Source organism: Xenopus laevis, chromosome 5L, assembly GCF_017654675.1.
Source record: "Xenopus laevis strain J_2021 chromosome 5L, Xenopus_laevis_v10.1, whole genome shotgun sequence".
NCBI classification, from domain to species: domain Eukaryota; kingdom Metazoa; phylum Chordata; class Amphibia; order Anura; family Pipidae; genus Xenopus; species Xenopus laevis.
In genome coordinates, this window is record NC_054379.1 from 89,433,068 (window position 1) to 89,577,246 (window position 144,179).

Consider the following 144,179-nt stretch of genomic DNA (forward strand, 5'->3'; position numbering starts at 1 on the left):
GCAGGACTGTGATGTACAAGGGCATAGCGTTAGGGCAAGGCCAGACGTGGCGTTTTTAAAAAAGAACAGCCAGTCGTAAATACACCACTGAAACCACATGCGACCGTCAACATGCGTTTTTCAGCACGTAGGATTCTTTTCCCAACATGCACTTCTCATTGTTGTCATTGTATTTGGACGCCATATTTAAAATACTCTTTACGTAAAGTGTGGTTTCAAACGTGCAGATCCCATAGAGTCAATAGATTTGGTAGTATCTTGCCTTATTGGCGTTTCTGCTAAAAAACGCCAATACTGGTGTCCTGTGGTGAATTTCAGCTTGCAATCGCCCTGTGTGAATTGCCATAGTGCGTTTTCCATTAGTTTCAGTGGTAGTGCAGTTTATGCGTATTTACGACTGGCTGTTCTTTTTTAAAAAGGCAATTTAAAAAGGCCACGTCTGGCCTTGCCCTTATTTTCAGCGAATGCGATAACTGGCAAACAGATATTTTTGCGCAAGAAAATTCGCAAATTTATATTAACCGCGGGTTAGTAAACTGGCAAAAACATATTAGGCAATAAATTTGTCTGTATTTTGTGCACATATTTTTACAGCGCTTTAGTAAATGGACCTCAAAGGGCATCATTTCTATCGAGGGCTATTACAGCAACCAATGCGATATTAATGCGATTTTGTATTAAGTTATTACCAGGTCCGGACTGAGAATTAAAATAGGCCCTGCCATTTCAGGTACACAGAGGCCCAAATCAGCCCACTAAATACTGACTTTCTATGGCACCTTATAGCAGCACCTTTGGCATTTGCCAGAACCCACAGATTGCCAGTCCGGGTCTGGTTATTACTGATCACAATGTATTGCTTACTGGTTGCTATTCTAACTATACAATTGACATCTTTGTTAGTAAATGTGTGTGAAAAGACTGAACATCTGAGCCTCTCCATAAATGGCAAGTGTGCTCTGTGACCATGCCAGAATCAAAGATGGCTTCTATCGACAGCAGAGCCCCTCCTACTAACTTCCTAGATTATGTGCGTGGCAGTGGGCCGCCCCGTCGCAACCCTAAAGGCGATAGAACCAACAAATTACTGTTCGAACTCGGAGCCTGATAGTAACCGGATTTTTTTTATTTAGATCGAGAAGCACAGCTTTCTCTTGTTATCGTCATCGGGGTTTGGCGCTTGACTGACTGGGTTTTAGAGTCGCAGGATGTCTCGTTATTCAAGGCCGCCCAACACATCTCTCTTCGTCAGAAACGTGGGTGATGCCACCAGGTAGGAGCTTAGTTTGCGGATTGGGGAACCGGGGCAATGGATGATGGTAGTTGGCGTCGGTTCGTAAAACGCTAGAGTCTCCAAAAAGAAAATGTTACCCATATGGCCTAGTCCTCCTATTACCGTGTATCGATCCGAATTACGGGGGAGGAGTGCACAATCGTAATTAGAATGTAGTCAACAAGACCGGTGCATTTTATGGGATATGTAATTGAGTCACATTCAGACCCTTCTGTTCCGTGCAGTATCCATTGATTGACAATAATCCCGCCTGACGCGCCAGTCTGAGACTAGGCCATCTTTTTGCATTCATTCTATTTGTACAGTGTTACTTATACAGTTTAGCCAATCGCCATAACGACTGAGTTTTGTTGTTGGAAACAAAAGCGTCAGATCTCGCTACTAAACAATATCCGAACTACCGCAGACTTCCGTGTTAATGACTGGAGTACTAGTAGCTGGGTCCTGGCCTGGCCAGTGTTTGCCAAACAGAAGAGTAATGGCAACCCCAGGTCTAACTTTCAAAGCCAGACAAAGTCAGCTACAAAACCAGCCCGAAACTAGCCAAGAGACACTACAAAAGATGCCCAAAATAACACAACATATGCTGTGTGACAAAAAGTCTTAAAAAAAAAATGTGAAAATACGCCTTTTTCAATTTTCACTGATTTGCAAATTTTTCTGTGAAGCAAGATGGGAATGATTCGCCCCCTTCACCAGGGGTGTAACTACAGAGGGGGCCTCGTGAGGTATAGGGGCCCCATGAGGCCTGAATTCATATACAATTTCAATAAGCATTGGTAAACAATTCAACCTCTAGACATTTTGGTGGGCAACAGATTTTTACACCAAAATGGTCTGAAATTGAGGAAAGGCACCGGAAAATGCGAGAATACAGAGCCCAAAATCTGGTAACTCCCAACTTCTACACAAGTCAGCCCTGTTGCATGCTGGATATTGTAGTCTTGCATCAAACTTGGCAGTCGGCAAATTGTTAAACAAAAACTGCCATTGTCCTAAGGAAAACCTGCAAAGGTGTGTGGTAAATCAGATAACCCTTTAGGGTAAGTCCACACTGGGCGTTTTGAGGAGATTTGGTCGCCTGGCGACTAATCGCCTCGTCTTTGTGGCGACCAATCTCCCCAAACGCCTTCCCTGACTCTGCGCCTGCTTAAAATGTAAAAACGCCGTCGCTAATCACACGCGGCGGTTCATTTTCCGAAGTTGCCTCACAAGGAAACTTCGGAAAATGAATCGACGTGTGTGTTTAGCGCCGGCGACTTTTCGTTTTAGCCGGTGCAGAGTGAGGGAAGGCGTTTGGGGAGATTGGTCGCCGCAAAAACGACGTGATTAGTTGCCAGGCGACCAAAACGCCCCGGGGTGGCCTGACCCTTAAGGGGCAGTAAAAGGGAAGTTAAAAAAACAGTCCAGTGTAAATATAAAAACTGGATCAATGGATAGGTAGTGCAAAAAAAAAAAATGTTTCTAGTTAGTTAGCCAAAAATGTAATGTATAAAGGCTGGAGTGAGTGGATGTCTAACATAATAGCCAGAATCCAACTTCCTGCTTTTCAGCTCTATAACTCTGAGTTAGTCAGCGACTTGATGGGAACCACATGGGACATAACTGTTCAGTGAGTTTGCAATTGATCCTCAGCATTCAGCTCAGATTCAAAAGTAACAGATATGACCCATGTGGCCCCCCTCAAGTCACTGATTGGTTACTGCTTGGTAACCAATCAGTGGAAACCAAGATAGCTGAAAAGCAGGAAGTAGTTTTCTGGCTAGTATGTTACACATCCAGTCACTCCAACCTTTATACATTACATTTTTGGCTAACTAACTATATCATAAATATTTTTTATTTTGCATATCCTATCTATTTACCCAGTTTTTATTTTTACACTGAACTGTTACTATTTTTTTGCTTAAAGGAACTGTAGAGAATAAAAAACTTATGTGCAAAGTACATCTCTTTCTAGATGGATTAATCACAACCTATATGGCACTTTTAGTCCAAAAGGAAATTTTGTTATAAATGCTAGTGTATTGCCTTCAGAAATGTTTTACCTGGTTTTCCTTTACATTTGCACCAGCTACTAAATATCGGACTATTTGGAGGCGAAACTGTCTGAAATGGTTCAGGTTTCCACTTAATACCTTTTTTTGTGGTTATTGTTCTATCATGGTTTTAATTAAATCTAAACATTGTTAATTTTCGAAACTATCAGTCTTCGCTGTCAACCTTGTCTCTCTACCTTGCACACTTCAGGCCGGAGGATTTGCGCCGTGAATTTGGTCGGTATGGCCCAATAGTAGACGTTTACGTTCCACTTGACTTCTACAATCGTCGCCCACGAGGATTCGCTTATATACAATATCCTTTATTTGCTTGTATTATGTGAGTCTGTCAAGGTGCCTGCACCCTAACCGAATGTGTTTATTTCTCTGTCTCAGAAAATGTAAAGCATTCCACAGTAGCTGGCAAGCACCCCAAGGTTTGAATGAGCCTGGTTAGATAGAGCCAAGCGTAAAGTCCAAAGACACCTTTGAAGTTGCAGCTTCAAGGAATAAAGAGGGAGGGTGGAAAGAGATAAGAAAGCTGGAAGAGGGGAAGTTCTTGCCAAGCAAAAAGAAAAGCACTAAAGACACAGCGTGCAGCCGTGCACCAAGCTGAGGGTTCATAATTCCTACCTTTTAACCCAAAGCCATGTCTGATTTGGTTGATCGGTGTCAAGTTCACCTTGCAAGTTTTAAAGAGTAAAGGTCAAGGTTCAAGATCAAGTCAAATGAGGTAACTGCAAAAGTCTATTTGTATCCTACTACTCATATTTGTATCTGTCAAGCAATCAAAAATGTTAAATTTAAAGAAGATTCCAAAAAGGCTTGTTTAAACATAAGTTTTTTTTGTGTTCTTTTTTTTTTTTTTTTAAATAGGGTTGTTTTGTTGGTGGATTCTAGTTATTACATACTTAGCTCAGTATGACGGCAAATAAACTAAGAAGAGTTTTAGACTAAGAGTTGTGCTTAAATTGTGCTTGTGTAGAATTCTGTAAAAAAAATCTAATTTTGGGATTTCTTTATGGATTGGGCAAGTTCAGCGGAATTCTTGGGCATTCATCTTCCCCTGCAAAAAAATAATTGATGCAATGTATACCAGATGCATCAATAATTGATTCCTATAGGGAAAGGGTGTGGCTTGTGGGTGACAAATGCTTCATTTAAGCTTTTCTTTAGACTAAACTACTGTATATAAGGATACTGGCAGTTCTAAGGAGTTCCATGAATCTCTAAAGGTATAGGGGCACAGGACATATTATATCCTTACATTTTTAAAAGGGAGGGAACTCTATTTCTGAATAATACACTAGTGACACCGCTTAACATTATTTATAAGGTTATATTTTTGTAGGTCGCTCATGGCTTTGTGTATTTTATGTAAAAAAAAAAAAACATGTAAATAAAATGAGCAGATGTAAGAAGTGCAGCTCCCAGTCCAGTTTGAAGTTGCTTTTTCTTACAGAATAAAACATTTGAAAATCCTGTGTTCAAAAGTAATATATTGCCAAAGCAAGTATATTGTACTCTTCTTCATGGCAGCGGACTGGCTATGGAAAGCCATTGTTTTAGTATGTGGACATTAACAGGGAAGAGCATTTTCATTTTTTGTATCCAGTTAGATATTGGATTCATTCTAAGGATATTTATTATTTACATTACGTTTTTTTTTTTTAATCTAGTGTCATTAAAACCACAGCCTGATTAGTAGCTGGAACCATAGCAGCCAGACAATTTAAATCACAGCTTGATGGTTGTACAACAAAAATTAGCTCAAAAACCATTAAAATTGAAGAGCAATCACAAAACCTCTTAGACTGCAACATTCTACAAGTTAATCTCCCTTTTACTGTGTATGCCTCTGAGGATGTTTGGCAGCTTCCACTCAAAAGAATAAAACATCAAAAGGCTTGCACTGCTGACTAATTTACAGGTATCGGATCAGTTATCTGGAAACCTGTTATCCAGAAAGCTGTTTCCCACAGAGTCCACTCTAAGCAAATAATTATATTTTAAAATCAATTTCTCTGTAATAATAAAACAGTACTTAATTCCAGCTAAGATATAATCAATCCTTGTTGGAGGCAAACAGTCTTGTCTGGCTTATTTGATGTTGAAATTATTTTTAGCAGACTTAAGGTATGGAGATCTAAATTATGGATCTAAATCTTTATCCTTTATCCGGAAAGACTTCAGGTCCTGAGAATTCTGGATAACAGAGCCCATACCTGTATTCCAGTGAATCACTAAAAGTGCAGGGAAACCCTAAATTAAAAGATAAACAAAGCCTTTCTTTTTCCACCTCTGGTACACACAGGGTGTTAGACTACAACTGTGTTTTAAAGGGATTCTGTATAATTTTTTATGATGATTTTATTTCTAAATTACACGGTTTACACTGCAAATACTTCACTCTACAATATAAAATTTCATTCCTGAACCAGCAAGTGTTTTTTTTTTTTTTTTTTTTTAGTTGTAATATTGTTGTGTAGGAAACCATCTTAGGTCATTTTGCCTGGTCATGTGCTTTCAGAAAGAGACAGCACTTGAGGATGTTTCTCATTCTCAATGTAACTGTGTCGCATTGGGACCTGGATTTCACTATTGAGTGCTGTTCTTAGATCTACCACGCAGCTGTTATCTTGTGTTAGGGAGCTGCTATCTGGTTACCTTCCCATTGTTCTGTGGTTAGGCTGCTGGGGGGGGGGGGGGTGATATCACTCCAACTTGCAGTACAGCAGTAAAGAGTGACTGAAGTTTATCAGCGCACAAGTCACATGGGGGACTGGGGGCAACTGGGAAACTGACATGTCTAGCCCCATGTCAGATTTAAAAATTATAACAAAAAAATGTTTGCTCTTTTGAGAAACTGATTTCAATGCAGAAGTCTGCTGAGGCAACACTATAAACTAACTATTCAGCATTTTAAATGATTTTTTTTTCCATGACCATATCACTTTAAGCAGAGGTAGTCTAAATTCCCACTTGGTTTGGTGTTTCTGATGTACCATAAAATATCAGAGCTGTTTTTGGGAATGGATATAAAGTGCCCCTTGAAGAGAGAAGATTCTAAATTGGGAATGGATTTGGCAGCAACCTTGGCATGTAGCTAAATAAAATCTAAGCACTTTTCACACATTTGGTTTCTTTTCCGTAGAGTGCCTTTTGGCCAGGAAAAGGACCCTTGCATTTTTTTTCTGTCCACCATATCCTCCATGTTCACAGTCCTGTCAGTACATACATATATGGATCAAAGGGGTTTCAGAATGCCCAACTGATGTTTTTATGCAGGTGAAGGAAACGCAAGATGTTTCACCAAAAACTTTTATTATTTCTGATGCTAAACAGGGCAAACAGGGAAATTGAAGATAGATTTTGGTGTAGCCAAAGCTATTAGTGTAGTAATGCAAGCATTATATTTTTGATGTAACATTACGTCAAAAGAAAATTTTGAGGAAAAACAACTTGTTTATCTGAAAACTTTTTGTACCTTGTGCACTGTGTTGGCTGACTATATTGACACTGCTCTTTAAATGAAGTAACCCTTCTTAGCTCCCTTGAAAGCAATACACAAGATTCCGAGGCCTTTATAGTATTCAGCTGCTGATATCCGTTTAGAAGTTTAGTTTGTGTCACTCTAGAAACATTGCTGTAGAAGTACATAACATTGTATGAGGCTGAACCAATAGAAGGAAATAGAAAACTTTATTCTAATTGTATATTCAGAAATATTGCCTCTTGTGGTTTATATAATATAGTGTGCACTATAATCCAAATCTCCTTAACGAAAAGTCAGGTTTGAGGATGTTCGTGATGCTGAAGATGCCCTGTATAATCTTAACAGGAAATGGGTTTGTGGTCGACAAATTGAAATACAATTTGCTCAAGGTGATCGGAAAAGTAAGTAATTTATTAAGGCTTTTGTTACTACTTCACTACATTAGAGTACTTTTTATTAGAGCTATCTGTATCTGTAGGGAATTATTTTATGTAACACAGCATAATTTTTTAATGAACCTTCTATAAATGGAAGATTTCCTTGACATTACACGGAGCACACATTATTAATAACGTAAATAAACTTAATTGTGTAAATATTTTGCTGTGTTGTCTCACTTTTTAACTATAGCTCCTGGACAAATGAAATCCAAAGAGCGCCATGCCAGTTCTCCAGATGATCGCAGGAGATCCCGAAGCCACAGCAGGAGGAGGACACGTAGTCGAAGTTCCTCTTGGGACCATGGTAGGAGGAGGTCTGGCAGCTTAAAATCGTAAGTTATAACTAAAGAGCTGATAAACCAACAGACTTAGCATTTTTTTTTCACTGTTCACTGTATCATTTTGCCATGTACACAAAACATACTAGGACTGAAACTTCCTAACATCTGCAATTGGTGAACAAGAAAACGCTTATTGTATTTTGTTTATTTTATTCCAAACTCCAAGAGATTTATACATAAGGGCAAATATTTAGTTGAGTCAATATTTGGGCAATTTCAGGAGATCTTTCTCAAGACATTAAGAGGCAGATAAATTGAAAATTCGAGTTTGATTTTTTTAATGGTCAACTCAAATTCGTATTGTGAATTATCCAAACTCGATTCGAGTTTTAATTTGAATTTCAAGATTTATAAAATTCTGGCCCTTTAAAAATCTGCCACCTTAAACCTGCCAAGTTCATTTATAAGTCAATAGGAGAGGCCCAGGGACCAATTTGGACATGTTACTAGCCTTCCTGACATTCAAGGTTTTTTTTCGGAGAGAAAAATCTAATCGAGTTTAGTTTAATTCAATTCAAATTCGAGTCGGTAAAATTCATGTGAGTTTTAGATATTCGATTTTTTAATAACCCCCCAATCGAATTTAAAGTATATTCGAATTTAATAGAGTTAAAAGAAAAATTAGCATGAATTCGAACTTAAATAAATGTGCCTCTAAACATATAATCCCTGTGACCTTTAAACCCTGTGTTTTTGAAATTATGCACCAGGACCCACCCCCCCTGACGTCACAGGTGTACTATGTAATGAGGTACATGGAACAGCAGAGTATGTAATTGTCCATACCATATTCCTTGTGGAAAACATATCAGGGCAAATTGGCATATAAAATACAGACTAGATTGAGGGACAAGTACAGTCATATGAAAAAGTTTGGGAACCCCTGTCAGCCTGCATAATTTACTCCACTTTCAACAAAATAGATAACAGTGGTATGTCTTTCATTTCCCAGGATCATCTGAGTACTGGGGTGTTTTCTGAACAAATATTTTTAGTAAAGCAGTATTCAGTTGTATGAAATCAAATGTGAAAAACTGGCTGTGCAAAATTTTTTAATTTTGCTAATTTGAATGCATGTAACTACTCAATGCTGATGACTGGCAACACCAAATTGGTTAGATTAGTTAATTAAGCCTTGAATTTCAAAGGGTGGTGTGTCCAATCATGAGAAAGGGTATTTAAGGTGGCCATTTGTAAGTTGTGCTTCTGTTTGACTCTCCTCTGAAGAGTGACAGCATGGGATCCTCAAAGCAACTCTCAAAAGATCTGAACACAAAGATTGGAGGTTTCAACTGTAAGGAATGTAATCCGGAAATGGAAGGCCACAGGCACAGTTGCTGTAAAACCCAGGTCTGGCAGGCCAAGAAAAAAACAGGAGTGGCATATGCGGAGGATTGTGAGAATGGTTACAGACAACTCAAAGATCATCTCCAAAGACCCGCAAGAACATCTTGCTGCAGATGGTGTATCTGTACATCGTTCTACAATTCAGCACAATTTGCACAAAGATCATCTGTATGGCAGGGTGATGAGAAAGAAGCTCTTTCTGCACTCTGCACTGCCACAAACAGTCGCTTGTTATATACAAAAGATAATTTAGACAAGCCACAGTCATTTTGGAACAAGCCACAGTCATTTTGGAACAAAGTGCTTTGGATTGATGAGACAAAAATTTAGCTTTTTGATTATAACAAAAAGCAATTTGGCGGAAAAAGAAACACATTCTAAAAAAACACCTGATACCTACTGTCAAATTTGGTGAAGGTTCCATCATGCTATGGGGCTGTGTGGCTAGTTCAGGGACTGGGACCCATGTTAAAGTTGAGGGTCGGATGAATTCAACCCAATACCAACAAATTCTTCAGGATAATGTTCAAGCGTCAGTCACAAAGTTGAAGTTACACAGGGGTTGGATATTCCAACAAGACAATGACCCTAAACACACTTCGAAATCTACAAAGGCGTTTATGCAGAGGGAGAAGTACAATATTCTGGAATGGCCCTCACAGTCCCCCGACTTGAATATCATCAAAAATCTATGGGATGATTTGAAGCAAGCTGTCCATGCTCGGCAGCCATCAAATTTAACTGAACTGGAGAGATTATATAAACGAATGGTCAAAAATACCGCCATCCAGAATCCAGACACTCGTCAAAGGCTGTAGGAGGTGTCTAGAGGCTGTTACATTTGCAAAAGGAGGCTCAACTAAGTATCTCTGTTGGGGTGCCCAACTTTTTCTAATTTTGTTATAATGCATATTGCATATTTTCTGTTAATCCAGTAAACATCACTGCTGAAATACTACTGTTTCTATAAGGCATGTTATATATTTAAAAGGAAGTTGCTACTTTGAAAGCTCAGCCAATGATGAACAAAACTCCAAAGAATTAAGAGGGGGTTCCCAAACTTTTTCATATGACTGTATATGTATTGTATTGCACTTGATCACGCTTGAAAAACAAATGTGTGTGTCTGCAGAGCAGAGAGGAATAAATACAGTACATTGAGCTTTGTGGCCAGAATGTTCTATACTCAGAGCAGGGAGACATGGGGTGATCAGCAGGGCCAAAGATAAGATGTTTCAACTAATGTATCCGTTTAGAACAGTACAGTGTCTGCAAACCCCCTTGAGTTGCTTCTGAAAGACAAAAGGGGAAAAATTAAACGTTACACTGCAATATTAGCAAAACAGTCACTAATAGAAAAAAGAACTGAAAGTCTTTATTTATGGTGAACTGTATGAAACCACTTTCCAAACTTTTTTCAGTTCTGTTGAACAACCTCTTTAATAAATAAAGAGGTTTGTAGAGCTGTTGACCATCTGGGAGGCTTAAATTCTCTTGGAGAGACACATCAGGCCTTTGTTAAACAGCTCTGTTCTAATTCAGTAAGACAGGTATGTGTATAAACAGCTGACTGAATTCTTATTGTACAGTCATTTGCATTAAATTGACCCACTCGCATGTATTTTATTAAATTGCATTTTCACAATTAATAGGCCATGGGCTTACTTGGGCAGTGGCTTTGCTATCTTAAAACACAGCAGTTGGATCAATCATCAGGATTCACCTGCTTCCAAGATATTGTAGTTTATCTAAAGAGGTGGTATAATAATTCTGAGAGGGTTGAAGCCTTTGCAGAAATGTTGTTTTCTAAGGATTTTAAAGGGATTCTGTCATTTTTGAACCAACCATTATATTCGTAATATTAGTGTGTAGGCAGACATCTCGGGTCTTTTTGCCTGATCCTGTGCTTTCAGAAAGAGCTAGCACATCATGATAGAACTGCTTTCAGTTAAAGGAACTGACATTTTTTAAGTTAAAAATCTACATACCCGTCTCCACATACAGCTCTATCATGCAGAAAATGTATTCTAGTTAATGATTTATCCAAAATACCTGGAGAAGAGTACTGTGGATTTTTTGTTACTGTTCCTTTAAGTTATTGTTCTCTAATTTAAATGAAGCAGTCGCAGTGGGACTTGGATTTTTGCTATTGAGTGTTATTCTCATATGCCAGGGACCGATTATCTTGTTACATTCCCATTGTTCTGCTTATAGGCTGCTGTGGGGGGAAAAGGAGGTAAGTGATATCACTCCAGAGTACGAGTCACATGACTGAAGGCATCTGGGAAACTGACATGTCTAGCACCATGTCAGATTTCAAAATTAAATACAGAAAAGTCAATTTGCTCTTTTTGAAAAACAGATTCAGTGCATAATTCTGCTGCTGCTGCACTATTAACTGATACATTTAGAAAAAACATGTTTTCCCCTGACAGAATTCCTTTAATGAAGAACGTTGGCTGGCATAAATTAAAATAAATTGAGTGTTACTTTAGGTAAGGGGCTGCTTATTTAAAGACTTTGAGTATTAATTTCAAGGTGTTGCTGAACTAACTAAAGATCCCAGCTTGCTTTAACCAGTAACATGCTAGACGTTCGTGTTCAGTAATACTGAGAAAAGCAACTGTTAAAGGCATACTGTCATGGGAAGTTTTTTTTTTTTTTTAAAACTCATCAGTTAATAGTGATGCTCCAGCAGAATTCTGCATTGAAATCAGTTTCTCATAAGAGAGAACCAATTTTTTGAAAGCTGACAAGGGGCTAGACATATTGTTAGTTTTCCAGCTGCCCCCAGTCATGTGAATTGTGCTCTGATAAACTTCAGTCACTCTTTACTGCTGTACTGCAAGATGGAGTGATACCACCCCCCCAGCAGCCTAACATAACAATGGGAAGGTAACCAGCTCCCTAACACAATATAAACAGCTGCCTGGTAGATCCAAGAACAGCACTCAATAGTGAAATTCAGGTGCACTTAGGTATGCTGCACCCTGAGGCACCATGATACAAGCAAATTAACTACTGGATTTTGAGGTTTAGCAGTTTGTTTGAAATTCTAAAAGTTAAGGGAAATCGCAAGGGATTTTCTTTTATACACATGCAGGATGAAAGCACATTGAAATGATGGCAGTTACTTTCAAACTAATAAACACTAACTACACACCAATAGTTGGTTTAACAGGGGATCTAGCTGCCACATTTTTATTCCATAGTGCAAAACACAGTTTTGGGGCATAGGCTTTGTCAGGTGATAGAAACCCTAGCAATAGTAGATTGATAAACTGTAGTAAGAAGGTACGGTATATCACAAGGGTTCCCTCATATGATCTAGGGCTGCTGTCCTCGTGTTTGGGAAAAGTGTTTAATTTCCATTTATTAGTGTAATTTGAATATCTTTATGTTAAATGCGTTTGATAGTTCCGTATACATTAAACCGAGAACACCTTAGTTGTTATGAAAGTTGTTTCAATGTATTTACACTTGTTTTTGAAAGCTAAAGCAAACTGCCCTATATAGAAGAACACCTGCACGTATTTTAGGTTTATCTGTGTGTTTCTTTCAGATCGAGGCGCAGAAGGCATTCTTATAGTCATTCAAAGTCACTTTCAAAATCTCCTCAAAGGCGTTCCAGGACACCTCAAAGACATTCCTTCTCTAGAGGACGCTCAAGATCAATGGAGAAATCCCCTTCTGGCTCACCTCAAAAGCAATCTAGCTCTGGATCAAAGTCCCAGCCAGGCCAGAGACGCTCTGGCTCTAATAGATCCCACTCGAAATCTCCTCATCATAGACATTCAAACTCTTTATCTCAAAAAGAAGCATCCAGACATTCTCGTTCCAGGTCTAGGTCACGGTGTTACAGGGGAAAAGACAGTAGACAATCTGGTTCTGACGAAGACTAGTGTACATAGTTGAGGTTGTTGCAAGTTTTGTCCACAATTTGCAGACTTCTCATCTGCCTAGAAGTTAACAATATCAGCTAGACTTCTTTGCTTACTTTCTAAAAACAAGTTAGGACGTTACATGTGAGAATTGGGGGCGAGCTGTTCTGATAGTTTCTTGGGCACTCTAAAACCCCCTTGTATATTGATTGAGTGTGGTTTGTTTTTGGTCTAAAACACATGTAAGGCATTCTTTTTAGAAAACATATTAATTTTTTAAGTTCATTGGACTGTTAGATGTCTCAAAGTGTTCTCTGGAGTGTGTTCCTGCAAAATATATGCCAGTGTCTTGTTTTACATTCTAGATCTACCACCTGATATTTATCAAGAAGTGTGTAAGGGAATATCTGGCACTTGCTATGCTTAAAATAGCAAAAGTCCACAGTCCTCAAATGAGTCCCCTCCCTCCGATCATTTTGGCGACACGGAACTTGCTGGCGCATGCAGCCAGCAAGCCGAAATGATCGGAAAAGAACAAGAAGTTTCAGAAGATGGAGCCTGCTAGCTCCACTGTGAATTTCTGCTTGTAGAGATCAGCTTTACTATGAGAGGTGCTGTTTAGTGATATAGACTCTGTAGGGAGGGGAGCAGAGAGGGAACTCATTTGGATGGGGACTTTTGGGGGGGGGGGGTTAGTACTCCTGAAGGATAGTGGGATAATCCTTCCATCTTATTAAAATATTTTGATACAAACACATCTGTGTAGAACTAACATTTAAGTCTAAACATAGATATTCATTTCAGCAATAAGGGTTGTGGCATCAAGTGCTTTTTTGAAGATGTCTGTTTTATGACTGGAAATGAATTTTTTTTTTCTGGAAAAAGTTGCATAAAATATTTTTTCTTGTTTTGTTTACTGTGCTGCATAACCATTGTTTTATTGCTTTCTGTAGTATTTTCTGCATTAGTCAAGTCCTTTTTAGATGCCATAAGCAGTTTCATAATGCTTTGATTTTGTCTCAAGTGCTGTCACTTGAAGAGTTGGACAGTTCAATATTTTGTCCAATGGTTTTAATAAACTTAAAGTTTCCAAATTAAATTGTGTGATTTATCTCCTTTATTTGCATGTAAATTCTTATAGCAGGTATTATGGAGAAAGCTGCACTAAAATCTCATTACCTTAAAGGGGTTGTTCACCTTCCAACACCTTTTTCAGTTAAGTTGTTTTCAGATAGTTGACCAGAAATAAAGACTTTTGCCAATTACTTTCTATTTGTGCTTTTTTCTTCTAATATTAAAGTGTAAAGTTAAAATTTTCACCTGTCTTTCTAAAGCAGCTCTGGTAAGTGGGCAGGTGGTCGCAAACTCTGTAAACTGTACTAAACTGATACATTTAGTTGATACATGTGTGTTATATTTGGCCCTGTTGAGCAGAATCCCTGAGTTTCATTAAATGCAGCTGTTAGAATTAATATGATAGTTGGTAATGTTCCAAAACTACTTCTAAGAAATGTTTTAACTAAGGGGCAGATTTATCAAAATGCAAGTTAAAATTTTGATAAAACCTCAACCACATTCGATTCATTCCTGTTGGATTTTTAGAAGGATATTTATCAATGGATGAAAATTAGAACTCGCCATTTGATAAATAAGCTTCCAAAAATCCCATAGGAATAAATAGAACGTGGGTGAGTTTTTATTTATTAAAATCTGAACCCACATTTGGATAAACCTGCCCTTAAATGTAGCAATGTAACAGTACAGACTCCTGGATTATAGAGAAAAAGAAGATACCCATGCCCGCCTACTTGTAACTTATACTCTTTATAATAGCTGAGGTCTGACTTCAGTCATTATATCAAAGTTTTAATAGAGTAAAGAAGAGTATCCTGCATATATCAAATTATGAATTTTAAGACCCCTGGATTACTGAGCTGCCAGACTGAAACACCAGAGCAGGTCTGGACTGAGAATTAAAATAGGCCCTGGCATTTCAGGAACACAGAGGCCTGATCGGCCCAAACAGCCCACTAAATACTGACTTTCTATGGCCCCTTATAGTAGCCCCTCTGGCATTTGCCAGAACCCACAGATTGCACCAGAGACATGAACATTAAACTGCAATTTTGGAAGTATGGTAAAAAATAAAAGTTGGGGAAAAAAAGTCTTGTTTTTAGATCGTTCACCAGAAATAAACTCCACTGAAAAAATGTTTGGAAGGTAAACAAACACTTTAATATCTTTGTTTCTTTGGCGTTTTTTTTTTTTTGCAGTAGAGTAAATCTTAAAGGAGAACTAAACCCCCATGGTTTTAAGTTCCCATTGTCCCCACTCTCTGCCTCCCCCCTGCACAGTTACCCCTCAATTCTGTCCCCTCTAGAAATAATAAGGTTGTACCGGATAATGGATCTCTCTGTAATTTGGATCCTCATACCTTAAGTCTACTAGTGCACGTCTGCACAAGAAATAAAAGCAAGGGGAAACCCTGCATTTCACTTGCCTCGAGTGCCAAAGTTTTTCTCGTTCTACTACATATTGGGGGTTGCCGTACCTTCACCCTGCGCACCAGGCGTTCTCTGTGAAGTTATTTGAGTGTGCTCTGCTTCATCTTGTTTCTTCCAGTTGAAATTACATTAGTGGCATATAAAACGGAACACACGGCCCGCATCATCAACCCTGTTTTGAAACAGAAGGAATATGTTTCAGTATTTAAAGGGGAAATGTTTAAGTATACTCCCTGTTAATGCATATGACTTAACAGTACCAGAATATTTTTGAAAATGTGTGCTTCCCCCCCCCCTATATGAGGCATTTCCTTTGGGAAATTTTACCTAGAATAACCTAAGCTTTCTTAATATGCTAGAATGTTTGTGTAATTCTACTTCTTTTAAAAGTAGAATGACACAATGTTTTTATTAACTTTTTTTATAGTTAATTGTGCTTTTTGGCATAGGAAAGTAAAGGCAACTTCTTTCTTCAGAGGTAGGCCACCCTTCTAGATCAAGACCTACAGTGTATATTTTAGGACTTACTACACCAAAATGTTTTACATAAGCCCTCTGCACAGATCATAATTGCTGCTCCCTTCCTGTATTTTAATCATTTTACAGGGCTGTATACTTCTACTTCCATGGTCAGCCCTCCTCCATGCTTCTTCATTGTCAGCCGCCCAAATCTTAGCACTGAAAAGATGTGATGGTGTTAGGCTTTTAATGGTTAGAATGAGGAGAACTCTGAACCCATGGAGCATGGATAACAGCAGAGGAGGACTTGTGTGCAAAGCCCTGTGAACTGTTGAATATAGAGAAGGAGCACAGGATTCCAATAAAACTGGCAGAGGATGACCTAATGTATATTGTAAAGTCTAAATATTGCAAAATTAACAAGAATTTACAGAAATGCCTTGCAAACACACCCACTCTGACACCATAAAGTAAATGTCCCATTATAATTGGTTTCTGTCACTTTGGTATAGCCTCTTTTGCTACACATGCGCATTAAAGGGGACCTTTCACCCGAAAAAAATATACCAAATCCTATTTTATAAAGTTAGTCAAGCAAAATAAACTTTAACTAAACTATATACATTTGAATCTTATTTCCCTCGGTCTGGAAATTCATAAGTATAGCAAGCAGCCAGGAGCCATTTAGTGTACACATTAAAGAGACATGGGGGACCTAATGTCCATCCCCATGCACTGGGTACACAATTAAATGGTAAAGAGAGAGGGGAAATGTGGAGAGTGCAGTGACATATAGTAAGTGCTGAATGGAAAGTGAAAGTAATTGCCTACCCTGAAGAGGCAGGCAATATTTGTTTGACAGCTGAGATTTTTAAATGAGTTTACAGCTATGAATGGTTTAAAGGGAATCTATTGTGAAAATGAAAATTGAATATAAGCTTCATGTTTCTGAAATAAGAAACTTTATAAATATAATCAATTAAAATCCTGTCTTCAGTAGGTGGAGTCAGTTTTTACAGTTAGGTCTAATACATGCCTTAGGGGGGTTGCACTCTTAACCTAGATCCTCACTCTCAAAAAAATAACCTGCTCTGATGGAAATCCTGTTTCTCTGCGTTCAGGGTGTTTACCAGAGTCTGTTATTTTGTTAGCTTTTTATTGTGCTGGAGTTGGTTATTTCAGTTTCTCTGCTAAGAAAGGGAGCCCCCTAAAAGACGTATGATACCTACCTGTCAATCAATATCTGACCCAGACCTCAGCATGAAGAGTGACAAGTTGTGGAGAGTGAGATACTGAAGAGTAACTTGATTATTTCTTAATAGGTACAGAATTTTTAATTGATTATATTTAGATCTTATTTTCAGTGAGAGGAAGCGTATATTAAATTTTCATTTAGTGATAGTTCCCCTTTAACACCTTGTGAAAAAACACTCCACACCTCTCAGTTAACCTCCGGCATGCACTTGTTACACAGACCTCAATATCTATACGTGTTGCCTATTTATAGTGTGGTTACATTTAACACATACTCCAATTGTCCAAAATCCCCAAATGCAAAACGTCTTTAGACACGTAACTTGTGAATGGGTAAAAGGGAAAATAGCATCAAACCGCTGAATTCCTAATGTCTCCATTGGTATGGAATGCTCACAAGACGTGAGTTGAAATAGGCATAAATAAATGCAAGCTCCTTTCTGTACTTGAACTCCTCCATCGTTACTTGGGTGAAGAGAAAAATAGTGTGCGCAGAAACGCTTAAAAACTTTTTAATAAAGAAATAATAAAACACACTCACAAGCGAGTTCTTGATAAATCGCATAAAAAGTTTCAGTGTAAGTCCCCAATGTCGCTATGGCTCCTCTGCGTCCCTCAGAGCTCATTCTCTCTTGCCAAAGGGTGCTTCTCACAAGTGTGGTCTCGCTAATGTGTTTCGCCTCAAAGGCTTCTTCCTTGAGTGCTGATAAACTAACAGCATTGGGAATGTATGGAACATCTAATGTTGTATCAGTAACTGACTCTAGAGATATATACCTGGCACTGTGCTGCAATGGTATCTTCCATCCTGTGCCCTGGTTATGATGTCATGAAGTGGCACCTGCATGAGACCTCAACTGTTGGAAAGTAACAGTTGGACGAGGAGACTTCAGAGAGAGAAGAAGGAGAGAGAGTTCAACGCGACGTCAGGGAGAGAAAATGAAGAGGATACATCTAGATTTCGGAGATTCGGACCCAGGACCCTCACGAGAGAAAAGAAAGAAAACAACGGAGAGAGCGAGGAGTCTGGAGGAGCAGTGGGTCCCAGATAAGTGCTGCAGGGAGGAGAAAAGGAAAAGAGAGGAGAGCAATAAAGGTAAAGAAAACATTTTTAGAAAAAGGCATGGTCCATATGATTGCCAACTGACCCTAATTTATTTGGGCAATCAGTGTTTAGAGCTTAGCTACTAACATAGGTGCTAATTTGTACAAGTACAGATGCCAATGGCAACTAATCAGCAAGCAGCTTGAAACTGTGTATTTCATCTTGAAATAACTAGAAAGATATGACTGATTTGCTTAGAGTAACTACACAGGTGCAATTTAGCACTTATCCCTATCTGTAATAAAAGGCACTTAAGGTGGCCATAGACGTAACAATTACGATCTTTCTTGGAAAAGATCTTTCCAAGAAAGATCGTTCGTTTCAATACACACGTGTAGAGCTGAATTGGCAGATATACAGGTAGATATACGGGAAGAAACAATAGAATTCTACCTGTATCTGACGATTCAGCACTAACAATGGGTGATGTTTGGGTCCCTTCAAAGGCACCCGATCAAAATTTTCCGTCCAGCCCGATCGACGAGCCGACCGATATCCAAGTCTTCTGCCGATATTGGTCGGCTCTTTTTCCACCATACACGCAACGAATATCGGACGAAAATTCGTTTCGTACGATATTATCTGTGTGTCTATGGCCACCTTAAGTCTGCCCATGGGGACTTGCCCATAGTTTACAGTTGACCAGTAAATGCATCCTGCTGATTAAGTTCATATAGGTTATTAGACCTAAACCACATATTGTCCATTTAAATTCATAACCTAATTTGTTTATATATCAGCTCTCAAACTGTAACGGTTCTTTGCTTTCCCTCCTTCCTGTAACATTTAAGTAATCTGCCCATGTACTTTTTATATAACCTCCACATTTCTCTAAACTACAAATAATAGCAGCCCACATGATTGACAGCTACTGGTTTTTATCAGTACAGTTGCTGTTTAGGGCTTGGTTACTAATATGGATGCAACATTGCATAAGAGCAATTGCCTATAGTAACCAATCAGTAAGCAGCTGGGAACAGTGTTTTCTCCCCCAAATGTAATAAGAGCAACTAAGTTTGCCCAGGTGAGGTCACTCAAAACAAAACAACTAATCAGTTTGCTGACAGTGACATGTTTATGGTTCCTGCTGATTGGTTGCTAGAGGTGGATATAGCTGTACCAACTTTGCCCCTTTTATTGCAAAACACCACCATATAATGTTACAGTAATCAATCAGCATGTAATGATACAGACCCTCAGTATAGGGTATTGTAATTGTGGCATATAGAATATAATATATAGTGTACCCCCACATCATTATCACTTTACTATTTTAGTATTTTTTTCTACTTTCCCTCCTCAGTAACGCTTTTGTTTATGTATAGTATCATATTAGTGGGGTGTATGCTGTTACCATATACAAGCCATGGAACATAGTTTGTAATTTACTGTGTATTTTGACCTTGTGGTGCTTTGAAAATCATCTTTTGGGCTTCTTTGGGGTTTGATCTTTCCAAGTCAGGAATCTCCAGAAATCTAAATATGAAGTATCATTATCCACAGTATATAATGCTGTCAGGCATATTTAGAAAGCTTATTTTGTCTTTAAAATAATATGCAATTTTTATACGTAATTTAAAAGTTTCTTATAAAAAAAATAATAGGCCTATATTGAAAAAGCTCAAAATATTAAAATGTGCATGGCGCTCAAAGGGTTAAGTAGAACTGACTGTTCTGTACTGCCATGGGAATACCTGCCACAATTATAAGGTTCTCCTATTCTATTAGGGAAAGGAACAGACAAATTTTTATGGTGTTTTAAGTGTACGGTAGAAGCAAATATTATGTATAATGCAACAAACTGAGTCTAAAGAATTCTAGTAGTGATATATTAACTATATATATATTATTACATGTGCTATAATATCTCTTTTCTTTATTAGGAGGAGCTGACACCGTGAGACCAGCTAAGTCTTCGAGGCTTGACCCGCTCAGTGTCTCCAGCTATGACATCTTCTCTAAGCTGGGAGCTGGAGGATTTGGCAAAGTGAGTGACTGGTTCACATTAGGTTCTAAATACTAAATGCAGTTGGAAGCAAAATGAATGACTATTTCCCAGGCCCGGACTACCAATCTGTGGGTTCTGGCAAATGCCAGAGGGGCTGCTGTAAGATGCCATAGAAAGTGACTACTAAGTGGGCTGATGGGGGCTTTTTGGGCCCCTGTGTACTAGGAATGCCAGGGTCTATTTAGAATCCCAGTCCAGTCCTGCTATTTCCAATAATGGGCCAAATTCAATTCAGTGAGAAACAGGTGTCTGATTGTATATAATGTGGAAACGTATAGACTAGATTCAATTTTAAAATTTTCTCGTTCAGTTCCAGTTGAATTGAACTCTTGTTTCAAATTGAATCACGCCCATTGGTTTTGACATGATAAACCTTCTTATCACTGAATTGATTCTGGTGCAATGAACAAAAGGAACAACATGCAAAACTGAATAATATCTCCAACTATATATCAATGTGTTTTCAATCATAGTGCTCTCAATTCAGTATATATTGACTCTATTCTTGCCTTTCTCAGGTCATGCTGGCCAAACTGAAAGGCAGGGGGCCATATGTGGCACTAAAATCAATAAGAAAAGCAGAGGAGACCAACTACAGCAACCTTGCCACTGAGGCACACGTTCTGAAAATCTCAACGGATTGCCGATTCCTCTGCCAAGGCTATGCTGCTTTTGAAACCCAGGTACAACACTGACTCGGTATTACCATTCAGTCCCATAGATGCAGGGTGGGACTGGTCCGTCAGATTACCAGAGAATCTCCCAGTTGGTTCCAGCCATGGACAATTCCCATTGGTCCTTTATTTTTTCCGCCATATAACATTTATAATTACATGTATCACAGTGTATACCAAATTGTAAAGGGATGGGGGGATATATTCATAAGCTATATTTAAATCATTTTGCGTAACATGTACAGCAGTGTTTTTTTTTTACTGATTAAATCCAGAGGACTCCTTGCCTAATCCTATTTGTTTTTTATATCTGTGTACCAACTTGTATTTGTCTTTTGTCTGTGTAACTAGCGGCATGCCTTCTATGTTATGGAGTATCTGAGCGGGGGAAACCTAGGAGACGAGTTGGATAAACGCGGCCGGTTTGATATGGACAGAGTCCGGTAAGTGGCACATGTGGTAAATGGTAGAATAATATAATATCACTAAGGAATACTTTAATACCAAATAAACCTATGGTGGCAATGTAATAAATGGCTTAAAGTTTGCATCTTGGCTGATAACCAATAAACAAACAGCATTTGCTAGTCAACTCTTTAAAAACACATAACTGATTGGTTGTTGTGAGTTACTGGATGTGGACAAATGTTCCAATTTTTATTACATTACCCCATATATTTGCTCATTTTTCATTCCATAAGGCCCATTTAGCAACACTGGGCAAATGTGCACCTGGGCAGTTACCCATAACAACTAAACAGTAATTATCTTTCAAAAAACAGAGGGTGGAACAAAAAAAAACAAAAATGTGATGGGTTACTTGCAGGTGCAGCTTTGCCTCTTGAAAACAAGCCCTAGGCTTTGCTCTATCTTGGAACCCAGATATATGGCTATTTTTTGAAAAGTTATGTTGTAAGGAGGATGGAAAAAATATACATTTTGACTTTGGGAAACATCTTATTCTAATTTAGCAGTCAATTATTTTTCAGTCTCTCAAATGAAAGGTAATGTATTACAGGATAATCTTTATGGCATTAACCATTATTTCCCTGTTTAAAAGGTTCTATTCAGCAGAGATTATTTGTGGCCTGCAATTCCTGCATAGCAAAGGGATCATCCATCGGTCAGTATAGATTTTTTCATCTCTATAACATAATACAGCAGAGGCCACACATAGGTTGCGCTGCAGATCAGCAGCCTTTGTCTTCTGCTATGTAACTCCTTTAATCTCTATATTACAGAGACCTTAAACCCCTCAACATCCTACTGGATCACGATGGCCATGCTGTGATCTCAGACTTCGGCCTGGCTGTACAAAACATTTTCAAGGATGATACCACCACTGGCCGGGTTGGAACCCTGCGATACATGGCCCCGGAGGTAAGACATGGAATTATAGTATATTTACAGTGAAAAACAAGTAAATCAAGAAGGAGAATATGGCAAGGACAACATAACTGTATCTAACTGATGTCATCCAAAGACATTTACAGTATACATACATTATACAAATAGGCATGTTTGTCTACCAACCCCCATATGTAATAAAAGGCACAACAATTGATTGGGGCAGTAACCCATAGTGGCCAAAAATATGTTTTCTTTTAAACATGGCACCATCAAATGCGCCCTGCTGATTGGTTGCTATTTGTGACTAGACTAGCAAAAACATTTATTTGCATGATACTTTACTTACATGATAAATGAATTCATTAATAGCTCAGCTTTATGTCACCCATGTTGTGCAAGGCATCATCCATACTGTATGTCACAATACAGGTTATTTTACAGTATGCGTTTCTATTCATGCACTTTTTATTGGTTCATATGTATATCTCATGTCACACAATGGCTAACTAAATCTATTGAATTCAGTTGTTAACATAATCCCAGTAAATATAAGAACCGAATACCATTTTGCTCTTACATTAAAACTTTTCTTCTGTTCAAGATGCTACAAGGAAAACCATATAACGCAGCAGTTGACTGGTGGTCATTGGGCCACACCATCTACGAAATGGCCACTGCAGATGCCCTAATTAACAACAGCAACATCAAGGAGCAAATGTATTCCATCATCTTGGATGAGCCGAAATTACCTCATTGGCTGGATAAAGACCTTAGACATCTTCTGAGAAAGGTGGGTAGCAACAGTGGGATAGAGGTACAGTACTGTAACACAAATGTATTTATGCCCTATTTTTGCTCCACTGCAGGTCTGAAGGTCTCTGAATTTGATTTATCACCATTGCATTCTTAAAGTATTATACAAAAACATGAGTTTTATGTCACATTCTGAAACCAACCATTCCATAAGGTATCATAAAAGTCTGCCCCAGACTGAATGACTGTTGTCATTTTAATTTCAATTAACCTATTAGCAATGTGAATAACCAACCTGCTTATGATCTTAGCAATGTTTGCAAATCAGTTGCAATGATTCCATTGGTGGGTATTTTAGTGAGTTTAAATTTGTGATATTAAAATAAGTGTCCTTTGATCCCTTAGCTCTTTAGAAAGAATCCAAGCAGACGGCTCGGTGCAAGAGGGGACATCAGATGCCACCCGTTCTTTGAGTTCATTGACTGGGTGGTGCTGGAAAATGAAGAAACCCAACCCCCTTACAAGCCAAAAGCAGTAAGTACGAAGCTGTGGATTACTTGTGGATTACTTTGTTTAAACATAACACATAAGTCTCCACACTTACACAGCCATGAAAATCTATACACTTAAATCTATACACTGTCTCGGCAAAAGCATCAGTATTGCACTTCCATTTCTAAAGACTGGATGATTTCATTGTTATCTTTATTGTATAGTGGTATGAAATACATGGCAAACTGAAACACAAACTGTTATTCTTCCAACCAAAACCCTTTAAATCTAAATCTAAAAGCAAATAAAGTCACTATTCTCTTGCTCCGAATAGATATTTTGTGTCATTTTTTCCCTTTCATGCAGCCACAACAAAAGCTATTCAAGCCTTATAAAGGAAAGCCGCCACTGTCATATCTGGAGCCCCAGAAGGAAGATCCTACATCAGCAAATGGAAACATCATTTCCAACTTCTCGTTTCTACATTCCTCCTGGCAGGAGTAAGCCTGCATGCGAGTGTGCCATTCAGCCAGTCATTATAACATGCTGTTCCATCTAGCATAGGTAAATAAGATCAGAGGACAGTGGGCATATCTGTGGGCTTCAAGATCAGCTCCACCTGCTGCAAAGAGACCATATTATCTTCTGCGCTTCATGGTCACACCATCAACTCCAATTCTGGCATACCATCTTCCAGAGCACGATCCCCTGGTAACATCAGGTATCCGAGGGGCAGACACTCATCTGGCTACACGAGGGTAAGTATCAGGTAAGTATACCTATATGTGGAGCGAATGGTGCGTGTCTGTGTGAGAGAATGTGAGATACAAAAGGATAAGGGTGTAACAAGAAGGCAAGCAGATGCTAAGATATCAGCCTGCTTGTTCTTCCTGCACATCATGTCTATGGAACAAACCCCTCTTAGTTGTTTATAGTTATATTATATATTTATAGTTTTGTAGTTTTACCAGGGCACGGATTTTTTCCCTGCCTGAGGCAAATTGGCCGCCGCTTCAGATGGGGTTTTTTACCTTTTTTACCTGGAATTTTAGTTTGAATTAATCGAGCAAAGGGTGGGAACATAGACACGTGCAGTTGAAGCCTCTTGTGTTGTCTTTATTTGTTACGTTTGTCATGTTTTGTGTGGGGAGCCAGTTGGCAAATGATTCCATCTGATTTCCCCTGAGGCGTTACACCCGGCATGAAACGTGTGTGAATGGCCAGTAACGAGGTTGAAGCCTTGACGTGGCGTTACTGCTCACATGTACAAACATGTGCAAATTCAACCAGTGGTGTGACCATGAGTGAAGTAATGTATTGACAGAATTTGTGTTATTTCTCTCAGGTTTGATAAAGGGCCGGAGGGGGCCCAAAACAATTTTGCACTTTTGCAACAGTGTGCAAGTTCATTTTTCTGCATTTAGGTCCACATTGTCTTTAAAGGGGTTATTCCCCTTAAATTAACTTTTAATAAGATATAGAGAGTGATTTTCTGAAACAATTTGCAATTGGTTTTAGGTTTTTATTATTTGTGTTTTGTCAGTTATTTAGCAGCTCTGATTGCTAGGGTCCAAATTATCCTGGCATCCATGCACTGGACTGGAATCTGAATAGGAGAGGGTCTGAATAGTAAGATGAAAACTAGAATTAGCAAAAAATGTGTAGCCTTACAGAGCATTTGTTTTTAGATGGGGACAGTGACCCCATTTGAAAGCTGGAAAGAGTCAACAGAAGAAGGCAAATAATTAAAAAAGTATAAAAAATAAAGACCAAATGAAAAGCTGCTTAAAATAAGCCATTCTATAACATACTAATCGTTAACTTAAAGGTGAACCACCACTTTTAGGATTGAGGTCCTTACATAACAGAACACATATTATGACATACACACAAAATAGTCACACAGATGACTGGTCGCAGTGCTTCACTTTAACACTTCCCTAATAATATTAAGCTGCAGCTTTCTTCTCGATGGAGAAATCTCTAATCCAATAATGTCAAAAGCCCATAGAATAACATTGCATTTAAAAGCAAAGCACCCATCAAAAAAATCATCGAAATAAATTATCCAGCTTAAACTTAATATTACCCAACCAGCAATAATATTCAGTTGATCTGGTGCAAACTAGATAGTGAAGGGGGTTCTTCATGGTAAGGGCAGTGAGTTTGTGGAATGCCCTGCAGTGTGATGTTATGGTGGCACATTCTACTAATGACTATTAATGACTTAGAGTGGCTTGGATGACTTCTGTGTTATATCCAAGTATGCAAATTGCTGTACTGGTGTGATTATCCCTATGTTAGCAAATGAGGGTGCATCTGCAGCAAATGAAAACAAGTATCGCACACTGGTGCTAAAAAAAGGTGAATGAGTAAGGGTTTCCTTACCAGTCAGGTTAAGCTATGTGCAGAGATGAGCGATTCCATTTGTACAACTCATTATGAGTATACCATATTTATTATGGCATGTATATTATTGCAGCTGATTTGAGAAAATAAATAGTTATCAATATCCCAAATGCTGTGTTAATAGAGATGCAGGGGTTATTTACTAAACCTCAAATTTTTTAGAATTTTTTTTTTTTAGAATTGGGGTCTTTCGTAACTAGTAAGTATTAATAAATCACAGGCATTGCCTTATAACATGCATCAGGTATATGTCCTACAAACCAAACAGATTATATACAAATGCAGGCCAACAAGAGAGGTGGAATGTTTATTATAAATACTAAATAAAATGCACAGTGCCTCAGGGTACTTATTACTCATACTAATTATATAATGCAAGCTATCTTCCATGGATCTGATGCTTTCTCTCACCTCAGTACAAAAGTGACTAAGGGATTCCATGATAGATCACTGGCAGGAACTGATAGTTACAAGTGGGGGGCTTACACTCTAAACCAAAATCTTCTTTAATTATGTTTCACCTGCAGAATAGCTCATGCACACAGGGACACTACACCCCAGAGATGCACTAGGCCACAGGTTAAGACCAGAAAGGGGGCTACACATCAGCAACCAGGTAGTGAAATGTGAAGGTCTACCTAAAATATAATTTAAAGAAGCAGATATTTTGGGGTCTCTTTAAATATATAAAGCAAGAGGGTCTTGCCAAATAATTGAAATATTTTTTTTAATGTCAAAACCCATCCAGTGGGGGGATGGCACGCCAAATTCTTCATTAAACAGTGATTTTTCAGCTACGGCTATTCCCACAACACAACCATCTTAAATTCACATTGATAAAAACAGATAGGTAGGAGCTGATACAAGTGTAAACATGTTTTTATTAATTAAATTAGTAGATCTAACGAGTACAGTAGGATTTAAACTCACACAGACACAAATAGCATATAGAAACTCTTTGCGTATAGGAATTGAACCTAAGGCCCTAGCACTGCAACACAGTTTTGTACTATAATGTTGCTTCGTTACAGATGGTCCTATTCTAAATTACTTTCTCTTTGCTTTTTACTTATTACTTATTTTGATGAAGTATAGGCGTTTCACTTTCCAGTACCTCTTGTGCCCTTTAGTGCTCTTGCATTTCAATCTAGGGGAATAATAAATTCCCCCTACTGTGTTATTTTCAGTTCACATTTAAAATGTGTCTTTCATCCAGTGGATGAATTTTAAAACGTTTGGCTTTTGCATTATTGTTCAACCACAACTCTCACAATCCACCAGCAGCCTTTGCTTTCAGTGCATGCAAGTTATATTTGAGAAACAGCTGGAAGGTGCAAACTAAACAGGTTTAAATGTTAAAAACATTACTTATGAAAGTGTAATAATATGCAACAGTTTTACCATACTAAAGGGCTGTTTCTAGAGCTAAAGATATAAGAATAATGCCCTCTGCATGGCCTGAATTAATTATACGGAGTAGCTTTGTGTTATTTTGCTAGTTTTTGGCGGTGTACCTTGGTTTACCACTTTCTTAATGAAACAGCATAGTAAAGCCTGCAGCCGCTGTGCAGTGCAGGTATGGGATCCATTATCCGGAAACCCATTATCCAGAAATTTCAGAATTGCCGAAAAGCCATCTCCCATAGACTTCATTTTAACCAAATAATCCAAATATTGAAAAAAGATTTCCTTTTTTTCTGTAATAACAAAACAGTACCTTGTACCTGTACCAAACTAAGATATACTTACTCCTTATTAATTATAATTAAATTTACTTCATGTTACTTACATGACTTTCTAGTATACTATCCTTTATCCAGAATACCCCAGGTCCCAAGCATTCTGCATAACCAGTCCTATACCTGTGTATCAAAGCTTATAATAAAACCGAACCCTGCATCTGCTATAAAAAAGTCACTGCTCTAGCTCGGAATTTCATATTCTCTGTCTTGGATACTGAATGTTCTATTCTTGCCCAAACAGATAGTTTACATTTAACAATTCATATTGATCCCTATGATTATCTCTAAGAGCCTGTAACATTAACACAACCCACACTAAGGTCAGTTACATCAGGGATCAGTTTACCTACTTGTATGATTTTTGGAATGTGGGATAAAACCAGAGTGCCTGGAAAACATTTTTCAACACAATAAATCACCCACAGGCTCTATGTTGAGCACTGAAAAGGTTGTGTGGTCACCGGAGAAATGATTTTAATGCGTTTTGCTTTATTTTGGCAAAGCAAATCGAGACAGGTTATATCATCACTGGTAAGGTTAAGTAAGAGTCTCACTGTGATGATGAGGCTATATCAGTTTCCTGACCCTTTATCAGTTATAGTGTGGGTAGCTGGCTGCACTGCTTGATCCAGTTGCAGTGTGATGTACTGCTTAGTGATGCCATGTAAGCGCAACTCCCTATTGAAATGTTAGTACTGTGCTATAAAATGTTGTCAAAGACAAGAAGTCCTCTGCACTTATCCAATATATATATATATATATATATATATATATATATATATATATATATATATATATATATATATATATATATATATATATATATATATATACATATATACATACATATATATATATATATATATATATACATATATATATATATATATATATATATATACCCAGTATATATAATAGGACATTAAGACATTTTGATGGGAATGTAATATTGGACCCTAATGCAAAACTTTGTGAACCCTTTGCCCCTCATAAGACAGTAGGATAGCAATTGCTCATTTGATAGCTTGCAATAGTGTGCAGTGTATGTAATAAAACTTGTTACGTTTGCTCCAAAAGTTTACACCACCTTCAAGCAAGTCTTAAAAGTTCACAATACGCAATTAAGATTTGCAATGCAATAAAAGCCAATAATGAAGAATGTAACATTGCGACATGCACATTTTTATTTGTGTGCAAATTTGTTCACTAAAAAAATACCCTTCCCTTTAAACAAAACAGGGATTGCTTGTGCATTATATTTAAGATGACCAACTACGTCCAAGTCATCCTTGGTCTGGCCAATCCTATGCTGATTTATATAAAATGTTATCCTACGCTCACTAAATGAAATGTTGGGACAATTTAGCCATGAAATGCTTGGTCCACTGTATTAATTGTTGGAGTCAGCGTCACACCGGGTTCCATTAGGGTTAATGGGGGATGTGGGGAAGTTACCATATTATGGCAGTTCAGTAGTCACAGCACCTGGCAGTAGTTCTGGGAAACACTACTTCTGATTTACGCTGCCACAGGTTGGAAAATGATACCCCTCTCTAGTGTTTACATTTAAAGGAACAGTTCAGTGTAAAAATAAAAACTGGGTAAATGGATAGGCTGTGCAAAATAAAAAAATTATTCTAATATAGTTAGTTAGCCAAAATATAATGTATAAAGGCTGGAGTGACTGGATGTCTAACATAATAGCCACAACACTACTTCCTGCTTTTATTTTGCATGGGCTATCAATTTTTCCAGTTTTTGTCTTCATACTGAACAATTCCTTTAATATGTAGGCCCTACGTGCCCATCCAACATCCCCCCTGGCCTTCCAATCATGTTCCCCTTCCAAGTTCCTCGTGTTTAGTAATACACAGAGACAGTAACACAGATAATAAAATGCCAGGCCAGCACACATATGCCACACAAAGACACACACAATGGTTTATCCTCAAAAAGGGATTGTGTAATATGTGCTATCTAGATCATCAAAAATGTTTTTGCCTTGAATTGTTTAGCCTTAAGGGGTGGTTACATTTTAGTTATATTTATGTTATAGAAGCAACGTTTCAATTGGCCAATGTTTTTTATTTTTTTAATCGTTTTTGAAATATTTGCCTTTTTCTTCTCTTGTTTTTCTTTCCAGCTTTCAAATGGAGGTTACTGATCCCATCTTAAAAACAAACACGTTGTAAGGCTACACATTTATTGTTACAGGTATAGGATCCGTTATCTGAAAACCCATTATCCTGAAAGTGCTGAATTACAGAAAAGGTCGTCTCCCTTATAGTTTATTTTATCCAAATAGTCCACACTGCTGGACCTCATCATAAATAATAAGTAAATAGGTTGGATGGTTGAATTGTGTCTCATACACTGGAACATATCTCACAGTGCAAGTAATGCTAAATCTGTCCCCAGGAGCCCACTAGGTATTACACCCAATATTACTATTAAAAAAGTATGCTTAATTTATACGTCACTTCTCTTTCAATTTCATTTTTGCATACATAGCTCATTAGTTATATTGTTAGCTATTTGCATTACTATACCATTATTAAATTAGGGATTGCATGTCCCCCCCCAATTTTTTTTTAGTATACTTTGTCAATGGACTCATTGCTCTTGTGCCTTAAGAAATATGCACAGGAGATGAGCAGCAGAAATTAAGCAATCACAAATCTCTAGCCCCATTTCATCTGATTTGAATCATAGCGCTATCTCACACTTGTGTAAATTTTAATGCTTCAGACACAATTGCATCAGGTGCATTTCACCTTCATGTCCATAATGGAATTTTGGGTACAAATCAAGATTAATTGTGTTCAAAATTGCAATTTTAATTATAATTGAAATTCCTGATTTAATAGCCTGTGAACATATGGCAATATGATTATATTATAATTGAGAAGGTACTTGAGACTGGTCAGGAGAAACAGATCAATAATCTGGGTTGCGCTTTTAAATGAACTCTGATTTCACTACCACTTCAAATCACCCCTTGTACCATAGCTCCCACATTTCTGACAAGTGCACTGTAACAATATATTATATAATGTAAAACTGACAGAAACTTCATGGGCAATGTAAGGAAATGAACAAAGTTTACCCAGGTGCAGTAACCCATAGAAACCAATAATATGTTATGCCCTTTTGGGAACTTTATATATCTTGTAATGGTTATTTTTTGCATGTAATCTCTATGTCCAATGTATAAAAACCTTGTATTATATGTTGAGGTGGCACTAGGACATCACACTCTGCACAAAGAAGGCATTTGTCCATTTTTTAAAATAATAAAAACTGAGCAGAAGGCTCAAAACCGCTGGCAAGTTTAGCTGTGGAAAATGTTGGTGCTTTATAAATATGTGTTAATAATACTAATAGTAATAATGTTTGCTTTTGAATAAATGACAATTAAATGCTTTCTGCTTATTGGTTGCTTTAGCTGACTATACCTGATGCAAACTTGTATTTTTTATTTATATGGTGCTTATTTATCAACATGGAGAAATTTGCACCTGAACAGTCACCTATGGCAGCCAATCACAATTTGGTTTCATTGTTCTTCCTGCAGCTGGCTCAAAAATGCCAAGCACTGAGTAGTTGCTATAGGTTTCTGGTGCAGGGATGACTTGCTCAATATATTGTAATATATGGACAAACAATCCCTGTTGTGTATCCTGTTACTTTTGAATCAATCACAGGTTCCCCACTTTACATCTGTTGTACTCTCAAATAATTAATACATTTAAGTTTGCACTTCCCACCACTAGCAGCACAGTGACTCTCTTAGAAGCACATTATTTGCTCTGCTGCCTTTACACCAGTATGGCAGCATCAATGCATAGCTGTATGCTTCCTACAACTTCCTTACTGGACTCTATGCAGTCATTGCATAATCTAGCTCTGTGTGTGACAGACAGTTCCCTATAATCTCAGCTAGTTGTTTCCCAATGGCTTTAGTGTTTCCATCTTTGCGTGTATCCTGCATGAAATGCACTAGCCTTTAATTGATGTCCTACTTTTTACAAACTAATGCCTTCTTGCATATTATGTGAGGCTTTCACTGTTTAGTAGAATTAGAATTGTTATACCAGTTGCAGTTTATAGTGATCTGCCTCTGTAGACTTACTGCTTATTGGTTTTTCTCTACTTTTATGGGACAATTAAAACACTGCAAAAACATTTTAACTGAGAAAGAGCTGTGAGGTCTAATGCAAGTATGGGATCTGTTATATGGAAATCTGTTATCTAGAAAGCATCAGAATTATGGAAAGGCTATCTTCCATAACAGAGTCGAACTGGGCCCAGATCCGCAATGTAGATTTCTTCTCGGGGCTTCTGTCTCAGGACCCCACCTCCAGACCCTGAGGGCTACTGCCTCGGGGCCTCCCTTCCGGCAACCTCACCGCCGCTCATGTGCGCAAGTGCGCACTGGCGCACATAGTTTTTTGCCATGACCAAACAGAGTGCGCGCTCACACACATGTGCAAGTGCGCACACATGTGGGAGAGGGGGAGAGAGGAGTGTTACCGGATGGGAGGCCCTGAGGCAGCAGGGTCTAGAGGGGGGGGCCCAAAGACAGAAGCCTCGGTGGGCCCTGAGCCCCCCAGTCTGACACTGGACTCCACAGAACACAACAGGAGGGAGGACTTTATGTAAATGAAGCTGTTTGTTACTTACCCTTTTTGATGACAAGCCTACTGTATAGTCATCTGTTCCTTTGACTCCCAGGGGAGTATAGGGCATCCGTGAAGATTCTCCATTCAGATCTATTTGTTGCTATTCTCTTGATCTCATTCCATGTTTTTCCCATCTTTATAATTTCTTCTTCCATTGATCTTCTCCATGTTTTTCGAGGCCGTCCCCTTCTTCTTGATCACTGTGGATTCCATTCTTGGGCTCTTCTTTCTATAGATTCCTCTCCCTTCCTGAGTGTGTGGCCTATCCAACCCAACTTCCTTTTCCTTAATTTCTATTGGTAGCTGGTTAGTGTTTTTCCACAGTTCTTCATTTGTCACTTTCTCCGGCCATTTTATATTCACAAGTCTCCGTAGGCACCTGTTTACAAAGATCTTTTTCCAAGTTTCACTTGCGTATAAAAGGACTGCTTTCACATTAGTATTAAAAATGCGAACTTTGGTTCTTTTTGCGATGTATTTATTTCTCCATATAGGGTACAACTGGATAAATGCTCCGTTTGCTTTCTTTATTTGATTTTTTACATCATCTTCTGCACCACCATCTCTGGTAACAACACTTAGGTAAACTACTCCACCAGTTCTATTTCATAGTCGCTAATATTCAATCTCCCTGTAGCAGTATTGTTTATCCTCATTTCTTTTGTTTTGTTGGCATTAATACGTAGCCCTGCAATTTCTGCTTCATTTTGTAACCTTTCCAGTTTTTCTTTCATATCTTTATACCTTTGAGACAGTAAACATATGTCATCAGCAAATTCTAGATCTTCCAGTGTTCCCATCATGCTCCATTGTATTCCTCTTTTCTGTTCCCTTAGAACTCTTCTCATTACACTGTCCAATACCAACAGAAATATTGTAGGAGACAGGACGCAGCCTTGTTTCACCCCTTGTGTTACTTTGATGTAGTCTGACAGCTTACCTTTGTGCAAAATTCGGCATTTAAAGCCATTGTACATGCTCTTTAGTAATGACAACATTTTTTCCTAGGGATTCCATATTTTTCTATCATGCTCCACATGAATCTTCTATTAAGGGAATCAAAGGCTCTTTCGAAGTCTATAAATGTCAAATATAGTGTAGTTCTCCATTCTGCACTTTGTTCTATAATAATTCTTAAGGTGTTTCTGAGATCAACACAGCTACGATGTTTGCGGAAGCCAGCCTGTTCCTTTCGGATTTTTAAATCAATGAAATTTTTTACTCTGTTCGATAATATCCTTGTCAATATCTTGTTTGGTATACTTAGGAGGGTAATACCTCTCCAATTACTACATTTCGTTAGGTCAACTTTTTTCGGGATCTTAACAATAATTCCTTACTTCTATTCTGCTGGTAAATTTTCCTCGGTCCATATCTTCACCAAAATAGGATGTAATAAATCAGTTGTTTTTTCAATATCTGCTTTTAAAATTTCTGGAGCAATATTGTCCACTCCTGGCGCCTTGCCTTCCTTGATCTCTTCCAGTGCAATTTTTACTTCTGAACATGTTGGAGGTGATATATTTATTGTTGAGTCTTCTTCTATGGTTTCATTTCCATATATTTCATCTGCATTTTGGTTCTCCCTTTGAGACAATATTTCTGCAAAATGTTCTCTCCATCTTTCCAGTTGTTCTATCTCTTTTGTTAGGATTTGCCCATGTTCATCTTTTACTGGTTTGGATCTTCTAAAATGTTTGTTTGATAGTTTCCTAGTAATACTATAGAGCTCCTTTATGTCTCCTTTTAGCTCAGCCTCCTCTGCTCTTTGTGCTTGTTCATTCATCCAAATTCTTTGATCTCTTCTTATTCCTTTCTTGATTTGTCTGTCCACTTTTTTATATTCTAGTTGCGCTTTTGCTTTTTGTTGTCTTGTTCGGCTTTGATTAACTTTATTTTTGAGTTGTTTCCTGGTTTGTATTTGTTCCCATGTATCTTGGGCTATCCATCCCCAACACCTTTTTGCTAGTTTCTAAATAGCAATTTTTTACATGATTCCAAGCTGTTTCAACATCCATCTCGTCTGCTGGCAATTGAGCAACTGCCTGGAAACGGTTTCGCAACTCTAGCTCAAAACTCTTGCTTTTACTGTATAGTGTTACGTGTAAAATGGGTAAAACACGGAGCATCAAGAATTGGCTGTAAAATAGTCCATTTAAAAACGTTTCAAAATGTACATATAACGCCAAGGGGATCTACGCTTTACGCATTTCATGGCATCTCGCCACTTCATCAAGCGATCACTGTATAGGGTTATGTGGAATGAAGGTGTAAATTGCCCTTTTTAAGTCCCTGGGCCCCATAGTTTTGAGAGTGTTTTGTAGGGGGCCTCCATCCCACAAGCTTTGAAGAAACTGATCTGTTCCACAACTGATCTGTTTCATGTACATGCAGTCAGAAGCCCCTTTCCAGTCCTCACAATATTCAGTAAAACGAATACCTGCTTAAAGGAACAGTAATACCAAAAAATAAACGTCTCTTATTCAAATCAATGCACAGTTGCTAGGATAATTTGGACCCTAGCAACCAGACTACTGAAATTGCAAACTGGAGAGCTGCTGAATGAAAAGCTAAATAACTCCAAAACCACAAATAATAAAACATGAAAACCAATTGAAAATTGTCTCATTATATCACTCTTCGCATCATACTAATATTTAAAGGAGAAGGAAAGCTACCAAAGCAGTTTATTGCCAGTAGATTAGCCACAATAGGGGAAGCTATAACACTATATTTATTCTGTAGAATGCTTTACCATACCTGAGTAAACAGCTCTAGGATAGTAGCTGCCATATTACTTGGTGTGACATCACTTACTGCCTGAGTCTCTCCCTGCTCACTCATTGCTCTGGGCTCAGATTACAGAAGGGAGGGGGAAAGGATGGGGGAGAGGAAGAGAGGAGCAATCTGAGCATGCTCAAGCCATAGCACTGGAGGTGTAAGCTGAAAACAGGAAGTCTGATACAGAAGCCCATGTGTACACAATAGAAAGAAAGGAAAGAAATGTGGTGTTTTTTTTGACAGAGGACTCAGAGAAGCAGGGTTTACTGGTATATTAAGGTGAACCTCTCTGATAAGGCTTACTTCGTTTTAGCCTTTCCTTCTCCTTTAACTCAAAGGTGAACAACCCCTTTAAGTGCAGTTACAGCAAATGCTGGATTTTAATAAGAAAGTGCCCTGGTCAATGAAGAAACATTGATGTGTACATCAGTCATGTTTAACCTGTGGCCCTAAAGTTGTTGTTGGGATGTTGATTAAAGTTCTATAACAACTGGAAGGCTCAACATCCCTAACAAGAATAATATGTCTTTCTAACAGTATAATAACCTCATAAGCATTCTGAAAATGTCAGTTCCTTTTTCAGGCTGATACCAATAAAGTGCCCCACTGCTGTTCTGTTTGGGAATGAGCTGTGCAATTCTTCAGAGGCTCAAGTTACTGATATAAGAAGCGTCTGCTGATGCTGAGTTTTTCTGTTTAGCTCTAACTCTCCTGTAACTAGAACTGAGCAGAGAATTGTCAGGAGATACTTTCCTGCATCGGTAACTAAAGCTTCCCGAGTTCTAGACAAATCAGCAGGTTGCATTTGTGTTACACATTCACTAGTAGTTGCTGTGTTTGACTGCTAATATGAAACTTTTAATATCAAACACAAGTCCCAGGATCCATCTCTTCACAATTGAACTAGGTGAGGGAGGGGTTTCTATTTTTTATTTCATAAAAATAGAATACATTTTTGTAAGGGTTTATGTACCTTTTCTTCCAGTGTCGGACTGAGGGGCTCGGACCCCGCCAGGGCTTCTGTCTTTGGGCCCCCCCTCCGAACCCTGTCCTGAGACAGAAACCCCGTGAAGAAATCCACGTTGCTGATCTGGGCCCAGTCCGACCCTGTCTATGGAAGATGGCCTTTCCATAATTCTGATGCTTTCTAGATAACAGATTTCCATATAACAGATCCCATACTTGCATTAGACCTCACAGCTCTCTCTCAGTTAAAAGGTTTTTGCAATGTTTTAATTGTCCCATAAAAGTAGAGAAAAACCAATAAGCAGTAAGTCTACAGAGGCAGATCACTATAAACTGCAACTGGTATAACAATTCTAATTCTACTAAACAGTGTAAGCCTCACATAATATGCAAGAAGGCAGTAGTTTGTAAAAAGTAGGACATCAATTAAAGGCTAGTGCATTTCATGCAGGATACACGCAAAGATGGAAACACTAAAGCCATTGGGAAACAACTAGCTGAGATTATAGGGAACTGTCTGGTCACACACAGAGCTAGATTATGCAATGACTGCATAGAGTCCAGTAAGAATTAGGGGAGCCAGTAAGGAAGTTGTAGGAAGCATACAGCTATGCATTGCTGCTGCCATACTGGTGTAAAGGCAGCAGAGCAAATAATGTGCCACAAAGAGAGTCACTGTGCTGCTAGTGGTGGGAAATGCAACCTTAAATATATTAATTATATGAGAGTACAACAGATGTAAAGTATTTACAAATGCCGCTTCCTCAAAAGACACAGCACCCACAAAATATTAGTGTCAAATTATACACATTCTAGAGCGAAGTACACATGGTGTGTGCATTATGCTTGTTACTAGATTTTCCATAATTTAAGCCTAAATAATTAACCTGATTTACAAACCATGTCATCTCAGCCCTTCTCTAGCCATAGGGAAACTGGGGAACATGTGATTGATTCAAAAGTAACAGGATACTTTGAACACAACAGGGATTGTTCGTCTATATATTACAATATATTGTAAAAACGTCTTAATGTCCTATATATGTTGATAATAATTGAGTGGTGAGGACAGCTTTCCCTCTGTTGATTAGGATTGACCACATCATAGAAAAAACGGGTCTACAAAAGCCATGAATAAGAACAATAAGAGCAAGATGGTAAAAGGACTTAGGGGCCGATTCACTAAGGGTCGAATATCGAGGGTTAATTAACCCTCGATATTCGACTAGGAATTGAAATCCTTTTAGCACAGATAGTTCGATCGAACGATCGAAGGATTATTCCTTCGATCGAACGATTAAATCCTCCGAATCGAACGATTCGAAGGATTTAAATCCAACAATCGAAGGAATATCCTTCGATCAAAAAAAGTTAGCCAAGCCTATGGGGACCTTCCCCATAGGCTAACATTGACTTCGGTAGCTTTTAGATGGCGAACTAGGGGGTCGAAGTATTTTTTAAAGAGACAGTACTTCGACTATCGAATGGTCGAATAGTTGAACGATTTTTACTTCGAATCCTTCGATAGTCGTAGTCGAAGGTCGAAGTAGCCCATTCGATGGTCGAAGCAGCCCAAAAAAAAATTTGAAATTCAAACTTCGAAATTCGAAGTTTTTTAACTTCGAATCCTTCACTCAAAGTTAGTGAATCGGCCCCTTAGAGATGACATATTAATGTAATGTCAGGAATTCCTTGGTTTAGAAGCAGGGACCTGCTGTTTGTTGGCTCCTTGTTGAGCCACTAGAGGCCTCATGCTTTTGGCATTGCTGTCAGAGTTACCTACTTTTCCTCCTGTCTATTTTTCCTGGCTGACACATCCTATAATCCAGCTGCAGGCAATAGCCCAATTCAGAAGCTATTTAAGCCTGCCTCCTTCAATAACCTGTGCTGGATCATTAGCCTTTTTGCTGACACCAGCCATCCAAGTTCCTGAGTTCCTGTCTTGTAAATTGGTTCCTGCCATGCCCTTGTCCTCCATTGTCTCACTTTCTGGTTTTGACGCTTGGCCTATTATCTGGATTCCTGCTTGTTTGCTGTCTGACCTGATCTTGTGCCTGTTTTTGGACTGTGTTTTGCTTGTATTTGGATTCAGTTTTCTGAATTTGTTTTTTGTTTGAACCTCATTATGTTAGAGTGGTTATTCAGCTCGTAAAGACTAATTCAGTGCATAATTCTGACACCTATGTATTAATGTGGAACTAAAGGCTGATACAAGAAGTGGCTCTCATTTACCATCACTGGTCAAATTTGCACCAGACACCTATAGCAACTACTCAGTGCTTAGCATTTTTCAGCCATCTGCAAGAAGAACAATGAAACCAAATTTTGATTGGCTGCCATGGGTTACTGTTCAGGTGCAATTTTCTCCATGTTGATAAATGAGCACCATACAGTATGTGCTGCTCCTTTTAGTATACTTAATAGCCTTTGTAATATACCTTGATTACTTGTGATGTTGATATTACATTGCACAATCACCCTGTAGAGACAACAAATTGTTTCCATTGGCTCCAGCTCCGGATTGAGATCAGTATATCTCTTACTATAGTATGTGCAAAATAGATATTGCAGGTGAAAAGTATAATTTCAATTATACTTAAAATTGCAATTTTGAACACAATTAATCTTGATTTTTACCCAAAATTCCATTATGTACATGAAGGGGAAATGCACCTGATGCAATTGTGTCTGAAGCATTGAAATTTACACAATTGTGATAGCACTATGATACAAATCAGATGAAATTGGGCTAGAGATTTGTGATTGCTTCATTTCTGCTGCTCATCTCCTGTGTATATTTCTTATGGCACAAGAGCAATGAGTCTATTGACACAGTATGCTAAAATAAAATCAGGGGGACATGCAATCCCTAATTCAATAATGGTATAGTAATGCAAATAGTTAACAATATAACTAATGAACTATGTATGCGAAAATGGAATTGAAAGTGACGTCATGAACCAAAGTCAGTATAAGTTAAGCAGACTTTGTTAATATTAATATTGTGTGTAATACCTAGTTAACTCCTGGGGGCAGATTTAGCATTACTTGCACTGTGAGATATGTTCCAGTGTATGAGACACAGTACAACCATCCAACCTATTTACTTATTATTTATGATGAGGTCCAGCAGTGTGGATTATTTGGATAAAAAAACTATAAGGGAGACAACCTTTTCTGTAATTCAGCACTTTCTGGATAATGGGTTTTCAGATAACGGATCCTATACCTGTAACAATAAATGTGTAGCCTTACAATGTGTTTGTTTTTAAGATGGGATCAGTTTTTAAGATGGAAAGGTCAGGAAAAACAAGAGAAGAAAAAGGCAAATATTTCAAAAACTATTAAAAAAATAAAACATTGGCCAATTGAAGCGTTGCTTAGAATTAGCCATTCTATAACATACTAAAATGTAACCACCCCTTTAAAAATAAGGCTATACAATTCAAGGCAAAAACATTTTTGATGATCTAGATAACACATATTACACAATCCCTTTTTGAGGATAAGCCATTGTGTGTGTCTTTGTGTGGCATATGTGTGCTGGCCTGGCATTTTATTATCTGTGTTACTGTCTCTGTGTATTACTACACACGAGGAACTTGGAAGGGGAACATGATTGGAAGGCCAGGGGGGATGTTGGATGGGCAGGTAGGGTCTACATATTAAAGGAATTGTTCAGTATGAAGACAAAAACTGGCAAAATAGATGCCCTTGCAAAATAAAAGCAGGAAGTAGTGTTGTGGCTATTATGTTAGACATCCAGTCACTCCAGCCTTTATACATTATATTTTGGCTAACTAACTATATTAGAATCATTTTTTTATTTTGCACAGCCTATCTATTTACCTAGTTTTTATTTTCACACTGAACTGTTCCTTTAAATTTAAAAGCTAGAGAGGGGTATCATTTTCCAACCTGTGGCAGCGTAAATCAGAAGTAGTGTTTCCCAGAACTACTGCCAGGTGCTGTGACTTCTGAACTGCCATAATATGGTAACTTCCCCACATCCCCCATTAACCCTAATGGAACCCAGTGTGACGCTGATCCCAACAATTAATACAGTGGACCAAGCATTTCATGGCTAAATTGTCCCAACATTTCATTTAGTGAGCGTAGGATAACATTTTATATAAGTCAGCATAGGATTGGCCAGACCCAGGATGACTTTGACATAGTTGGCCAGTTTAAATATATTGCACAAACAATTCCTGTTTTGTTTAAAGGGAAGGGCATTTTTTTAGTGAACAAACTTGCACACAAATAAAAATGTGCATGTCGCAATGTAACATTCTTCATTATTGGCTTTTATTGTATTGCAAATTTAAGACAGAGACATTTTGTGCATACTGCTACTGAAAAATGCCTTACCCTTTAAACAAAACAGGGATTGTTTGTCCATATATTGCAATATATTTAAGCTGGCCAACTACGTCAAAGTCATCCCATATCTGGCCAGTCCTACCCTCAATTTACATCTGATTCATTAAGAATTCCATGGTTTAATTATACATTTTACAAAGGGACTAAGTTTTACCTGCAACTTACTAGCTGCTTTCAAAGTAATACTCCCAAACTTGGCTGCCCTTTTATTAGACACCAGTGGGATCACCTGACTATAGCTAACTATATATATATAATCGATGCAGGGATCAGCGCACTCTAGTTAAGGTGAATTAAAGTGTTTTTATTTGTAACACAGCATTGTCCAACATTTCGGTCCCACCTGGGGACCTTTATCCTTAAAAACACCCAAGTATCTATATATATATATATATATATATATATATATATATATATATATATATATATATATATATGAGAATGGATGAGAAAGGTTCCTTGAGAAAGGTCCCAGTGTCGACCGAAACGTTGGATATGCATCTGTGAATAAAATATATCACTTTTTTTCACGAAAGAACTTTGGAGTGCGGGTCCATTTACTACTATGTACCAGAAATCTTGACCAACGCACCCACCTCAAAAAAATCCGGTTATAGTGCGTTCACCAAATTGACTTTAAAACGCATTAAAAACATTTGCCGCTTTTCAGAGAGCTTGTGGGTGATTTATTGTGTTGAAAAATTTCATCCAGGCACTCTGGTTTTATCCCACATTCCAAAAATCATACACGTAGGTAAACTGACCCCTGATGTAACTGACCTTAGTGTGGGTTGTGTTAATGTTAATGTGTTAATGTTACAGGCTAATCATAGGGATCAATATGAATTGATACATGTAAACTATATGTTTGGGCAAGAATAGAACATCAGTATCCAAGACAGAGAATGTGAAATGCCGAGCTAGAGCAGTGACTTTTTCATAGCAGATGTAGGGTTCGGTTTTATTTAAGCTTTATTACACAGGTATAGGACCAGTTATCCAGAATGCTTGGGACCTGAGGTATTCCGGATAAAGGATAGTATACTAGAAAGTCATGTAAACACAAAGTAATAGTAATTATAATTAATAAGGAGTCAGTATATCTTAGTTTGGTACAGGTACAAGGTAGTGTTTTGTTATTACAGAAAAAAAGGAAATCTTTTTTCAATATTTGGATTATTTGGTTTAAATGGAGTCTATGTGAGACGGCTTTTCGGCAATTCTGAACTTTCTGGATAACGGGTTTCTGGATAATGGATCCCATACCTGCACTGAACAGTTGTTTCACGAAGAAGGTGGTAACCCAAGGTACAAACCAGTAACTAGCAAAATAACACAAAGCTACTCCGTATAATTAATTCAGGCCATGCAGCGGGCATTATTCTTATATCTTTAGCTCTAGAGACAGCCCTTTAGTATGGAAATACTCAAGGTAAAACTGTTGCATATTATTACACTGTCATAAGTAAACTTAACCTGTTTAGTTTGCACCTTCCAGCTGTTTCTCAAATATAACTTGCATGCACTGAAAGCAAAGGCTGCTGGTGGATTGTGAGAGTTGTGGTTGAACAATAATGCAAAAGCCAAACGTTTTAAAATTCATCCACTGGATGAAAGACACATTTTAAATGTGAACTGAAAATAACACAGTAGGGGGAATTTATTATTCCCCTAGATTGAAATGCAAGAGCACTAAAGGGCACAAGAGGTACTGGAAAGTGAAACGCCTATACTTCATCAAAATAAGTAATAAGTAAAAAGCAAAGAGAAAGTAATTTAGAATAGGTCCATCTGTAACGAAGCAACATTATAGTACAAAACTGTGTTGCAGTGCTAGGGCCTTAGGTTCAATTCCTATACGCAAAGAGTTTCTATATTCTATTTGTGTCTGTGTGAGTTTAAATCCTACTGTACTCGTTAGATCTACTAATTTAATTAATAAAAACATGTTTACACTTGTATCAGCTCCTACCTATCTGTTTTTATCAATGTGAATTTAAGATGGTTGTGTTGTGGGAATAGCCGTAGCTGAAAAATCACTGTTTAATGAAGAATTTGGCGTGCCATCCCCCCACTGGACGGGTTTTGACATTAAAAAAAATATTTCAATTATTTGGCAAGACCCTCTTGCTTTATATATTTAAAGAGACCCCAAAATATCTGCTTCTTTAAATTATATTTTAGGTATACCTTCACATTTCACTACCTGGTTGCTGATGTGTAGCCCCCTTTCTGGTCTTAACCTGTGGCCTAGTGCATCTCTGGGGTGTAGTGTCCCTGTGTGCATGAGCTATTCTGCAGGTGAAACATAATTAAAGAAGATTTTGGTTTAGAGTGTAAGCCCCCCACTTGTAACTATCAGTTCCTGCCAGTGATCTATCATGGAACCCTTAGTCACTTTTGTATTGAGGTGAGAGAAAGCATCAGATCCATGGAAGATAGCTTGCATTATATAATTAGTATGAAAGTACCCTGAGGCACTGTGCATTTTATTTAGTATTTATAATAAACATTCCACCTCTCTTGTTGGCCTGCATTTGTATATAATCTGTATGGTTTGTAGGGCATATACTTGATGCATGTTATAAGGCAATGCCTGTGATTTACTAATACTTACTAGTTATGAAAGACCCCCAATTCTAAGATTTTTTTCTGAATTCTCTTCCGATTTTTCAGATTAGTAGGCTAAACCCAGCGCAAAACACAATATCTTCAAATTGGTATAGGGACATCTCCCACTGACTTGACCTGACCGGTCTAAGATGGTGGATTTTCAAATTTGGGCTTTTTGCAGCATTGGGGGTATAATAAATGTTGAAGTTTGTTTTTCACTAGAAATTTGGGTTTTGGCCAGACCAGAAAAATTTGAGGTTTAGTAAATAACCCCTGCATCTCTATTAACGCAACATTTGGGATGTTAATAGCTATTGTTTTTCTCAAATCACCTGCAATTATATACATGCCATAATAAATACGGTATACTCATAATGAGTTGTACAAATGGAATCATTCATCTCTGCACATAGCTTAACCTGACTGGTAAGGAAACCCTTACTCATTCACCTTTTTTTAGCACCAGTGTTGCGATACTTGTTTTCATTTGCTGCAGATGCACCCTCATTTGCTAACATAGGGATAATCACACCAGTACAGCAATTTACACAGCTTGGATATAACACAGAAGTCATCCAAGCCACTCTAATGGTCCCCATAGACGCGACGATTCTTCTTGCCGAACGACCGATTTTAGGGAAGCCCGACCGATCCTTCGAAATTATCGTGCGGTTAGTGGTATTCGAACGATCGTACATCTTACGATTTTTCGGCCGACATCTGTCGGGAAATTGATCGGCCAGGTCAAAAAATCTTTGTCGGTCCCAGTGCAATCTCTCTATGTTTGCAGGGCCAAGCAGGCAGCTCCCCTTTGTTTTCCTGGTAAATTGGTCTTTTTAGTTGATGGTAGATTCGTACGATCGTACGATCGTTCTGAGAAGATCGTGGTCTCACGATCAGGATCTGATCTTTTAAAAATCTCAACATCTATGGCCAGCTTTAGTCATTCATAGTCATTAGTAGAATGTGCCACCATAACATCACACTGCAGGGCATTCCACAAACTCACTGCCCTTACCATGAAGAACCCCCTTCACTATCTAGTTTGCACCAGATCAACTGAATATTATTGCTGGTTGGGTAATATTAAGTTTAAGCTGGATTCATAATTTATTTTGATGATTTATTTTGATGGGTGCTTTGCTTTTAAATGCAATGTTATTCTATGGGCTTTTGACATTATTGGATTAGAGATTTCTCCATCGAGAAGAAAGCTGCAGCTTCATATTATTAGGGAAGTGTTAAAGTGAAGTGCTGCGACCAGTCATCTGTGTGACTATTTTGTGTGTATGTCATAATATGTGTTCTGTTATGTAAGGACCTCAATCACAAATCTTAAAGGGGTGGTTCACCTTTAAGTTAACGATCAGTATGTTATAGAATGGCTTATTCTAAGCAGCTTTTCAATTGTTCTTTATTTTTTATACTTTTTGAATTATTTGCCTTCTTCTGTTCTTCTTCTTTCCAGCTTTCAAATGGGGTCACTGACCCCATCTAAAAACAAATGCTCTGTAAGGCTACACAGTTTTTGCTGTTTCTAGTTTTCATCTTTCTATTCAGGCCCTCTCCTATTCAGATTCCAGTCTCTTTTTAAAATCAGTGCATGGATGCCAGGATAATTTAGACCCTAGCCACCAGATTGCTGAAATTGCAAGCTAGAGAGCTGCTAAATAACTGACAAAACCACAAATAATAATAAAAACTAAAACCAATTGCAAATTGTTTCAGAAAATCACTCTCTAGTCTACATCTTATTAAAAGTTAATTTAAAGGTGAATAACCCCTTTAAAGACAATGTGGACCTAAATGCAGAAAAATGAACTCGCGCACTGTTGCAAAGGTGCAAAAGTTTTTTTGGGCCCCCTCCGGCCCTTTATCAAACCTGAGAGAAATAACACAAATTCTGTCAATACATTACTTCACTCATGGTCACACCACTGGTTGAATTTGCACATGTTTGTACATGTGAGCAGTAACGCCACGTCAAGGCTTCAACCTCGTTACTGGCCATTCGCACACGTTTCATGCCGGGTGTAACGCCTCAGGGGAAATCAGAAGGAATCATTTGCCAACTGGCTCCCCACACAAAACATGACAAACGTAACAAACAAAGACAACACAAGAGGCTTCAACTGCACGTGTCTATGTTCCCACCCTTTGCTCGATTAATTCAAACTAAACTTCCAGGTAAAAAAGGTAAAAAACCCCATCTGAAGCGGCGGCCAATTTGCCTCAGGCAGAAAAAAAATCCTTGCCCTGGTAAAACTACAAAACTATAAATATATAATATAACTATAAACAACTAAGAGGGGTTTGTTCCATAGACATGATGTGCAGGAAGAACAAGCAGGCTGAGATCTTAGCGTCTGCTTGCCTTCTTGTTACACCCTTATCCTTTTGTATCTCACATTCTCTCACACAGACACGCACCATTCGCTCCACATATAGGTATACTTACCTGATACTTACCCTCGTGTAGCCAGATGAGTGACTGCCCCTCGGATACCTGAATTGGAGTTGATGGTGTGACCATGAAGCGCAGAAGATGATATGGTCTCTTTGCAGCAGGTGGAGCTGATCTTGAAGCCCGCAGATATGCCCACTGTCCTCTGATCTTATTTACCTATGCTAGATGGAACATGATGTTATAATGACTGGCTGAATGGCACACTCGCATGCAGGCTTACTCCTGCCAGGAGGAATGTAGAAACGAGAAGTTGGAAATGATGTTTCCATTTGCTGATGTAGGATCTTCCTTCTGGGGCTCCAGATATGACAGCGGCGGCTTTCCTTTATAAGGCTTGAATAGTTTTTGTTGTGGCTGCATGAAAGGGAAAAAATTATTTTAGTTACAATGACACAAAATATCTATTCTGAGCAAGAAAATCGTAACTGTATTTGCTTTTAGATGTCCATATAAAGGGTTTTGGTTGGAAGAATAACAGTTTGTGTTTCAGTTTGCCATGTATTTCATACCACTATACAATAAAGATAACAATGAAATCATCCAGTCTTTAGAAATGGAAGTGCAATACTGATGCTTTTGCCGAGACAGTGTATAGATTTATGTGTATAGATTTTCATGGCTGTGTAAGTGTGGAGACTTATGTATTATGTTTAAACAAAGTAATCCACAAGTAATCCGCATCTTACTAATTCAATTATCACAAATCGTACTTACTGCTTTTGGCTTGTAAGGGGGTTGGGTTTCTTCATTTTCCAGCACCACCCAGTCAATGAACTCAAAGAACGGGTGGCATCTGATGTCCCCTCTTGCACCGAGCCGTCGGCTTGGATTCTTTCTAAGGAGCTGAGGGATCAAAGGATAATTATTTTAATACAACAGATTTTATACTCACTAAAATACCCACCGATGGAATCATTGCAAACATTGCTGAGATCATAGGTTTGCAGGTTAGTTATTCACATTGCTAATAGGTCAATTGAAATTAAAATGACAACAGTCATTCAGTCTGGGGCAGACTTTTATGATACCTTAAGGAATGGTTGGTTTCAGAATGTAACATAAAACTCATGTTGTTGTATAATACTTTAAGAATTCAAAGGTGATAAATCAAATTCAGAGACCTTCAGACCTGCAGTGGTGCAAAAATAGGGCATAAATACATTTGTGTTACAGTACTGTACCTCTATCCCACTGTTGCTACCCACCTTTCTCAGAAGATGTCTAAGGTCTTTATCCAGCCAATGAGGTAATTTCGGCTCATCCAAGATGATGGAATACATTTGCTCCTTGATGTTGCTGTTGTTAATTAGGGCATCTGCAGTGGCCATTTCGTAGATGGTGTGGCCCAATGACCACCAGTCAACTGCTGCATTATATGGTTTTCCTTGTAGCATCTTGAACAGGAAAAAAAGTTTTTTTTTTTTTTTTTATTTTTTTCAGATTATTAAGTTTTATTACTATAAAGTATTTACTGGTTAGTTGAACAAAAAGTCAGTAGGTAGCAGAAGCAGAACACATTTTAAGATGTTGAACTGGACTTTGTGATTCGTTCTCCCATCTGTCATTCTGCCTTGTGTGTATATAAATACTACGTACATATAGAACAGCTTATAAATGGACCTGAAAACAATTAATATCAAATCCCCTGAAAGCTTTTTGTACCTGCTGTATCTACCTATTCAGATGCATGTTGGTATTCATTAATGGAGACAGAAAAAAAGTTTTAATGTAAGAGCAAAATGGCATTCTCTACGTATATTTACTGGGATTATGTTAACAACAGAATTCAATAGATTTAGTTAGCCATTGTGTGACATGAGATATACTTAGGAACCAATAAAAAGTGCATGAATAGAAACGCATACTGTAAAAGAACCTGTATTGTGACATACAGTATGGATGATGCCTTGCACAACATGGGTGGCATTAAGCTGAGCTAGCAATGAAATAATTTATCATGTAAGTAAAGTATAATGCAAAAAAAGGTTTTTTCTAGTCTAGTCACCAATAGCAACCAATCAGCAGGGCGCGTTTAAAAGAAAACATATTTTTGGCCACTATGGGTTACTGCCCCAATCAATTGTTGTGCCTTTTATTACATTTGGGGGTTGGTAGGCAAACATGCCTATTTGTATAATGTATGTATACTGTAAATGTCTTTGGAAGACTTCAGTTAGATACAGTTCTGTTGTCCTTGCCATATTCTCCTTCTTGATTTACTTGTTTTGTACTATAAATATGCTGTAATTCCATGTTTTACCTCCGGGGCCATGTATCGCAGGGTTCCAACCCGGCCAGTGGTGGTATCATCCTTGAAGATGTTTTGTACAGCCAGGCCGAAGTCTGAGATCACAGCATGGCCATCATGATCCAGTAGGATGTTGAGGGGTTTAAGGTCTCTGTAATATAGAGATTAAAGGAGTTACATAGAAGAAGACAAAGGCTGCTGATCTGCAGAGCAACCTATGTGTGGCCTCAGCTGTAGAATGTTATAGAGATGAAGAAATCTATACTGACCGATGGATGATCCCCTTGCTATGCAGGAATTGCAGGCCACAAATAATCTCTGCTGAATAGAACCTTTTAAACAGGGAAATAATGGTTAATACCATAAAGATTACCCTGTAATACATTAACTTTCATTTGAGAGACTGAAAAATAATTGACTGCTAAATTAGAATAAGATGTTTCCCAATGTCAAAATGTATATTATTCCATCCTCCTTACAACATGACTTTTCAAAACATAGCCATATATTTGGGTTCTTACCAAGATAGAGCAAAACACAGGGCTTGTTTATTTTAAAGAGGCAAAGCTGCACCTGCAAGTATCCCATGGAAACCAATCACATTTTTGTTTTTTTTTGTTCCACCCTCTGTTTTTTGAAATATAATTACTGTTTAGTTGTTATGGGTAACTGCCCAGGTGCACATTTGCCCAGTGTTGCTATATGGGCCTTATGGAATGAAAAATGAGCAAATATATGGGGTAATGTAATATAAAGTGGAACATTTGTCCACATCCAGTAACTCACAACAACCAATCAGTTATGTGTTTTTAAAGAGTTGACTAGCAAATGCTGTTTGTTTATTGGTTATCAGCCAAGTTGCAAACTTTAAGCCATTTATTACATTGCCACCATAGGTTTATTTGGTATTGAAGTATTCCTTAGTGATATTGTATTATTCTACCATTTACCACATGTGCCACTTACCGGACTCTGTCCATATCAAACCGGCCGCGTTTATCCAACTCGTCTCCTAGGTTTCCCCCGCTCAGATACTCCATAACATAGAAGGCATGCCGCTAGTTACACAGACAAAAGACAGATACAAGTTGGTACACAGATATAAAAAACAAATAGGATTAGGCAAGGAGTCCTCTGGATTTAATCAGTAAAAAAAAACCATTGCTGTACATGTTACGCAAAATGATTTAAATATATCATATGAATATATCCCTCCATCCCTTTACAATTTGTTATACACTGTGATACATGTAATTATAAATGTTATATGGTGGAAAAAAGAAAGGACCAATGGGAATTGTCCATGGCTGGAACCAACTGGGAGATTCTCTGGTAGTCTGACGGACCAGTCCCACCCTGCATCTATGGGACTGAATGGTAATACCGAGTCATTGTTGTACCTGGGTTTCAAAAGCAGCATAGCCTTGGCAGAGGAATCGGCAATCCGTTGAGATTTTCAGAACGTGTGCCTCGGTGGCAAGGTTGCTGTAGTTGGTCTCCTCTGCTTTTCTTATTGATTTTAGTGCCACATATGGCCCCCTGCCTTTCAGTTTGGCCAGCATGACCTGAGAAAGGCAAGAATAGAGTCAATATATACTGAATTGAGAGCACTATGATTGAAAACACATTGATAAATAGTTGGAGATATTATTCAGTTTTGCATGTTGTTCCTTTTGTTCATTGCACCAGAATCAATTCAGTGATAAGAAGGTTTATCATGTCAAAACCAATGGGCGTGATTCAATTTGAGTTCAATTCAACTGGAACTGAACGAGAACATTTTTAAATTGAATCTAGTCTATACGTTTCCACATTATATACAATCAGAGACCTGTTTCTCACTGAATTTAATTTGGCCCATTATTGGAAATAGCAGGACTGGACTGGGATTCTAAATAGACCCTGGCATTCCTAGTACACAGGGGCCAAAAAAGCCCCCATCAGCCCACTTAGTAGTCATTTTCTATTGCATCTTACAGCAGCCCCTCTGGCATTTGCCAGAACCCACAGATTGGTAGTCCGGGCCTGGGAAATAGTCATTCCTTTTGCTTCCAACTGCATTTAGTATTTAGAACCTAATGTGAACCAGTCACTCACTTTGCCAAATCCTCCAGCTCCCAGCTTAGAGAAGATGTCATAGCTGGAGACACTGAGCGGGTCAAGCCTCGAAGACTTAGCTGGTCTCACGGTGTCAGCTCCTCCTAATAAAGAAAAGAGATATTATAGCACATGTAATAATATATATATAGTTAATATATCACTACTAGAATTCTTTAGACTCAGTTTGTTGCATTATACATAATATTTGCTTCTACCATACATTTAAAACACCATAAAAATGTGTCTGTTCCTTTCCCTAATAGAATAGGACAACCTTATAATTGTGGAAGGTATTCCCATGGCAGTACAGAACAGTCAGTTCTACTTAACCCTTTGAGCGCAATGCACATTTTAATATTTCAAGCTTTTTCAATATAGGCCTATTCGTTTTTTATAAGAAACTTTTAAATTACGTATAAAAATGGTATATTATTTTAAAGACAAAATAAGCTTTCTAAATATGCCTGACAGCATTATATACTGTGGATAATGATACATCATATTTAGATTTCTGGAGATTCCTGACTTGTAAAGATCAAACCGCAAAGAAGCCCAAAAGATGATTTACAAAGCACCACAGGGTCAAAATACACAGTAAATTCCAAACTATGTTCCATGGCTTGTATATGGTAACAGCATACACCCCACTAATATGATACTATGCATAAACAAAAGCTTTACTGAGGAGGGAAAGTAGAAAAAAATACTAAAATAGTAAAGTGATAATGATGTGGGGGTACACTATATATTATATTCTATATGCCACAATTACAATACCCTATACTGAGGGTCTGTATCGTTACATGCTGATTGATTACTGTAACATTATATGGTGGTGTTTTGCAATAAAAGGGGCAAAGTTGGTACAGCTATATCCACCTCTAGCAACCAATCAGCAGGAACCATAAACATATCACTGTCAGCAAACTGATTAGTTCTTTTGTTTTGAGTGACCTCACCTGGGCAAACTTAGTTGCTCTTATTACATTTGGGGGAGAAAACACTGTTCCCAGCTGCTTACTGATTGGTTACTATAGGCAATTGCTCTTATGCAATGTTGCATCCATATTAGTAACCAAGCCCTAAACAGCAACTGTACTGATAAAAACCAGTAGCTGTCAATCATGTGGGCTGCTATTATTTGTAGTTTAGAGAAATGTGGAGGTTATATAAAAAGTACATGGGCAGATTACTTAAATGTTACAGGAAGGAGGGAAAGCAAAGAACCGTTACAGTTTGAGAGCTGATATATAAACAAATTAGGTTATGAATTTAAATGGACAATATGTGGTTTAGGTCTAATAACCTATATGAACTTAATCAGCAGGATGCATTTACTGGTCAACTGTAAACTATGGGCAAGTCCCCATGGGCAGACTTAGTGCCTTTTATTACAGATAGGGATAAGTGCTAAATTGCACCTGTGTAGTTACTCTAAGCAAATCAGTCATATCTTTCTAGTTATTTCAAGATGAAATACACAGTTTCAAGCTGCTTGCTGATTAGTTGCCATTGGCATCTGTACTTGTACAAATTAGCACCTATGTTAGTAGCTAAGCTCTAAACACTGATTGCCCAAATAAATTAGGGTCAGTTGGCAATCATATGGACCATGCCTTTTTCTAAAGATGTTTTCTTTACCTTTATCGCTCTCCTCCCTTTTCCTTTTCTCCTCCCTGCAGCACTCATCTGGGACCCACTGCTCCTCCAGACTCCTCGCTCTCTCCGTTGTTTTCTTTCTTTTCTCTCGTGAGGGTCCTGGGTCCGAATCTCCGAAATTCAGATGTATCCTCTTCATTTTCTCTCTCTGACGTCACGTTGAACTCTCTCTCCTTCTTCTCTCTCTGAAGTCTCCTCACCAACTGTTACTTTCCAACGGTTGAGGTCTCATGCAGGTGCCACTTCATGACATCATAACCAGGACACAGGCTGGAAGATACCATTGTAGCACAGTGCCAGGTATATATCTCTAGAGTCAGTTACTGATACAACATTAGATGTTCCATACATTCCCAATGCTGTTAGTTTATCAGCTTTCTTATAACTAATGTTTCATTCCATTTGTCCAGTCTGTGTTCCAGATTCCAGAATCAGATTCTGAGCTGTTTCATATATGAAAGTCCATTCACACTGCTTTTTGTGGGCATGATTAGTTACTGGCATTTGTTTGAGTGGGATCTACCATGAGTCCAACATACAGGTTCTCACTTCTCTACATTGTAAGGTTCACATACAGTGAATAAGGGATACCTCACCCATTAGCACCACTTTTTTTAAATGAATCTTCCCAGACAGATCCTCTTGGCTTATATTCATATTGTTACTATATATACTATTTATACACACTATATGTGTATATATATATATATATATATATATATATATATATATATATATATATATATATATATATATATATATATATATACACATACACACACACACACATACCCTTAGGTGCAGTGTCAGGAAATTAAACAACATTCATTACAGGACTTATTTTATACTTGAGGCTGTTTCCGGTACCTCTTTCCTGGGTACACTATAGCGCAAATATATTGGGGCAGACCTGCCATTTGACTCTGTTCTTTCACAGTTTCCTCCCATGTCCCTCTAGATCATTATCTCATTTGTTTATATTGAAATGCTGGGCCAAGGTACTTAATAATCTATATGTCTCTCTCTCCCTATACATATATATGAGCCAGGGCCAAGCTGATATATATGAGCCAGGGTTGCTGCCCCTTCTCCGCACATGCATGATCGCATGCTGGGACGGAGTTAAACTTTGGGGAAACAAGGTCCCAGGATAAGGGTAAAGGGCATAAGATATCCACAATGCTTATTGGAAGCAAAACCTGCCTATTGGTTTTATTTAATGTTTACATGATTTTCTAGTAGAATTTAGGTATGAAGATCCGTTATCCGGAAAACCCCAGGTCCCGAGTATAACGGATAACAAGTCCTATATCTGTGTTACCTTTGGTCATTATCTGTTCTTATTCAAAGTACTGAAACTGTGCCTGATATCCCTGGTGCTTCATGATAAATTTGAAACTCTTACTACAGAGGCCCAGGCAGCTTTATATATATATATATAATACACAAAAGCCATGAATATCCTGTAAATTATATCCTTATAAACGGTGAGAAGTGATGTCATCAGTTATAAACGGTGAGTAGTGATGTCATTTCTGTCACATGACTCACTAAAATTTGTGTATTATAATAAATAAAGTACCCCCAGTTGTAAAATATGAGGATATTAGAAGTTACCTCGGAGTTCCATGACCTGTATAAAAACACTCGGCCTTCGGCCTCGTGTTTTTATATGGTCATGAAACTCCTCGGTAACTAATAATATCCTTATATTTACAAGAGGGGGTACTTTATTCACTATATATATATATATATATATATATATATATATATATATATATATATATATATATATATATATATATATATATATATATATATATATTCACCTTCATTAGCGTGCTCAAACTTTCATAACTTGCCAAACTTAAAATGGACATGGTAATTAGGGGGTGTGGTCACAAAATCTGCGTGGTCAAATTTTTTCACCACGTGACAAATCTTTTTGTCCCTCTTTCTGTTTCCAAAATGTTGGGAGGTATGCAAATGGAATTCATCTGCATTAGCTTACATTAAAAAGGATTCTGGCATTAAAAACTACGTAATTACAATTACCATTCTGAAACCAATAGAGCTCACACAAAAAATTAAAGGAAAACTTTACTCCCAAAATGAAGTTTACATCTTTTTGAGTGGCAAATTAAAGAATCTTACCAAACTGGAATATATATTTAAGTAAATATTGCCCTTTTACATCTTTTCCCAGGAGCCCCCATTTTATGATATTTGCTGTGCTGCCTCAGAGATCACCTGACAAGAAATACTGTAGCTCTAAAGATGGCCATAGACGCAAAGATCTGATCGTACGAATCCTCGATTCATACGAATTTCGGATTGTGTGTGGAGTGTCCCGACATCTGTTGTGCCATGCCGCTCAGTCGCTCAGTCGATCGGATAGGTTAGAAAATTTCTGTCGGCTGCCGATAATATCTCTGCGTGTATTGCCGATCTGACGATCTTCAGTGGGAAACTGTCACTAGCTTTTGTCAGACATCATTTTCGTACGATTGCTGTAGGGGCAGAACATCAGCTGATCTGTTTCTACTTTATTTGATCGGTTAGTGCCAGGTTGGGAGATGGGGAAGTCCGATAAGTCCGAACGTTCGAGGATTTGAACGTTCGGATCTTTGCATCTATGGCTAGCTTAACTGTAACAGGAAGAAGTGGGGAAGTAAAACACAGAACCTTGTCTGTTAATTTGCTCATGTGACCTATCGTATGGTTTGTTTGTGTGAACAGTGAATCCCAGGGGGCGCCCTTATTTTTTATTCTATTTAGGATTACCCAATGGCACAGACTACTAGAAAAGTAAATTATTATGAAAATGCTTTATTCATGAAGCAATGAGCTATTTTATGCAATATAGGCCTACATTGTTCAGGGGGGTATAGTTTTTCTATAGTTAACAGAACTCTGCGTTATCCTTTTACTAATAGGGCCGATGCTCCCTTAAGTGCAAGAGTGCAAGAGTGCATGAAGCATATGGCTCGCTTCTTTCCACTTGTGTTTTCTATGCAAATGAAGAGAAGCTCCTATACACTTCCAGCTGCAATGACAGGCTCAGCTTTGGCACACAGTACAGCAACTCAGAGCAAAGATCTACCATGAAAACTTGAAAGCATGGGTTTTTTAGGCTGATCTCTGCTTCCCTCTGTTTAACTGCACTCAGGCCAAAGTTGTGCCTGTCAGTGTATCTAAAACAATACCAAACAGGCAGCGCATTACAATATCAGGAGGTGAGAGTGTGGTTGAGGTCACAGGCCAGGTCAGTATACCAATATCACAGTTTCAAGACAGGATCCGAGAGAATGATCAAAGCACAGGCAACGGTCAGGACAGGCATCAAACAAAACTTGGTCAGGCAGGGTCAAGAACAGGTTAGAGATCGCACCCAGGAACTATTGAAATATACCTTCTTTGTGCAGTGTGAAAATGCCCATGGCCCCTTTAAATATTTTAATTGTGCGCCAATGAGCGATGACATCACACGTCGCTCCTAATAAAGGTGAAGATTTTCGGAAGTGGCAGAAAAGACGGAGAGCTTAATCCAGACATAGAGGAAAGTGGCTGGTGTCTCCACAGGCGGGTGTCCCCGCCGACCAGGTACCCTAACAGTCTGACCCAAAAAATATGATCAAAATCTCCTATGTCATTTGGAATTGATGTTTGAATTAACAGAATTACAATGCAGAATTTATTGTCTATGTTCATCAGACTAACAACTCCACCTTTTGGTATGATGTTGGTACTGCTGCTTTTGCTTTCTATGCTAGAATGGGCTTTGTGCTCAGGTGTTAATTGCAGGTGTGAGATAAGCATTATTTTTTATCTCTGTATAGCAGTGGTTTGCTACTCTCACCATATCAGTTATGCAGTTTTTTTTCTTATTGTGCCTTCATGACTGACTGTAGCTAATGCTCTAGACCAGGGCTGTCCAACTTCTGTTTTATCGAGGGCAGTTACTTGCATTTATAAGAATATCACAGATTTATCAAGTGACCTAGTAACCTTACCATAAGGATTGCAATTTATGTGTTCTTTTTTCAGTGACTTTCCCTGACAAAATTTGTCCAGACAGAATGCCTCACGTGCATTTAAACTTAATGACATGAAGCAAAAACTCTTTTTTACCAGCTTGCAAAATGTTTTATTTTTAAATTTTCTTTTAAAATTGTACAATAAAAAAAAATAGCTCATGAAGGAGAATGTGTCTAGCAAAGTATTTTTTGTCTTTGTTTAGTGAAAGGAGTTGTTATTAAATTTTAGTATGATGTAGTGAGTAATACTCTGAGACGATTTGCAATTGGTTTTCATTTTTTATTACTTGTGGTTTCTGAGTTTGCAATTTTGCAATTTAAATTTCAGCAATCTGGCAACTAGGATCCAAATTACCCTAGCAACCATCCTTTGATTTGAATAAGAAACTGAAATAGGAATAGGAGAGGGCCTAAATAGAAAGATGAGTAATAAAAAAGTAGCAATACCAATACATTTGTAGCCTTACAGAGCATTCGTTTTTTAGTTGGGTTTGCTGACCCCCACTTGAAAGTAGGGATGCGCCTAATACACTATTTTAGGGATTGGCCGAATCCCCAACCCTTTGTGAAAGATTTGGCCGAATACTGAATGGAATCCGAACCCTAATTGCATATGTAAATTATGGGAAAAAAGGAAAAGAGAACCATGTGTGCGTAAATCCTGCTGAAAAAGGCAGAATCTTGGACAAATCTCGAACCAAAACAAAAAAAAGAAGAAACTGAAGGCAAATAAAAAAGTTTCTTAAAATAAGCCTTTCTGTTACATATTGTACTAAGGGTTAAAGGAAACCTATACCCCTGAACATTCATCATAAAAGTATAAGATCTATATAACAGCTCATATGTAAAACTCTGTTTCATCGAAATAAACCATTTTTATATAAATATACTTTTTTTAGTAGTTTGTGCCATTGGGTAATCCTAAATAGAAAATTGCAATTTTAAGAACTAAAGAGTCACCCCCTGGGATCATACTATTCATAGTGCTCACAAACAAACCAAGGGCACACATAATGTGTTAATTCACGTGAGTCATTTAGCAAAGTTCTGCTTTTTACTCCCACAATTCTTCCTGTTACTGTTAGAACTGCAGTGTTTCTGGTCAGGTGATCTCTGAGGAAGCACAGATGATAAAATAAAATGGTAGCTGAAGATAAAAGGTGAAGAAGGCAATATTTAGGGGCATATTTATCAAGGGTCGAATTTCGAATTGAAAAAACTTCAAAATTCGAATTCAAAAAGACCAACCGAAATGAAGTCGAAGTTTTTTTTGGTTGAATAGGTCAGTTTTTGATCGAATAGCTCCATATTCGGCCGACTTAGAATCATACAAATCGAAGGAATAGCGCATTCGTTTGAATTCGATTCAAAGTTTTTCTCAATATAACCCTTGATTTTTCAAAGTCCACCAATTGACTCCATATAGATTCTAGGAAGTCCCCCATAGGCTAAAACAGCAATTCGGCAGGTTGTAGATGGCAAATTGTTGAAGTCAAATTTTTAAAGAGACCGTACATGATAAATTTCGATATTCAAATTTTTAAAATTTTTATCAAGTTCAAATTAAATTTAGACTATTCCCTAGTTGAAGTACACGAAAAATAGCTCAAAATTCGAATTTTTTTCATTTGGAATTTCACCTGGACCTTTAATAAAAATGCCCCTTAGTGATATCTAATGTTACGTTTGGTAAGATTCTTTAATAGGTCACTTAATATGACATTAACCCTCTGATGAAGTATTCATTTTAGGGGTATCATTTTCCTTTAACTTACAGGTGAACCACCCCTTTTAAAGAAAAGGTAAAGTCATCTGGGTAACAATCTGTTTGGCACTCCCCAGTAATTGTAATATTTTACCCCATTTCCTGGCTGTGCGCATGCATCAAGCCTGAATTGCTGCAGAGAGAGGAATGGTGGAAAATGTTGTTCTGTCATACACTACTCTTATCCAGTGCGATTTTTTACAAAGCCCTTAGGTATGGGATAAAAGATTAAAGTCCCTGGTACCACCTAGTGAATGTGACTTTTCTTGTCCTTTAAGAATACAGCTAAACAAGTTTGCTGAGAGAACCAATAATGGTTGGCATCACATGCTGGTTGGCAGTATGTAGCATGTGCACTAAAGCAGGACTAGTGACATGCATGCACAGTGCAGTTAAAGGGGTTGTTCACCTTCCAAAACCCTTTTTTCAGTCCAGTTGTTTTCAGATTGTTCTCCAGAAATAAGGACTTTTTTCAATTATTTATTTTTTACTGTTTTTCCAAAACCTAAGTTTAAAGTTGAATGTCCCTGTCCCAGGTGTTTGAGTCTGACAGCTCAGTAATTCAGGTGCAGACTCTAAACCAGGGGTGCCCAAAAGGTAAGATCTACCGGTAGACCTTTAGCTGGTGATCAGTAGACTCAAGACTCTGTCAACAAACAGCTTCTGTTTTATTCTTTTCATTCAGACATTTAACATAATATCATAATAATATAATAATAATTAGTGATGGGCAAATTTGTTCGCCAGGTGCGAATTTGCGCGATTTGCCCCTGGCGAATAAATTCGCGAAACAGCGTTTTTTGGACGCCGGCGCATTTTCACCAAAAAATGGACTCCGGCATCAAAAAAACAGATGCCGGCGTTAAAAACGGATGCAGGTGTCAAAAACGAGGTGCATTTTGTGAATTTTTCGCTGTTTCGCGAATTTCGCAAATTTTTCAGTGAAGCGAAACGGTGCAAATTTGCCCATCACTAATAATAATACATTATACATTATTAAATTCTTAAATATAGCAATACAACTTTTCCCATAAATCAATATAATATTTAAGTAATACAAAATGCTAACAATGCTATTATGGATGATCATTATGGGACAACATCACTAAAAGTAGGCCACACATAAGTAAAGTATGGGCACTCCTGCTCTAAACTGTTACAATTTTGCAACATTTAATTGATACATTTCTCACTAGAATCTCTGAAGTATTAGCAACTATTGTATCAATTCTAACAGCTGCCTGTAATGAAACCCAGAGATTCTGCTCAGCAGGGACAAGATAAGAAATGTATCAACTAAATGTATCACTTTAGAACAGCTTACAGGGTCAGCGACCCCCCCTCCCAGAGCTGCTTTAGAAGGTGAAAAAAGACACTTTACACTTCATAAAATAGAAAGTAATTGGAAAAAGTTGTTTTTTCTAGTGATCTATTGGAAAACAACCAGTCACACACACTGCCATCTCAGAGAGATTGTGTAAAACAACCGCATTGAAATGGACCAGCTTTAAATATTTATGCATCAATATATATTCAGATCTGAACCAATATTTTCCTCTCAATATTGTCTCTGTTATCCAGAATATGACAACTAATCTAATGAAGAGGACCATTTGCCCCCTCACTGTATCAGTATGTTACTGATATATTTACCCAATTTGCTTGGTTTCTTCCATAATGCTGCAGTCCACCCGCACTAACTTCTTTCTGAGATGTGCCCCATCCATACATTGATGTTTGGTTATTTTTCAAACACAGTGTTTGGGGGTTGGCGATATTTGTCCTGCATAATGCCATAGGATTAAAAATAAATATATTACTTGCTTTCTTTCTCCTTTAAATGTCATGCTCTGTGCCACCGTTGCAAATAAAGCTTTCACATTACTCTAGAATTTAATTTCATGCTGGATGATTTACAGTATAAGTGATGCTACACACTGGATGCAAATGCCCACTTCTTCACATGAAGTTTGCTATCTCAAAATGCAGACAGAATAAAGATCCAATTAGTGTGGGCAAAATGTGCCATCAACAGACTGAACATTGTACAAGCCCTTTAGACAGAAGCTCTTTAACTTGGAGCTATTTTCTCTAATGGGCAGCTGATAATAAGGAAATCAGCACTTATTCATTTAAGTCAAGTCTTAAAGTTGTTTTCACTGACATGAGTTACTGTAAATTCATTCTTGTAACAGAATGTATTCACATGCCTCATACTACACAAAACATAATCTAAAACCAAAAGTCCTTTACTGAAAGGGATATAGGCTCAGGAAAACATGTTTGTTTCAAAACACACCAGTTAATAATGCTACTCCAGCAGAATTCTGCACTGAAATCCTTTTTTTTAAAGGGTTTTTATATTTACATTTACCATGGGGCTAGACATATTGTCAGTTTCCCAGGAGCCCTCAGGTCATGTGACTTGTGCTCTGATAAACTTCAGTCACTCTTTACTGCTACACTGCAAGTTGGAGTGATAGCACCCCTCCCCCAAGCAGCCCATTAGCAGCCTATCAACAGAAAAATGGGCAGCTAACCGGATAGCAGCTATCTGAGACCTTTGCTGAAGGATTTGTTTGCATTGCTAGCAGGAAGTAGTGTTCTGGCTATTATGTTACACATCCAGTCACTCCAGCCTTTATACATTACACTTTTGGCTAACTAACTATATAAGAAACATTTTTTTTTATTTTGCACAGCCCATCTATTTACACAGTTTTTATTTTTACACTGAACAATTCCTTTAACTAAAAATAAAATTGCAGACTAGAATTGGGGTGAGGAAAAACTGTATCTGTGGCAAATTGCCCTAAGTTGCCTTATGCAGGACAGTTCAATGAGTCTCCAGGCAGACATAGTCCACAGTATTAGTTTAAAACATATTGCATTTTGTATAGTTGTTTGTGACAAATGTTTCAGATGAGGCAAAGAATAGTACAGCTCCCACTGCAATGCTGACAAACAGGGAAACAATGCTCCTTGTCTTCTACTGCCCCATTTGATATTGCTGCTTATGTAAATGGGAAAATGATGCAACAGTCTATTGTCAAGGGAATTACAAATATTTCCAGCTTTCATTAGTGCTGAGCAAATCTGTCCTGTTTCACTTATCACTAGCTTTAATAAATTAAACCAGGTCTACTGTATCACAGTTCTCTCTTGTTTTCAGGTCCAGATCCAAACTTTCTTTCTTTATTTTTTATGATAGTGTCTCTTTAAGCACGTATGACATCTCTTATTTGGAAACCTGATAACCAGAAAGCCTTGAATTACATACATACATACATACGTACATTTAAATAATTTTTTTTTAAAAAATTCTTCCAATTTTCATTAAATCTTGTACAGATATGGGATCCGTTATCTGGAAACCCATTATCCAGAAAAGCTCCGAATTAGGGAAAGGCCATCTCCCATAGACTACATTTTATCCAGATTATCCCAAATTTTCAAAAATGATTTCCTTTTTCTCTGTAATAATAACAAGGTATCTTGTACTTGATCCAAACTTAAGGTGGCCATACACGGGCCGATAAAAGCTGCTGACAGACCGAGTCGGCAGTTTATTGGCCCATGTATGGGGCCCCCCGATGGGCTTCCCCGATCGAGATCTGTCCGAAAGTCAGGCAGATCTCGATCGGATGGGCCACCTTAAGATATAATTAATCCTTACTGGAAGCAAGACCAGCCTAATGGGTTTATTTAATGTTTTCATGATTTTCTAGTAGACTTAAGGTATGAAGATCCAAATTATGGAAAGATCCATTATCAGGAAAACCCCAGGTCCCAAGCATTCTGGATAACAGGTCCAGTATCTGTACTTGCTAACTAAACTGAATTAATCCATGTTGGTGGCAAAATCAATCTACTGAGTTTAATTAATGTTTAAATGATTTGAGCAGTCTTAAATTATGGTGATCTAAAGTACAGAAAAACGTAATGTCCCGAGCAATCCGGATAATAGATCCAATTCTTCTATGATGGACAGTTCCATTTAGCCTGACTGAACAGAGATATGACCAGGCTTTTACCACTAGATGGCACTATGTACCAAAACATAAACTGAAGATAAATGTGCATTCAATTATTTTGCTCACGTTCTCTATTTTTTCATATTTCTGCTACATGCTTTGTGACGTCTTGGATTTCTGTGTTAGACAATGTATATTAGTATTAGAAGAAACACACTATTTAACTTCTATAATTCAAATTGCCTTTCATATTGATTTATATATGAAAAGTTAATTTTTTTCAACATTATGGGGCCCATTTACTAAGGGTCGAAGTGAATTTTCGAATTCAAAAACTTTGAATTTCGAAGTAATTTTTGAAAACTTCGACCATCGAATAGGCCAAATTTGACTTCGATTCAAATTGAAAATACTTTGAATATTCGACCATTCGAAGATTCTTAGTACTGTCTCTTTAAAAAAACTTAGACTTCGACACTTCGCCACCTTAAACCTACCAAATTGCTATGTTAGCCTATGGGGACCTCCTAGAACTTATAGCCAAAATTTGGCTAAGTTTTAAAGTATTTTTTTTGAAAATCGTTCGTTCGACCGTTTAAATCATTCAAATCGATCGATTCGAACGATTTCTATGATTGATCGAACAATTTAAATTCAAAAAGAAAAGTTCAACTATCGAATTTGGCCAATTCGATGGTCGAATTTCGAAGATTTTAAACAAATGTGCCCCTATGTGTTTTCCTTTAGGGGTCCACTGCACTCATGGCTTCAGCCATACTGGTTTCCTAATCTGTGCCTTTTTCGTTGATAAAATGGATTAGAGGTAATTTTGTAGCTGGAAGCTGCATTTTTACAATTGCATCTACTACAGTTACTAGATAAGCTCTGCAACCACCAAGAATGTGTATTAAGGTTTTAGACTTCTGACACGTTTACTTTAGGAATGCATGGACATGGTACAGCTATGTCCAGTAAATGCTAAATTTGTATATACTAATTTTAGGGTGAACTGCAACTTAATGTTTTTCTTTGGTGGAAATAATATTATTGAACTATTTCTATGAATTCTCTGTCTTCTTTTTCTTAGCATTGAGGCTGCAGTAGCCACATTTGCACAGGCCAGGCCTCCAGGTATTTATAAAGCAGATTACCTCAAGGAGCTGTTCTGTCGTTATGGAGACATTGAAGATGCACCTAAGCCTCCTTAACTCCCAGATTGGTGCTTTGAGGAAGAAGATGTAGACGGAGAGGGAAACAAATTATCTCAGGAAGCAGAGGCAGGGTCATCCGGAGCCACTTATAACAGAATAAAAAAGGAACGTTTAAAATTGGTAATCATTCTCATAAATCACATCAATTATTCATTTGTTTTTCATTTTGCCTTTATTGTATGTATTAGAATTACAAAAATTAAAAGAGGAAACAAAAACTTAACAGTAGTAAAAGTGGGATGAAGCCTCAAAGGTCTATGTATGGAGGCTAGCGCTGAATTTTTGGTTCAGAAGGATTTCAGATGTTTCATCCAGACATGCCAAAAAGATCAAGAGGGATTACACTACCATAACCTCATAGGGAATTTGTGGTTTGCATACTAGAATAGGCTCTAAATAGCTTAAAGGAGAAGGAAAGCTACTGAAGCAATTTATTGGCAATAGATTAGCCCTAATAGTGCAAGCTATAACACTATATTTATTCTGCAGAATGCTTTACCATACCCGAGTAAACAGCTCTAGAAACTCTCTCTGTTTGTTTAGGATAGCAGCTGCCATACTAGCTTGGAGTTTGCACATTGGAGTTAGGAAGGGATCTGTGAAATGCTATGTGGAAAACACTATTGCAAGAATTTAACAATACAGTTCCTTAATTTAAATTGCAAAGAACTCTTGCAAAGAGTTCATCAATTACAGTAAATAATACAGGTATGTACTGTAGTTGATGAAATCTCCAAATTCTTCACAATATAAATTAAGGCATTTAATGCCCCAAGCCTGGGGTTTTCTGGGTAATAGATCTGCCCACAATTTGGATCTTCATACCTTTACTCTACTAGAAAATCATGTAAACATTAAATAAATTCAATAGGCTGGTTTTGCTTCCACTAGGGATTAAAGGGGTAGTTCACCTTTAATTAACTTTTAGTATGTTATAGAATGGCCAACTCTAAGCAACTTTTCAATTGATCTTCATTATTTATTCTTTCATAGTTTTTGAATTATTGACTTCTTCTTCTGACTCTTTCCAGCTGTCAAATGGAAGTCACTGACCCCATCTAAAAAACAAATGGATAACAATGGATCCCATACCTGTACGTGCAATTAAATATAGGGCTTAAATGATTTGCAAATTGCCCCTTTCTTTTATTATTCACATTTTACACAGTGTCCCAACGTTTTTTTGCAATGGGTTTGTAATAGTAAAACCTTAAGCTGCTAACATAAGATAAATGCAACTTTGCTTTTATGTGCTGTCATGAAGAAAAGGATATGCAATGTTGAAATCTTGTTTCATGGATCTGTCTTTTCTTTATGCAATTATACTAACTGCTTCCATAGTTTCCGTTTAGGAAAAAAAAAATGCTGGCGTGATATAATAGCTGTCAACTCGAGTTTAATATCATTGATGCCCATGGAGGCCAATGGCATACCAAGTAATTTCCTCCTGCCCTTCCATTTCTTAAATGTCACTGTAGGTTATTACATAAACCAGTCTTATTCTTGATTGCTGTAAAAGAATATTAAATGTTAATTGTGTTTTGAATCAATTGAATTGGGCCCTGAAGGTAATGTACATTTTGTTTCTTTTTGAGTTCTTTCCCTGTAGGTTTGTGTCCTTAAGGTGTCAGTAGAACAGATGGTTACGCGACATGGCATAGTGTATCCACTGGAACTCCTCTGATGATTTGAAATCAGGCTGCTTTTTATCTGTACATTTTGCATTGCAGTGATGGTAGACCATCTGTACGTTGTACACTACAGTACAGAACATTAACCATCCTGTTTCCAGACAGCTTTGGAAAAAGAAACACGTTTTCATTCCCCTGACATGTTAGTGGATCTGCTTTAAGTTTCTCCTGTGGAATATTTTATGTCTTAAACCATGTATTTTAGGCATTCATATGAAAATGTATCTTTTTTTTTTTTTATATGTGGCTTAGACTTCAAAAAGCTGCATTATTTTCACTAATACGGGTATGGGATCCATTATTGGGAAACCTGTTATCCAGAAAGCTCCCAATTACAGAAAGGTAGTATTAGTAATCCCTATTGGAAGCAAAACTATCTTATTGGGCTTATTTAATGTTTTTCTTGTAGACTTAAGGTATGAAAATCAGAATTACTGAAAGATCCATTATCCGGAAAAACCCATACCTGTACCTCTTATATGTGAGTGCTAGGGCGTTGATCTCTTTAGTGAGCTTCTTTTTTAAAGGGTTCTTAAGGACAGAATGAATATGTGAGGGATTTTTGCACCCCTTTAAGCTGCTTGTCAACAAATGTTCTTTACAATTTTTGCTTAGACTATTTTAACCATACTGGGAATGGAACAACTTTGCTTTGAACTTCTAACTTCAAGAGACTAAACATATACGGGGTCCCTATTCTGCAGACCCATTACCCAGGTAGCTCTATAACCAATTTTAAGAAAATAGTTTTTTTTTCTCTGTATAAATAAAATAGTACCTGGTACTTGATGGCAACTAAGCAGCATAAATACAATTGGTGGCAAAACAATCCTACTGGCTTTATTTATGTTTTTTAGACTTGTAGTATGGAGATACAGGTTTTGGAATTTCCTCTGATCTGGAAATGCCAAGTCCTAAGCATTCTGTATAATGTATGCTATAGCTGTGGTTCATATCTGTGGTACCTCAAGGTTCCCTTGACATGTTTAAAAACATCAATCTCCATAAAGGAAATAGGGGATCATCTTATGATTGGGAGGCTTTCCAAGGCTATTTTAAATCTTATAACCGAGTGGGATCTCAATTTAGTCCTTAAAGGCCTTTATAGAACCACTTTTGAACAGCCTTTTTGGAAGTAATCTGCTCTACAAGGCACACATTATCTGCAGGAATTACCTTATAATAGTCCCTATCTGCATATTTTGCCTAATAAATTCATACTCAAAACAGATCCTGCTGTACAAGTATACTCTTATTACACTGTAATGCTGGCCAAATGAGCAGGTCTTTCCCCAGTATGCCAACCCTGAGGCCTTGAGACTTTACTGTAAGGTGTCTTAACAAAGAGAAAGATCTTTAGCTGTAAAGTTTCCATACATAGGAAGATCCGCTCATTTGACGATGTTGCCAAATGAGTGTATCTCTCCCTGATATGCTCACTTTAGGCGATATTGGACTGATTCGATCGTGGGCCCTAGGGCTTAGCTTTTTTTGGACCCCCAATTATTTATTTTTATCTTTAAATTTCAAAATGTGCACCCTAGTTGCTAAGGGGATTAATTCTGACCAATATTATAATAGTTTAAGGGGCCCATTTACAGAGGAAAAATAGTTCGAATTTAGAATGTTTTTTTTGGCTACTTCGACCATCGAATGGGCTACTTCGACCTTCTACTACGACCTTCAACTTCGAGTCGAACGATTCGAACTAAAAATCGTTCGACTATTCGACTATTCGATAGTAAAAATTCTTCGACCCCCTAGTTCGCCACCTAAAACCTACCGAGACCAATGTTAGGGAAGGTCCCCATAGGCTTCCTAACAATTTTCTGATCGAAGGAATATCCTTAGATCGATGGATTAAAATCCTTCGAATCCTTCGATCGTAGGATTAGCGCTAAATCCTTTGACTTCGATATTCTAAATCGAAGGATTTTACTTCGACTGTCGAATATCGAGGGTTAATTAACCCTCGATATTCGACCCTAGGTAAATGTGCCCCTAAATGTCAAGCCTGAGAGTTGTTGAACAAAGAATGTAAATAATACATTTTCTGGGATGCTGGTTACTAAAAGCTAGTTTAGAGTTAAAGGAACAGTAATGTCAAAAAATCAAAGTGTTTTAAAGTAATAAAAATATAATGCACAGTGTTGCCCTGCACTGGTAAAACTGCTGGGTTTGCTTCAGAAACACTACTATTGTTTATATAAATAAACTGCTGTGTAGCAATGGGGCAGCCATTCAGGTTATACAGCATATAGAAGATAAGCTCTGCAGAACATAATGGTGTTATTTGTTATCTACTATTTAACCTGTGCCATATAGCCTTTTATCAATTTCCGCCATTGCTACACAGCAGCTTGTTTATATGAACTATAGTAGTGTTTCTGAAGCAAACATATCAGTTTTACCAGTGCAGGGCAACGGTACATGATATTTTCATTTAATTTATAATTTTTTGGTGTTACTTTAAGGAATAAGTATCAAATGAAAAAGGCCCTGGGGAAGAAGTATTGTTTAGCTAGTGCAGGGCAGACCTATGTACTTTTTTCTACTGCATCAATTTGAAAACAATGTAGGAAAAGGAAATGGAGAGGCAGAAAGGAAAGAAATAACCAAGAAAATTATGCTTTTTTTTTTTTTTTTTTACTCTTAAAAGCAAAAGTACCTCGGTTAGATGAATAAAATTAGTTTAGAAACACAGGAGCTGGATGTCACATTAAATTGCAAGGCAATTGAGAGAAACAGTTTTTTATCAAAATCTGTGACAGAGAAACAAATTGAAAGTTGCTGTTGTACGAAAATAAAAAACCCAGAGTATAGGCTGTTTTGTTGTCTCTAGAGGCTTGTTTTTCTTTCTTTATAAGAAAATATATGTTTGTACTTGCAGTTTCATGGTTTCTGTATTAATTGTGACTAATCTTTTTCTGATATATTTTATTTAAAGGAAAACATTACCCCAAAATGAATATTTTGCAACAGACAGTTTATATCAAATTAAGTGGCATATTAAAAAATCTTTTACTTCTCTTTCCTTGAACCACCATTTTGTGATGGCCTGTGTGCTGCCTCAGAGATCACCTGACCGGAAATAATGCAACTCTAACTATTGCGTGTAAGCAATAAACGGAACTCTGTCTTTTAATTGGCTCATGTGACCTAACTTGTATGGTTTGTTTGGGATGTTTGTGTGCACCGTGAATCCTACAATCCCAGGGGGCGGTCCTTATTTTTTAAAATGGAAATTTTCTATTTAGGATTACCCAATGGCACTTACTACTAAAAAAGGATATTATTATGAAAATGGTTTATTTACATGAAGCAGGGGTTTGCACACGAGCTGTTTTATGCAATATCTACATTGTTCGGGGGGTATAGTTTTCTTTTAACATGTACATTTTCCTTGTATATCTGACCCACTGCCAAGTTATCCCTAGGAAGCCCTCTTCACTCATGTGCATGTGCTTCACACTCCAGTAGCAAGATTAGAGCTAAATCTGAGTCACTACCTCATCTTCAACAGTTCAGAACCATGTGCAGGACTGTACTGTGCATGACCCAGATTTATCAGGCACCCCCAGCAGTTTAATCCATGCCTGGTGCCTTTTCAACATAAACCTTTGATCTTTTGCCTTTGATCTTTTGTGCATTTTCACATTTCAGTTATATGCATTTTATGTCATATTTTTATTCTGCATCAGTGAATAAATATTACCGATGTTTGTCTTCTTTTATGTGTATAAATATTTTTATTTCCCAAGGGTGCAATATTATTGGAAGGAGTGTCAGTGAAACATGTTCATCAAATAACAACAAAACCAAAGCTTGGTGAGATACAGCGGAAATGTCAGCAGTTCCGTTCTTGGAGAGGGCAAGGACATAAATGAGAAATGTCTGGCTTTTATAAGGTTTCTCAAAAAAGATGCCGAGTATTCAATATGAATGTGTGTTTTTTCGTATTGTTTTTTACCTAACAATTTGCTGTAAAAGCAACTCATTGCTTAGCAATCATTTGAAAGGTGTGAGTTACATATAAATATGCAGTGTGTTAGATTTGAGACTGTAACTTTTGATGATAATAATAGGAAGTTCGTTGCTTTATTATTCAGATGCATGCCTTGAATAGAAAATTGCTTTTTTGAAACAGTCATTTAGCTCTTGCACATTTTTGTGTAATTTAAATAAATGTAAAGGTGGCCATAGACCTTAAGATTTTTCTCTCCCTAACAACCAATTTTTGTGCGATCCGACAAATTCGTCAAATCATTGCGAGGTTAGTGGGCACTAAATGATCATGCATCTAACATTGGTCAGAAAATTGATTGGTCATGTTAGAAAATGTTCATCATTCACAGTGAAATGTATCCATTGTCCAATCATTCGCAGAGCCAAGCAGGCAGCTACCCACAGTTTTCCTAGCCTTAAATAGACGATATCGCTTGAAACGGTTGTTTTAGATGATGGACAAATCGTACATTTAAACAATCATTTCAGGATAAGCTTGGTCCTATGATAACAAAAAGATCTTTTAAAAAGTCTATGGCCACCTTTACTCAAGAACAATTTTAAATAGTACATTTTAACATTTATATATATATATACTTGTCTAATATTATCTAAAACCTTCATCTTTCAGCAGCCACCCTTCTCCACAACACTTCTCTTTAAACAGGTTTACAGTTTTTGCACAAATTTAAATTGATGGCAGATATTTTTGGTTTCTGGTGCTCTGTATTTTTTCTGCAAAGGCAAAGCCCTGTTGTTGTTACCACTGGTTATTTAGAGACTATCACTGACTGCCTCTTAACCATTGTTGAAATATCCAACAGATACTTGAAGGGTTAACATGCCTACGTGCTGACCCTTGTAGGCCTCTGTACTTGTTTTTCTGTACGACCCTGTACTGTCTCTTCTTAGACAACCTTGCATAAGTATCATCATGTACTATAAACAATATTATCAGCTTGCCTCAGACAAAATATCTTAGCTAACGCGCATGCACATATTTGTCTCTTTTTTCTATCTTGTCCATCCTGAAGGATATACCTTACAGACATATACTATGCTAATAACTATGCTGATACGTCACTATAATTGGAACGTCTTTACTTATAACCTATATAAGCCTATGTTTGACCTTCAATAAACAGAACTTGTTATTCTGATCCACTCGTTGGTGTTTCTTTGTGCAAGTTCCCCGGATCCGGAATACTAGGCATTGTTGGTCAGACGAAATCCAAAGGTTCCAGTAGCAGTCGGTTCGTTGTCCCCTTCAATACTGTATATCAATAAAGCGGAACAAATTGCATTTTAGCTAGGACTGAAAGTTTTCTTCTTGATCTCTTATGAAGGAGAACTGAATTTGAGATTAAATGGGAGACATCTTTTATTAATATGCTAGCCGAACTGATCCATTAGTTGAATAGCTAAAAGTTAAAATGATGGAGGATAAACATATGATGAAGTGACATTGTTACTGGAAGATATTATATTAAAGTGGGAGAAGCAGAGATGGTGGGATGGCTTGGGTGCTGTGATTACTTGTGTTTTAAGATGGCCATACATGGCAAGATTTAAGGTGCTGATTCTGAGCCTTCATACTAAGTTGGCAACTTATCATGTATGGACTGTGCTGACTGCCTCTCTGACAAATATCTGCACACAGGCCAGTGACGTGCTTGTCAGTGGAGCAACACAAAGGATTGGATCCGCTTTTCTCCTTCTGTGTAAAAAACGTACGTAGAGAAAAGAGGGTCATCAGTTTTGGGTGGGATGATGTGATGTTCCATTCTTTTTTCACTTATAGACTTTTCCTGGTTTCTGTTCTCATTTCTTCCCTTTTGTTTTCATTTGCTTTCATTTTTTTTTGTTTTACACCCCCCCCCTTTTCCTATTATTTTAATGTTATCTATCTTTTTATTATTTTATCTTTGTGTTTCTGTGCAAAGGGAGGTGCATTCTAAGTTGTGTCTGTACTGTGAGTGTATGTGTGGGGGCTTTAACGGTGTAACTGTGCACATCTGGAAGAGGGCAATATCCAGGCTGGGACTGGAAAACTGTAGGGCTGCTGTAAGATGCATAGTCAATGTGTAATGGGCCTGTGGGCGCTGTTGGGGCCTCTTTCTAAATTATATGTCAATGCTTATTTTACATCTCTGTCTGGACCTGACCATATCCACAGCCTAAGACTCTTGGCTTATTTAATAGAATAGCTTGTTGAATCCTACAGTGATTCCTTTCTACATTTTTTCAAACAAATCTACTGGGAAATATTTGCAGAGTTGTAACCAAGATTAAATAGATCTTCCAACCAAAACGTAATGGCCCTGCCAATTAAAATGGTAAAATTAGAGAAAACAGGTTTGAGTAAAAGTTAAAAAAAAAAAGGATAGATTTCTGTTGGAAATTGTTGGTTACAGTTAGTAACGGATAAGATATTATTGAATTAGACCATTTTTACATTGGTCTAATCTTTAGCAAATATATTTTATAAGAAAAATAAATTGTAGCTCTATAGATAGAAAGGGGTTATTGACAGCAGGGAATTTTGGGAAAGTCGATTATATATATTTTGGGAAAGTTTATCATATTTTCCTGTTTTTTGAGGAAAGCCAGTATGCATGTCTGCCATTCTTGATGATGTTTATATATTAGCAACTGTTTGCCCAGTTTGTCCACCTGGTGCCCAAGTGCCCCATCCATAGCCCAGTGTTGTCTTGATATCCTGACAAGCACTGACAAATTACTTTTTTCCTATAGCTACTGCCACAGTGGCTGTATGATCCAAAATGAGGCCACTTTAGTAAAATATTAAACTTAAACAGTACAATGTAATTTCATTGTTCTCCAGTCCTATCTTCCAAAGGGCATTTTATTTATTGGCTTCAAATGTTCTATATTTCTGTATTATGGAAAAACCTAATTGTACTTAAAGGGATACTGTCATGGGAAAACATGTTTTTTCCAAAACACATCAGTTAATAGTGCTGCTCCAGCAGATTTCTGCACTGAAATCCATTTCTCAAAAGAGCAAACAGATTTTTTTTTATATTCAATTTTGAAATCTGACATGGGGCTAGACATTTTGTCAATTTCCCAGCTGCCCCAGTCATGTGACTTGTGCCTGCACTTTAGGATGGAACTACTTTCTGGCAGGCTGTTATTTCTCCTACTTAATGTAACTGAATCAGTCTCAGTGGGACTTGGCTTTTACTATTGAGTGCTGTTCTTAGATCTACCAGGCAGCTGTTATCTTGTGTTAGGAAGCTGCTATCTCGTTACCTTCCCATTGTTCTTTTGTTTGGCTGCTGGGGGGAGGGAGAGAGGGGGGAGATATCACTCCAACTTGCAGTACAGCAGTAAAGAGTGACTGAAGTTTATCAGAGCACAAGTCACATGACTGGGGGCAGCTGGGAAACTGACAATATGTCTAGCCCCATGTCAGCTGTTTGCTCTCTTGAAAAATGGATTTCAGTGCAGAATTCTGCTGGAGCAGCACTATTAACTAATGTGTTTTGAAAAAAACATGTTTTCCCATGACAGTATCCCTTTAAGTACAGAAATTACAACCATGTCTTTGTGATTGCCATTGGGGCAGTTGCCTTATTGGTTTTGAGGTTGTTTTTTAGAAGCTTTTCTTTGTCTTTTCAGCAGATGGATTTGTTTGGCTATGAGTCATATTGACTAGTTCCTTTGCACATAGAAACCCATTTTACAGCACAGAACCAAAATTGCTTAGACTAGGTCTCTTAGCTGGAGCAAGACTTAGGGACACAGTCTTGGGCAAAAGTCTTAGATGTTTGTGTGCCCGAATGTGTACTTTACTAAAAATATCTAGGGTTAACTTACATTTGTAGGCCTTTTGGTAATTTAAAGGAACAGTTCAGTGTACAAATAAAAACTGGATAAATAATCAAAAATGTAATGTTTAAAGGCTGGAGTGACTGGATGTCTAACATAACAAAACACTGCTTCCTGCTTTTCAGCTCTCTAACTCTGAGTTAGTCAGTGACTTGAAGTGGGGCCACATGGGACATAACTGTTAACTGATAATTGAGTTTGCAATTGATCCTCAGCATGCAGCTCCGATTCAAATGCAACAGTTGTGACCCATGTGGCCCCCTTCAAATCACTGATTGGTTACTGCCTGGTAACCAATCAGTGGAAACCAGGAGAGCTGCAAAGCAGGAAAAGTATTCTTGTATTCTATGTTAGACATCCAGTCACTCCAGCCTTTATATGTTAAATTTTTGACTAACTAACTATATTAGAAACATTTTTTTATTTTGCATGGGGTATCTATTTACCCAGTTTTTATTTTTACCCTGAACAATTCCTTTAAAGGGGTGGTTCACCTTTAAGTAAACTTTTAGGGGCCGATTCACTAACTTCGAGTGAAGGATTCGAAGTAAAAAAACTTCGAATTTCGAAGTGTTTTTTGGGCTACTTCGATCATCGAATGGGCTACTACGACCTTCGACTACGACTACGACTTCGAATCGAACTATTCAAACAAAAAAACGTTTGACCATTCAATAGTCGAAGTACTGTCTCTTTAAGAAAAAACTTCGACCCCCTAGTTCGCCATCTAAAAGCTACCGAACTCAATGTTAGCCTATGGGGAAGGTCCCCATAGGCTTTCCTAGCAACCAGATTGTTTATAATGCAATTTTTTTATATCTAGATATCTCTGTAAAAAAAAAATATAAATATATATATATATATTGAGAGACCCCATATCTCCTGAGGCAATACCAATATATATATATATATATATATATATATATATATATATATATATATATATATATATATATATATTGAGAGACCCCATATCTCCTGAGGCAATACCAATATATATACAGTCGAAAATGGACTCGCACTCCAATTTAATCAAATAATGGTGTTTTTATTCAGACATCACTGTGCATCCAACGTTTTGGCCTGCATTGGGGCCTTTATCAAGGATAATGGTGTTTTTATTCAGACATCACTGTGCATCCAACGTTTTGGCCTGCATTGGGGCCTTTATCAAGGATCCTTGATAAAGGCCCCAATGCGGGCCGAAACGTTGAATGCACAGTGATGTCTGAATAAAAACACCATTATTTGATTAAATTGGAGTGCGGGTCCAGTTTCGACTGTTTTTTATATATATATATATATATATATATATATATATATATATATATATATATATATATTGGGCGTTTGTTTTGGGAATATCTCTCCTTTAAAAGCCTGATTGCTGGCTGGGGAGGATTTAGCCCTCAGTGAAAAAACAGCGTTCAACAGACATTGATTACAGGTAATGCTAAAATGCACATAAAAAATAAAACAAGTTAGGGACCGCCACCTTGACGTGGTATGGTGGCTTATCAATTTTATGATCATAACTTTGTAACAAAATAACCCCTGTTTTGGGTACATATGCAATAGCATTTATTATACTTATATATATATATATATATACCTTAAAGCCTTTAGAGTGCTCCCACAACCCCCCTGTTTTGATATTGTATATATATATATATATATATATATATATATATATATATATATATATATATATATATATATATATATATATATATATATTGGTATTGCCTCAGGAGATATGGGGCCTCTCAAATCAGTTGTAATTATGTGGATTATGTGGATATAAAAATATGTTTTATATGTTTCTCCACATAATGAACAAAATATATAATTGTTATTATGGAATTTATTATCTAACACAAATCATAGTCTGGTAGGGTTAAACAAAGGGTTAAAATATTTTAAGAAAGCCTCTTGCATTGTTCGGATTTTCTTTTTTTTTTTTTTTTATGGCAAACACAAATGAAGTACCCCATTTTATTATAGCATTGTGGCTCATGTTCTTGATTTAAGAAATGTGCTTTTCTGCTACACATTGCTAAAAGGGTAAATAAAACAAATGTCTTTTAGATCTGGGTTCCCTGGAGCACAGCCTGTATCTATGGACAGAAACAATATCAAATTTATGAAGCAGAAGTCCTATAAAGTAAGCTGGAAAGCAGATGGTACCCAGTAAGTTTAGCTTTTAAACTGAAATTGTGGCAGTGTTTTAAAATATGAGGCAGTATAACCATAATGGTTTATTTTATTAGAGTATAAGGACAATTGTGAGTCATTTTAACTAATTGTATTTGTGTTATTTAAATGAACATGGTAGAAGATGAATATTTTCGTTGCCATTATTGTTCTGACGTGCTCCACTAAACCACACTACCTATAGGACCAAAACGGTACATTCTTACATATTCAGCAATAATTGTTTTTCCCCTACCTCAGGATTTCCAAGTTTTATCCACCATTAATCAAATGCTTAAAATTAATCGATATTTGATATTTGAAATTGGTATTTGATGTAAACTATGTGTCACTTTTAAATATATATATATTTCTAACAAAAATAGAAAAGAATGCAAAATTCATGTATTGGAACTTGTTGTGCTGCCAGCTTTACCCATTTTATAGTAGATTCTAATATCTTTGCATGATAGCTTTTGGCAGTAGGAGAGTTAAGGAAATATATTATAGGCTGAAAGAATAGCAAGTTAAAGGGGTTGTTTACCATTAAGTCAACGTTTAGTATGATGTAGAGAATGATATTGTGAGACAATTTGCAATAGGTTTTTATTTGTTATTGTTTGTGGTTTTTGAGTTATTTAGCTTTTTATTCAGCAGCTCTTCAGTTTGCAATTTCAGCAATCTGGTTGAGAGACTTGAATATGAATAGGAGAGGGCCGGAATAGACAATAGTAATAAAAACCAGCAACAATACATTTGTAGCCTTACAGAGCAATTGTTTTTAGATGGGGTAAGTGGCCCACATTTAAAAGCTGGAAAGAGTCAGAAGAAAATGACAAATAATTAAAAGACTATAACAAATACATCAGGAAGACCAATTGAAAAGTTGCTTGGAATTGGCCATTCTATAACATACTAAAAGTAACTTAAAGGTAAACTGCCCCTTTAAAATCTGTGCTATTTAGATATGTGCTATGATAAAGTGCAACCTATATGACTCCAGTTCTACACACTCTCCTCATACATACGTCATCATTACCCACCCACCCTTTGACCTCCACTGCTGAGATTGTTTCCTAAAGCTATTGATTGAATAAAGAATCAAATGATGTTTCTTTAACTCAAGCTAATTGTGTTCTGAACAGACACTTAAAAGAGGTATGGATGGAGCTTGAGTTTGTGCAAGCTTTTACCTTGCTGGGCTATATCTTACATTACAGTCACTATGCATCTCTAGAACTGTTCATGTGTTTCACTTTTTATATAACTTGTTTTTAATGTCTAGCATTTTCATGAACTATCTGATTGTGTCTCTTTCTGTGAGCGTGCATGTCACTCTAGCTCCTTTTGCCTATGAGCTTGTATCTTTATGCAAATGCTTCTCTCTGAGTCCCTGGCCTTTTCAGTCAGAAGCTGTTTTTTGCTTCTATCCTGCTCTGTCTTTATCAGGATTCATATCTTTTACTTTTCTCTGTTGGTGTGTTTCCGTGTTGCTATCTGTAATTTGGCTGTAAAATCTTTCTTGTTTTTTTTCTCCCTTTAAGGGTCAGGGCACATGCTCAGATTCTGGGAGATTAATCCCCCAGAAGCAAAACCAGCCTGTTGGCTTTATTTAATGTTTACATGATTTTCTAGTAGACTTAAGGTATGGAGATCCAAATTATGGAAGGTCCATTATCCGGAATACCCAAGGTCCCGAGCATTCTGGATAGTGTTTAGATTTGGTTGGCCAGGCTCTTTGATTCAGATGAATACAAATCTTTCTAAAAAAAAGGCTTGGATTTGACTGAAACTGGGATTTTGTGCATCCCCATTTTTAGGTAATTGCATCCCAGCTAATGGTCTAATTATGTGGCAAAGTGATACAGCTGAAAGGAAACCATGATACCTAAACAATAGCCAAACTACTGCAGAATTCCTTGTTAAGGACTGGAGTACTAGTAGCTGGGTCGTGGCCTGGCCAATGTTTGCCAAACAGAAGAGTAATGGCAAATGGCAAAGAGTATCCTGGTTTCCTTGCAATCTGAATCCAGTCTGGCCCTGGAAGCTATAGTCTTCTGGAAGGAACAGGCAATCCATTCAAGTGGTCCAGTTCACATGTTGGAGCTCACTTTCCACAGGAAAGCTGTCCTATGGAAAGGTATTTAATTGGAGTGAAAATGTTAGGAAGGTCTCTCTGAGCATGGCACAGAACAAGAAAGTTACCTGTCTGTGTTAGGAACTCCCAGAGGGGCTGGCGGTGCTGCCTGCCAATGCAAAGAGCAGAGGGAGATGTGACCAGGTGACTGCCAGTCAAAAGTGTTTGAGAAAAGCCAGAAGGTGAGACAGGCCAGAGGCTGGTGAGCTGGTATCCCTGGAGGGGAGAGTCAGCAGGGCTTAGTGAGAAGCCCAGAGTATTCCAGAATGTGGAATACACCCTGTATGGTGAGAACCCCAGAGTGGGGAAAAGTTTTGAATGCATGCTGTTGAAACGCTAATGAACTGCATTCCTGTCACCTTTATTTTCGGCAGAGTTTGCCCGAATAAACCTCTGTTTTTGCCAGAAGACGTGGTTTCCCTGTCTTTATGCTTCTGATCCTATGCTTACCTGCCTACCATAGCTAATTTCCTCCAAAATTATGTGAAAGGCAGCCATCTTATCACAATATACATTAGGTTAGATGAGGTAGTGGGCATAGGAAGGGAAAATGAGGGTGGAGATATGGTTGGGGGTAGGACCTCATGTCAGAAATGCAATATGGTACCAGTATTGTATGTTTGCAAATGCAGCTCTACCATTAACCATGTTAAAATGGTAGAGCTGGAGGTGCTGGCGCTGGAGGGGAAATATGATGTGATTGGTGTGGCTGAAACGTGGCTGAATGAGTCTCATTACTGGGCAGTTAATATCAGTGGCTATACTATGTTCGGAGGGACAGAGGCAATAGAAAAGGAGGAGGGATATGTCTGTTTGTTAAGCAGGATTTAAATGCTTATATAAAAGAGGAGGTGATGTTAGAAAATGAGGGGGCAGAAGCCTTATGGGTTGAGCATTTCACTGATTGTAGAGAGCCCAGCAAACTAATTATAGGAGTATGCTATAGACCCCCCTAATGTAAGTGGAGAGGAGGAGGCTAAGGTCCTGATACAAATAGAAAAGGCTGCTAGTTTGGGCAAAGTTATAATAATGGGGGATTTTAATTACCCAGATATTGATTGGAGCAACATTACTGCCAGGGCTGTTTATGGGTGCAAATTTATGAACTTGTTGCATGACAATTTTATGGCATAGGTTGTTGAGGAGACAACCAGACAAAAGGCATTTAAAAACTATAAGTTTGTGGAGACAGAAGCTGCATTTAACATATTTAACACTATAATAAATGTTGTAAAACCGCAATTCGGAAGGCAAAGCCTGGAAATGAGGAGCGCATTGCAGCAGAGGCTAAGACAACCCCAAAACGTTTTTTAAGGATATTAATAGTAAAAAGATGCATCTTGAGAGTGTTGCCCCTTTAAATAATGATACCAGTATGGTGGTAACAGATATAGAAAAGACAAATGCGCTAAATCATTTTTTTTCAGAGTTCCCAGGCCCACCTTACAGCTGCACTGTTGGCTCACATCCAACAAGTCAGTGGTTCATAATGCTTTACTAAAAATGAATGTGAAATACACCTACAAGTTTTAAGAGAACTTAGTTTAGTTTTAGACGGCCTCTGTTTCTGATTTTCTCATCTGGTATGGTACCTATTTATTGGATGAAAGCTGATGTAATTCCTATATATAAAAAGCGATTATAGGCCTGTAAGTTTGACATCCGTGGTGGGCAAATTATTTGAAGGCTTGTTAAGGGATCACATTCAAAATTTTGTCCTAGTGAATGGCATTATTAGCAGCAATCAGCATGGCTTTATGAAAAATAGACAAATTTGATCACTCATGATAAGGTAAGTAAGATGCTGGACCAGGGCCGGATTTATATAGTGGGCGCCCCTAGGCCCACTACCGTTCTTCGCCCCTGTCCCCTCCAGGCGGAGAAGAGCAATGAGGATTGGCGCACGGGAAATTATTGTATCTCCAGCGCATCTCCAGTGTTTTTGAATCAATGTGGGTGTGGTTTGGCAGCATGTCGCCCCCCTAAAATCCTGCCGCCCTAGGCCCGGGCCTAGGTGGCCTTTCCACAAATCCGGGCCTGTGCTGGACAGTGGGGGAGCAGTAGATGTGATCTATTTGGATTTTGCCAAAGAGTTTGATATAGTGCCCCACAAACGACTGCTTTCTGAACTAAGGCCGGGGAGCTTAATGAGGTCATTTGCACATGGATAGGAAACTGGCTACAGGATCAGGTACAGAAGGTGGTTGTTAATGGTACATTCTCTACTTGGAGTAAGGTTCTTAAGGGGTCCCTCAGGGCTCTATATTGGGTCCACTTTTATTTAACTTGTTCATTAATGTCTATGGGGAGGGTATTTTAAGTAATGTATTCTATCAGTGTTTGCAGATGACACAAAATTATCCAGCCCAATTAATTCCATTCAGGATGTGACATCCTTGCAGCAGGATCTTGGCAAACTAGCAATCTGGGCAGCTAAGTGGCAAATGAGATTCAATGGTAGGGTGATCGTACAATAACCTCTCTAATGCTTTATTTACCAGTAGGTACTTCTAGTTGACACGAGGGCACCCATTATGATTAGAAGAAAGGGGGTTTGTCTAAATATTCCGAAGGGTTTTTTTTACAGTGAGAGCTGTGAAGATGTGGAATACTCTCCCTGAATCAGTTGTACTGGCTGATACATTAGATAGCTTTAAGAAGGGGTTGGATGGCTTTTTAGCAAGTGAGGGAATACAGAGTTATGGAAGAAAGTGTACAGTACAAGTTGAGGCAACTCTGAGGCAATTTCGAGCCCTGAGTGACTTGTTGACGCGAGCCAATCTTGCCTCCACAGATCACATATGCTGTGCTGCCACATGGTCCTCCATTCATAAGTTCACAAAGTTTTCCTCTTCTCAAGTAGTTTTTGGTCGCAAAGGCCTCAGCCTTTCATACTACTGTGGTCTACTCCTCTGGCAAACTCTGGCTCATGCTTCCTCTTATCTCCCTCCCTCCTGCTTTGGGACCTAACCCTCAGGTATCTGTGCTGCCTAGGGATGCTAGAGAAAATTATATATATATATATATAGATATATATATAGATATATATATATATAGATATATAGATATATATATATATATATATATATATATACTTTCCAATGAGTATCCGCACTCCAAGGCTGTTGCTAATGGCGGGGTGCACGATAATTGTATGTATATCAATTATCAGCAGACCAGCACTCCCTATTAAAACGTAATAATTTTATTGTCGTATCAAATATATCAAATATCAAATATATCAAGTATATATGAGATTTGTATACTTGTCGATAAATCCTTTTCTCCAGTATAGGCAGCACAGGAAGTCCCACCCTATTGTCTTTCAGCTCTTTTTTTCGCTGTGCTTGGTTACCAAAACCAAAGGGATGGTCTAATGTCAGTAAGAGGAGGAGCAGCCCTGCAGTTTTTTTTTTGTCATTCTGCTTGAGGGAAGACAACATTAACTTTCAGGTATCTGTGCTGCATATATGTGTGTATGTTAAATAAAAACACTTTTATTGGACTAATAAGACCTGAGAGTGCTCGCTTTGGTTCTGGATATATATATATATATATATATAGATATATATATATATATATATATATATATATATATATATATATATATATATATATATATATATATATATATATATATATATATACAGTCATATGAAAATGTTTGGGAACCCCTCTCATCTGAACAATAATTTTTAGTGAAGCAGTATTCAGTTGTATGAAATTAAGTCAAATGTGAAAAGCTGGCTTTGCAAAAATTTGGATACCATTGTAATTTTATTAATTTGAATGCATGTAACTGCTCAATACTGATTACTGGCAACACCTAATTGGTTGGATTAGCTCGGAAGCAGGTGTGTTTAATCATGAGAAAAGGTATTTAAGGTGGCCAATTGCAAGTTGTGCTTTTGTTTGACTCTCCTCTGAAGAGTGACAGCATGGGATCCTCAAAGCAACTCTCAAAAGATCAGAAAACAAAGATTGTTCAGTATCATGGTTTAGGGGAAGGCAACAAAAAGCTATCTCAGATGTTTAAACTGTCAGTTTCAACTGTAAGGAATGTAATCAGGAAATGGAAGGCCACAGGCACAGTTTATATAAAACCCAGGTCTGGCAGGCCAAAAAAAATACAGGAAAATGCAGAGGATTGTAAGAATGGTTACAGACAACCCAAAAATCACCTCCAAAGACCTGCAAGAACATCTTGTGCAATTTGCACAATATCTGTATGGCAGGGTGATGAGAAAGAAGCCATTTCTTCGCTCACACCACAAACAGAGTCGCTTGTTGTATGCAAAAGCTCATTTAGACAAGCCACAGACATTTTGGAGCAAAGTTCTTTGGACTGATGAGACAAAAATTGAGTTATTTGGTCAACAAAAAGCGCTTTGCATGGCGGAAGAAGAACACCGCATTACAAGAAAAATACCTGCTACCTACTGTCAAATTTGGTGGAGTTTCCACTTGAATATCATTGAAAAGCTATGGGATGATTTGAAGCAGGCTGTTCATGTTCAGCAGCCATCGAATCTAACTGAACTGGAGCGATTTTGTATGGACGAATGGTCAAAAATACCGCCATTGAGAATCCAGACACTCATCAAAGGCTATAGGAGGCGTCTAAAGGCAAAAGGAGGCTCAACTAAGTAATACCTCTGTTGGGGTGCCCTAATTTTGTTATGATGCATATTGCATATTTTCTGTTAATCCAATAAATTTTGTCACTGCTGAAATACTACTGTTTCCATAAGGCATGTTATATATTAAAAGGAAGTTGCTAGTTTGAAAGCTCAGCCAATGGTAAACAAAAATCCAAAGAATTAAGAGGGGTTCCCAAACTTGTTCATATGACTGTATATTGCCCATTTTTAACATACCTAAATGAGCTCATGTCAAAAAGGCTTATATTTTCCCTTTACTGGAGAAAAACAAGTGGCAGTGAAGCAGAGGGATGTATATGAAAGATCTCAAATGTTACCAGGTTACCACTAAAAATGTTGCCATAGACAAAGCTTAAAATATAATAGAAGCTTCACTATGAGCTTGTTAACATTTTTGTTTCCTCACACTTGTTTTATTTAATCCTTTTAAAAGCTACCTGTCAGTCTAGCGTATTTCAGATGTTAATCTCATTCACTGAATGGGAAATCCTGCAATGCAAAGGAGCAAATACATTTTGGTCTTAAATTTCTCACACTTTTCTTCCCAGTGTTTTCTGTTGAAGTGTCAGGTTGTGGGAGTTAATCACCAGTGCTTTTCAGTCAGCTGAAAAGCCCTTGTGTGACATATGCCGAATATTAATACAGTAAAATGTCATTGTATGGATAAGGGTGCAGTTAGCTGTTTTTTCTGATGCTTTCTTTTTTTTGAATTTTTTCATTTTTTATAAAACTTTGTTTTGGGAAATTGGGCTCCCCACAACCAACAAGGCAACTGAAAATAACCTTTCATTAAGATGATTGACAATCACTGAGGGTAAAACATTTGAACCACTCATCAAGTGCCTTCTACATTTTTTCCCAATTCCATTGTTTTTCTCAAAGTGAATGGCATTCATGTTAGTAATGGAATATTTTCAAGGGCTTTGCTGCCCTTCCCACAGGTGAAAAAACATCCCATGCGCCATTACTAGTGATGGGCGAATCTATTCGCCTGGCGCGAATTTGCGGCGAATTTGCACGATTCACCGCCAGCGAATAAATTCGCGAAACGCCCGCGAAAATTCGCCCGAAAAAATTCGACGGCGTCAAAAAAAAAATTTCACCGGCGCCGTTTCGCTTCACCGAAAAATTTGCACGAAATTTGTGAATTTTTCGTCAAAGCAAAACGGCGCAAATTCGCCCATCACTAGCCATTACCCTAAGGCAGACTCTGCCTCAGCTATTCATCTGCCTGTTGTATATGTAGCAAAATGTGGTAGAGCACACCTAATTTAAAATGCAATTATTGATTATCTTAATAGGGTTCAACAATTCATAAAATGTCTAAAAATATAAATATTATTCTTGTTTATTAAAAACTATTACATATAAACTGTAACATGTAAATTCCTTTTAATAAACACAGCATTAAAATGAGTAAATGAAGCTTAATAGAACTTTGATAACTGTGTAGATGTTATTGTACAGTGAGTAGTCCCTGCACGGGGCTCAGGAGATTATCAGTGCTCCAAGACAGTATAAAAGGTTCTCCCCTTAATACACTTGATATGCCCTAATACTTCTGAGAGCCTTACAGATTACCCAATTCTAATAGAACAGCCTCACTGGGTCTCCCTTGTCTCCAATCCACCACTGCTTTTTGCAAGGTCCCTGATCGTACCTTGTTGGACCTTAATAGCAATAGGAGACGCCTGCTGACAAATGCAGAGCTTAATAAATTGTCTGGCAACATCAAGTATGGGCTGTCTCTCAACAACAACCATGGGTTGTTAATGCCTACAAGCAGTGGGAAGCTATAAATAGATTGCAAAACGCTTCCAGTTCACACTTGCCTTTGTACATTATGTCATCAAGAAATGGCAGTTACGGGTAACTTTGAAAGTCATGCAAGACAAAGAAAACTTTCTGATCATAGGAAGGTTTGGCTAACACAGGATTCGTGTTGCACCATTCCACAGTGCAGTGTTGCTTGCCTGCTTACCTACTGAAGTACACATTCAACTACTGTATGTGGCCACAGCCACCAAAGTTATTTTAGCAGTTAAAAAGGAGCAGCTTTGGTTTAAATAAATATTTTGCTAACGGTTAAACATGGGTGTAAATATTTTGGGGTTAAGTAGCAGCAGGTGGCCCAGGAAACATTGTAAATATAGACAGAAGAATGGCAGTGACAAACTAAAAATTTAAAGCTGAAAATGGAATGGTTACTACAACAAGACAATGATGCTATATCATACCTCAAAAGCCACCATGAAAAACTTTTGGAATGGGCCTTGCAGCTGTGAGTAAATCTTAAACATGCAAGGCAGCTTAAGAAATTTTTTGAATGAGAAGTGACTCTTCAAGGAAGAGTTTGCCAAAATCTCTAGAACAAGGATACAAAAGGTGTTTGCAATCTGTAATCTGAGCCAACACAGGTGTTACTAAATACTGTATAATATAACTCATCTGTTGGTTTAGTATTCATTTTGGAGGTATAGTTTTCCTTAATGTCAGCTATTGCCAGTGTTTGGTGTGACCATGTTCTGTTAACTGTGTAAGTTGATTTATGAGATGATCGAAAGAGATTCGTTTCTGAATATTAACTATGTCTGCAGGAGTGTATTCTTTCTGTGTGTGTGTGTGTATGTTTGTATGTGTGTGTTGTAGCAGGGAAGTACAGGGAAAGGGAATGTAACGGCAAAAAAAATAAAATCCCATTATAACTTTCTAATGAAAAAGAAACTTATCTCCAATATACTTTAATGAACTAAAAGTTATAAGAAACCTGACTGTATGCAGTGAAATACCCCCTTCATTTACTTGCTCTGACTGCTGTGGATACTATATCTCCAGTTCGTAAGTAGACAATTTGGCCAAACGGTGGTGGTAACAGATTGGACTATTCATGCATGTCACCAATAGGAGTGGAAGTTTAAAGGGTAAATACACCACAAGAAAATATCTTGGACACTGGGTGTTGGTGTAATATTGAAACATTTTGGACTGTTCGTGCATGTCACCAATAGGACATGCACGAATAGTTGTAGGTCTGTTAGAGCATTTTGCTAGATATTGTGTGATTTTTTCTGAGCTTTTCTAATGAGAGATTTTCCTGTGCTTACATTTCCACTACATGGCATGTCTACTTTATATTGCAGAGCATATTTAATACTTCACTGATAAATGCATTTTTTTCACACTTGGCCCATATATGTTTGCAATTGTGTATGCTTCTACAGGAAGGGAGTATGTAATCATAAGTTGTCTGCTCTAAGGGCTGCCTATCATTCTGTGCTTTTTTAAAATTGCACAAGAGAGCACGATTAAGTGCTATTTTTTGCAGTTTGGGATCATGTGCTGGAGGCAATTTATCTTGGTTGACATAATGTCACTTGTATTGACGGTTGCAAGAAAACACTGTGGGGCAGACTTATCAATTTCGAGGGTTAAAAAACCCTCAAATTCGACCCTCAAAGTAAAATCCTTCGAATTCGAATATCGAATTTGCAGGATTTTAGCGCAAAAGGTTCGATCGAACCTATGGGAACATTGCATATAGGTTTTGGGCACTTTTTATGATCGAATAAAAATTGTTCGAATCAAACGATTCAAACAATTTTAAAAGATCGATCAAATGATTTTTATTCGATCATAAAAAGTGCCTAAAACCTATCTGCAATGTCCCCATAGGCTAACATTCAATTCGGTAGCTTTTATTTGGCGAAGTATTGAGTCAAAGGATTTTTTAAAGAGACAGTACTTCGATTATCGAATAGTCGAATGGTCGAACGATTTTTACTTGGAATCATTTGAATCATTCGATTTTATCGAATTCGATCGAATTTGACCAATTCGATGGTCGAAATACCCAAAAAATTACTTTGAAATTCGAATATTTTTGGATTGAAACTATTCACTCGCACTTAGTAAATCTGCCCCTAGGAGTTCAGATATTTCCTACTAGAATTGGTGATTTATGTCTGGGGACAACAAGTTCCTGTGCATTATTGGTGTTAGACTGGACTTCTTTTTGATTGTTTAGTTCTGTAATGCTCTGGTTTCTGCTGCTTATCTGTGAAAGAAGAGCATTGCCAAGTAGACTCAGGAAACTTAGTGATTTTGGGAGACTGAAGCAACACATGGATTTTACCAATAGCAATTCACCAATTCGCTGGCAATTAATGTGGTGTGCCATTGCCCTAAAGGCAAAGTATTTGTATTTTGGTGATATTTAGGGGCAGATTTATCAAGGGTTTGAATTTCAAGGGTTAAAAAACCCTCAAATTCGACCCTCCAAGTAAAAATCCTTTGAATCCAATATCAAATTCGAAAGGATTTTGCGCAAAAGCTTCGATCGAATGATCAAATAAAAATCGTTCGATCGTTCGATGAAATTGTTCGAATCCAACGATTCAGACGATTTTAAGCGATCGATCGAAGGATTTTTATTCAATCAAAAAAAACTTAGAAAAGTGCTGGGGAAGGTCCCCATAGGCTAACATTGCACCTCGGTAGGTTTAAAGTGGTGAAGTATGAAGTTGAAGTATTTTTTAAAGAGACAGTACTTAGATTATCGAATGGTCGAATAGTCAAATGATTTTTACTTCGAATCGTTCGAATCATTCGATTTGATCGGATTTGACCAATTCGATGGTCGAAGTACCCAAAAAAATACTTTGAAATTTGAATATTTTACCATTCGAATTATTCACTCGAGCTTAGTAAATCTGCCCCAAAATGTATTGTTGGTTTATGAAGCATTGTGTGTATAAGAACAATTGCTAGTATTTTTATGGTCCAATCAGTGCATACATCTTCTCTTCATGGCTGTTTCATGACAGGCAGCTGTTCTCAAAAGTGCTTGATCACTTTTCTTGGGTCTTCACGCTATCAACGATTCTCTCCTCCTGTTCTGTGGTGTTTGTTGCAGGCAAACTGACAACTTTGTGTGATGCTCTTGCCACTTTTAGGGACTTTCTTTATAGGAGCCTTAAGCTATAGAATTATGCTTCTAGCACATGGTTTAGCTTTGCCCCCATCTTTGTTGCTTTTAAATAACTGTATGCACTGCTATATTAATAAATAAATGTGATAATGTTATTACATTTTTATCTGCTGTGTAAAGCATATGTTTTTTACAACTGAAACAAAGGTTCAAAAACATTTGTGGCAACTGTTTAATTTTCATTTTATGTCAAGTCCAGGTGCCATGACTCCCAGGTATTCGCAAGGATGACTACAATTCAGACAGGATGCCCTCCAACCCTACTCTAAACTGTCAAATTCTGTCCTATTAAATGTATCCAGCCATGTGAATCTGAAGGTGAATCTTTTATCAGTATATAAACGCCGCAAAGAAACCTTTTATGACAACGGGAAGAACCTTGTGTATTTCTCCATGCCTGAAGACCTGTCACTTTCTGTTCTACAGTCTTTGTTAGTCTGATTGCTTGTCATCCTGAACAACTGTTTTGTGCCTTGATATATGTTGACATACTTACAATACACTCCTTAGCATGCATTGATGAGAGAACAGCTCGTCCATTGATTTAACCTTTCATTATGCAGTGGATGTTGACACTTGCGCTGTCATAGCAACAAGCCTCCTGTATTATATATTTCTAGCTTCAGACTGCAGAAAGGGTTTGCTCAAGAGTCTCTTATTCTTATGCATCCAAAATGTATTTATGCAGTATACTAGCAGATTATTTTTCTTTAATTATTTTGCAGTTTAAACCTATTTTTGTAAGTTAAATATAAAATCTGGTGGTAAAACAGAATTGAGCTCTTCTGCTAGTTGTCTAAATAATAGGTCTGAGTGCATGCTCTTCCTTTTATGTAAATTAGCTTTCAGGAGCAGTATATTGCTCTTTATCTCCATGTGGAATATGTTACATGGGGCATTCTGACCTGCTGTGCTGAGGTGAAAAACACTATTGAATAAGATGCCCCCTCTGCCTGTGACAGTTTCCTAAAGAGATAAATAAGTAACTTGCTGCCTAAAGCAGGTTTGGCAGTGACAGGTGGGCTGCCTCTCAGAAGTGCTTCCTGAGTGGTGTTCTGCTGTCACTGCCATATTTTCTTAAGGTAACATGTTTTCCATATATCTCTATGGAAATCAGAGACAAGGGAATCGCCTTACCGCGGCAAGCAAACAGAAAAAAACGTGGCAGTCAGAACATCTCTATATGCCTGTATCCATATATCCCTCTTGTGGGAAATGCACTGCTTAAGGCAAGAAAGTCTTAAAGGGATACAGTCATGAAAAAACATGTTTTTTTCAAAAAATATCAGTTAATAGTGCTGCTCCAACAGAATTCTGCACTGAAATCCATCCAGAGAAAACAGATTTTTTTACATTCAATTTTGAAATCTGACATGGGGCTAGACATATTGTCAATTTCCCAGCTGCCCCAGTCATGTGACTTGTGCTTTGATAAACTTCAATCACTCTTTACTGCTGTACGGCAAGTTGGAGTGATATCACCCCCCTCCAGGCAGCCTAACAACAGAACAATGGGAAGGTAACTAGATAGCAGCTCCCTAACACGATAACAGCTCCCTGGAAGATCGAAGAACAGCACTTAATAGTAAAAGCCAAGTCCCACTAAGACTGATTCAGTTACATTGAGTAGGAGAAATAACAGCCTGCCAGAAAGTAATTCCATCATAAAGTGCAGGCACAAGTCACATGACTGTGACAGCTGGGAAATTGACAATATGTCTAGCCCCATGTCAGATTTCAAAATTGAATATATAAAAATCTGTTTGCTCTATTAAGAAATTTCATTGCAGAATTCCACTGGAGCAGCACTATTAATTGATGTGTTTTGGAAAAAACATGTTTTTCCATGACAGTATCCCTTTAATGTAACTGAATCAGTCTCAGTGGGACTTGGCTTTTACTATTGAGTGTTGTTTTTATATCTACCAGGGAGCTGTTATCTTGTATTAGGGAGCTGTTATCTGGTTACCTTCCCATTGTTCTTTTGTTTGGCTGCTGGGGAGGGGGAGGGAAGGGTGGGGTGATATCACTTCAACTTGCAGTACAGCAGTAAAGAGTGTCTGTTTATCAGAGCACAAGTCACATGACTGGGGGCAGCTGGGAAATGTCTAGCCCCATGTCAGATTTCAAAATTGAATATTAAAAAATCTGTTCTCTTTTGAAAAATGGATTTCAGTGCAGAATTCTGCTGGAGCAGCACTATTAACTGATTCATTTTGAAAATATTTTTTTTCCCATGACAGTATCCCTTTAAACCACAAAAAAGACACTGAGGACGCAGCTTTCAACATATGAACAGCAAAACCAATAAAGGAGAACCAATACTTAATTAAAGAAGTAGAGCAGAAACTTGTACATACTGTTTTGGGCTTCTATACCAGCCCAAGGCAACAACAACCCTAAAATAGAATAATGTTGAAATGCTGTATTTTGTATACTAAACATAAACATAAACTTACTGCACCAGAAACCTAATTAAACAAATAATTTATGCTTTCAAAGTTGGCCACAGGGCGTCATCATCTTGTAACTTTGTTATACATCTTTGCAAGACCAAGAAACAAATATCAAAACCTTTAGTAAAAAACAGTCATTTAAAATAACTTTCTCTTGCCGATCTTTCCACAGTCTCTCAGATGCAAAGTCTCCAAAGTTTATATGTAGATGAGCGCCTATGGCAACAGAGAAAGAAACAAAAACAAAAAATTTTTCAATATTACACACCCAGTGTCCAAGATGTTTTCTTGTGGTGCATTTACCTTTTAAACTTCCACTCCTATTGGTGACATGCATGAATAGTCCAATCTGTTACCACCACCGTTTGGCCAAATTGTCTACTTACAAACTGGAGATATGGTATCCACAGCAGTCAGAGCAAGTAAACGAAGGGGGGGATTTCACTGCATACAGTCAGGTTTCCTATAACTTTTAGTTAATTAATGTATATTGGAGATATGTTTCTTTTTCATTAAAAAGTAAAAATGGGATTTTGCCTTTACATTCCCTTTCCCTGTACCTCCAAAGATCCCATCTTCTTGATTTCTGTTGATTCACTGCACATGGTCTGTGCTGCTGTCTGCTATTGAGCTTAGGGACTGACCCAACACACAAGATGCTGAAAATATATATAATGTAAATGTCACAATATGAGGCTGAGGCTGATTAGTAAATAATTATTGGTACCTGGCAGTTCAGAAACCAGCACAACTTGCATCAGAATTTAAAAATCGGCCTTGAAGCATCAGCTTATATAACAGGCAGTCCTAATGTTCTGCTTGATGATTTGTGATGAACCCTAAGCTTAGCTCCTTGACAGCTGCTCAAAGCCCACTGAGCATGTGTGTGTCACAGACACGCCTAACACAATTTAAGATGAATAACTTAGAAGACCTGGATCATTACTACTATAGAGATGCAGAACCTTAAAACTGATTCAGTATATAAAATATGCCATTTCTAGCCATGTTCATTTTTAGGGTTGAGTTATCCTTTAAGGACCCTGGAATTCCATATTTACCAAAAGAAAATCAGATGGCACTCACAACAGCAAATGTGCTGAAACCCTTAAGGTGTTTTATTGAGATCTCCACACAACATTTCGGGGCAGGGGCGATCCTGGCCCCTCCGCCGCCTGAGGCAGCAGCAGTTGCTGCTGCCCCCACTCCCCCGGAAATTTGCTCTTAACGTACCAGGAGCAGCATTTTTGCTGCCCCTGGTACCTAGTGGGGCACTGCCGTCTGAGGCGACAGCCTCAACTCAACTCATTGGCGAAGCACCACTGTTTCGGGGGATGCCCCGCCCCCCACACTTCTCAAGCACCCTGGAATTCCCCTACTAGCTGTCAGTAAAAGTTATGGAGTGATTTTTCATCTACTGTACAATGATGTTCTACATGGAAGCTAAGTGGCTTTTAAACCTAAAGCTGTGTTTTTTTTTTAATGTTTGACAGCGGTACTTATTTCCTTTCTATGTGGTTGGCAGCTAAATAACTTGAATTAGCTGCTGTTTTTCAGTGTTTTGCAAACTACTCATTTACTTCTGTGTTACTACGTTGACATATAAATATATATATATACTTTACAGTTGCACATGCTTAAGATCAGGGTTTCGATATTCAGTGCTAAAAACTTAAACTCAGAGTTTATGTGCATGCATTGAAAGCAACTGGAGCCCTACGTACCGAGAGTTTTGAGAGTGTATTGGTATCCCTATGTGCTTTACAGTAGCCCCCTTCATGAGAAAACTCTTGAGGATTCCAGGGTTTACCAGGACATTTTTGTGAAAACCCATAAGCAAACAGTGAGCATGATTATCCCTTAAGTAAATCCAACACCTTTGCTGGGGGCCAGACCACTCAAGGTTTCCATGTTGGCCAAGCAAAGTGTAATGATTGTGAACCCTGAATGATAGCTGTTTTTTGCCTTAATCTTTGTGCACTAGAAAAAAACCCTGCCAGCATTGACCTTCACCATTGTCCTTTTGGTGCTCTGGAAATTTGTGTTGCAGAACTGAGAAGCAACCTGCACACTACTGCGATTAGACCATTTTTAATGACATATAGACTAGCATGGGCATAATCCTAGTCTGGGTCAGGGGGCTAGACTCATGATCAATAAACAGGCAGAAGTCGGGAACCAGTTGAATACAAATATCTGACTTTGACAGGATTTGATAAACCAGCCAACTTGGCCAAGTGGGCACTGCAGGGAATGGGTTTTTAAGGCGATTGAGTATTAAGAAATTATTCTGCATGCAGCACCAAAATGCACCAGGATCACGACATATGTTTCCTTACATCAGAAAAAATGCACCTTGAAAGGATGTTGCACCTGCGAGGGGGTGTTCCTTTTTTCAAGGGCAACTTCAGGGTAAACATATTAAACCACTTTTGAGAGGTTTTGTTCGAGAAACATGTTGGGAAGTTAAATGTGCCCATAACCTTTTTCATCTCCTGCAATCCTACAGCCAGTATCCATTATCTAGATTAATCTGTCTTGGTTATTTTTCTTATTAAAATGGATAATCTCACATAGGTACCAGGTACTTGCAATTGGATGATCTACACATGGGAGATGTTTACCGACGCATCCAGATCCACCACAAAAAAAGTGATGATCTATAGATGAAAAAAAATCTTTGTGATATACAAAATGAAGCATTGTTTAGCTTCCTTGTAACCTCCAATCCCCTCCCCCATTTTTTACTGTTGAACCAGGTTCATTCTGTCCAACCTGTTATTGATACTCCGATTACCAGTCATTTTACTGTTAGTTGCTTCAAAAAGTAGGCAAAATGATTCAATGTTGATGGAGACTCGTTTCTTTTAGATTCATCTCTAAAAAAAAAGTTTTAGATTTACAAGTTGTGCAATTATTATGTGACATTATTGTCTATTCTACTTGGAAAGTGCGTATTTCCTTCATGTATTTCCTAAAATTGCCTTCATGTTATAACTAATCTCTGCCATTTCTGGCAAATTTGATAACAGGTATGGAAAACCTTCAGCTGCCTGAAATGTTCTCCTTGCATTGATTTGTATGTATTGAGATAGCACCACAAATGTACACAGTGCTTTACAAGATATAAACACAAGTAGGGATATAGTAATTATAAAGTAGACTGTGAAAGTAAACACTGAAGTTCTAGGAGTTCACGGAGTGCTAGTGCTAGGAATACACAGATGGAATGAGGTCTTTGCCTTGACGAGCTTTCAGTCCTTGTGCCATCAGATATAGTGAATGTAAGAAGCATGACCTACTTTTCCAGGTGTTCAGTTTACAATTGAGGCTGAATACTCAGCATATTTAAAATAAGAAAGTGTGTTTTATGCACTTTTTCGGTATAACTCTTACAGGTAGTCTATTTTTAATGCTTTTTTTATTATTCATTTACTTTAAAATGGATCATATACAGAAAATATACTTTCTTGTTACATTAATTTTATAAATGTCTGCTAATGGAGTAGAGCATTAAGGCCTTTGGCAGGCAGAGGATATTTTTTAGGGTGATGGGATCATGGGAGATGGGGATATTTGTTGCCCAGGAGGTAGCTCCTGGTGCAGGTGGAGATTTTGAGTTTTGCACATGGCCATAATGAGCAAGTCCCCCAGCTTACTAAATATGTGTGTGCCCAACATGGTTGTCTACACTGGGATTGCCTTATCTGCTTAGGAGGTCTGATCGCTCGTTAGGGGCATTTTCTTCCAAAATACCCCTAGCGTGCACTTTCGGAAGGGAAGCCAAATTTGCTAAAAAAGGTGCCCTTTAATTAAATATCAGACAGCACAGAAACTCCTTTATTAGGTGAAAAATGCTTTTGGGTACAATACCCTGTGCCATAGGCCTAACAGTTGCATTTAACCTTTGTAGAACTCTGTTAAAGTTTGTTTAGTTTTCATATAAAATATACATCCCAGCTAAGATATAGTTAAACCCATGCCACAAAGGCCCGGGCCTAGGGAGACAGAAAATTAGGGGTGGCATGCCGCCAACCCTCTTTCTGGGGAGCTGAGCATCCCCACTTTGCTGGCTCTTACGCGCATATGCGCATACTCGGGCTGGGGAGGGGGTGCTTTGGGCAAGGACCACGCGGCCTAGGGCCCCCCCCCAGAAATCCAACCTTGGTTGAACCTTATTGAGGCAAAGCAATCCTGTTGGGTTTAATTCATGTTTCAATGATTTTTAACTAGACTAATGTATGTAGATCCTGTTGGTGCTATATAATTACATGTTAATAAGAATAATAATAATATTTGGTTAATTATTAGCAGATTTTCACAGTCTTTTTTTGTCCGCACTAGGTGGCAGCAAAGTAGTTTTATTTCTTCTTTTCATGGATCTAAAAATGAAAGTATAGCAACAAGATTTGTGCTTTGTCCTTTTGTCACAAAGAAACATAAATGTGTACTTAAGCACGTATTTCAGTGCACATTATTGTGGAATTATGCCCCAAAGAGGCTAATTGTAGTTATTTTTCATTAGTATTTTTAAAACAGGAGATCCTTTGATTACTAATCAAAGTGACTGGGATTTTCTGAACCAAAGCCATAGAAATTAAGGTATAGGATTATGTTTACTTAAATATTCCACAGGTAAAAGTGTAGTGTTAGAGTAAAATGTTAAATTGTGGGATTAGCAAGGATGGGTGGGTGATTTAAGTAGTTCTTAGCAAAAAGTGGCCTTTCTAAATATAATTTACGGATGTTACTTTTCAAAATCCAGCAAATTTTAATATTAAAACTTTAGTAAAAGACTTGTGTCACACACAATGTTCCCAGGCATTTTCCTTTTTTGTTTCTTTTCCAAGTCAAAATGCAAATGATGGTTTCTGTTTGAAATTATCTTTGTTAATGTACATACAAAGAAAAATACTAAAAACACAGACATCTTATATTTGTTTTTATAATCATATGTAATGATCAGGTGCGTTTCATACAGTTTTCTCAGACAATTATAATATTTTATTGCAGTTGGGAAAAAAGTACAAGTTTGGCATTAGCTTCCTATATAGGATGTAAGAATGGGAATAGAAACTCAATGACCTTGATTTTCCTAGGAGTTTGCTCTGACTGCTTATTCTAATTGGTTGGACAATCAGTTGGTTGGACAGAGGACAGAGAGTTGGTTGGACAGAGGAAATCTGCCAATCAGAATCACAGAGAAACAGTGCTTGAACAGCATTTATTATTGCAAATTACATGCCAGTGGAATGTAGACATCATATTGGTCAAACTTAAGCATCACATATTACTGAGGGGAATAAGACATAGTAATTACAACAAAAATAGAAAAAAACTATGGTTTGGATAATATTATGCAGATTATTTGGAAGAACTGGATGAATTATGATTTTTAGAAAGCTGGCCAGCCGCAATTTTTTTATCAAGTTGTAATTTGAATTAATTATTTTATTAGAAATGTACCACACCTTACAGTTTATTTTCATGAAGATTTCTAATGTATCTAAATGGGTGGGATCATGAACAGGAAAAATGTTTGTGTGGGTGATTAGGTATAACTTGCTTACTAAATCTTGTCACTTTGATGGTTACTTTTATATCATGCCAACATTGCCTGAATAGATTTTTGCCCATTTCCCTTACTTTTTCTATTATTATAAATCCTTATAGATGGTTAAACTTTTCCTTAAAGGGATTTTGTCATGATTTTTATGGTGTAGCTTTTATTTCTAAATTACACTGTTTACACTGCATGTAATTCACGCTACAATATAGAATTTCATTCCTGAACCAACAAGTGTATTAGTAGTAATAGTGGTGTTTAGGAAGCCATCTGAGGTCATTTTGCATGGTCATGTGCTGTCAGAAAGAGCCAGCACTTAAGGATGGAACTGCTTTCTGGCAGGCTGTTGTTTCTCCTACTCAATTTAACTGAATGTGTCTCTGTGGGACCTGGATTTTTATTATTGAGTGCTGTTCTTAGATCAACCAGGGAGCTGTTATCTTGTGTTAGGGAGCTGCTATCTGTTTATCTTCCAATTGTTCTGTTGTTAGGCTGCTGGTGGGGGGGTATCACTCCAACTTGCAGTAAAGAGTGACTGAAGTTTATCAGAGCACAAGTCACATGACTGGGGGCAGCTGGGAAACTACCATGTCTAGCCCCGTGTTAGATTTCAAAATCAAATAAAAAATAAACTGTTTTCTCTTTTGCGAAACGGATTTCAGTGCAGAATTCTGCAGCACTATTAACTGATGCGTTTTGAAAAAAACATGTTTTCCCATGACAGCATACCTTAAAAAAACTATAATAGTATGTTAGGTAATAAGTGATGTATTCATTTTGACTGAATCTCTATCACTTAACTGATTGAGACTGTGTACAGCCCAACTGAGTAGGAATAGCTAGGATGGATTGACTTTGTTATAGCTTATTCTAGGAGTTAAAAGTCAAGCTCAGGGTAGTTAATGAGCAGCCTAAAGCTCTAACAGGGAGTGCAGATAGATTAGTAGACTGGGTGTCACCTGGTAGAGTAGGGATCAGTACGATTTAGAAGTAGAGGTAAATCCCACATAAGTTTCACTTGGAGGGCCTTGTTTTCCATTTTGGTGGAAAGTGAATTATATGCACTGGTTGTAACTAATAACATCAAGATAATTATTTACCGGTCAATTTAAATATCTTTGAAAGAAAATATATAATTTAATAATTTTTTAATAAACATTAGCTCCCAGACTATTTTAAGATTTTGGATAATCACACAAGACAACCAGGTCCATTTCTAAGTATAAAGTAGTGTCCTCTGTCCAAAAGTATTACAGAGCACAGCACTACATTTACAAGTGGTGTTAAACCTGTTTAGTGGATTATTTAAAAATCATCACTGTTCCTCTTTAATGAACTTATTAAGGAGCCATTAAATTCCTTTGGCCATTGAGGTTGCAAGTTTTGGGTATCTATTATCATCATCTATATTGCACCAACATTTTTTACATTGTGCTTTAGGGCAATGACGCATGTGGAGATTAGTCACCTGGACCAATTCTCTTCTTCTGTGGGTGACTAATCTCCTTCATATGCTTTCCCACTGGCTTTAATCACCAAAAGTGTCAAAGCAAAAGTGACCTCAAGAGGAACTTGCTTTTGGGGAGATTAGTCACTGCAGAAGAGGAGATTTGTGGTGGAAGACTAATGTTCTCATGTGCCAGTGCCTTTAGAAACTGATCATTGTTCACATCAGTCACATTCACAAAACAGAAATGCATTTAAGCCAGGAGTCAATGATCCGGCCTCTGAGTTTTTGCAGTATGGGAATACACCAGAGTAAATAGACACTGGGTCATCACAATGGAAGTCAACCTAAAACCTAAAAATTCACATTGGGAAATGGTTAAAACCTAATGAAATGAGCCGATTCTTTAAAGGGATACTGTCATGGGAAAAATTTTTTTTTCAAAATGAACTAGTTAATAGTGCTGCTCCAGCAGAATTCTGCACTGAAATCCATTTCTCAAAGGAGCAAACAGATTTTTTTATATTCAATTTTGAAATCTGACATGGGGCTAGCCATATTGTCAATTTCCCAGCTGCCCCAAGTCATGTGACTTGTGCTCTGATAAACTTCAATCACTCTTTACTGCTGTACTGCAAGTTGGAGTGATATTAACCCCCTCCCTTTCCCCCCAACAGCCAAACAAAAGAACAATGGGAAGGTAACCAGATAGCAGCTCCCTAACACAAGATAACAGCTGCCTGGTAGATCTAAGAACAACACTCAATAGTAAAAACCCATGTCCCACTGAGACTCCTTCATTTACATTGAGAAGGAAAAACAGCAGCCTGCCAGAAAGCATTTCTCTCCTAAAGTGCAGGCACAAGTCACATGACCAGGGGCAGCTGGGAAATTGACAAAATGTCTAGCCCCATGTCAGATTTCAAAATTGAATATAAAAAAATCTGTTTGCTCCTTTGAGAAATGGATTTCAGTGCAGAATTCTTCTGGAGTAGCACTAATAACTGATGTGTTTTGAAAAAAACATGTTTTCCGATGACAGGATCCCTTTAAAGACTTCAGGAACATGTTAATAAATGTGTTGACCATTGATAAATCAACCACCATGTGTCCAGAACCTGCAAACAGCTTTCAAAATAAAATACACTGACATAAGCATAGACGAGATAGCACTTTACTTTTTATGTTGTGATTTGCCCTTTAAAATGGCTCACATTAGTAACAAGCTAAACACAAAAGCTTAATGAGTTGAGTGCCAACAAGCAAATGTACTGGCTACCAGTGGAGATGACTATTGTAATGCTTGCACCAAGTCAGAAAAACAAACAGTTGTTGAGACACTAGACTAACTGCTCATATGGAATCCCTCCATTCATTTAGCCCTGTTTTATATTCATCCATTTTGATCCACATTATCTTGAACTTTACCTGGTTGTCCCTTCCATGTTCCCTTGTATATGACTTTGTTAACACCTCACACAGAGATGGACATTCCTTTTTGTTGGTCATTTGATCTATGAGCTAAATGTTGTATATACAGTATATCTGAGAACACTACAGCTTCATTATATTCAGCTTGAATAGGGAACCAAATGTTCTGAAACCTTGCTATGATTATCTTAGTTAGCCAATAAAGGTATCACCTTAATACCACATTTTTATTTTTTTGCCCTGTGACTGGCTAACACTGAACAACAAATTTTATTATAATGCTTGAAACAGATCAGCTGTGAGGTATACATTCCTCATCATCAGTTTAATACCTTTGTGTATGCTATGGCAAAAGCCCTGCTTGTTGTGCTTTCTGCATTTATCAGCTATCAGCTTCTCATTTAAGTATTTTAATTCTTGCAGCATGAACAAAAGGTGAACTATAAAATTACCAGTGCCTTGCCTGGAATCTGCAGATTACATTTTTTTCCTCCATGATTTAACTCAATTGCATACCAAAAACCTTCATGCTTGCTGCACGTCGACTGAATAGACATAAATTGTCTTTTCGGATGGAAATTAAAAAAAAAAAAAACATTTTAAACCAATGAACATTTGCAGTTTGAATTTTGCTTCAATGATCTTAATAATGACTTCAGCTTTGATCACCCATACTGAATTGTTGATAGGTTTTAAAAGGACATATTAACTGGCTTTTGCTTGCATCTATTTATACAGGCGGTAGAAAGAGATAATAGGGGTAAAATGAGCATTGAAAATTATAGGATGCAGTGTAAATGCTCAATGGGTAGCTTAATCATAGACATTAAGTTGAGAATTTGAACTTGTTCATCATCATTAAAGAAATTTATATAAGTTAAAGTGTGTGTATCAAACAATCTCTCTTTTATCGTCAAAGCACAGTTGTATACCATAGCTATCATAGGCATTTTATTAGAAATTGCACAGTTAATGGCAGAAGTGTTTTGACTGGTGCTCTCAAGAACCATGCATAATCAAAAAGCCTTGTACTTGTGGGACCACTTCCCAAAGAAAAACATATTAAGCTCTAAGTCTATGAAAGTTATGCTCTGCTGAAATATACTTACTTACTTTCTTAGTGGTGGCCCTCTGTCATCAACATTGTCTAAAGTTGACATTACCCATTGAGAACCGCTTGTTTGCCAAGGAACTCTACCCTATTTTGTAAGACCAAGCACTAGTCCCAATTGGACCTATGGGGATCCTTCAGACAAAGACTGCATCAGTTTGCCACATGGTTCTTGCCTGATGGGATTTTCCTGAGGACCCCATGCATGGGTCATTAAGCTTCTTACTCAGCCTGGAGTGACCAAGTATGCAACTTTTATTGGCTCTAGTTGCTCAGCATTGGTCTTTAAGGTATACTGACACTTTCTACATTTAACCTTGCACACTGATCTTGGGGTGCTTGAGGATCTCGTTGGCTATGGTATTTAAGAATACATCAACCCCAGGAATGCTTCCAAGACCCCAAGTAGGGGGTGACCAGAAGACAGTCACAAACCAGAATCAAAGAGGTGTATCTAAGAGGAGAACAAAGCTTTATTTCTAAAATAAAGATATAAATGATATATACATATGTCCATTATCATAAGGCTTACATTTCAGCTATTTGTATGGGACCCATACATTTCGGGCGACTTCAGAAAACCGAATCGATATGTATGCCATCCAAACACCGATTCACATTCACGGGAAGGCACCACCCTTAAAGGGGATGTAAAAGAAAAAAAATAAAATCCCATTTTAACTTTCTTTAATGAAAAAGAAATCTACGCTATCTCCAATATACTTTAATTATAAAAAACTTTTTAGAAGAAACCTGACTGTATGCAGTGAAATTCCCCCTTCGTTTGGGATAGGAAACTTCAGACGGTCCCTAGCTGCTGTACAGGGAAATGATAAAACTTTTGAACAGCACTCCTCCCCCCAACTTTACTTCCCAGCTGTGCAGAACTCAAGCAACTTTGTTTGTTTCCCTGTAAAGTAGTTTGCGACTGTAGAGGTTCATATTTGCCTTTACATCCACTTTAATGTTTCCAACTCCAGTGGCAACGACAAAGATCATGGAGCCACATTTAAACAGATAAACTGGGATTTTCATCAAAATATTATTGTGCTGCAGCCACTGGATCTGCTGATTTGGAGAAAGTTTGTAATAAACAATACAAAAACTCTAAAATCCACATTAGATTACATGACAACACAGGACCCAGTGCAGTCTGTATATTCTGATTATTATTATTATTATCAGTCTTGCGGTATTGTGATTATTAATCAGTCTTGCTGTATCAGCTTCTATGGTAGATATTATTTGACTTATGCCGTTTTGATAATGTATGCCAATCCCTAAATTTAGCCTCCCAACAGCAGCCTAGACCACACTGAGCATTTGCATGGTCTTTCAAAGATTGTTTAAAAGTTACAAGATGGTGACTGTGGCCAACTTGTGGTGCAGTAAGTTCATATTTGTGTTTAGTATATAAAATACAGCATTTCTAGCATTATTCTATTTCAGACTTTAGTTCACCTTTAAGCAATATGAAATGATTGTCAGTGCTGTTAGGAATTCGAGGAAGGCAGTTCAGAATTCAATAGTAGTGCAGCAGAATATATTTGCTATTCTCTTGCATTCTGTACTGAGAATGGCTTAACGTTAGCAACTTGCGTTTTGTTTTTATTTTTTAGGTATATGATGATAATTGATGGCAAAAGTGAAGTATGTATGATTGATCAATACAACTCTGTATTTCATGCTACTAATCTTGAATTCCCATTCAGAAAAGATCTTAACCATCACTTGACCAACCTCTTTTGGATAGGGTACGTTTTATTTACCTTTACAGACTTTTCATGGTTAACTTAAAAGCATTTTGTATTACTCAGGGCAATTATATATTCATATAACAAGCGTGCAAAACCTTAGATGAAGTATCTTTAAAGGTGAAATTCCACCCAAAGCCAATATCGTGTCTGAAATAAGATTACTAATACATTTTGCATTGAGTATTGAAGTTTGCTTGCATACCATAATCATTGTAGAGTTGTTTCAACAAGTCTGACGTGATGAAGAGCAACTACAAACTTTAGCAGAGCTTAGGGGTCATAATCTAATTTCTTCCTACATTTCACACTAGGGGTATATTTATCAAAGAGTGAAGTTAGAGGTTGCCACAGTCCTCTAGAGTGAAATTCCGCCACTCTCCATTCATTTCTATGGGCTTTTGAAAGCCTGCCAACCTGTACTTTATAGAAGAACCAAACCCTTTTTATTAAAATCCCCTACCCCCCCTACCCTACATAGACCCCCCTCCATGCCCCCCCCAGCCTAGGTGTTACTTGGCTAAATGGCCCAAACTCTTTACTTACCCCTCATCGCAAATTCAGGTCATCAGAGTTCACGGGCGCCATCTTCTTCTCTTCAGTAATCTTCAGGTCTTCTTCAAGCGCTTTAGCAATTTCTGTGGCTTTTGGCGCATGCGCAGTTGTTTGGACCGGCAGATTGCGCCAACACACCGCTCTCTTCCTGAAGATTACCTAAATGAAGAAGATGGCGCATTGTCAGATTATTATAAAGGGATCAGGTAATGATTGTTTAGTTCATTGTGGGAATGACCCTTCTGGATAATGTGCTTCCATAAATAGATGATAATATATATCTATATCTCTATCTATCTATCTATCTATCTATCTATCTATCTATCTATCTATCTATCTATCTATCTACCATCTATCTATCTATCTATCTATCTATCTACCGAAATGTATATAAATGCAGTGCTTAATGAATCAAATAATAGTTCATGTTGTAACATAATTTAACTTTTTTTGAAATAAAGGTGAACAGCATCTGCCATTTTTAATGCCATGTCTTATTCAAGTAGTACCTTGTTACTTGATATATGACATCATCAAATTTAATGTAAGTAAAGAACGTTGTATGTTAGGAACAGCAGATAAATAGTGGAAGTGACTAACTGTAACTTGCCATTTGGAATATTTTGTTCATGTGATTTATGTACACATGCTGTTTTGGGTGATACACGCTCAAGTGAATTCATGCTTCAGCGAGTGGGCATTGTCATATTGAAATAGTTCCAGGAAAAAGACTGTCAGTAAGTTCATGCCATAAGTCAAAACAATCCCTTTTACATGTGCTGAATTATGAAAGGTTAAATCAGGATGCTTCCCTCGTGCCCCTTGCTTATTCAAGGACTATCGATTTAGTAGAAAGAGCATGTACTTTTGTCAGCTTTACAAAAAGGGGCGTGAGGAATATGTATCATTTACCATTAAACAATATGTGTGTTTTTAGTCTTGGTTTCATTTATTCTTAGCTAGTAAATACAGGGATGGTAACTTAAAGGGTCAGCATTAGATAAGAAGAAAATGTTTTAGGAAATACAGGTATTGGACCTGTTATCCAGAATGCTCGGGACCTGGGGTTTTCCGGATAACAAATCTTTCCGTATTTTGGGTCTTCATGTCTTAAGTCTACTAGAAATTCATTTAAACATTAAATAAACCCAATAGGCTGGTTTTGCTTCCAATAAGGATTGTACAAGATCAAGTACAAGCTACTGTTTTATTATTACAGAGAAAAAGGAAATCAGTTTTAAAAATTTGGATTATTTGGATAAAATGGAGTCTATCTGAGACAGCCATTCTGTAATCCGGAGCTTTCTGGATATTGGGTTTCCGGATAAGGGATCCTATACCTGTATACATAACTGGACCTTGAAAAATATAATAGCATAAATATTTATGTGCACAGAAAAATTATTATGTATGAGCTGCTGTATGGCTTTAACCTGCAGATTTAAAAAAAAGTTTAATCTTACATTTTAATAAATACTGTAGCAACAGGTGAGTCAGGCCAATTAAATGTCTGAGGAGGCATGTTTGATGGTAAGCTGTGTCCACATTTTTATCTGGATAAATCTCTTTCTAAAGTATATTCTGACAAGCAAAAGTATAAAGGGAAGGTTGTAATTCTACCAAGATATTTGCATCCCATCACTTGTGCAACTAGTGCTGTGTGAGTGAAAGGATTAAGACTTAACATTGTGATTGCATATTCTCTATGCAAGCACCAAACTGATTAGCTTAATAGAAATAATGTATTTATCCTTCAGTTACTCTACCGGGCCAGGCATTACACATTATTTGACAACACAAATACAAATGTTTGCTTGAAGGCAAAGTGTCAGATTTGCCCTTATTTATTTCACATCAATGAGAGAATTAAGGATTTTAGATTATAAAAATGCAAAAAGGGTTATTTTTATACATATAGGTGGTTATTTATCAAAGGTTGAGTTTTAAAGGTTTGTCAGGTTTTTTTTATATCTCGAATTGTTTATGCAAAATACATTGATTCAAAATGTATCACCTATTTGTCTTATTTTTATTTATGACATATTCATTCATATTTCGTTTTTTGGAAATAAGTGTGTGTATTACACTTGACTAGTACTGCATCACTATTTTTATTTTTACCCTACCAACCCTTTGGTGATTGAAAAGCCATACTTGGAAAGCAGGTCCAGACTGAGAATTAAAATAGGCCCTGGCATTTCAGGTACAAGGAGGCCCAATCAGCCCTCATAGAGGCCCGAACAGCCCCCATCAGCCCACTAAATACTGACTTTCTATGGCACCTTATAGCAGCCCCTCTGGCATTTGCCAGAACCCACAGATTGCCAGTCCAGGCCTGTTGGAAAGGGCCTCACATCAACTCCAATTTCTATTCAGCTGTCAAAAACACTATGGGGCAGATGTATTAAGGGTCGAATATCGAGGGTTAATTAACCCTCGATATTCGACTGGGGAATGAAAATCCTTCGACTTTGAATATCGAAGTCGAAGGATTTTGCCCAAATACTTCGATCGAACGATTAAATCCTTCGAATTGAACGATTCAAAGGATTTTAATCCAACGATCGAAGGATTATCCTTCGACCAAAAAAAGTTAGGACCTTCCCCATAGGCTAACATTGAGTTCGGTAGCTTTTAGGTGGCGAACTAGGGGGTCGAAGTTTTTTCTTAAAGAGACAGTACTTCGACTATCGAATGGTCTAATAGTCAAACGATTTTTAGTTCGAATCGTTCGAGTCCAAGTCATAGTCGAAGGTCGAAGTAGCCAAAAAAAACCTTCCTCCTTCGTTTAGGATAGGAAACTTCAGACGGTCCCTAGCTGCTGTACAGGGAAATGATAAAACTTTTGAACAGCACTCCTCCCCCCAACTTTACTTCCCAGCTGTGCAGAACTCAAGCAACTTTGTTTGTTTCCCTGTAAAGTAGTTTGCGACTGTAGAGGTTCGTATTTGCCTTTACATTCACTTTAATGTTTCTAACTCCAGTGGCAACGACAAAGATCATGGAGCCACATTTAAACAGATAAACAGAAAAATTTTGGCATGGAAGAGCACAAAAGTGGTAACGTCATTGCAATTTTCAATGCAGCGTTTCAAGAGGGAGGTAATGGCGAATCGAAAGAGGGAGGTTATTTTTTTTTAATTTTCCTTCTCCTTTAACATCACACTTCACTATATTTAGTTTTCTGGGTTATTGGTCACTTTCTAAAACTATCGAGACAAACCTTCAAAAAGATATTAAAATTCATATCTTATATGTTAACAAAAACATCTCCACACAGATTGTTTCAACAGTTATCATCACTAATCATTCTTAATCAATTCCCTTTCAATGGATCTCACTAATACACCATGTAAACCATTTAATCATCTACAATTGTTTGCATATGACTGTTAACCCTTCATCTTTGCAAGTTGAATGTGCTAAGCTCATTTTCAATGTTGTTTTTAAAACCCTGATCTGTAAGTGTTAATGCTAAAATTGGCCACAGCAAACAGGACCATAAAAACCGTTCAATTTTGGCGTTATACAATGGAGAATTTTCGGGTTTCCAGCTGAGGGGTTGCTGCTTCCCCTGCTGCATCACACTGCTCAGGAGAGGCTATGGCACCTCTGCCTTTTGTCCCTCAACGTCCCCCGAGGCTATATAGCGCCATGGCCATGATGGCTGCCTTAGGGAGTCTAATAGAAATCTACTTAATAGCCAATGCCTCTTGAATCTATCCAAAATGATATTTATCCTTTGGCACCTACAAATAGGTCAGTTCTGGGCTTCACCAAGTTATTTTGCAACCTGTCATTTTCTGGCATCTGGCAGCTTTCAGTCATCAGAAGAGCTTGTCAGCAGCATGGCTCAATCCACTTTCTCTTGATCACTGACTCAAGTTCTATAAGCCCTTAAAAAAAGCTGTCCTCTCTTTATCAATTTTCATAACACCAGACAGGAGTGGCTGAAAGTGAAAAGGGACTTTTATGTCTGAGGAGGTTTGCCTAACGTCTTCGGTACAATAGATTGTACTTGTGACTATTATTATTTTCGGAACAGAAATCAATTTCATTCAATCAACATTCAAATAATTTGCATTTGATGAATGCTTTTGCCTCCATCAGTGCTTCTGCTTACACTGCTCACACTGTTGACAGATACTGTGACTTTATTCCAGCAGGCTGATTTTTGGGAATAGGATGTTTGACCTTGCCAGTTCCAAACAGATCATCATATCTTTCAATGATAGTTGTGATGAGTGCAACATTTTCTTCAGAGCTAAACCCTTGGCCTCCTGCCTATCGTCATCATCCACTGGATTGACATATTGTATGTGTGGTCTGAATGGATGTCATCTTCTGACCTTAGTGGATTGACTTGGCTTGAAGAACTTCTTGTTCTTCTACTTGAACTACGTAAGCCATGCCTGGAGGTGGTAGCTGACCCACTTGGTTGTTTAGCCACATCCCCATGTGGGTTTGTCTCATCAGGGCCACCATGGACTGAATTAGGTTCCATTATACAAAAATTGTCAAGATTTTTTGGCATCTAAGGGGGAAAAATATGTTTAGGCTTTTGAGACACACTTATAGACCGTGACAGTAACATCAAAAATGGCATTGGCTACACAGAGAAAATTCAATGTAATTCAAACTTTCAAAAACATAGCATGGGGATACTGCTTTGCTTCATGTTTTGATCTTTGTGCTGCATGATAGCTAATGCTGTTTTTTCTAACAACACCTATGTAGTTGTTATGGTAAATGACCCTAGAACGCATCCTGGGTTTGTAATGGCAGACTAGAATAGTATTAGAAATTGTCACAAACATAAGCTAATTAGAAACTGAAAATACAACCTGACACGACAAAAATGTGTGATGGGGTGATTTAACCCTTTAAATGCACATCCTGATAGATTTGAATGAAGTGAAAAAATTAGTCATGGCTAGTAAATGGGTCTAAATAAGTAAGTATGTTTGTTTGGATTGTTGATGATGATGGATGTTACATATATACAGTATTGTATATAAATAAATGTGGGTTCTTTTTGCCACTCAAACATGAAACCTCATTTTGAAATACAAAACACACATGAGAGAAGATGAACAATTGCCAAAAATGAAAGATAGATAATTTATTTGGAAACTGCCAAAGGTCCTTTTCAGGCGGTATGGGTAAACTATAAGTTGATATATAGAGGATATGGTTAAGTGTGCAAGTGGAAAAATGTGAAAAGAAAACCATGAAGTTGAGGTTGTTTTTGAAGAAAGTTAAGTTAACATATGGCAGTCTTATGGGTTGCTAGAATGCACATGGGCGTATGTTTTGCAAGGCCAAACATTTCTGGAATAACGGAGTTAAAGCATTCAAACACTTGCAGCATGGAGGGGCAAAGGCAGTACCACAAATCTTCCAGCAACTCCTTTTTATAGTGTTGCTATTTCTGGGTTGGGTGTTGAAGTAATATAATAATTTACTTTTGTATTATGAATTGGTACTACAGATTTTGTATAAATGCAGATATATTGTTGCTGGAAAATTACATGGCCAAAACAAGTAATGCCTTCATGCTAAAGCATCTAACCAAAGAGTAAAAGTAATGTCAGCACTACCTGTTAGTATAGTATGTTTTCAATTTAGTGGTTTTTATTTATATTTTTTATTAACAAGAGAGAAAACGCTTAACCCTAATGATGTATCACCCAGCATTAAATGTCTAAAGCATTGTAAGTCAATAAAGGAAGACAATTTGTAAACTGTTGAAAAACAGTTGTGTGTTGAAGAAATTGGCATTATTGAACGTTATTGATTCAAATCTGCAAACTAAAATCGAGGCTCACTGTGCCAGTGCCAGTGCAGGTTAAAGGATGCTATTTATGTACACTGCATTATAAATATTCATTAATGTACCTCTTTACAGTCTCTGATGACCCCTATATGTTCTTATATGTTAGATGTTTTAGCCAACAATTCACCTCCCTAATACTCCTAGCATCCCAAATACACTTTCTGTTCTCCAGTTGAAATTTATCTGATTTCCACCGATGATTCATACTGGTCTTTATAAATAAAACTGCACAATTACATTCCAGATCATGGGAAGCTGATCTAGGTAAAAGGTTGTTGACAGGAACAAGATTTGTCCCATAAGTGGGACCAATCTTGTTCCTGTCAATCTCTGGAGAAGCTCCATTAATACAATTTTATTAGAAGCAGGCTATACTGTTCTGTTTTGTTGGTATATGACACCAGGCCAAATAGCTTAATTTTAACAATTGTTTCAGAGGCTGTTCTTTTCCGGGAACAAGGTTCCTCATTTGGTGGTCATGGCCAGAACGCAACCAGTTTTGTATTACCTTGGACAGGCATCAATCCTTTTGTCGAATTTGGTGACCATGGATAGATAGAGAACATTACTATTGACAGTAGTTTTAGATGTAGGTTTAGAGGTTTTTAGCCTACTTAGCAAGATCTTATCTAATATTTGTAATTGTATTATTTTCTTTCTTGCTTTTCTTTGCTTTCTTATTTTGAATTAGCCTGTTTTAATGTAAGACACTTTATGCTATCCAGTATACATATTTCATGGTTATCACCTTTTCTGTCAGAATGAATAAAAAGATTGTGTACCTATCATTTTTTTGACTGTGGAATATTGGTGATTGTAAACATATAATGTAAAAATAAAAACCTAAAAATAAAAATCAATTAAAACCTGTAATCATTTTGTTATACACACATGCATGTTCAAAACTCTTAGTCCATCTTCTGTGTCATCATAAAATGTTGCCCACTTCCATACCCAGGCAGTCTTAAAACTCAACAGAGTAAAACTTGTCTTATATAGTTTATAAAAACACTGTTTTAATCTGGAAGAAATACGCACTTCAATTTGGAAGTGTAGGCTATTGGAATAGAAATGAGTAAACAATTATAAAAATGCACAAATAAAATGTGGAACTGTGACAATGTATTAAATAGAAGATGTATTATCTGTTATATCCCTTATGCATTTAGAAATGCAGATGTCAGCTGTGTGCTCTGAATCATCAATAATATTGTGTGCTCTGCTAATAATAATTATACTTGTAATTGATTAGTATCATTAAAGCTGCTAAAATGCACTATTGCCATATGTCCTTTTCTGGGCTAGTACATCATGCTTTCCAGTTGGTTATGCAAATTACTGGGGTTGTAACAAAATTAGTTTGCTTATGTTAAAACCTAGGTTGTCATCTCGCTCTCCATAATAGTTGTATACAATGACCTTCAATGTCTAACATGCTCAGTAACCACTCTGAATTGTGAGTTGCAATCAGTAAGTGGCTCTGGACATGTTAAACATTGAAGGTCCTTGTAGCTTGCCAATAAGAACTGCCATTGGGTTGAAAGTTAATGAAAGTTGATAATTGTGTGTCTCTGCCGGTATGCCTGAATAGCATTTTATCAAAATAGCGTTAAAGTGTAACGTATGATGATTTTTAACAAAAAATAGGTTCTATTTAAGGCAAATACAATTTCTCTTCAATATTTCTCTTTTATAAAGATCCTACTGCTTTATAAAATACTCTCACTCTGGCTTTTGCTTTCAAGTGCTATTGTCTTGTAAAGGGATTTTCATTTAGAAAGGATCTCCTGCATATCCTGTTTGGGTTTTTGAAATAATTTAATGTTTTTCTTCTGTGCCTGTGGGGTGCTTCCAGTGCTTCTTTCAAAGACTTTTCAGCCAGCATTTGAAATGCAAATATTGAACCTTTCAAAATTGAATCTGATTTGCAGTGAGCCCTTGACTAAGGAACGTATACTATGTTTTAGTATTAACACAGGCAGTGCAAGCTTCCAAGCACTTCATTTGCATTGGGTTTAGAAGACATTGCTGTGTTTGGAAAACTTCACAGAGCTTATGATTTTTGGTTCTTGGATTTTTATGAATTTGCAATAAATAATAAAAACACTTACAATATTGTTTTATGAACAAAACTGTGTGTACATAAATAAAAACAAATGTTCCCAGCTACTCTCTCCCAGAGGTCTTGAACATTTTATCCACCTAACTCAATACAGCAATCCTGCTATACATGGGAATTTCCAAAAGAAGACTTACCCACCCACTTGCTCTCAACAATAGCATTATGTCCTACAGCCATCATACATTATGCAAAATAGAAAGGTTGTGGGAGCACTCCATGGCTGAAATTTTTTTTATACTAAAATACAATGGAAGTGCTACTGATCTGGCCAAATTAACTACAGACATAGAGAAAAAGAAGAGAAATTGTTCAATGCACATTCCCTGGTCCCATGTCACATAAGTAATCTATGCAGATGCATGTATTTACAAAGACAGAGTTTTTTTAGTTACAAATTGATCATAAGATTGATAAGCCACCATACCACATCAAGGTAAAACCCATATGACGGTCCCTTACTGTTTACCTCTGGTCATAATATCAAATGCTAAAGCCTCCCGGCATAAAAACACTACCTGAAATAAAGATCTCCCGACCTGGGCATTGGTTTCAATCATAGGGCTTAGTCCTCCCCCGCCATTAGCTTTCAAAGGGGAGAGATAGCCTAGACCACAGCATTGGTTCCATAAGATTAATCCTTCCCCGCTTACGGCTTTTAAGAGAGAGAGACTACCCAGACCAACTCCCATTTCCAAAGGCATGGGGCCACCATTTAATGGGACAGGTGTGGGGGTGCTACAATCACATGGAAGCCTGGGCTGCAGCATAGCTGCTAAACTTCCAAACAGAATAGATCTGCTACAATACAAGATGCAAAAAGTAAAGGTTGTGGCTAAATAAAAATATATACTAAAATTCAATGGAAGTGCTATTGATCTGGCCAAATTAACTACAGACATTGAGAAAAAGAAGAGAGATTGATCAATGCTTTGAAAAGCTAATCCTTTGAAAGCTAATGGCGGTGGAGGACTAAGCCTTATGGTTGAAACCAATGCCCAGGTTGGCAGACCATTATTTCAGGTAATGCTTTTATGCAGGGAGGCATTAGCATTTGAGTATTATGACCAGAGGTAAATAGTTAGGGACCTCCATATGGGCTTATCAATCTTATGATCATAATTTTGTAACTAAAAAAACCTCTATCTTTGTAAATACATGCATCTGCATAGATTACTTATATGACAGGGGACCAGGGAATGTGCATTGATCAATCGCTCTTCTTTATCTCTATGTCCATCATACATGATGCACTAATCTTACATTTTTTGTATTTAAGCACTCTCTTTCAATAAATATATCTTACAGCATGCTCTGTGAGTTTCATTGCATTCTGGATTTATTAACAGAGAAGATCAAGAGCCAAAGTTCCCTAGGACAGACTTCAAAACACTAGGTGCTCATGAGGTTGGTCCTATTTGTTGTACCTAGCTCTGTTTATAAGTCAAGGTTGCAGTGTCAAGTTTTCAGGTAGCATTTGTTTATTTGATATGTTATTTATGTATTTCTCCAGCAGTGATTTGTTACTGGCTGATGCTACCTGCTAGTGTTTAGTTCACTCAGGTGTCTCGAGTTTGCAGCCATGCTGGATCACTGCCATGCATTTACTCAACATCTTTTAAGTACTGTTAGATAGGGATCCACCCTAAAGTTCAACCCTTGATAAATAAATAATTTATAAAAACCGTGTTTATTCACAGGTTTGATGTTCTCTCCCCAGTGTATGTGTGTACGGAGCTTATAAAATAATGATTTTCCAACCAGTGCAGTCTTTTTCAAAACTTGATTAAGAAATGATGAGGAAACTGTAACGTAATAAATAAAGCTATAGCATATATCCGGTCTAGTCAACTTGTATATGATTGTGACATATATTTACAACTGTCCTGTGCACTTGGTCAGTCTTGTGTTTTTTGTTTCTTAAAAGGGTTGTTCAACTTTGCGTTAACTTTGAGTATGATATAGAGAGGGATATTATGAGATAATTTGCGATTGGGTTTCATTTTTTATTATTTGTGGGTTTTGGGTTATTTAGCTTTGTATTCAGCAGATCTCCAGCTTGCAGTTTCAGCCATCTGGTTGATAGGGTCCTAACTACCCTGATTTGAATAAGAGACTGGAATATGAATAGGAGAGGGACAGAATAGAAAGATGAGTAATAAAAAGTAAATTACAATAGAATGTGTAGCCTTACAGAGCATTTGTTTATTAGCTGGGTTCAGTGACCCCCATTTGAAAGCTAGAAAGAGTCAGAAGCAGAAGGCAAATAACGAATAAACAATAAAAGATAATTAATGAAGACCAATTGAAAATTTGCATAGAATTGGTCATTCTATAACATACTAAAAGTTAACTTATAGGTAAACTGCCCCTTTAATGTTAAAAATTTACTGAAAGCACTTATCAATGAAATGATATTAACTGTTGGTGTATATTTAATAAGAATCAATGTTTTTATGCACTTGAGCTAGCAATTGTGTATATTTATTTTAGGGATGCACCGAATCCACTATTTTGGATTCAGCCGGATTACACCTAACCGAATCCTAATTTGCATATGCAAATTATGGGTGGGAAGGGGAAAACATTTTTTACTTCCTTGTTTTGTGACAAAAAGTCATGTGATTTCCCTCCCTGCCCCTAATTTGCATATGCAAATTTGGATTCTGATTCGGTTCACTCGGGCAGAAGGATTCGGCCGAATCCGAATCCTGCTGAAAAAGGCTGAATCCTGGCCGAATCCCGAACTGAATCCTGGATTCGGTGCATCCCTAATTTATTTGTACCTTCTTAGACCTCTGAGTGCTGTAAGTTTTTGCTGCAGTTAAGTTATTTTAAAGTCTCATTTTCTTTTCTAGAAGATATATTTCTGTGATTGGCGGGGCACAATTTGAACTACAGTAGCTTCTACAGCATGATTTGCCATGACCTATACTAAATTGAGATCTAGACAAATCCATTTGCTCAAGTGACAGATCGGCATTGTAGCTGACAATCTGTTAGTTTGTGTTTGTTCAAATCCTCTTTTTCTTTTTCTATTGTTACATTTTAGACAGTTTCTCACTGAGGGCAAATGGACGTTATGTTGCCTCTAGCCCTATACCAGCATACCAGTGACACATAGCCTTAAAATGATACTGACATTAAAAAACTAATTTTTAAAATATGAATGTACATATATGAATATGAAATATGAATATGTATGAAGGGGTTATTTATCAAATTCCAAATATATCCCAATATTTACTGCTACAAACTCCGATCAAATCCGGTCTGGTTTTTTTATGCTTAATTATTATTACATTTTCCCAAAAAGTTGCTTTGTGGGAAAAAAACAGATTTTCACAATTCTTTCAGATTTTTCATCTGATTTTCTTGATAACATAAACATGAACTTACTGCACAACAAGCCTAATCAAACAAATAATTTATGCTTTCAAAGTTGGCCACAGGGGGTCACCATCTTTTAACTTTGTTAAACATCTTTGCGAGACTAAGACTGTGCACATGCTCAGTGTGGTCTGTGCTGCTTAGGGATCGTCATAAACAAAGCTGCTTGAGTTCTGCATGGCTGGGAAGTAAGGCAGGAGCACCCCCTGCTGTTCATAAGTATGATTGTTTCCCTGCTCAGCAGTTAGGGACCATCTGACAATTCCTATTCACAGCAGTAAATTAATGGAGAATTTCACTGCATACAATCAAGTTTCTTATAAAAACGGTACACATTTTTAAATTCAAGTATATTGGAGATAGGTTTCTTTTTCATTAAAGAAAGTAAAAATGGGATTTTATTTTTTTGCCTTTACATGCCCTTTAATTTCTGATGTCAGTATCTCTTTAAGAAATCATATTATTGATTTTTTTTTTCTTCTGAACTTTTAAATATATCGAAAGAGCAAAGTGAAGTCGCTTTTCAGCCTCTAATGCCTGGCAATGTATTTTATATTTGAGAAATTTTGTATGCAATTATCTCACAAGGCCATGCTAAGACAGCCTTTCCTTCATTTCCAAATTTAGTTAAGGCAGGTTTTTAACTTCCTTTGAAGAAACTGTCTTCAAAGAAATCTGTGAAATACACCTTAATGATTATGGTCCTATTTTATCTTGATTTGAGAAAGAAATACTAAAAGACAATTTTAAAGATTTTATAATCAGTGACATTCTTTAAAGGAGACCTTTTAATTGCACCTTATTTTAGCCATATTGGTACAGGTTTAGGGGTTCATGGCCCCTGCTACAATATGGATTTGAATACATTATCTTTGCATCACATATACATTTATCTAATCTCATGTACGTGCATTTGGAGCTTGTCACTATTGGCTGCAATGTCACTTGGTGCACATTATGCTATTTTGGCAACATAAATATTGTGCAGACTCTCACCATACTGGAAAGAATAATAGCAATGACAGCAACCGTTCTCGGGAACAGTGTTTTCCTTTGTGCAAATTTATTATATGTTTTGTAAACACATAGCAACTCGGAGAACAACATGACTGAAAATATTGCAAAAGTAGTGTATAAAAGATGGCATAAAGAGACCACAAAATGTATGGGGTGCCGTTTGTCCCAAATACATTCTGTATACAAAACTATCCCTAATACACAGAATGAATGTCTCTCATGTTATATAAGTATTTGTGACCATACACAGAGAAAAAAAATATACAAAAGACTTATTTCTATTAAAGAATGAAAACAAAATCAGGTAAGTGCACAAAAGGATGTCATTATATCACAAACTCCATTCTGTACAGTTTAACAAGCAATCTGTGGCACAAATATATAACCTCCATGTAACGGACGATCTTATGTGCAAAGTTACTTACAGAATGAATTATGTAAAAACAAAGTTGGACATAATATATAATAGTGTAACTAACTAGTGCTTGTCAAGCTAGATTTGACTGACAAAATAGATATCTGTGACAGAAAGCAAGATTTTATAGTACAGGATTCATTCTTTCCACAAAATGACAGTTTTGTTCCACAAAACAGATAAAATAACCATTCTGTGAAGCAACACTGTCAGTCACATTCCTGAACCAATAAGAACAAAGCTTATTGCCATATACAAACAAGAATAGAAGTGGCCAGCTCTGCTCCACATGGCTAAGGCAAAGTATGTGGCCTGCTATAGAGGGCGCCCTCTAATGTCCCCTGTGCTGCATAGTAATAAACATGAACAAACCTTTGCTAAAAGAGCTGCTGTTAAACACTACAGGTTCATAAATGGAAGTTTTTGCAAATGGCTGAGAAATATAATGCTGCACTTATAATGATTGTAGAGAAAGAAAAGTATGCAAAACTTATATAAATATGATCATTTTAGGTGATATGGCTATTCTTATTGTAGTAACCTGCTTGTGTGGCCATTTTGGTTAAGGGCATTCCTGCTGTTTTGCCATTATCTTATGACTCACTCCTGTTCCTCTTCCTGTCTAAGCTGAGAGTAATTATAGGACAGGCCACACCCACCTGTGATGTTGTATTAAATGTACCAGAAGTTACTGTGCTTGTCTGGCTGCTTTGCCTGACTCTCAGAGTCAGTTACAAGTTTTGTATATGATAGTTAGACTCCAATGTCTCCTCCTAGCTGTAATCTTGTACCAATTAGCTTTTCATTTCAGTCAAAACTCAAATTTTTCAAGTTGAACAAAACCCCACATTTTTCAACATTTATTATACCCTGAAGCTGAAAATAGCTCAAATCTGAAAATACTCGAGGTCATGTAGAAGTCAATGGAAGTGGTCTGTTCTAAGTTTTTTGGTGGGTTTCGCTCGAAAACTCGATAAATTTGAGCGATTCAAGTTTTTTTTCCACAGAAAACTCTATCAATTTGAGTATTCAAGTTTTTCACACCAACTACACTGATTTGATGTTTACATTACAGTTTTTACATAAATAAGAAAACATTCGAGTTGTGAGTTTATTTGAGGTATAAAAAAAATGAGTATGAGAAATGAGTCCTGCTCAGTACTTATGTCTGTATATATATATATATATATATATATATATATATATATATATATATATATATATATATATATATATATATATATATATATATATATGAACTGCATATGTTATTTGTGGCCATCTCTGGTTTTCATAACTATGAAAAGTTCATCACTTGATGTGGTAGGGACACATGCCATGCAAATTGTACTTTTATTTTAATCATTATAATTACTACACAAATGCTAGTTATTTTAATATCTTGGCAGTTAAAATACAACACTAACAACAATGGCTTTCTTGCAGAGCTAGTAAATGTAATAATTTCAGTGCCCTTTTAAACATCTTCCCTTCATGTAGAAATCTGTTGAAGCGGTGTAGGTATAGCCCATCTCATATGCATGTTGCTGTTATTAACAATCTGCTCTTGTCAGCCAAATCCATTTTGATATAACTAATTTCACAGATCAGTAGCTCTTGCGAGGGAGTGAAAAAGTTTGGCAATTTTAATTGTGTTAACAAAGTACAGGAACTCAGAAAATCTCTCCAATCATTCCAAATAAATTTTGTTCTCCTTGACAACTTCTAGTTTGTGAGTTTTTCACTGTCACGGAGAAAAGCTATGTTAATAAAATGAGCTGCCTTCATTGTAACCCTGTAAATGGTGTACTGATACATGCCTGCTTCCAAGTGAGAATTTGATTTTTTCAGAAATAATGGCTTGAAGGAAAATAGAGTAATACAGGATTTAACTGTATGTCTCATATCAGCTCAGCTGCAGACATTTTTTACATATGTGTTATTAATAATAATAATAATTTAAACAAACCGTATTAGACGTGTGAACTGCCAACACAAGCCTTCCATAACCCCAATTTCCTTTAGTGCAGTTATCCCCAACCAGTGGCTTGTGAGCAACATTTTTCTTGGATTCTGCTCCCAGTGGTCTCAAAGCAGGTGCTTGTTTTTGAATTCCTGGTTAAGAGGCAAGATTTGCATAAACACCAGACGTACTGCCAAACAGAGCCTTCTGTAGGCTGCCAGTCCACATAGGGGCTACCAATCCAAAACCCCCAGGAACTTATTTCATGATTTTGTTGCTCAACTCTTTTCATTTGAATGTAGCTCACAGGTATAACAGTTTGTGCAGCTCTACTTTACTGAATTGCAGTCAGACTGTGAAGATTTTTCACAGTGCAGTGCAGTGCAATGAGAATGCTGCCTCATTTTCTGGAACCAAAGAAAATATGTTTTTTTGAATCTGCAGTAAATACATATACAAACAGAAATGTATTGCACATATATATCTTCCTTTTATCAATAAAACCAAGATGTTTCATTGCCAGATCTATCCAGGGATTAAAACATGCTCATTCCATTGCTCTAATTTTTGTATATGAAAGCCTATGCATATTGCACCTCCTTCTCTCTTCATTGCACAGGCATTTCAGCAGAATTCCTGTTATCTTTTTGGGCCCACTGAGCATTGGAGCGTGAAACCACAGATGTTTTCCTAATAATTGTCTTTTTCTTTTGCATTTTAAATATTTTACCAAGGGGTTGTCCATAGCTGGGCTTCAGTCTGTCAAGCATTTAACATAAAACCACATAAAACCAGCAACATTTCATTATTCCATAGTCACACATTTTTAAAACACCATTTTAAACATACAGGTGAGAACCGTTTCTACATTTTGTAGTCATATTGAAATAGTCTTTAACATAGTTGAAATCTATCAACCACACACCCACACAACCACACGCCCAACCACTCACACCCACACATACACCCACCCTCACTCCAACAAATACATTCTTGTTGTATCTTTTATGTATTGTCTTTAAAGGAGAACTAACCACCCCAAGAAATAACAACCCTCTTAACTGCCCTTGATCTGCCCCCTTTACCCCTCCCTCCCCACACAGTGCATTACCTATATTAGCGCTCCTACTTGGTATCCTGAACGTAAGAAGCAGCAAGTCCCTCTGCACCATCTTCTGTCCATTTCGTATTTTCTTCAGGTCTGACATGGAGCCCGCAGGCACATATACAGTTGAAGCAGAAATGGTGCGGAGGTACTCCGCTACGCTGCCCACTCCAGCGCAAAAAAGGTGAGCATGCAGGGGAGGGGCGGCATCAGCAAGAGAGAGAGGGGCCAGGATTGCGCCTGATGCTGGGCATAGCAACTGAAATAGTAAAATTAAAAATAAGCCTTTGATGACTTCTATCAGACTAAAACTGCCCCCACACAAATCACGAAAAATGTAATAATGTAATAACTTTCCAAACTCAAATGTTATCTAGGCACTAATGCTGTGTAATTTGACACCTGACATTAACAATCCGATTTGCTTTCATTGCTCCATTAAGAGTAGTGTTAATGAATGAGCCCTGTCGTGGAATGGCATTTTTCTAAATTGCTTTGTTATGGATATGTGACTTTGAGGTAACTATGCATTTAAAGGACAAGTTAAGTCTTATAAAAGAGTTAGGCCCATTGCACAGACAAACTGCTTGTGTGATGTGTTAATGCTGCTCTCCTCCACTCAGACCAAGACCATGAGCATGCGTGTTAGTTAGAATCAGTGAATGGCGCATGTGCATAAAGTAAGCTTGTAAAAGCACTTTTTACTATATATACACTATATTTGCAAACACTGATCCCTGCAACGCCCTGTCCTCTGTGCACACCAGTAGCAACCAAATCACATGGTTGCTGAAGTGATGCAGGACGAAAGTATTAAGACATACACAGATCAATAAGTGCATTGTACTTATTCTCTTTCAGCACTGATTGGTGTGGTTGTGTGTAACAGCTTTTTTGTGTCTCCTGCCCTGCCTGTGGTATGTTGTAACCAGCTCTCAGCTAGAATCAATGATGCCCTACACGCATGCGCAGAGTAATTGCAGTGGCCATGTTAAAGGGTTTCCCTATAACATAATAAAAGTCTTGTGTCAAAGGGTTTCCTTTAAATAATACAATCTGAGGGGAAGAGGTCTCTCTTTGGTTCAAATCACTTTTAATTGGTTACCATTTAATGACATTAACAGAATTCTTATATGTACACACTAGTTTAATATTTGATAAAGTGGCAGAGGTAATTCTAGAATGATGAAATTGTTAGGTCATTGCATGGCATGCTGCACTTATATGCATTTCTGTGCCCTGGTGCTTCCACACTGCAAGCTGACAACTGAAACAGTCAGCACAGAAATAGAGGGAAACCACTTGCCACTCCTTGGGTAGAAGAATCCTGAGCTTTCAGGCAGACACATATCACATAATTCGTAGTGTTTATAACACTAGAGTAAAAGTATTTGTATATGAGAAACTTTCAGGAGTTTTTACTGTATTTAGGTGGCAGCACTGAAGAGGTGTGTTCAAGGAGCTTTGTTTATTTCCCTGTAGAGCAGTCGGCGACTGTGTAGAGATTTGTATTGGATTTTATTTTTGCCTTTACATCCCCTTTACTCTTTCTAACTCCAGCTGCAGGGACAAAGATCATAGAGCCAGATTTAAACAGAAAAACTGGGATTCTATTTGGAGGTGTGTTCAGGGGGGTAACTAGCAGGGGGTGTGATCGCACCCGGGTTCGCACCCCCTTGGGGCTCTCTGGACACTGGCACTGATGCGGAGGCACAGAAAATTGCATCTGGAGGGGACCAGATGCACAGCCTGCACCTGGACCCGCCCCTCCTTAGTTCTGTTACTGGGTGTTCCCCTGTACCCAGTTTTTATGCCTCATGTATTGCTACCAAAACTTACACCATATGAACATACATTATTGGGGAAGTAAAGTCTAAAATAGAATAAGGCTAGAAATGCTGTATTTTGTATACTAAACATAAACATGAACTTTCTGCACCACAAGCCTAATAGAACAAATAATTTATGCTTTCAAAGTTGGCCACAGGGGGTCACCATCTTGTACCTTTGTTAAACATCTTTGCAAACCAAGACTGTGCACATGCTCAGTGTAGTCTGGGCTGCTTAGGGATCGTCATAAATTATAAATTAAGTCAAATAATATCTGTCAGAAGCTGATACAGCAAGACTGATTAATAATCAGAATATACAGACTGCACTGGGTCCTGTGTTGTTATGTAATCTAATGTGGATTTTATAGTTTTTGCATAGTTTAATGCAAACTTTCTCAAACTCTGCAGAACTAGTGGCTGCAGCAAAATAATCCTCCAAATAGAATCCCAGTTTTTCTGTTTAAATCTGGCTCTATGATCTTTGTCCCTGCAGCTGGAGTTAGAAACAGTAAAGGGGATGTAAAGGCAAAAATAAAATCCAATGCAGTTGCCGACTGCTTTACAGGGAAACAAACAAAGCTGCTTGAGTTCTGCAGAGCTGGGAAATAAGGTGGGGGGCTCCCCCTGCTGTTCATACGTATGAATGTTTCCCTGCAAAGCAGTTAGGGACTGTCTGACATTTTCTATTCACAGCAGTAAATGAAGGGAGAATTTCACTGCATACAGTCAGAGTTCTTATAAAAACGGCACACATTTTTTAATTAAAGTATATTTGGGTTTCTTTTTCATTAAAGAAAGTAAAAATTGGATTTTATTATTTTGCCTTTACATGCCCTTTAAAAAATCCTTGTAGTATTCCTCAGTTGATAACATGAAAACTGAGTTTATAAATAATGCTTATGAAATGGTGTGAATGAAATCTGATGCAGTTGTGCTAGATTGAGCTTAATGTAGTGGTTGCGATATTGACTCATATCTGACTTTTCTTTCTCCTGACTATGAGTACACAAACTTGCAACCTAAGGACATAAATAAGAATATTGAAATGATTGTTGGTAGTGAGAATTGGGACTGTTATAATCCTGCCAATGTTAGCAGTATTTATCTGATTTTGCATCTGCAAGTTTCACACACCTTCTAAATGACACTGTAAAGTTTGGTACACCCTCATTGTATCAATCAGTGTATCAAATCTGCCTGTTTTCACAGTTGTTGATTCTCTTTTGCACAGAACAGATGGCAGAGGATGCTTTGCCAAATTGGAGACCAGCACTAATGAGGTTTGTGACGTGTTACATTTCACCTGGCATATTTTTCATGGAAAAACTCCAGAAGGTTAATTCATTGCATTTGGGCACATCATGGGCCTTCACCTTCTTTACATGATTATGAACCATATTCATTTACTATTAGAATTCCTGGTGTATGATAGCAGCGTATTACTCATGTTGAGAAGAACTTGTTGGCATTATCACAGCCTGATTTCTGGATCACTGTCAAAGATGCTTTAAGTAATACTGAACATCAGGCTCCTGTTACACTCTTCAGTGGCTCTCAGAAGCAGCAAAAGCATTCAAGCAAGGTATTTTCTTTTAAATGTGAACATACGGTAAATATCATGATAAATATCTCTTAAAATTACAATTAGATCTTATCTGTTCTTTGTATAGAGTTTTATAGAGTTTCAAATAAATCGATATACAGGGATGCCAGTGTAAAGAAAGAGGAAACAATATGAGTTAGTAATATATACCAAATGGCTATTATTGGAAATAAATACTGGTAGTATAGAAAAGTTACATATGAAAATGTGTATAGAGTCTACAATGTCTTTATGGTGTATAGAGTATTTAGATGAAGATATCAAACATGATACAATGCAGTAACAAGGTAATGGTCAATAGAATAAAATAAAATCCAGTGCCACACCACAAGTAATGCTGCTACTTCAATGGTGGTGAGTCCCATCTAAATCTCCTACAGAGATTTAATAAAAAAGGGGTGCTTACCCATAATGTAATAATAACAAATATTTTTCCTTTAAAGGAGAATTCAACCCCCCTACCCGACACATTCCCACCTCCCTGCTACCCCCGTACAGGTGTTAACACCTGTAAATGCCCCATATCTTGTAATTACCCCACGTTGCAGAGTCAGAGCAGTGGAGATCACGGGCGCCATCTTCCGGCGCTTCAGTAACCTTTGAGTCTTCTACCTTCCCTTCTGCAATACAAAATGCAAAAAGCAAAGGTTGTGGGAACACTCCATGGATAAATAAAAATGTACTAAAATACAATGGAAGTGCTACTGATCTGGCCAAATTAACTACAGACATAGAGAAAAAGAAGAACGATTGTTCAATGCACATTCCCTGGTCCCCTGTCACATAAGCAATCTATGCAGATGCATGTATTTACAAAGACAAGGGAAACCAGGTCGCGAGACCTTTATTTCAGGTAATGCTCTTATGCTGGGAGGCTTTAGCATTTGATATTATAACCGGAGGTAAATAGTTAGGGACCAACATTACTACGGAAAGATCAGTGGAATTTACCTTGACGTGGTATGGTGGCTTATCAATCTTATGATCATAACTAAAAAACCCCTGTCTTTGTAAATACATGTGTAGGGATGTGAAAATCTTAGACACCCTTACACTTTATTGACAGGCCCATCCCTAGCTATTTGGATACCTAAGTGGGTCCTAAAATACAGTTGGGAGGGGTATTGTGCTCCTGTCTTATGTAACCCTTGCAATTCACACGGTGACCTGAGTGGCGCTGTGCCAGAGTATAAAAGGTTTAGGAGCCATGTGCTCTAGGTCCATTACTTTAGCCCAACCAAGCAGGCTGGAAGGGAATGGGTAGTGCTGACCCTAGAGCCCAGCATCCTAGTAAGTAGATAGCTATACTTGTTCATAGATCACTCTAGGAGTGATAGAGAGGTTAACTAGTTGAGCAGCTCAAGGCTCCTACGAGGAGATTAGTGGGATTAAGATTCCCGGGTAATACTGACCCAGAGAGGGACTAAAGTGTTGAGATTAGGGATGGTAGGTTTCCCCTAAGAGCAACCAGGAGTTCCTGAGTACTGAAGATATATTAATACCCACACCTGTTGCAACTACTCTCTGCTGTTATTCCCTGGCCTGTGGGGATTCAGCCTATGCGTGCTGTGAGTATAAGCTCCTTTAATGCTGCTGTGGTATTTGATGCTCCATTGTGGATAATTGTACTGATCATCTTCATGCTCTATTGTTCAATAAATATTCTTTTGGTTTACGGTTAAAGAACTACTGGCGCCCATCATTGTGCTATTGCACCGAGTTACAGTTGCATTACATCCTTCCTCCACCTCGTTGCGAGGGCTTGCCCCTGAGAAAGAGAGCTCATCTGTGGTGAGAGTCCACAAAGGAAAGTAGCTATAACTGCTATATAAGAGGCAGTTTACTATAGCGCTACATTTTGGCGCCCAACGTGGGGCTCTAAAGGGTTAACTGTAACCATTAATTGTTATACTGCACGCAGCCTAGTGTGACAGGCGCTGCGTGTGCGGACCCAGTAGGAAAAAGGCACCTTACTGTGGGGAAAGTCTGTAGTTCTTATTCCCCCAGTGCTGCCATACTGATTCCAGTGAGAAGTGTATTGTTTGCTTGGTTCTGTCCTTATTAAACATTATGGCTCCCCTATCTGAAGCTGCAATGTGGGATTGGTCCCTGGATATGGGAGCGGATCCTGAATACACATTTATGGTCGATGATGTACCTGAGAAATGTCCCATAGACGTTGTGAATCAATCGCTAATGGGAAATTCTATATTTGATGCGTTTGCTTATGTAGCTAGAGAACCCTCAGACAAGAAGGGATTTGTTCGGCTCTTATATTGGGTTCCTGCAGTGCCCCAGAAAAGCACCTGGCCTTCTAGAGTCTATCCGATGGGAGTACAGAAGGAAGGGTGCCCTTGTCGGTACCAGAGCCCGCCAACACTCCCTCCATTTGGGTTTCCGCTAGCTCCTTTTAGTGACTGTGTAACTGACTCTTTCAACTGCTCGAGTTTATCGGGAGAACAAGAGGGCTGCAGTACTAAAGTGTCTGATGATTATGAGATTAATGTGTCTACCCCTGGGCTTAATCCGTTCCTAGCTGATGATGTCAAGGACTGTAGTGACAGTTTGCCCGTTGAGGAATGTCCTAATATTGCCCAGGAAAAAGACTCGTTGGTGGATAGCTGTTTTGCTATACCGCCACCTATTCCCCCTCGCACAGGAAAAGTGGCTGTTAAGAAATTTTCTGCTGCGCCACACCCTGTGTCCTTGACCTGCCCAGAAGGGGTTAAGTCGGAAAGCCCGCGAAGAAATAAGGGGCGTGCTCACTCACCTCTAAGAGGCGTTATTGAGGAGATGTCGCGACGTCCTAATTTAAAAGATAGCTTGGCTGGGATATCCTGTTTGCCGTTCATGCTGCTAGGATCTTCGGAGCTAGTAGACCGGGACCTGAATTCTGTTATGGAGCCGATTTCCGAACCCGGTGTTCCAGAGTTGCCCATGGAGTCTTTGCCCCCTCGAGCGAGAGCTGATTCCGTTCCTATCCGGGTGGAGGCTGAGTGGCAGTATATATACCAAGGAACCTTTACCCCAAGTGAATGGGGAACCATGATTCCGGGCTGTGGAGTGTGCGACTTGGAAGCACCCGACGCCTTGGAAGATCCGGAGAGTGTTTGTTTCCAGTGTGAAGCTCATCTGTGGATGGGACCATTCAAGCGGGCTGATCAATCCCCCTTGGTGGACCGGATACGGGACAAGGTGAGCGGCAAAACTATTCTCATCTACAACGAGATAGAGGGTGCCCCCGGGGTGTCAGCGGCTGCGGGCCCCATATCTGGAGCTGCACCCAAGCTTGTCTCTGACTCCGCTCCAGAGCCTGTCCCTACACCGGTCCCTGAGCCTGCTATGGACTTTGTGTCTATGCCCGAGTCTGTCTCAGTGTCTGCAACAGTGCCGGCCTTAAAACTCAGTGAGGTTAAGCTCATGTGCGATTGTGCTTCGCAGACTGATCTGATTCTACCAGGGGGAGAGGAACTTGTGATCGCCACTGCGGGTCACGAAAGAGTGCCGTCTTGCCGGGCGGCTGATGTGACTCCTACTACCCCCTTGCTAAAGTCCGAGGGTGAACAAAATATTCTGGCGTGTCCTGCGCTTTTGCCTCTTAAAGTGTCTTCCCCAGTTTCAGATGTACCAGGGGGAGATTTGGATCCCTTACTAACAGTTGAGGATCCTGACTGTTGGGTCCCTGGCACACCCCAAGAGAACTTTCCAGAAGGGGTGTGGCACGTGTTAGAGCCTGATGCAGCTTGCAGGCCTGAAGCTGCTCTTGTATCCTCAGAGGAGGAAATGTTTCAGCCGTTCATATCTAGCTATGCTGAGTCTGATGTTTCGTGGGAGGTGAATTCAAATCCTGAATTGTTCCATGCCTCAGCAGAGGAGAATGTTGGAACTGACCAGGAGCCTCTTGTGACGATTTGCCCCAAAGATGATCCTTTGCCCCGCAAAGTATTGCTCAGTGGCATGGGACCTCATGGGGATTTAACAGTGACTGTCTATACAGCCCTAGCTGTTCCTGCACCACTTCCAGTCCTTAGTTCTGATGTGGAATGGAGGAAGTTTTCTTTTGGCAGGTTGGGGACTATTGCGCCTGTTGCACCAACCATCCGAGATCCTCCAATCCTGGAGGATGAGGAGGACCTGTTAGAAAAGTGGATCTCTGCCAGTGTGGACAGTGATGGAGTTTCCACATTGGACCTTCCGGCTCAGGTCAGATGTCAGAGCCGACGATCTGTGGCTAGTGAGCCAACAAAGAATGTGTGCCCCAAGGTGACCGTGTTTCAAACTCTTAGTGAGCCAGGAGAGAGCATTCACGTGTCGGAGTTGTACCATCACGAGTGGGGTAAGATATCCCTAGAGAGGGAGGAAGGACTGGTTGCTATCATTCCTGTTGTTGCTGATGACTCCATCCTCAAAAGAGCCCCTGGATGGGAAGAATATGAAGAGGAAACTCCCGAAGCCGTGTCTGAGCCAACACCTTCTATAGAGAGACCTTCCAGCTTCACTGCACCTCCCATCATTGGCCCTGAGGAGGAAAAAGATTTTTGGGTGCTGCCAGGACGGGCAGACCCCAATGTATTCACCTCTGTATCCAGAGTACAGAGGGTGATAAATTTTCATGTTCATAGAACTTGGGGATATTTCATGCCCTATGCACCACTGTGGGTGTATGAGAAGGTGGCGGCATCTTATGAAAATTGGCTCATAGATGAGATTCTCCGCAAAGAAAAGATGCACCACAGTTGCCTTACCAATCCTGACAAAGTGAGGAGAGAGAAGGATTGGCAGTATCTGCGTTCCATAGAAAGGGAATGGTGGTATGGCCGCACCATTTTAAAGAATGCCGTGAAAAGCTGTGGCAAGTATAACCCCACCAAGTACTTCAACTTGGAAGTCTATTTGGGAGATGGACAGTGGGTGGACAAACCCCATCCCAAATACTACATCCCCTATGAAGATACCAAGGCAAGATTTCTTCACATGATTTAATCTGCTGATACTCCATTGGGAGTTTGTTTGTAGCTATTTTTTTTGAGCTATCTGCCTATTTTCCTGTCCCTTCAAGGTACTGAACTTTCTACAGGGGAAGATTGTTTTTCGTTTTACTTCAGTTGGAGTTATGCCCAAGGACTGTTTTAGGTAATACCTGTCCGTTGGTAGGTTCATCCAATTTCTCCTAAGTGCATTTTCAAAAAGGATTGTGGGTTCGAATGTTTGATGGACTAGAATACTGATTGTGTTTGAACTGCAGTATTTCTAACTTGTGTTCTTTTATAGGTGTACCAATAAAAGTTTACCTGTTCATGAAGGAAACTGTGCTATTGATATGTTTTCTTTCAGTTATGCCATTGTACCTGGGTTTACTCAGGAGAGTTACCCCGAAGAGGTTATAAGGTAATGGTGTAGTAATGCAATGTGTTCTTTGAAAAGGTTTCTTGCATGATGTGCCTTAACTGCTATATTTTCAGTATTGATTCTTTGAAGGTTCCTTGCCGGGACGGAAGGAATTCACCAGGGGGAGAATGTAGGGATGTGAAAATCTTAGACACCCTTACACTTTATTGACAGGCCCATCCCTAGCTATTTGGATACCTAAGTGGGTCCTAAAATACAGTTGGGAGGGGTATTGTGCTCCTGTCTTATGTAACCCTTGCAATTCACACGGTGACCTGAGTGGCGCTGTGCCAGAGTATAAAAGGTTTAGGAGCCATGTGCTCTAGGTCCATTACTTTAGCCCAACCAAGCAGGCTGGAAGGGAATGGGTAGTGCTGACCCTAGAGCCCAGCATCCTAGTAAGTAGATAGCTATACTTGTTCATAGATCACTCTAGGAGTGATAGAGAGGTTAACTAGTTGAGCAGCTCAAGGCTCCTACGAGGAGATTAGTGGGATTAAGATTCCCGGGTAATACTGACCCAGAGAGGGACTAAAGTGTTGAGATTAGGGATGGTAGGTTTCCCCTAAGAGCAACCAGGAGTTCCTGAGTACTGAAGATATATTAATACCCACACCTGTTGCAACTACTCTCTGCTGTTATTCCCTGGCCTGTGGGGATTCAGCCTATGCGTGCTGTGAGTATAAGCTCCTTTAATGCTGCTGTGGTATTTGATGCTCCATTGTGGATAATTGTACTGATCATCTTCATGCTCTATTGTTCAATAAATATTCTTTTGGTTTACGGTTAAAGAACTACTGGCGCCCATCATTGTGCTATTGCACCGAGTTACAGTTGCATTACATCCTTCCTCCACCTCGTTGCGAGGGCTTGCCCCTGAGAAAGAGAGCTCATCTGTGGTGAGAGTCCACAAAGGAAAGTAGCTATAACTGCTATATAAGAGGCAGTTTACTATAGCGCTACACATGCATCTGCATTGATTACTTATATGACATGGGATCATGGAATGTGCATTGACCTAACGCTCTTCTTTTTCTCTATGACTTATACATCAACTCAGCAGGTTTGAGGTGGCGAATAGTTGAATTCGAGTTCTTAAAGGGCAAGAGTATGATAAATCTCGAAAATTTGAATTAAAACTCGAAATGAGTTTGGATAATTCACAATTTGAATTTGAGAGTTTTGACCATAAAAACAATTAAAAAATTCGAATTTTCAATTCAACCCTTAATAATTCTGCCCCTCAGTGTGTAGAAATGTTGCTTAGATAAAAGTAGAATAGTCTCCATTATAGAGCGTAGAGACTTGCGGAAATTCACGAAAGTACAGAGCAGGTGGTAAAGTGCAAAATTCATTGCAGATTGCACCCACATTTGGCACTTTCCACCCTGCTTTGCACTTAGTAAATCAACCCTCTCCATGACACTCAACAGTGCTATTAGTGGCAACATCTCTTATCTGCTACTTGATAAAAGACATGGATTCAAGTTACAAGTGGCCGCGGATGCTTTAGGTCAAAACCTAAATACATGGCTACAGTAATTTTTTGATAGATTAGTTTACCGTATGGTTCAGAGTATTCCTGTAAATCCACCGCTCAGTTCTCTCAGTGTAATTCAGTAGTCTTTTTAGAGATTAGTCTAATTAAAAAATGCATTGTTCATTCTATTTATAGGGAAAAAAGGATGTTGTCTCCTTGAAGTAATTTTTAATTAATTCATTCATGAATTAATTCAAAACAGGTCATGAACAGTTCAGAATTTGGTTGTGCCTTCATGCAGTGAAGGAGATAAACTGTGTCACAAATCTCATAGGCTATAACTCATGTATGCTTGATAAGGTAAACGGATTAGAAAGGGCCAAATGGAAAGTGTCTGATTCTGTTCATTATCATGAGAACTAGCTGCACTCCCTTAGGCAGACGTACAGTTTGTCCACTGCCAGCATTTCAGGCAGCACCAATTAAGGAGCATCAATAATATATAATACACTACCATTTTAATGAATTTGAAGACTTGCAAATTTTGTACAGCAAAAGGTGTTTAACTACTCGGCAAGATGTAATTAAAAACATCATGTTTTTTTCAGTAACTATAAACATGAAGACCATTTATTAAATGGCCATTCATGCCAAATAAACCTTATTGTCTCATGTTCCTTCCCTTTGATTTATGAAATTAGGAATATAACTGTAATTACTACTACGGAAAGATCAGTGGAATACTTATTCATTCCATTTCAAGTTCTTTTACTTAGGAGGAGAACTCATTAAAAAATGAATTTCTCTGTTTCAGCAGATGCTGCTTTGTTCCTAAATGTTACTTTTTACCTTTATATGCTATACATTCAACAACAAGATGTCTTAAGGGATAGAATATTGAGAACCACCTAAACTCTAATCTACATTTGGATTGGATCCCCTTTTTATTAAAAAAATTTATATACTAACCATATAACTAACCATTCTAAACCCTGAGATCTATTTTCTTATCAAAGTAAACATTTTCAGTACTTAAGAGATTTTTCACTGACTTTATATTTAATAGGACCTTTATACACCTATATTTTTCCTCTGCTTATGCATGTATAGTGTAGTGGGTGTAGTTATTTCTAGGCCGGCTGCCATTGTTAAAAACCATGCTTTAATGTTATCTTCTAGTCATTCTCAACATGAATGTCACTGTGCTACCTCCTAAGGCAATTTAACACAATAAGAGGACTGTGGGTGTTGATAAGAACTATTGTCATGAGACCGCTAACCAGTGATTGCAAGCTCTTGTCTGCAACATATTTAGGGAATACAGGGAAATAAAACAAACCATACAGAAAACTTTGATATGGGCTTTTATTATGTACACAGGGAAAACTAAGGTATAGAGATGATTTAGTAAGTAAATTGTCTATGAATGTATATGATATATTCATATTATAATAATGCGAGGTATTCATTGTATTCATTTTTCTTCTCCAGTATTAAAGTGGAACTAAAGTAGAATAATGCTAGAAATGCTGTATTTTGTATACTAAATATAAACATTACCTTACTGCACCAGAAGCCTAATTAAACAAATGATTTTTGCTTTCAAAGTTGGCCTCAGGGGGTCATCATCTTGTAACTATGTTAAACATCTTTGCAAGACCAAGACCACACACATGCTCAGTGTGGTCTGAGCCTCTGTTGGGAGGTTAAGCTTAGGGATCATCAAAAATTATCAAAACAGCACAAGTCAAATAATTTGTGCCATAGAAGCCAATACAGCAAGACTGATTATTAAACAGAATATGCAGACTGCACTGGGTCTACGGATACAAATCTCTACATGGTCGCTGGCTGCTCTACAGGGAAACAAACAAAGCTTCTCGAGTTCTGGGAAGTAAGGTGGGGTGCCTTCCCCCTGCCATTTGATAAATTAAGCCGCAAGAAGGTAATTGCAGTTTTTTTTTTTAAGAAAAGACACTAGATTACATGGTTCGAGTTGGTGCAAAAGCTCTGCAGAACATCCTACTGCAGACATTTTTACAAAGTTAAATAGTTGTCTTGGACTTCCTTAAAGGAGCTCCTTAAAGATCCAAATGACATATATAAAGTGATGGTTTATTCAAAACTTCTCAAGGCATAAGAAAATAACATGATGAGCCCACTTATTGTGATACAGCTTTTGCATAAAAACTGAATCAGAAGACTTGTCTTCAAAGATGCATTTGGAAGTTGAAGATGAAGTTACTGGAATTACCAGAATCCTAAATGAAAGCAACAAATATCATGCATTTATTGTAGCCTTGCATAATGATATTTCAGATTAAGCTGTTTTCCCCCCTCCTCAGCTATGCAAGTGAATATATTAAAAATCAATCAGCACTGTATACCGAGAAGCAATTACTGTGCTTCAGCTTTGCATCTGAATGTTAGATAAAAGTAACTGCCAAGAAATGATTTTAACATAATTTATTAAATCAATCATAAAAATGTGCTTATGGGGTTTCTCTGCCTAAACAATTTCATGGTGGCTTTCCCTATCCTGCCGTTTAAAATGTTATATCTTAAGTTTATAGACAGATTTATTTTTTATGGATTGCATAAAAGGAAGATTGTTTTTTGGAGACAAACAAACAAAAAAATATTAGGGAAAAGAGTTTCAGAACACATGAAATTAATTTTTTTTATCTAACTTTTTTCGTCATGGTAAGCGCCATTGACTCTTCATTGACTTCCATTCAGGAGTCAACATTTAGCAGGAGTGTGGAGTGATAACACCAACCCCTTTTCTTTCCCAGGCTCTCAGTTGCTACAGCCACTTCTTCTTGTTTAAATAAATCACTCTGTAATGGTTCAGTTCCTTGGCTTTGAGGAAAAGATTGTCTTGTGGACATCAGTGTTTTAGGGGGAAATGTGTAATATAACATTTGCTCTCCTGATTTCCCTTTGAATGATGCAGAATCTTATAGTGGTCACTATAAGTAGTAGTCTGTTTGTTGTAAATCATTTCTGTCATCTATAATTTCTAAATGTTTCTAGTTGATGTTATGTTTAATTGCTCAATACCTAACTAATAGTGGTAAAATGTATCAGTATCAATACAAAATGTTAGGCATTGAGTGAAGCAGATCAACATGCACCTGTTTGATTTCAAGCAAAATCTCAGTAATTCAGTGTCGGACTGGCCCACCGGGATACCAGGAAAACTCTCGGTGGGCCCAGGAGTCAGTGGGCCCTTTTGCTTCTAACTATGTAGCCAATTTCATGGTCTTTCCTTATTTCTTCATGGGAAAAAATGCTTAACAATGGAAGAATAGACAAAATAAATATTAAAGACTAGGAGAATAAAGAGGTTGAGTGAGGAGAGGAGGAATAATAGTTTGGAAAGTGGGCCCACGGTCTAATGTTTTCTGGTGGGCACCTGGCATTCCAGTCCAACACTGCAGTAATTGACATTGTGGATATGGGGCATGCTACGACAGGTTCAGTGAGGCTACTTCTAGACATTCACAGGGGAAAATTCCATTGGCCTTGATCCGATTGTGATAAAACATTTCCTGCATTTATAATAAGTAGTTTTTATGATTATTTTTTGTTTAATTTTATTATTGGCTCTTGGCTGCCATTTTGCACTGGTGTCACAATCTTATAAATAGCTTAAACATGTCTGATAATTGTGGCCCTCGTGTGGGAGAAATAATTGCAGTTGAATTATTATTTCTTACCCTAATCTGAAGGAGTCTACTAATTTAACATTCAGATTTTAACTGTATTTAACAAGGTGGCACTGGCTTCATTAGGTTTTCCATCTGCAATTTAAGCTGCTTAGGACTTACATGAATATAAAATGTTATCTTGTTGCAAGGATTATTTAAATGTATCCTTCAAACTAAGTTGCATTGCTACTTTAAATTATATAGGTCTATATTTGTTGATACTGTTGGGCCACTAAAAAAGTACTCCAGCATCCTTTATGTTAATAGCTTCCAGTCTTCTGTTTCGCACAGATTCTGTAGCAGCAGTGATAAGGTCACACACAACAAACCAAACAGAATCACAAGGAAAAAAGGCTTTTGCTTTTGATTAAATGCTTAGGCTAATGTGAGATGAAGAATGTTCTCCACTGACAGAAAAAAACACTAATCCACCTGATGCCTGTCGAGGAGATTTTTGGCTAATAAATACATACGTTTTCTAGGGTTGGAATCTGCCGCGCGTGCAAAATGACAGACATTGGACCGACTATAGGGGTCATTAACAATCTCCGCACAGTATGAAAAGTGCAAAAAAGGCAGCTATTGTCCATTTTTTTGCTCTGTGCCCACTGTGCAAGCCATTGTACAAATAGCCACTGACCTCTGTATTCCATTTTGAATTCAGAGACCTGTGGACTGGGCCCTGAATGAGACCCTTCTGTATTGAATGCCTCTATGAATTGTTTGGGTAACTAATACAGGTGTAATATTTTTTTCTACTATTTGGAGAATGAAGGGAACTATTTTAATGGAATGGGAGCTTACAAGGCTAGAGTACCACAATAGGTGCTCTGTCTTTTCCTGTGGTCTTTTACCAATAAATAATTTGGCTGAATATGTTTATGAGAGGAGACTACAGAATACAATGCCCTAGCATCAGTTTTCACAAGCTACTTGGTGACTACCTAGACACAATGGTCTCCCCAGCAAGAAAATATTAATGTAAAAGTTGTATTTGCCTATATATTCTATGTGGTCAAAAGCATCCAGATGCATTATATGAACAAGGTATCCAGACACAATTCTAAAACGTCTGCAATGACAAGTGCAAGAATCTGGTGCTGGAGGCTGCAACAAAATTGCTACTTGGTGATATGTAATGCTGACAATAGTTTGGCGCAGAACTCGCGGACGAGCTTGATATATCTCCAACTAAGGACATTGACTAATATGGTACAACACAGCTTTGACTTGCTGCTAAATGTGTGCTTTAATAATGTTTACGTTGTGACCTGTTTTCCTTTCTCTTTATCTCTTTTCTTGTCTATCCTTTAATGTCTTCAATCACCTATTAGTTGTTCCTGCTGCTGCTAACTTTGTGAAGTTATAATACATTGTCTACATACAGATATCTGCTGTGATCTGCCTTCTCTCCTTCTTTCTGTTAAAGCTGAAAAAGAATACATTAAAAACGTTAAAAAAGTATGCTTAGGATTGCATGGCACTGACGAATACTACGATTTGATTCAGCATTCCAGTTACCATGTAGGTCAACAACTTTAGAACCAGCAATACACTACCTACTTCAAATTTAATGGCTTAATTTGCACTGAGAATTTGTTCTTTCATCTGGTCTGAACTGAACTGTACAAAAATTTGTCACAAGGACCCCAAAATTTAAAACATCAATCTGCAATACTCTTTTACATTCTGCAGTTGCTTGTTTCTTAGACCAAGTAAGTCTCCTAACCCTGTTTTGTTGCCTTAAGGCAGGGGTCCCCAACCTTTTTTTACTTGTGAGCAACATTTAAGTGTAAAAAGAGTTGGAGAGCAACACAGGCATGAGAAAGTCCATGGGGATGTCAAATAAGGGCTGTGATTGGCTGTTTGGTAGCCCATATGAGGACTGGCAGCCTACAGGAGTCTCTGTTTGGCAGAACACCTGGATTTGATGAAACCAAAACTTGCCTCTAAGCCAGGAATTCAAAAATAAGCACTTGCTTTGAGGCCACTGGGAGCAACATCCAAAGGGTTGGTGAGCAACATGTTTCACAAGAGCTACTGGTTGGTTTAAGGTTTCCAAGCTGCTACCTTACCCTTCAACACTGTTTTGTGAAATCTTCTCTGTCCTTTGTTTGCATTTATTCAAATGTGCCTTGTTACCTGGTGCAGTAAACCTTTTGGTTATACAGACTAGTAACCCTTTTCTACTTGATATGTGATCTTGTTGTTCATCTAGGTTTGCCAGGGTTCCTGTTCCTTGATGATGTTTGATCCTGTCCAATATCTATGTATTATGCATATTTCTTAGTTCTTGCATCAGCCCTGTTTGAAAATATAATCTGCCAGTAAATTCGTTGTCTTCTATCTTGGTGATTATCACTGAAAATAATAATTTGTCTTGCATGCCTTTAAAGGCCTTTTTAACTTCTTAATAGCTGAATTCGATCAGCATTAATTACTAAAGCTTACCAAGTATGTTGTATATGAGAGAAGGATGATTTATTAAGTTTCTTATTTTTGTATTCTCTTGGTGCTATTACAGTTTTGTCATTTATCCAACAAATTATCTTCTGTCTGCACAAGATCATTTTTCATATTCCTCGCTACAGTATGATGTTTGTCCAAGTGCATGGGATTATTAGTGTTCCAGGCAGTTTACATTTTACAGTAGAGAGGCAGATGGCAGGATAGGGAATTTGCAATAATTATGGCTGTATGTGCTTATCTGTTCTTTCCCCCAGTTGCCTTCCAGTTAACTTTCTTGCATGATGTTTAAACAAATTGTATGATAGTGGACTTGTGTTGACTTGAAAAAGAGCTCCTACTCGAAACATGCCATGTGTCAATAGAAGCACTTCAACTTTTGCAGCAATGATCTGCGTTTGAATAGTCTTTCTGTCCCATTTTTTTCTGCTGAATACAAGGCTTCATTGAGGCGGATTTTCTGATAGATAAGTTGTGTTGTTTAGTGACAGGTGCATGAAACAGTTAGTTTTTATAATGTTATCATGTTAAGCACTCTAATTGCTTGTGGAAAGAAGCTTTTGCAGTTGTCTAGCAGTTCTAGTTTGAATGCTGCGGAACCTCCTTCCAGATGGCAAGAGAGAGAACAGAGAATGAGATGGGTGAGAAGTGTCTTTTGCTAAGATATTTGCACTGTGCATAATGTGTTTCTGGTAGATTTGGGAGATGGGTGGGAGAGGTTCTCCTTTGATCCTTTCTGCAGTTTTCACAATCTGCTGAAGTGATTTTTGTTCTTCGAGTGTGCATTTTCCAAACCATAGCGTGATGTAGCTGCAGAGAACACTCTCGATGGTGCCTCGATAGAATGTTGTGAGAATGAGAGGGGGAAGACTGGCTTTCTTTAGCTTCTGTAGAAAATGAAGGCATTGTTGAGCTTTCTTTGTGAAAGAGTTGGTGTTCCGGGTCCAGGAAAGGTCGTCTGCCATATGTACTCCTAAGAACTTCACACTGTTGACTATCTCAACTGGGGAGCCATAAAAGTGGTTGATGAGTAGCAGAGTTCTTTCTAAAGTCAACAACCATTTCATTAGTCTTTTCGACATTCAGAGTCAGGTTGTTGTTTTGGCACCAGTTTGCCAAATGTCTTACTTCTTCTCTGTGTGCAGACTCATCATTTTTCCTAACAAGACCTACTACTGTTGTATCATCTGCAAACTTGATTATGTGATTTGCACTGTACTGGGCAGTACAATCATTTGTCAGTAGGGTAAATAGAAGTGGGCTAAGTGCACATCCTTGGGGCAAGCCTATGCTCAGTTTTAGAACCCCAGAGGTGTGTTCCCCTATTGAGACATACTGGGGTCTATCAGTCAGAAAGTCTAGGATCCAGTTACAGAGGGGAGTGTTTATGCCTAGCAGTCCCAGCTTCCTTACCAATTGCTGTGGTATAACAGTGTTGAATGCTGAGCTGAAGTCAATAAATAGCATTCTGACATATGTGTCCTTTTCATCAAGGTGAGAGAGGGTGAAATGAAGTGCAGTTGAAATTGAAAATCTGTGGAGCGATTTGGGTGATAGGCAAACTATAGCGGGTCTAGGTTCTGTGGGATTTTTGTTTTCATATTTTTAAGTACAAGCTTCTCAAAGCACTTTGGGATGATAGACGTGAGTGCTAAAGGCCGGTAGTTGTTGAGGCAAGACACTGTAGACTTTTTTGGCACAGGGATGATTTTGGTGGTTTTTAAGCATGCGGGAACAACAGCTGAGCTCAGGGATGAATTGAAGATATCAGTCTGTGTACTCGTCCAACTTTGTTCCATATTCATAGGTAGCGGCATCTTTGAACATTTTCCAGTCTGTGCATTCAAAACAATCTTGTAGAGCAAGTATGGCAACTTGTGGCCAAGTTTTTACTACTTTTTAAAGTGATCTTGATTGTTTGTGAATAGGTCTGTACGCTGGAGTAAGAAGTACGGAAATATGATCTGATTTTCCTAAATGGGGGAGTGGAGTAGCCTTGTATGCATGCTGGACATTTGTGTAAATTTGATCGAATATGGCATCTTCTCTTGTAGCAAAGTTAATATTTTACTGAAATCTGGGTAGAACTGATTTCAGAGATGCATTATAAGTCTCCGGCAACAATGAAGAAGCCTTCCCGGTAAGCTACTTGAAGATCATTTATAATTGTGTAAAGTTCACTCAGTCCTTCACTAGTTTTTGTCTTTTCACTGGCGCTTGGTGGCAAGTATACAGCAATAATAATCACCACAGTGAACTCTCTCGGAATGTAAAAGGGTTTGCATCTGACTGCTAAAACCTCTGTGAATTCAGAACAGTGCACAGATGCGATTGCAGCGTTTGTACACCAGTTATTTTTCATCTAAATACACAGCCCCCCACCACGTGTTTTACCTGATAACAAATTGTTTCTATCAGCTCGTAAGCAAACTAACCCATCTAGCTGTACTGTGGAGTCAACTATACCTGCATGCAACCATGTTTTCGTAAAGATCAGTGCACAGCAGTGCTTTAGCTCTTCATGGGAGGACAAAAGCTGCCTCAGACAGTCCATTTCATTGTCTATGGAGTGCACGTTGGAGAGGAAAAGAGAAGGTATCGCTGGTCGGCTGTAGTTCTCCTTCAGCCTAGTATTAATTCCAGCACGCTTACCTCTCTATCGGTTCCTTGCGTACTGCTTCCTATGCTTCCTGTGCTTCAGGGAAGCTTTCGTGCCCTGCCTCGGGAGCTTTGTGCAAGCTATAGCGTGGGTGTGGCAGGTTTCCGGTGATGCAGAGGTCTGCTTGTTTGGGGTTCTATGATGATCACCTTGTAGGATTCCGTAGAGGCACAAGACTCTCAGCGTCTCTCTCAAGTTCTGTTACTATGCATTCACCTATGTCCAGGAGCTGTTGCCTTTCATAGAGGTATTTGCCTGTATTGGAACCCCGTGTGGCTGCTGCGACTCATGCTGCTATCTTGTAGGGGATAAGAGAACAATGGATGGAGCTTCTCCGCTCTGCAGGGCTGGGCAGGGATGAACGATCCCTTCTAGCCGCCATGATTGATGCCGTGCTCTCACGTCTGATTATTAATCAATTCTGAGTGCATTGGTTTCTATTTAAAGTAACACATGTTTGGCAGCATGCGTCAACTTCCAGAACAAGATGAGACAAGTCAGAGGAAAAATACAAAATGTTGCACTGGGAGTGGTTAAGTCCTAAACTGCTATCTGCCATGAGCAGTTAGGTGAACAAAGGAGTTAATACCCCTGCCTAGGCCTCGGCCGCTGTTGCGCCTCGGGCCGCTGTTGCACTACAGGGTTCCTTCCCCAGGCTGCGCCTGACAGGGAGCAGCCTTGAGCTGCTATCACACACGGTGGAGTGGCCATCACGCTGCACTCCAGCCTTCTCCTCAAGTGAGACTGTGAGCAGCAAGTCGCACAAAGGATCTGCCACACAGGATTCACAGGATTCACAGGATTCGGCTACATAGATTTAATCAAGACCCCAGGTCCTCACCTGGTATCCAGCCTTGTCTCCAGCCGTGCGCACAATGATCCAGCTTTGTGCACCGCTTCTCTGCGCATCCGGCGGGATTTACACCAACAAAAGCACCAAGGTTTGGGGACCCAGTGTGGCCGCTGCGACCTGGCCTGGCCTGGATATAATATATCTTAGAGTGAATTCATATGCCTTGGTTTGGTTTTGAAAAATGCACATTTTTAGGGTTAGATTCTTTTAAATTGGAGAGTAAATTGGTGATACTGGATATGTTGTACCTGCCTAAGTATATTTTTGAAAAGAATAAGTTGCTATGTGACAGTTGTTTAACATAAACTAGTTAATAGGACTATAATATCTCAGCTTCCTGACAGTTCATACTCAGACCTCTGAGTATTCCAACTGCAATGCTGTCTGTAACATAGATTATATCTCAGTTTAAATTACAAGGGGAGCAGTACTGGAGAATTGCAATTCAGGAGTAAGTGGTGATGCCCATCGCTTATCCCACTCTGAGGCAGATTTACTAGCTGTAGCTAGCGGAAAATTTACCAGAAATCAAATCCGGAGGGACAATTCCCTAGCGAAAGAGACAGGCGCTAGAGTACTTTCGCTCCCTGTCACCAGGCATATTTTCGCTCAGGTGAACATTCGTTACTTCTCAAAATTCACTAAAGTGCAAATTTTACATAACATTACCTCTTTCATCAGAGTTTCCTTCGCCCACCTTAGACCAGGCGAACTGATAAGTTGAAGCTACATCCTACTCAATCTTATGTCAGTGACATCATATCCTGAAAAGTCAAACGCTATTGTTTTTTCATATTTTAAAGCAGGATTGCCTTCAAAAGTTCTAGCTATTAAAGATTTTTCTGTTTCTCTGTTGGAGATGTAGTAAGGAGGTTGGGTCCCCATTACATATCTGGTGGCATTCCCAGGTTCTCCAACCCTTCTGGATATCTATCTTTTAAACTATTAATAAGCTTACAGGACTGAATCTACAGTCTGTCCCTGCTGTGGTCTACTTTCCATGTTACCTGGGTCGCCTACTAAATATAAAAAGTCGATCATTGGCTTTTCTCTCAGTGCTGCTAGAGTAGTGATACCTCACCACTGGCCATCCACTTCTCCCCCCACAGTTGTAGAATGGTGGGCAGAAATGGGATCTACCATGCGTATGGAAGAACTCTTAAGTTATGCACATGGAAAACAAGATTTGTTTATCAAAAACCTGGTCCCCCTGGGTAGTGTTTTTGGAATCTGAGTCCCATCCCCACCAATAAACGGACTAGGAGCTCTTTTTATGACCTTCTGATACGAAGGCCTACACAGCAATAAGCTTTTTGTGGTTGTCCACTAACTGTTAGCTATCATATGTTTTTGGGAACGACTGAGAACCCCTATCTCTTTTTCCCTCTTTCCTTTTTTATTGATTTCTTTATTTACTCTGTTTCTTAATTCAATACTCCCCTATTATGTTTCCTTTTATTTTTTCTCAGTTCAAATTCCTACTTAGATAGGTAAAGGGTATTGTTATAAGATGCTACCTATTTGAAAATTTGGTAATCCGGCAAGTTCACCTAACTGACTATCTGTACAAGAATCGTCTAAGCTGTTGTTTGTATAATTTGTATACAATTTTCTATACATATTTGTATAATTCAAAGATATATTGAACTGTAATAACTAATATGGATATTGTGAACAATGATATGTATCAGAAGTGTATTAATATGTTATAAACCGCTGATATTGCCTCGGTTCCCACTTTTCTCCTTTTTTTTTGATATACGATTGTCAATCATAAATGATAATGCCCTTTCTTTGAACAAATAAAGAATATACAAAAAAAAAAAGATTTTTCTGTTATCATTTTTTTTCCAACCATTTGAGGGGCATGCCACATTTATTTTAGGGAAAGCTCATGTCTAGAATATTAGATGATCTCTTTTGTCTTTATTTTGCTTTCTTGGACATTTGTAATAATAAGTGGCCACTTCAAGCATTTGCACCAACATTTCAAATAAAAATGTCTATACGACCTATATGTACCCACCCTATTCAAATAGTTAATTAAAAATATACTGTAATAATAAAATAAATTAAAATTAGTAACTATAGTCAGTCCGGGAATAATAACTGTGCAATATGTGGTTCCATATATAATAAGCATTTCTGAACTACATATGATTAGAAAGTTCCTTACTTTCATGAAAAGGTTAATAGTAGTGCCCTGTTGGAGCATTTATACATAGTACAAAGAATGGCAATTGCAATAAGAAAGGCAGAGATTTCCTTTCGCTACTCTCTGCATGTGGTGGCCATTCTTAGATGTGCGTTATCATTGATTTACACCTAGATGACTATTCTTTCTCTTTGTATTCTGCTCACATGAATTGGGACATTGTAGCTTTATAACCTTGCTCTGATTAAGAAATAGTGAGTAGTGAATGGGTTCAGCTATCAAAGAAGACTTTGAATATAAAAAAGTGTTTGAATGTACTTCAGGTTAGCAGTAAATGCTCTCATTTTACTTTTTTTTGTAAAATCGAGCATATAATAGGTCTGTTAAAGAAATATACACCAGTAGATATCACCATTATTTTATTACTTGTCCTTTGGGAAGATTGAAGCTAGTTAAACATTTGCTCTTAAAAGTGCAGGTCATCTTTAAAGTTACTTTTAGTGTGATGTAGACAGTTATATTCTGAGACGATTTGTAGTTGGTCTTCATTTTTTTTGTTTTTTGTTGTTTAGCCTTTTGTTCAGCAGCTCTCCTGTTTGGGATTCTAGCAGCTATTTGTTTACTAGGGTGCAGTTTACCCTAGCATTATATAGCCTCGCTGTCCCCTTTGGAACCTTGTAGCTATTCCGGTGTCAGAGGTTCTTCTTGGCAACCTCATTTGACACATTATTACCTTCAATGAAAAGTTCTCGGATAATGGTGCTGCTTATTTATATTGCTTTTATACTGGTGCATCAAACTTTTTTGTTTTCAGCTAAAACAAGGAGTTTGAGGAAGGGAATTTAATGGGTATTTAATAAAATTTATGTTGCAGGACAGTACTTAAATGAGCATACGCATTTCAATGTGGCGGAATGTGCATGGCCTGGGCAGTGCGACGGTCCACAAGTTATTTAAGCCTAGTGAATAAACTAAAAGTAAACCCTACCATAAAGATTTAAGGTGGTTGTTAAAGGAGAAGGAAAGGCAAAAAACTATGCTACCTTCACTGTGTTCTCCATCCTTCCCCCTTCTGAAACGCTGCAGTTAAAATGCTTAAATCCGTGCTCAATCTGTGCACAAGCGCTTGGAAGTTTCTCCCGTTAAAGCAGTTTAGCGCCGCCATTTTAAATTTGAGCTTCTCTTCCGCATGCACTGCCTTCGTGACCCCGCTGACGTCACGTCAGTCAAAATAAAATCTGTATTTGACTTTATGGCTTAGTACAGACCTCAGTCAGACAGACCCGATCCTTGGCTGCCTTTTTGTATCGCCCCCCTTCCTAAGCTGCTGCGCTCGCTCACTGACAGATTGTAAATAATATCAGAGCAGCGCAGCAGCTTCAAAGCTTCCCCGGGAAGCTGCCTCAGCTATTGGCTTAGATTTATGAGGCGGGGCAGAGAGGTCAGCGATGACGTGCGGCTGGGTCACGTGACCGTATCGTCATCGCAGCAAGGGGAAGAAAAAATAGTCTTGTGCGCATGCGCAGGGCACGGATTGAAGCTATTGCGCATGCGTGTGCCCTACTTGAACAGATTTCTTACAGAAAGAAAGGTAATCTTTTTCATACTTGTCTTTACTTTTTGAAAAATCGATTGGAGCAAAAATGTTGTTGGAAAAAGTAACAGGGGAATGCTTGCTGCAAACTATATGTACCATATATTGGCAACGCTTACAGCTAAAGTTTGTTTTTGCCTTTCCTTCTCCTTTAAGATAAGGTTAATAGAGCAGTATACTCTATGTGACAACATAAACTCATTTAATAAGGTTTGTGCTCATCAAATTGTTTTTATTACTCGGGGGAGGGTAGTCCAGGGAAAAACTGTGCTTTATTTTAACAAAAAAAGTATGTTTTTTTTAAATTTTTATTTAAGAGTAGACAGTATATGCTCAACAGTCCTCATGAGGAACAGTGGTATATATTTGTATACTACTTATTTAAGATGAATTTTAACTTTGTTTTTTCTTGTATTGAATAGTTTTTTGTGCCATTGTAATAAGCGCCATTGCATTTAGTATTCTAAATGTAGTTCTAATGACTAATACAAGAGGGAATAGACTTATTATGCACTGTATAGTACAGTGGAGAGTGTATTTAGGGTCATATTTATTAACATTGGAGACAAACATCATAGGTGTTGTTGCCCATAACAACCAATAAAATTTGTGTTTTCTAATTTGTAGGTGACTGTTTAAATTTAAAGGAAAACTATACCCCCAAAATGAATACTTAAGCAACAGATAGTTTATATCATATTAAGTGGCATATTAATCCAAAAAAATCCAAACTGGAATATATATTTTAGTAAATATTGCCCTTTTACATCTCTTGCCTTGAACCCCATTTTGTGATGGTCTGTGTGCTGTCTCAGAGATCACCTGACCAGAAATACTACAACTCTAACTGTAACAGGAAGAAGTGTGGAAGCAAAAGACATAACTTTGTCTGTTAATTGGCTCATGTGACCTCAGAAGTATAGTTTGTTTGGTTTGTTTGTGTGCACAGTGAATCGTACGATCCCAGGGGGTGGCCCTTACATTTAAAAATGGCAATTTTCTATTTATGATTACCCAGTGGGACATACTAATAGAAAAGTATATTATTATGAAAATGGTTTATTTACATGAAGCAGGGTTTTGCATATTAGCTGTTTTATGCAATATATTTCTATAGGGACCTACATTGTTTGGGGGGGTATAGTTTTCCTTTAATTGCTGATCACAGATGATGTTTGTCTCCAATGTTAATAAATACGTCCCTCTGGGGCAAATTCACTAAGATTCGTAGTTGCGCCAGGTGCAACTTCGCCGCACTTCGCCACACTTCGCCAGGCGTAGTTTCGCCAGCGCTCCGCAAATTCACTAAAATCCGAAGTTGTGCACAGGGGTAGCGTAAGGTTGCGAAGTTGCGCTAGCGTTGATTCGCTAAGCAAAGCGAAGTTACGCTAGCGATGGTTAATTTGCATACGGCGCCAAATTCAACAAACTATACAGTGGGCACATGTATAGGGCAAAATAACAACTCTATTTTATTTTATGAAGCTTTCCCAGGCTTGTGTAGTGTAATGTATTTGGTGCTACACATAAGTCCATTGTACTTTAACTTGGCACTGTATGCAAATTAGGCATCTCTACCGTTCGCCTCCCTGAGCGCAACTTCGCCTTTTATTGAATTTGTGTAGCGCTGGCAAAACTACGCCTGGCAAAGTGCGGCGGAATGTGGTGAAGCTGTCGCCGGCGCAACTTCGGATCTTATTGAATTTGCCCCATAGAGGCTTTATAAACAAAGACTGTTTTTTGGTGTAAAACTGATAATTACGGCCAACAGTAGCCGTAATGTGCAAAGTACCAAATATCTACTGCATTGCAGTTACTCAGAATTTCATTATATTTGCATCTTAAAACATTTTTGTATCTTTGATATATCATATATGTGATATATAGATTCCATTTTCTTAGGCTGAGATTTTTTTATAGACAGTTTGAAAACATTCACATTTGTTTCCTTTAATTTGTCTTTCATTTGCTACACTGAATGGGTGTATGCCATTAATACAAATGTTGTAATGTCTACTTACAACTCATTTTCATGTTATTCTTTCAGCAGCTTGAAGGAAGTTTTGCTCAAGAGGTCAGCCATGAAGTGGATGGACTTATTTTTCAGCCAATAGGAGTTAGTAATAGCCTCAATGACCAGATGCTGAGATCATGCTCTTGTACTATGTCTTTGGCCAGGTATAGTGTTAGGTTTGGAGTTTAAGTGGTTTATCCAAAATTTTAACTTATTTATTAATAAAACTAATAAAATAACTTAAGTGCCAGAAAAGATTTGACGGAGGAATGTCTCGTTTTTTTTCAGATTATTACCCCGAAAACCCCAAATTTTCAGATTATCGATGAAACCTGGTGCAGATCGCGATATCTTCAAATTGTAAAAGGGACATCTCCCATTGCATGACCTTGGCAGGTTTCAGATGGCGGATTTTCAGATTCAGACTTTTAGCAGCTTCATGGCATAATAAATCTCGAAAAAATTGAGAGTTTTTTTCCCTTCTTAAAATTCAATTTTTTACCCAAAAAAATCTTGGCCAGAAAAAATAGAGGTTTAATAACCACCTAAATGTGCTAAGCATTGGGTACTCCCGCTGAAATGTTGTCCTCCACCCAAATCATATAAGTCAAAGCCAAGCAGTTAGGTAAATCATTTTCAATGAATAAAGAGGTAAAAGAATGTTAAATCTTGCCTAAAGAAAGGAAACACTGGACACTGGGGGTTTGAAAAAATATTACCTGTCATGCTGTTTCACATTAATTTAGAAATAAAACGTGTTATGGCTCTGGATATCAGTTCGCTATGCTGATAGACTTCTCAGCAATACGGTGCCTTCTTTGATGACGTATAATGCATAAAATATGCATGCCTTATGTAATAGTTTTATTAGGAAAGCATCCCTAAAGTTGGTTGTACTCATTCTTCTTTCTCCAGTATCACCAGGGGCGCTTCGCCAATGAGGCGAGTTGAGGCTGTTGCCTCAGGCGGCAGCGCCCCTATTAGGTACCAAGGGCAGCAAAAATGCAGCTCCTGGTAATTTAAGAGCCGAATTTCCAGTTTTCTAACCAGAAATTCGGCTCTTTTATCGCAAAGAGCGCAGGTAGGCTCTCTGCGCTAGCGTACTAGCCCTCTCTGCCGCCCTCATGGATCCCCCTGGAACACCTCAGGCGCAAAAAGGTAAGCGCATGGGGGAGGGGGGCGACAGCAACTGCTGCTGCGGAGGGGCCAGGATCACCCCTGAGTATCACCCATGTGTAAACTAGCTACATTTGACTTAGCCTTAAACTAGCTTATAAGAAAATGGTAACATGCCTATGGAGTGAGTCTAATTGCTGACAAAGATTCTTGCAATACTTTGTGGATCAAATTGTTAGGACTTGTGCATTTGTTGATGTTAATTGTTTTGCCTTTTTAAAATGTCTTTGCGAATTGTTTTCACTTTGTAAAGAAACTCTACAGCTGCATACCAAAATTTCCCAATAGAATGTTGAAAGCATAACAAAACCTTGCAATTAAGTATATAAAAAATGTATTTGATGACAATATCCCATTAATTAATATCTTACACTTTTTGCAAAACACAACATTGGCTATAAATGCCTGCAGCTGTCTTTGATATTTTCGTGTTTGGATTTTTTTTTTCTTACTATTTTTGCTGCTGTTCGCAATTTTGCATGTTTCATAGCAGATTATTTTAATGACAGCTTTAGCAAACAATTATCGCCTGTGTCTTAGCCACGTCTCTTTGTTCAATAGGCTTAAATTGATACCATTGAAATTCTAAATTTATCTATTCTGTTTAGATTTAACTGACATATCATTTTTCATTCTCTTTTACATAACTATAATCGTGGCCAACATCATGGCTTCTCTAATGGTGCTTTATATTTACATTCTGCATTTTGTTATATATTTGTGCTTTTTTGGTTCCACTCTCCACATCATTTTAGCAGTTAGGTCTCTGTATCACATTCACTCAGTGCAGCAAATTTCAGCCTTATTTGCTGGTCTAAAGGTCTTGCAGCACGCTGCAGCTCTGATATAATCTTTATATTCTTGCAGACAATTTAGGGCATATCTGAAATTCAGACTAGTCAGATCATGTAGAAAATAAGTTGTGCTAAAATGGATCATATCAGTAAAGCTAATTTTGGAGATGAATGCCACAATGGGTTAGCTTCATGTTCATCTACTCGTGGTAGTGGTGAAGCTAATACTAAAAACTCTAAATTCTCTAATACTCTAAATTCTAAGTTCATTTATTGATAGTTGT

The 144,179-nt window shown here is 38.0% G+C and overlaps 3 protein-coding genes, 1 long non-coding RNA gene and 1 pseudogene across 4 annotated transcripts; 4 read left to right on the forward strand and 1 right to left on the reverse strand.

Annotated features, from left to right (window-relative positions):
- Positions 1-1,121: 1,121 nt before the first annotated feature.
- On the forward strand, positions 1,122-13,937 carry srsf12.L (serine/arginine-rich splicing factor 12 L homeolog). The gene is given in 5 exon segments (NM_001094768.1): positions 1,122-1,273; positions 3,545-3,649; positions 7,127-7,230; positions 7,460-7,601; positions 12,520-13,937. Coding segments are annotated over 5 exon segments (756 nt in total). The 5' UTR covers positions 1,122-1,208; the 3' UTR covers positions 12,860-13,937.
- A 4,057-nt stretch (positions 13,938-17,994) lies between these two features.
- LOC121393905 (putative protein kinase C delta type homolog) lies at positions 17,995-22,003 on the forward strand. Its single transcript, XM_041563750.1, has 5 exons — positions 17,995-18,151; positions 20,044-20,147; positions 20,687-20,851; positions 21,194-21,285; positions 21,903-22,003. The coding sequence occupies exons 1-5, from the start codon at positions 17,995-17,997 to the stop codon at positions 21,973-21,975; spliced, it is 591 nt and encodes a 196-aa protein (XP_041419684.1). The 3' UTR covers positions 21,976-22,003.
- A 207-nt stretch (positions 22,004-22,210) lies between these two features.
- Positions 22,211-23,575, forward strand: LOC121393906 (protein kinase C theta type-like). Its single transcript, XM_041563751.1, has 3 exons — positions 22,211-22,222; positions 22,794-22,982; positions 23,351-23,575. Exons 1-3 carry the CDS (start codon positions 22,211-22,213, stop codon positions 23,573-23,575), a joined length of 426 nt encoding a protein of 141 aa, XP_041419685.1.
- A 24,394-nt stretch (positions 23,576-47,969) lies between these two features.
- On the reverse strand, positions 47,970-49,197 carry LOC121393534. Its single transcript, XR_005961141.1, has 3 exons — positions 49,129-49,197; positions 48,695-48,786; positions 47,970-48,060 (listed from the first exon to the last, which is right to left on the reverse strand). It is a non-coding gene; the product is annotated as an uncharacterized LOC121393534 (long non-coding RNA).
- A 2,520-nt stretch (positions 49,198-51,717) lies between these two features.
- LOC108716169 lies at positions 51,718-119,718 on the forward strand (annotated as a pseudogene).
- Positions 119,719-144,179: the final 24,461 nt, after the last annotated feature.

Bases quoted from the DNA above. Each gene is read 5' to 3' on its own strand.
- LOC121393906 (XM_041563751.1), top strand. The intron at 22,983-23,350 runs GTGGGTAGCAAC...TTGATCCCTTAG, and splicing joins TTAGACATCTTCTGAGAAAG to CTCTTTAGAAAGAATCCAAG.
- LOC121393905 (XM_041563750.1), top strand. From the start codon at position 17,995: ATGAAGAGGATACATCTAGATTTCGGAGATTCGGACCCAGGACCCTCA. The intron at 18,152-20,043 runs GTAAAGAAAACA...TTTCTTTATTAG, and splicing joins AAGAGAGGAGAGCAATAAAG to GAGGAGCTGACACCGTGAGA. The intron at 20,852-21,193 runs GTACAACACTGA...CTGTGTAACTAG, and splicing joins ATGCTGCTTTTGAAACCCAG to CGGCATGCCTTCTATGTTAT.